Source organism: Syzygium oleosum, unplaced genomic scaffold (assembly GCF_021117445.2).
Source record: "Syzygium oleosum isolate NSW1041296 unplaced genomic scaffold, Sole_v2.1 Sole_v2.02, whole genome shotgun sequence".
NCBI lineage: Eukaryota > Viridiplantae > Streptophyta > Magnoliopsida > Myrtales > Myrtaceae > Syzygium > Syzygium oleosum.
In genome coordinates this window covers 17,786,629-17,906,398 of record NW_026607486.1, presented here as the reverse complement: position 1 = coordinate 17,906,398, position 119,770 = coordinate 17,786,629, and the positions used below count along the sequence as shown (strand labels likewise).

The window sequence follows — 119,770 nt, the reverse complement described above, 5'->3', positions numbered from 1 at the left end:
AGCAGGACACAGTTCCACTATCTTTACAATGTCTTGATGAAAATCTAGATTTTACCAGTCCTCTTTCTAAAAGCACAAGGGGGGTCACACATTATCCTCCTAAAAAACTCCGACAAAGTGTTTGAGTCTGCCTTTGTGGCGTTGATGATCAACAGATGAGTCTGCAGCCAAAAGTTGGCAGTCGTCAGCCATTTTACCACCTCTTTATATAGACCTGAATGTAACCAAACTTCAGCAAGCAAAAATCTTTCTTCCTTGACAATTCAGGAGCTTCTAGGCAGTACATTGAGAGAAAAGAGCATAACAACTTCTCATTGAAGATGGCAACCAAACTTCTTGATCACATTATGGGAATTCCAGTCATTGCTGCAACATACACAGTTTGGAAGTCGTCAAGAGCCATTTCATCCAAGCCATACAACCATAGTCAATCTCATGTGCGTTCTCCAGCAAGTGTGTCTTCCAAGCGCAATTCAGTGCTTAAAAGAATGAACAAGTTGGGAAAGAAAGCTGATGTTTTCGCACACGGCATCCGAGAGCATGGTAATTACACTTCTTTGCATCCGAAAAGATCGTAAATCCGATGAAGAGTTGATCGAATTATTTGAAGTTTGTGGGGGAAGTAAAGTTCAACCCTTGTGGGAAAAACTCAAATCACAAGAACAACCCAGTTTTCACAAATCCTTCAGTTTTCCTGTTGGAAGAAAACTCCGTCTTAAAATTTACGACTTGCCGATTCAGTCCAACCAGCTACTTATAGCCATTTTAACTCGCTTTATCAGTTACATGGACTGAATCAGCATCAAAGACCTGTATTTTCAATAATAAATGAGCCATGCAATCTAAAGAAAAACGAGGGTAGCGCTATAAATTTTTGTGAAGTTTTCTCTCTTTGTGATTCTGTGACCAATCTGTTTTTCATCTTGAATAATTCTGTTGTTTTGACTGTGCAGTGAGATTAAGTTCGAAGATCTCTGAAACTGTGAAAGGGAAGCTGAGTTTGGGGGCAAGAATTCTCCAAGTAGGAGGGATGGAGAAAGTTTTCAGGCATCTGTTTAGCGTCAGAGAAGGGGAGAGACTCACAAAGGCTTCCCAGTGTTATCTGTCAACAACAGCAGGTCCTATAGCAGGTCTCCTCTTCATCTCTACGGAAAAAGTTGCCTTCTGCAGCGAGAGGGCGATAAAATTGCCATCCCCAAATGGAGAATCTGTCCGAATCCATTACAAGGTAATTGGCAAAGCGAACATGAAACTCTTCTGCTCTATGCTGCTTTATACCTTTTTTTCTCTTTCCTCATAAAATAAAGATTAATGATGAACTTCTTGCTTATCTACAGGTGTCAATCCCACTTTCCAAGATAGAGGAGGCAAACCAAAGTGAAAATGTTGAGAGGCCGCCAGAGAAGTACATACAGATAGTCACGGTCGACAATTTTGATTTCTGGTTCATGGGGTTCTTAAATCATCGGAAGACACTGAAGCACCTTCAACAGGCAATCTCTCAAGTATAGCAGGTATTGCAAGTTGGTCACTCGTAATTGACAAAAGAGCTGCTCGCTCTACAGCCCACTGCGCCAATTTTATTACTTGAAAGTGGAAACTACACGATTGTAGAAAATGTATGGAATTCTGTTAGTAAAGCAGCTGCTAAAATTCAAGTTATCCTGAATCTTGCTTCCTGAAGAACAAATTAACTCCAGCTTATGAGCCTTTCAACTTGCTCATTACAAGCCGATTTCATGATTTGAGACATGTTCATCCTCTTAACTGAAGAAAACTATCCATAAGGACGTATATTGAGTAGAGAGAGAATTTCTCTCCAGTGTTTATCCTTCTTCAGGACCTTCCAGAATACAAGTTGAAATGAACCTATTGAAGCTAGAAGCAAATGACATTCGGCAAATGCAGATAGCATAAGGATGCTTAAAATCGAGGAATGGAGCCATTTGCTGAAACAATATGACCCTCTTGAGAAACATTTCATCACATATCACATGTTACCTTAAAAGTACTGTCTCCAAATACTGGCTCAGTTCCAATAAGATTCCATTCCCTTTCACTCCCTCAAGGGTAGCCTACAATGTGTAGCATCCGCATCCTTTCTTCTAATCTTCATGGGAATGAAAATTTTAAGTCAAGACAGATTCCCATGATCCTTTAAACTAAAAAACTTGGATTAGTCAAATAAGCTGGAGCATGTCCAGGCAATAGCAGAACAGAGTTTTTACAACGTCACTCGTCACAACAACCAAAAAGTCCATTGCTTCTTCTGATAGGTCAACTAAACTCTCTTTCAAGATAATGCAAACCAAACACCGAGGATTTTCGCAAATTTTATAAGGTAACTTGCACGTGGAGTGTTAGCCGGAATCGAACTTCCAGCCACTGACCAAGATGGAGAATACATGTGTTGATCAAATGCAACTTATCCCAACATCCTCTTCTGTGTAATACTATATCTTATCCATAATCTCTAGAGGAGAATTTGCAGAAAATATACAGATAAGGCACTGCATTAATATGCCAACACCCAGCATATGAAAAGGAGCATTGAAAAGTAATAAAATTGTTTGAATGTCATGAAAGAAAGCAAGTTTGCTGCGATTTACATAGATAAACTTCTGGTTACATATAACTCAAAGGAAATGACTCTCCATCCCATATGCACAAGAACTAGGAATAGATGGATACCCCTTCGAGTTGTGGTATAGCCCCCCCGACAGATGTACACGGTAAGTCTTGCAAGGAAAATCCATAACTGAAACTTTTTTTGATCTCCCACGGCTGAAACTTCATCAGTTTCTTTTTGCACTTGAAAATTAGCCATGCCCAGAAGTAGTTCATCAGGTTGAACTCGATGAACAAAGATAGGAGCCGTTCTAGCATTCACGACATTGCTAGCATTAACAACAGAGAACTCTCGACACCCCAAGGACCAATCACTGGTCGAACAAACAGTTCTACAGCAGGAGTTTCGTCCAGCAAACCTAGTAAACAGCCCTCTCAACCACCAACTGGCCCTGCCAGTGTCAGTATTTACGGTGCTCCAATGATTGGGCAATTGATAGGCGGCCGCTTGTTTCTGCTGCCGGGACTCCAGTGAACCTCCCTGGTCCCTCACATATGGTATATGGTGTTAGAGCCCCGGTGCCGGGGGCCATGGTCCCTGGTGCACCCATGAGGGTAGGTCACATAACATATCCGATGCCGCGTGCATCAGCTCAGAGGTAATCTGTATACGAGATGTAAATGAAAGACTGAAAGGTATATTGGTTGTGCTCTGTCATACAGTGAGGATCACTACATAGAGTCCTGTTCTGTGAGGTCTATTTTCTCGATTCTTTGGTGGCCTTCGTTTGGCCTTGTATCTATTTTCTGGATCGTCTCTTCTCTGCTTTCGAGTAGTGCTTGTGAGATGAAAATATATTATTCTTGGAAAATCAAACCAGTTCAAGTTCTCCGATTGTTAAAGGATCTTGGGAGTGACTTCACCAAGATTTTAGTGCCGATTCTTATTTGAAGTTCTAGTGTCAATCTCATGTAATTCCAATATGACCATTTTGGCTATGTCAGTCTGCAACTATGAGAAAACCTTTCTATGGAGGCCAGTGGGGGAGGTTAGCCACTAAAACAAGACTAAGCTTGATTCAACATATCCTCCAATTCCAATGACCTAGTTTGAGAACCCAACCTTTGGAGCATGTTGACGTTGCTTTTTAGGGAGGTGACCAGCATTAAGTAAAGGATTCGATCGAGCAGAAACTGGAGAAATTTAACACTTGATAATGGGAGGTTTTGAGGACTAAAAAAGAGCACAATTTCTGGTCTACCCACTTGGTCTACTCAATCCAGTCATTTAGAAGTTGACATAAAACAAATTGATATCTTCTAGCCTAAAGATAGTTTCGTGGTTGGCTGACACTCTTTCCTGTACGATGTCCTCCTAGAATGCAATTGAGATGAGGGCAATATGTCATTCGAACTTGTTTTTAACTAAGTGAGAAAGACCGAATACTTGATTTCAAGGATGGCTCAGTAAATTTTCAATCTTATAGGATGGTGTGGGTAGATATTGCTGAAGATCCGGAAAGCTGTTGCAAATTAGGCTCATTTAGTATTTGAACTCGAAATTTCTCACGATCACAATTCCAAGTTATTTGAAATAGTAGAGATTGATATTAAACTAAAGTCTACATGAGATTCAAGTATTAAGATGGATGCATCAACTGATTATGTTAGTCTGTCTCGTCTCAACACACCAAACAAACGAAATGAGAGGCTAGAGCGAGGAGTTTGCCTCTCCAAAGTTTCACTGCCGAGTTTCTCTCATACGATTAATAACACATTGTGTCCTATTGCCCTCTTTCCACTTCTGGGTACTTGTCAATCAGAGGCTCAACTATTCTAATGGATTGCTTGGACAAGGTCATGAAATTTTGGGGGGTTGCTGCTCTTTGCTTGATTGGAAGATGATTGCCTTTTTGCATATCCTTTCTCTCAGTCAATCCAATGTTCTTCTTTAAAAGAAGTCTTCGGCTGTGTGTGATGTAGTTAATCATCTGATGTGACAACGTCCTGATTATGCCACTTGGGAAAAGATGCGGCAAAAGTACACTACAAATGCCATAACTTGTGTACGGCGATCACTTTGGTGCCATAACTTGTGTACGGCGATCACTTTGGTGCCATAACTTTTGTTCGGATTACTTTGGTGTCAAGTCGGAGCAAAAGAGATCACTTTAGTGCCAATTTGGCCGGAAATCTGATGTGACATTTTTTATTAATTTTTTACGCCGACGTGGCTCGCCGGAGGCTGAGTCAGTGTGTACAATCAGCATTTTTTTTTAAATAATTTTTTTCAGCGTGTACAGTCAACATTTTTTATTTTAAATATTTTTTTTTCTTTTTTTTTTCTTCTTTCCTTTTTTTTTCTTTTCTTTTCTTTTTTTTCTTTTCTCCCCTCGCCGGCCGGTCGCCGGTGGCCACCGGCGAAGCCCGGGAAGGGCTGGGCGAGGGCGGCCTTGCCCATGGCCGGCGAGGGGCGGCCGACCTCCGCCGGCGACAGGCGAGGCCAGCCCGAGCGAGGCGGCCCTCGCCGATGCCGGCGAGGGTCGCCCTCGCCGATTCGGCGAGGGCGACCCTCGCCGGCGTCGGGCGAGGGAAGCCCTCGCCGGACGGGCGAGGGTCGCCCTCGCCGGATCCGGCTAGGGCGACCCTCGCCGGCGTCGGGCGATGGTCGCCCATGCCCGACTCGAGCGAGGGTGACCCTCGCCCGCCCGGCGAGGGCTTCCCTCGCCCACGCCCGACTCGAGCGAGGGAGACCCTCGCCCGCCCGAGCGAGGGAGATCCGCGAGGCGACCCTCGCCGGCGTCGAGCGAGGGCTGGCCTCGCCTGTCGCCGGCGAGGGTCGGCCGCCCCTCGCCGGCCATGGGCAAGGCCGCCCTCGCCTAGCCCTTCCCGGGCTTCGCCGGTGGCTGGCCGGCGAGGGGAGAAAAGAAAAAAAAGAAAAGAAAAGAAAAAGGAAAGAAGAAAAAAAAAGGAAAAAAAATATTTAAAATTAAAAATGCTGACTGTACACGCTAAAAAAATTATTTAAAATTAAAATTACTGACTGTACATGCTGACTCAGCCTCCGGCGAGCCACGTCGGCGTAAAAAATTAATAAAAAATGTCACGTCGGATTTCCGGTCAAATTGGCACTAAAGTGATCTCTTTTACTCCGACTTGGCACCAAAGTGATCCGAAAAAAAAGTTATGGCACCAAAGTGATCGCCGTACACAAGTTATGACACTTGTTGTGTACTTTTGCCGAAAAGATGCAGACAAGTGAAAGGAATAGCAATTCCAAGATTCCTCATCATCTGCTTATCTTATCATTTCTTGGGAAGTCAGAGAAATGACAGTTGACCAGGAGTTATCAGTTTGGCAGTTACCTTATGAGCCAAGATATTGTATGAGATGAGACACGGACCATCACACTTTATCAACTGCTTGACACTCTAGGTGGGAATGAGCTCTTTTCGCTTATCCGCCTTTTTCTTTATCTTTCGCGCTGCCTTTTAATACCTTAAAGCTTAAGGACCCTAATTGACCGATCAACTCATGTGGGTGACAAGGCCGATGTGGCCGTGACATGGCAATCCTCCTCAGAAGAAGAAAAAGTAAAGAACTGCTCGGCTCTTGCAGCTGCTCTACTTTCATTCGTCCAGTCTCGACTGAGTTGTATGCTGAGATGGGCATGAACAGTAGTTAGGAGGCATGTGCAGCTCAGCCTGGCCTATTGCCCACTCAACCACACCTCAGCACCAAGGGTCTAATAAAGAAAAAGAAAGGAACTGGTCATGTGAAAGAGATTCGTGCAAAACCTGCACATGGTGGCCTATAACTTGTGGCTTTGTGTTCTCTCTTCCAGTCCTTTTTTTTTTTATCTTTTCATTTACTTTCTTTCTTTTCTGTTATTTGGTGTCGGCCTATGAACTCTGCATGACGAGAACAGACGTGTGATATCAATATGTCCCCAACTTCCTTTGAGAATAATAAGATCGAGCTTGCTGCTGCTGCATTGCTCGTTCTGATAGATGAGTGATTGCTTCGCCAGCAAAAGGCCTTTGGGTTCGTTTTCCAGACCTTCAACACGGCCTGATACTTAGGAACGTGTTTGGTTGTCATATCCTCAGATATCGCCCAACTGTAACTCTGCGAAACAGCACAAAATCCTGAAAAATGGAAATTCTAAACATGGTGACGTGGGTCATACTCATGTTTGCAGAACATGGAAAAGATCATGCACGGTCTTACATTTCTTTTTTGGGCCAACATAGTCGCCGCCCGGGGTGATGAGACCATGGGGAATTCTTTAAAGACCTTTCTCGTGCTATCCAAATAAGGACTGGCGTCAGGAAGTTGCAATTCCAGCTCAAAAGCAAAATACGTTGACGCATCCGAACAATGCTTAGACAAGGGATAGATCATCACCAAATCAGCATGTTTGGTTTACCCTTTATTAAAAATAATATTATCTTTCTCATAATTACTTTTAGAGACAGGTATAACTGATGGAAGCAAACCCCAAACCCACCAATCAAACAGGAGAAAAAACGGGAAAGAAATAAAATAGAAGGAAGAACATGTAAAAAGATTCATTCCACATACTTCCAAACAAAAAAAGTTTAGGAACTACATATTTTTTTTCATTGAAAGTTGATGATCTATTCCTAGAATATCTGTCAAAATGTAATGCAATCACTATTAGGCATATTCATGAACTTTTTAAATTTTTACGGAGAATTAAATTAAATGATGACCATAGAACCTAAAATTCATGGAGTTATTCAATGAGAAGAAGATATCTTGTGCCGTCCACTAGGAAAATAAATACAAAAGCAGAACATAGATCCTCCATCTTTACAATGTCTTCATGAAAATTTAGATTTTGCCTTAGTCCTCTTTCCAAAAGCACAAGGGGGGTCACACATTATCCTACTTCAAAAACTCCGACGAAGTGTTTGAGCCTGCCTTTATGATGTTGATGATCAACAGATGAGTCATGCAGCCAAAAGTTGGCAGTCGCCAGCCATTTTATCACCTCTTTATATAGACCTGAAGATAACCAAACTTCAGCAAGCAAAAATCTTTCTTCTTCCTTAACAGTTCAGGAGCTTCTAGGCAGTACTTTGAGAGAAAAGAGCATAACAACTTCTCATTGAAGATGGCAACCAAATTTCTTGATCACGTAATGGGAATTCCAGTCATTGCTGCAACATACGCAGTTCGGAAGTCGTCAAGAGCCATTTCATCCAAGCCATACAACCATAGTCAATCTCATATGCGTTCTCCAGCAAGTGTGTCTTCCAAGCGCAATTCAGTGCTTAAAAGAATGAACAAGTTGGGAAAGAAAGCTGATGTTTTCGCACACGGCATCCGAGAGCATGGTAATTACACTTCTTTACATTTGAAAAGATTGCAAATCCGATGAAGAGTTGATCGAATTATTTGAAGTTTGTGGGGGAAGTAAAGTGCACCCCTTGTGGGAGAAGTCAAATCACAAGAACAACCCACTTTTCACAAATCCTCCAGTTTTCCCTTTGGAAGAAAACTCCATTATTTGATATTTACGACTTGCCGATTCAGTCCAACCAGCTACTTGTAGCCATTTTAACTCGCTTCATCAGTTACAAGGACTGAATCAGCATCAAAGACCTGTATTCTATATATTAAATAAGCCATGCAATCTAAAGAAAAATGAGGGTAGCGCTATAAATTTTTGTGAAGTTCTCTTTCTTTGTGATTCTGTGACCAATCTGTTTTCCATCTTGAAATCAACTAACCATTCTATTGTTTTGACTGTGCAGTGAGAATAAGTCCGAAGATCTCTGAAACTGTGAAAGGGAAGCTGAGTTTGGGGGCAAGAATTCTCCAAGTTGGAGGGATGGAGAAAGTTTTCAGGCATCTTTTTAGGGTCAGAGAAGGGGAGAGACTCACAAAGGCTTCTCAGTGTTATCTATCAACAACAGCAGGTCTTATAGCAGGTCTGCTCTTCATCTCTACGGAAAAAGTTGCCTTCTGCAGCGAGAGGTTGATAAAATTGCCATCGCCAAATGGAGAATCTGTCCGAATCCATTACAAGGTAATTTGCAAAGCGAACATGAAATTCTTCTGCGCTATGCTGCTTTATTCCTTTTTCTCTTTGCTCATAAGATAAAGATTTATGACGAACTTCTTGCTTATCTACAGGTGTCGATCCCACTGTCCAAGATAGAGGAAGCAAACCAAAGTGCAAATGTTGAGAGGCCATCAGAGAAGTACATACAGATAGTCACGGTCGACAATTTTGATTTCTGGTTCATGGGGTTCTTAAATCATCAGAAGACATTGAAGCACCTTCAACGGGCAATCTCTCAAGCATAGCAGGTGTTGCAATCGTAATTGACAAAAGAGCTGCTCACTCAACAGCCCACTAGGACAATTTTATTACTTGAATTGTGGAAACTACACGATTGTAGAAACTGTATAGAATTTTGTCAGTAATGCAGCGCTGCTAAAATTCATGTTATCCTGAATCTTGCTTGCTGAACAACAAATTAACTCCAGCTTATGAGCCTCTCGACTTCCTCATTACGAGCCAGATTTCATGATTTGAGACGTGTTCATCCACTTAACTGAAGAAAACTATCCATAAGGACATACATTGAGTACAGAGAGAATTTCCTCCCGTGTTTATCCTTCTTCAGGACCTTCCAGAATACAAGATTTAATCAACCTATTGAAGCTAGAACTAGAAGCAAATGACATTCGGCAAATGCAAATAGTATAAGGATGCTTACATTCGAGGAATGGAGCTATTTGCCGAAAAAATATGACCCTTTTGAGAAACATGGTACCATATATCACATGTTACCTCAAAAGTACTATCTCAGTCCCACTAAGATTCTGTTGAGAGTACTTGACTAATAGGGGCATATTTATCTATTTCCTTTATTATTTTACGTATTACAGCAATAAGGGTAATATTGTAATTTTGGCATTTTGGCTTTATTATAAATAAATAGCTTGGGGTCACATAGACCTAACCAAGCATTCAGTTCAGTTTTTTCTCTCAACATGGTATCAGAGCCGGATCAGTTTTTTCTCTCAACATGGTATCAGAGCCGGATCTAAACTGAAACCCTAACCCTAATCTCTCCTCTACACAACCTTTCTTTGTCCTCTCTTCACACCTTCACTCTCTCCCACCGCAGTTCCTTCTCATCTTCTCATTTGCTCTCTTTCACAATGTAGGGCAGCACTAATGAGGTGATTCTTTGAATCTAGTGTCTGCCCTAAACTTCACCTCTATGAGATAACTAAAAATTCTTTGCAGTCCGCGATAGGTGGTTCAACTTCTTCTGTGATTTTTTGGATCTTCTTGTCTGGAATTGTTTCTGTGTTGCCGCTGGCCTACAATTCTCTCGTGTGTGAAGACCAAAGCACTGCAGTTCGTGAACCACCATATTTTTTCAGATTCTTTGGGATAAATTAGAATTATCGATTTCTTTCAAGTTTTCAAAACCTTGAAAAAATCGATTTTTTTCTTCCCTTGATCTGATCTAGCCGATTTTTTTGGAGGATAATTTGAGCCTACTACCAGTGACACAATGTCTGTGAATATTGTCATATGCCTTATCATACTAAGGCTACCTGCTAGAAGTTACATGGAAAACCTGCAGATTTTGAGGAAAAAAAGGCACAAAGAAAGGCAAAAAACAAAGCAAATCATACTGAAACTGTTACTGCTATACCTACTACTGATATCGGTTTATCCCAGGAAGAACTTCAGGCATTTCGACGTTTACTGAAAGCTTTTACTATTGTTGCTTCCTCTACAGTTGCCAATTCGTCTTCCCATTTTGCTTCAAATCTAGCCACTTCAGGTATCTTTTTTGGGGGGTTTAATATATCTGTTGTTTCCAGCCCATGGATCATTGATACAAGGGCTACAGATCATATGACAGGTTCTTCTAGTCTCTTTCATCAATACACCCCTACTTCCGATAGAGACAAAGTTCATGTAGCTGATGGAACCCTCTCTTCCATCGCTGGAAAAGGGTCTATTAATTGTTCCTCCACACTTTCTTTGTCTTCTATTTTACATATTCCATCATTCTCTACTAATCTCCTTTCTATTAGTAGTCTGACTCGAGACTTAAATTGTAAAGTAACTTTTTTTCCTTCTTACTGTATTTTCCAGGATCTGGTAACGGAGAAGGAGATTCGATGGTGGTCTTTATCTGCTCGAGGGTAGTGGGGTTTCTACTTCTATTTCGTCTACTACGCCCTTCAGCATTGACAGATCTCCATCAGTGGCACTGCAGATTAGGTCATCCCCCTTTAGGAACTTTAGAAAAAGTTTTCCCGAGTCTCGTTTCAGCTTGTAATAAAGATGAGTTTTTTTGTGAAGCTTGTGTCTTTGCTAAACAAACTCGTTCTACATATTCATCTTCAAATAATAAAAGTCGTTTCCCTTTTCATGTGATTCATACTGATGTGTGGGGTCCTTCTCGACGTACTTCTATTTCTGTTCATCGATGGTTTGTTACTTTTATCGATTGTCATTCTCGTGCAACTTGGGTTTATTTGTTGAAACATAAGAGTGATGTTTTTCATTGTTTTCAAATTTTTCACAAAATGATTCAAACTCAATTCGACGCCACTGTGAAAATTATTCGCAGTGACAATGGCACTGAGTACACTGAAGGTCAGTTTCAACGGTATCTCTTTGATCATGGCATTATTCATCAGACCAGTTGTGTTGATACCCCAGAACAGAATGGTGTTGCCGAAAGAAAGAACCGACATTTGTTAAAAGTCGCCAGGTCTCTTATGTTTGTACGTCATGTCCCCTCTCGATATTGGAGTGATGCTATTTTAACCGCTGCCTGTTTAATCAATCGAATGCCGACTAGAATTCTTGATTTCCGCACACCTATTGATGTTTTACAGGGATCATCAACTTTTATTCTTCCCCCAAAAATTTTTGATTGTGTCTGTTATGCTCGTAACACTACCTCTAAGAGTAAGTTGGAACCCCGCGGTCTCCGCTGCATATTTCTTGGGTATTCAACTACTCAAAAGGGTTATAAGTGTTATCATCCTCCTTCTAGGCGCAGTATTATATCTATGGATGTGATTTTTCATGAGTCTACTTCTTATTATTGAGCTTCACCTCTTCAGGGGAGTGTCCTAGTGTAGAGGTGTTGCCAATTCTAGATGTTCTTGAGAATATTACTTACTCTTCTCCTTCTCCTCCTCCTCCTCCAATAGTCTATGATGGTTCTCCTCCTTCTCAAGAGGAGAACGATGCAACACAAGTAGAGAATAATGCAATACCTCAGGGGTAGATATCAGAGGTTCAGGGGGAGATCACACCTGTTAAGCAAAGTATTGGTATCTTTCAAAGGCGGATTGACAGTAGGGAAACATTGAAGACATATCGTTGTAGAAATTCCACTATCAACACACAAGTTAAGACCACTGATACATTGCCTATTCGGTCATCATCTCCGGATCCGGATTCTACTACTCCTTCTGGTGAGGTTTCTCCTTCTGATCTTCCTATCGCACTCCGAAAGGGTATTAGAACTTGTACTCAACACCCTATATCCAATGTTGTTTCATATGACTCTTTGTCCAGCTCTTATCGTACTTTTGTATCTTCTCTATCTTCTGTTTCTATTCCACGGAATTGGCAAGAAGCTTTTGCAGATGAGAAGTGGAAGACAGCAATGGTGGAGGAAATGCATGCTTTGAAGAAAAATGACACGTGGGATCTTGTTGTTCTTCCTCCTGGGAAATAACCGGTAGGATGTAAGTGGGTGTTTGTAGTCAAACAGAAAAGGGATGGTACTGTGGACAGATATAAAGCACGGTTGGTGGCAAAGGGATTTAGTCAAACTTATGGGATTAACTATCAAGAAACCTTTGCTCCTGTTGCCAAGTTGAATACTGTTCGAGTGTTACTTTCGTGTGCTGTAAACCAGGGATGGGATCTTCAGCAGTTAGATGTGAAGAATGCCTTTCTTCATGGAGAGTTAGAAGATGAGGTATATATGGAGATTCCTCCAGGTTTTTCTTGTGACAAAACCCGAGGTAAAGTGTGTAAGCTGAAACGTGCACTTTATGGTTTGAAGCAATCACCTCGAGCTTGGTTTGATAGGTTTCAAAAAGCTATGATCTTTGTTGGGTATAAACAGAGTAATGCTGATCATACTTTGTTTGTGAAGAGATCAGGTGCTAAAGTGACTATTCTTATTGTCTATGTAGACGATATTATTGTCACAGGGAATGATACTGATGAGATAAGCCGGTTGACGAAATTTCTTGGACAAGAGTTCGAAATAAAAGATCTTGGAAAGCTCCAATACTTTCTTAGTATTGAAGTTGCCAGATCTTCAAAAGGTATCTTTTTATCCCAAAGGAAATATGTCCTTGATCTTTTAATAGATGTTGGGTTATTAGGATGTTGTCCCTCTGATACACCTATTGAGGTCAATACTCGTCTTCGAGAAAAGGATGGTGATCCCGTAGATAAGGGTCATTATCAACGGTTAGTGGGCAAGTTGATTTATTTATCCCACACCAGACCTGATATTGCTTTTGCTGTGAGCCTAGTGAGTCAGTTTATGCATGATCCATACTCTACTCATATGGATGCTGTTCTTCGAATCCTTCGATATTTGAAGTCTGCTCCCGAAAAAGGGATTCTTTTATCTCCTCGTGATGGCTTGAAAGTTGAAGCCTATACAAATGCTAATTGGGCTGGATCTCCTGACGAAAGTCTATTTCTAGGTATTGTACTTTCTTAGGAGGGAATCTTGTGACCTAGCGCAGCAAAAAGCAGAATGTGATTACTCGATCTAGTGCTGAAGCAGAATTTCGTGCAATGGCATATGGAGTTTGTGAACTGTTATGCCTTAAAGGATTACTTGAAGATCTTGGTATATCTGTTCCTATTCCTATGATGCTATATTGTGATAATAAAGCAGCCATTAGTATTGCTCACAATCCTGTACAACATGACCGTACAAAACATGTGGAGATTGACAGGCACTTTATCAAAGAGAAGTTGGAGAGTGGTTTAATTTGTATGCCCTTTGTTCAATCCAGTGATCAACTTGCTGATGTGTTGACTAAAGGATTGGGGAGTAAATCGTTTCATCTTGTTTTAGTCAAGTTGGGCATGTGTGATATCTATGCTCCAACTTGAGAGAGAGTGTTGAGAGTACTTGGGTAATAAGGGCATATTTGTCTATTTCCTTTATTATTTTACGTATAGCAGCAATAAGGGTAATATTGTAATGTTGGCCTTTTGGCTTTATTATAAATAGATAGCTTGGGGTCACATAGACCTAACCAAGCATTTAGTTCAGTTTTTTCTCTCAACAGATTCCATACCCTCTCACTCCCTCAAGGATACACTACAATGTGTAGCATACGCATCCTTTCTTCTATTCTTCAGGGGAATGAATAATTTAAGTCAAGACAGATTCCCATGATCCTTCAAGCTAAAGAACTGGGATTAGTCAAATAAGCTTGAGCATGTCCAGGCAATAGCAAAATAGAAAGTATTTACAACGTCACTTGTCACAACCGAAAAGGCCATCGCTTATTCTGACAGGTCAATTGAACTCTCTTTCAAGATAGTGTAAACCAAACACTGAGGATTTTCATAAATTTTATGAGGTAACTTGCTCGTAGAGTGTTTGCCGGAATCGAACTGCCAGCCACAGACCAAAACAGAGAATACTCGTGTTGATCTAAGTGCAACTTATCCCAATACCCTCTTCCGCGTAATACTATATCTAATCCATAATCTCTAGAGGAGAATTTGCAGAAAATATACAGATAAGGCACTGCATTAGTATGCAACACCCAGCATACGCAGATAGAAAAGGTGCATTGAAGAGTAATAAAATTGTAGGAATGTCAGGAAAGAAAGCAAGTTTGCTCAATTTACATAGATTAACTTCCGGTTACATATAACTCAAAGCAAATGACTCTCCAAACCATATCAATCACAAAATGCACAAGCACTAGGAACAGATGGATACCCCTTCGAGTTGTGGTATAGCACCCCGGACAGATGTACACAGTAAGTCTTGCGAGGAAAATCCATAGCTGAAACTTTTCTTCAACTCCCATAGCTGAACTTTCATCAGTTTCTTTTTGCACTTGAAAATTGGCCAACAACGCTCGATATACCAATTCAAGCGGCTAAAGTAACATATCAGGCTCGGACAACCTGCCGGCATAGTTGACCTTACAACAGTCAGGAAACTTTAACCCAGTCTCATCACAAGCTGCCTTTGAAATATGTGGACATGATCTCACGTCAAGATATTCCAGGGAGTGGTATTTGGCCAAAATAATGCCTAATCCTGTCACTGTTATATTGGGACAGTTGCTGACTTTCAAAATAATGCCTAATCCTGTCACCGACATTGTGTCCTATTGCCCTCTTTATACCTCTGGGTGCTTGTCGATCAGAGGCTCAACTATTCTATTGGATTGCTTGGACAAGGTCATGAAATTTTGGGGGGTTGCTGCTCTTTGCTTGATTGGAAGATGATTGCCCTTTTGCATATCTTCTCTCAGTCAAACCAATAATCTTTAAAAGAAGTCCTCGGCTGCGTGTGATGTCGTAAACTATCCGATGTTACAACGTCCCGATTATGCCACTTGGGAAAAGATGCAGATAAGTGAAAGGAATAGCAATTCCAAGATTCCTTATCATCTGCTTATCTTATCATTTCTTGGGAAGTCAGAGAAATGACAGTTGACCAGGAATCATCAGTATTGGCAGTTACCTCATAGGAAGGGATGAGACACGGACCATCACACTTTGTCAACTGCTTGACACTCTAGGTGGGAATGAGCTCTTTTCGCTTCCCCACATTTTTCTTTATCTTTCGCGCTGCCTTTTAATACCTTAAAGCTTAAGGACCCTAATTGACCAATCAACTCATGTGGGTGACAAGGCTGATCTGGCCGTGACATGGCAATCCTCTTCAGAAGCAGAAAAAGTAAAGAAATGCTCGGCTCTTGCAGCAGCTCTACTTTCATTCATCTGTTCTCAGCTGAGTGGTATACTGAGATGGGCATAAACAGTAGTTAGGAGGCATGTGCAGCTCAGCATGGCCTATTGCCCATTTCAACCACACCACAGCACCAAGGGTTTAATAAAGAAAAAGAAAGGAATAGGTCATGTGAAAGAGATTCATGCAAAACCTGCACATGGGCTCCTATAACTTGTGGCTTTGTGTAGTCTCTTCCGGTCTTTCTTTTATCTTTTCTTTTTCTTTCTTTCTTTTCTGTTATCTGGTGTTGGCCTATGAACTCTGCATGACGAGAACAGAGGTGTGATATGAGTATGTCCCCAACTTCCCTTGAGAATAATGAGATTGAGCTTACTGCTGCTTCATTGCTGATTCAGATAGATGAGTGATTGCTTCGCCAGCAAAAGGCCTTTGGGTTCATTTGCCAAACCTTCAGCACGGCACGATACTTAGGTACGTGTTTGGTTGTCATATCCTCTGATATTGCCTAACTGTAACACTGCAAAACTGCACAAAATCATGGAAAATGGAATTTCTAAACATGGTGACGTGGGTCATTCTCATGTTTGCAGAACATGGAAAAGATCATGCACGGTCTTACATATCTTTTTTTTGGGCCAACAAAGTCGCTTCCTTGGGTGATAAGATTATGATGAGTTCTTTTAATGACCTTTCTCGTGCCATTCAAATAAGGTCTGGCGTCAGAAAGTTAAAATTCCTGCTCAAAAGCAAAATACGTTGACACATCCAAACAGTGCTTAGACAAAGGGATAGATCATCACCAAATCAGCATGTTTGGTTTACCCTTTATTCAAAATAATATTATCTTTCTCACAATTACTTTTAGAGACCGGTATAACTGATGGAAGCAAACCCCAAACCCGCCAATCAAACAGGAGAAAAAACGGGAAAGAAATAAAATAGAATAAAGAACATATAAACAGATTCATTCCACATACTTGCAAACAAAGATAGTTTAGGAACTATATATTTTTTTTCATTGAAAGTCGATGATCTATTTCTAGAATATCTGTCAAAATATATTGCAATTACTACTAGGATAATTCATGAACATTTTAAATCTCTACTAAGAATCAAATAAAATGATGAGCATAGAACCTAAAATTCATGGTGTTGTTCAATGAGAAGAAGAAAACTTGAGCCATCTACTGGGAAAATAATTACAAAAGCAGAACCCAGATCCACTATCTTTACAATGTCTTGATGAAAATCTAGATTTTGCCACAGTCCTCTTTCTAAAAGCACAAGGGAGGGGTCGGTCACACATCATCCTACTTAAAAAACTCCAACAAAGTGTTTGAGTCTGCCTTTATGATGTTGATGATCAACAGAAAAACTCTAACAAAGTGTTTTGAGTCTGCCTTTATGCTGTTGATGATCAACAGATGAGTCATGCAGCCAAAAGTTGGCAGTCGCCAGCCATTTTATCACCTCTTTATATAGACCTGAAGATAACCAAACTTCAGCAAGCAAAAATCTTTCTTCTTCCTTAACAGTTCAGGAGCTTCTAGGCCAGTACTTTGAGAGAAAAGAGCATAACAACTTCTCATTGAAGATGGCAACCAAATTTCTTGATCACGTAATGGGAATTCCAGTCATTGCTGCAACATACGCAGTTCGGAAGTCGTCAAGAGCCATTTCATCCAAGCCATACAACCATAGTCAATCTAACATGCGTTCTCCAGCAAGTGTGTCTTCCAAGCGCAATTCAGTGCTTGAAAGAATGAACAAGTTGGGAAAGAAAGCTGATGTTTTCGCACACGGCATCCGAGAGCATGGTAATTACACTTCTTTGCATCCGAAAAGATCGCAAATCCGATGAAGAGTTGATCAAATTATTTGAAGTTTGTGGGGGAAGTAAAGTGCACCCCTTGTGGGAAAAGTCAAATCACAAGAATCACATATCCTTCAGTTTTCCCTTTGGAAGAAAACTCAATCTTTTGATAATTTAAGACTTGCCAATTCAGTCCAACCAGCTACTTATAGCCATTTCAACTCGCTTTATCAGTTACACGGACTGAATCAGCATCAAAGATCTGTATTTTAAATATTAAATAAGCCATGCAATCTAGAGAAAAACGAGGGTAGCGCTATAAATTTTTGTGAAGTTCTCTTTCTTTGTGATTCTGTGACCAATCTGTTTTTCATCTTGAAATCAACTAACGACTCTATTGTTTTGACTGTGCAGCGAGATTAAGTTCGAAGATCTCTGAAACTGTGAAAGGGAAGCTGAGTTTGGGGGCAAGAATTCTCCAAGTAGGAGGGATGGAGAAAGTTTTCAGGCATCTGTTTAGTGTCAGAGAAGGGGAGAGACTCACAAAGGCTTCCCAGTGTTATCTGTCAACAACAGCAGGTCCTATAGCGGGTCTCCTCTTCATCTCTACAGAAAAAGTTGCCTTCCGCAGCGAGAGGTCGATAAAATTGCCATCCCCAAATGGAGAATCTGTCCGAATCCATTACAAGGTAATTGGCAAAGCGAACATGAAACTCTTCTGCTCTATGCTGCTTTATACCTTTTTTTTATCTTTTCTCATAAGCTAAATATGACGAACTTCTTGCTTATCTACAGGTGTCAATCCCACTTTCCAAGATAGAGGAAGCAAACCAAAGTGAAAATGTTGAGAGGCCGTCAGAGAAGTACATACAGATAGTCACGGTCGACAATTTTGATTTCTGGTTCATGGGGTTCTTAAATCATCAGAAGACACTGAAGCACCTTCAACGGGCAATCTTTCAAGCATAGCAGGTATAGCAAGTTGATCACTCGTAATTGACAAAAGAGCTGCTCACTCAACAGCCCATGCGACAATTTCATTACTTGAATTGTGGAAACTACACGATTGCAGAAATTGTACAGAATTTTGTTAGTAATGCAGCGCTGCTAAAATTGGAGTTATTCTGAATCTTGCGTCCTAAACAACAAATTAACTCCGGCTTATGAGCCTCTCGACTTGCTCATTACAAGCCCGATTTCTTGATTTGAGACACGTTCATCCTCTTAACTGAAGAAAACTATCCATAAGGACATATATTGAGTACAGAGAATTTCCCTCCAGTGTTTATCCTTCTTCAGGACCTTCCAGAATACAAGTTTAAATGAACCTATTGGAGCTAGAAGCGAATGACATTAGGCAAATGCAAATAGCATAAGGATGCTTAAAATCGAGGAATGGAGCTATTTGCTGAAACAATATGACCCTTTTGAGAAAGATGTCATCACATATCACATGTTACCTTAAAAGTACCATCTCAATTCCAATAAGATTCCATTCCCTCTCACTCCCTCAAGGATACCCTACAATGTGTAGCATCCGCATCCTTTCTTCTAATCTTCAGGGGAATGAAAAATTTAAGTCAAGACAGATTCCCATGATCCTTCAAACTAAGGAACTTGGATTAGTCAAATAAGCTTGAGCAAGTCCAGGCAACAGCAGAATAGAAAGTATTTACAACTTCACCTGCCACAAGAACCGAAGAGGCCATGGCTCCTTCTGATAGATCAATTAAACTCTGTTTCAAGATAGTGCAAACCAAACACTGAGGATTTTCACAAATTTTATAAGGTAACTTGCTCGTGAACTGTTTGCTGGAATCAAACTTCCAGCCACAGAGCAAAACAGAGAATACTCGTGTTGATCTAAGTGCAACTTATCCCAATACCCTCTTCTGCATAATAGTCTATCTAATCCATAATCGCTTGAGGAGAATTTGCGGAAAATATACAGATAAGGCACTGCCTTAGTATGCCAACACCCAGTGCATGCTGGAGATAGAAAGGAGCATTGAAGAGTAATAAAATTTGTAGGAATGTCAGGAAAGAAAGCAAGTTTGCTGCAATTTACATAGATAAACTTCTGGTTACATATAACTCAAATCAAATGACTCTCCATTCAATATCCATCACAAAATGCACAAGCACTAGGAACAGATGGATACCCCTCCCAGTTGTGGTATAGCACCCCAGACAGATGTACCCAGTAAGTCTTGCAAGGAAAATCCACTGCTTAAACTTTTTTTTATCTCCCATAGCTGAAACTTCATCAGTTTCTTTTTGCGCTTGAAAATTGGGCGACAATGCTTGATGTACCAATTCAAGCGGCTAAAGTAACATATCAGGCTCGGACAACCTGCCAGCATAGTTGACCTTACAACAGTCAGGAAACCGTAACCCAGCCTCATCACAAGCTGCCTTTGAAATATGTGGACATGATCTCACGTCGAGATATTCCAGGGAGAGGCATTTGTCCAAAATAATGCCTAATCCCGTCACTGTTATATTGGGACAGTTGCTGACTTTCAAAACCTTCAAACTCAATTCATCGTCCACGCTAGCCAGACCTTGGAAGGCGGCATCAGTCACCTCTTCACAACACCCAATGTCAAGAGCCTCCAGATATCTGCATCGAGCAAGGATGCTGCTCAGAGACAAGTCGGATATGTTCAAACACCAATTCATTCCCAAGATCTTGAGACTATTTCCACATGCAGCTGCCAGAGATTTTATAGACTCGTCAGAGATATCACGGCAACCACTAACAACGAGGGTTTCAAGACCCGTGCAAAAGCTGGCCAAGGATAAAACGGAGTGATCTCCTACTTTACAGCAATCCAACAACTTAAGGGTCCTTAGAGAAGAAGAACAAGACTTTGCAACATTGGAGATCCCCACGTCTCCTACATTGCTACATTTACTAATATCTAACAGCTTGATTTGTTGACACCCACTAACAAGGTCCGTGATTCCTTGATCAGTTATATTGGTGCATCCTTCCAGCACCAACTCTTCCAAGTTGGGACAATTCCGTGAAAGACCCATTAACAATACATCACCGACAAATCTGCAAGAGGCAAGATGCAGGGTGCGCATATCATGACAACCCTTAGCAACCGCCCCCAATCCCCGGTCCGTCAGCTTTCTGCAGAAGGATACATCTAATGACTGCAAGGACGAAAGACCATCTCCAAGTTCTAGCATTCCTTTATCAGTTATTCCTGCAACACAGGAGAAACAAAATCGTCTATGAATAGGTAATCTACAGTGCACCTGTAAAGTGATTAATATCAGTACCACAGTAGCATGGCTCTTGCGCAAAACAGTTTTGGCAGTGGTACAAATAAGAATATAATCAATCCGGAACAAACAAAGAATACACAACAACCAGCAAAAAGTCAATTCTATCCCAAAAGAGACTCATCCCATATTCAGAAAGATTGAGCAATAAAACAGTTTAGGGACAACCAAAAAAAAAAAAGCCGTACCTTTACAGTTGCTCAGATTGAGAACCTTCAAGCGCTTGAACTTGTTGGCGACGACGGCGAGGTCGGCGTCCGTGACGCCCGGGTAGAACGAGCGCGAGACGGACTGCGAGAGGTCCAGCTCGACGACCCGGCCGAACCGGGCGGCGAGCATCATGAGCATGTGGGGGCCCGCGCGGGCGGCCAGCTTCCGGCGCTCGGAGCTCTGGAGCGCGAGCCACCTCTTGCACACCAGACCGAAGATCTCCTTGTCCTTCTCGGACTCCAGCTTCACCAGGACCGACCTCAGCTCGTCGTCGGTGAGGATGTCGTTTATGCAGACCCCGGCCGCCGGACCCCCCGCCTCGCCTCCGCCGCCGCCGACGATCGGGGCGGACATGGTCGGGAATTTGGGGGGTGAGGAGGCGATCGCAAAGAGGGGAGAGATTTGGGGAATTAGGGCAATAATCTGGGGTTGTTTCAGAAGCAAAGCAAAGTGCATAAAAATGCAACCTTTGAGAGAGACGGAACAACCTTTGCGTTTTAGTAAATTGGTCCAGTGGCTTCTCTGTTGTCGACTCTTGCTGGGGTCAGAGGTTGTTGTTCTGTTGCTGCGCGGCCTCTTTCGCTCGCTCTGGGGGGCGACGACGACGACCACCACCACCATTTCTTCTTCTTCTCTTTTTTTTTAATTTTCATTTTTATAGTTCTATCGTGTTTCTTATCTGACTCCATATTAATAGGGCGCAACTTTGATATTTCGCGCTAAAAAAAAATTATGATTTTTCTCCGTGCCGGTAAATTTCAGTAGGTGCTCATTAATGACGAAGAAACTGTCGTGAAAAGTCGCCGAGTCGATTATTCCTTCTTTTTTTTAACTTTTCGGATAACTCTGAGTAAGATGCTGACACAATTATAATTTGCAAATTTTTAATTTTTATTTAGCGTTTTCAATTTACCAACTTTAATATGAAATGATCAACCTAAATAAGAGTGAGTCACCAACTTTTCTCGAACTATTATAAATTATTTTTGGGCTACCAACTTTTATCCAAGTCACTCATCGATTGAGTTATCAACCCTTATTTGTCTTGATCAATCCCCTAGATTATTTATTATTGTTATGAATTATTAACGTAAATTAGCGTGACGCGTTAACTTTTCTCTTATTAGATTACTGCCTAATAATGGGTTACCAACTTTTGCCCGGGTTACTTATCGGCGTTTTTATTTATTTATTTATTCATTCATTTGACAAATTTTATTTGTCTTGGTTAATAACCTCTTGACTTTCTAACTCTTTTCAAAGGTTATCAACATAAATTAGCATGATCCACTAACTTTTCTTCGTTAGATTACCATTCATTATTAAGTTACTAAATTCATCTCGAGAGAGGATGTAGATATCGACCATACTACACACTAACGCTATACCAACCACACATTTGCAACAAAACAAATAAAGAGGTTGTTCATGATGAGGATATACTTCAGTTTGACAAGATAGTGGGATGGGATCACATACAAACGAACACTTCCATTATTCAATTGAATCTCAAAATGGGTAGTTGAGATTGGTACCCTTGGAACCTTCGTCAGCCCCAAGAGCATTCCCTAGAAAGGACAGATTTATTGACCGTGTGGTGTAATTAACTGCAATTCGAGTTTTGACTAATTGTCATGGGCCCAACTTATCGCTTAATTGAACGATCGAGGACTGATTGTAAAAACTAAATAGAAGTGACAGAAAGATGACCAATGGTTTTGCAATCTTATAACATATTTAATCTGTCTAATTAGCTCATTCAGGCTGACAGTCTCAGATGCTGTCATATATGCCCTTGAAATTTGAATCTAAATTAGCTGAATCTGCTTCACATAGACTGTGCACGCAATGAAAATCATAAAACTTTTTCTCACTTTCAAATGTAGTAGCACGGGCACGAATAACGCTTCGAAATAACAGTTTCTCATTAAAGCTCTGTTTTATCATGACTCCAAATCAGACAGATTCAACTTGTACATGTTCCCTCGAGGACAAGGAATGGCACATTTTATCTTTCTATTTCAGATAACGGATGGGTGGCCACAAGAGGGTATCTTGTGAACAGATAAAGAAATGTCCATGCATACACTTTAAGGCAATTCAAAATAACGGTATTGAATCTCATGTATAAGGAAAGATAGTACGAGAGTCAACGGAAATTTTTTTGTATTGCAGTCGAGTAAAATTTACAATATGTTCACATCTCTGTGTCTCCCCAATATGGTGATTACTCACCTCTCAAAACAAGAAATTTCAAACAGAAAGAATCGTTTAATCATTTGTCGATGAGAATTAAGTCAAGCAAGAGGAAAAGAATAGAGAACCAGTTATACTATGTCCCTTCCTGTGGTTACTACTCATGAAGGTCTTCTGCAACAAGTAAGGACGCAGTCCTCCAAAAAATGGGTAAGCTCGGCGGTATACAATTTTGGGTTACTTCTAAAATGATCAACGTGAGGCGTCGAGACAAAATCGCAGGATCTGACCTCGAGACCCATCCTCCGCTGCTCCTCTATAAACGACTCCACGGACCCTGAAGGAATGACTCGGTCAGCTGAGCTATAGATGTATAGCTGGGGACAACTCGGCGGTCGAGATGACAATACGTCCAGCACATTGTTAAGCCTCCTGGTATAGATACGGAATAAGATAAGAACGACATCATTTGAAGTACACAATTTTTGCAGCTTTTCAGAGCATAACCAAAGCATGATCTATATGTTTCTGAGCACGTGCCTTTGTACGGCACGATGCGGATGTCGATAATTGCAGGGAGAATACTTGAAACAATTACGAAATCTCATGATACATTTGTTTATGTGAATGCAAAAGATATGTACAATGGGAGCAACATACCTGTTCACAGAAGGAAGATTCAAAACAACCTGGAAGAACTTCTCCAGAATCAACAGCAAAGCTGCTTCGGTTACTGCAGGTTTTGGGTCTGAGGCCACTACATGGCTGCCCACCACCTCCGTACCCAACTCATTCGAGCTTAAGGATCCTTTTGTCGCCACACTATGCTTTTTCAGAAATGCCGCAGAGAAACCAGATGCCCACACCTAAACATCCAAAAGAAAAGAAGAATTATAGTACTGACCAAGCAACCAAAGATCACTCAAAAGAAAGACCAAGTTCCCAACAGCTTTTCACCTGGCCAATGCTCATCACAATCATCAGAAAAAGCAAATATTTCACGAAAAGAACTACTAGTAGAAGAAACTAATAAGAGATTAATAATAAAAGATTTAGAACCTATTGACCAGCAGATTATAGAAGAGCGCCAACAAAGAGACAAGGTGAGGTAAGCTTTGAAGAATCATTTACTGGTAGAATATAAGTCATCAAACTGAGAGGAACTTGACATTTATGGCAAACTTTAATGGTAGGTCTTGAAAGTGCGTCCAGATGATTATGTTCTAACACTGTGCTGTTAATAGAGCACAAGAGTCAATTACCTGGGCATCTGGTACCGCAACTGGAGCAGAATCTACTATGCAACCCCTTATTTTTCCCATCATAGAAGGATCCTGCTCCTGAAACTTCTCCAAAATAGCTCCATATCTGTAGTAGAACAGATCAGCTAACATGTCAGACCAATTTTACCAACCAAAAAAATAAGATGAACAGTAACATGCTCAGACAAGGTAATTAATAGATTAACTCAGAGAGAGAGAGAGAGAGAGAGAGAGAGAGAGAGAGCTCTCTTACGTTAACCATCCAGTATTGCTAAAAGTGTGAAAAACAATATTCTTCCCATGCTCATCCTCTAACCAATCAGCCAGATGCTTCACAAGTGACTCTATATCCTGCTCTGCTTTCCCTCCAACCTGGTAAGTCATAATCTTGGCCATGGGGAAGGTGAAGGTGATAGCATGAAATCCCATTGAAGTGTACCACTCCGCATATTTCTTCAAATGCTTCTGCTTTGCTCCCAACCAGCCCAATAGCACCACAACTGTCCTTTGCTTTTCTGAAGAACAATCTGAAAACCCCGAAATGTCTAGAGAATGCGGTTCAGGTAAATGCCATCTGTACAGAACATCAGAAGCCGAAGCCGAAGCCGAGGTAGGGAGTGATCTCGCAGATGTGTTAGGCTTCGGACCTTTCATCAACTCCGCAGATTGATACAAATTTACTAAGGTCGGAGAAGCCACAACAAAAGAGCACAAGAGATTTGCATTAAGATTGTGACCCAAATGAGGAAATCGATCCTTGGTGTTGGGAAGAGGTATTCGGATTCTGCTCACAAATGACAAACTCGAAAGCTTCGAGACTGATATTTGGGAAACCCATGATGAATCTGAGTCGTGTGGTGCATTAGATGTACACGAAGAGTCGAGCTGTTCAGGATTGGAACAAGTGACCGATGATTTCGAAGGAGATAATTTCTCAGGTAGGTCAGCTGTGACGGATGCTGCGGCAACTGCGGCGGCTGCCACAAGAGGGCGTTGAAAGATCCCGGACAACGAACCCATCAGGTAAATGTAGCTCAAATTCTATTATGCCAATCCAAAGGTACCCCAATCACACAAGCAAAAGAATTATAGTAATAATGCCAAGACAGTCAGGTTGCTCTGAACCAAGAAAGCCCAGAAATAAGATTGACCTGCAAGAATTACGAAAGACCACCGATGTAGCAGGAATAAAGGGACCCGAATCCAAAGAAGAGAACCCGGCGACAAATCAAGATACAAAATGGGAACTTTCTATTTGACCTGGCAACAATTCAAATCCTCGCCTGCTTATAATACGCATGCTCTGGGTTGGTGCTGTTCAAGGAAACCGGGCTGTCAAATGTGGATTGACAGCCCGCGCATGATGAACTAGTAAGACCCCCACCGACCAGGAACGCTTCTTTGACGGTCAAAGCCTCCCCTGCTTAGAGAAAGGCAGCTGCAACGAACAAGAGGAACACGGCAAGAGATTAAACAAACAAAAAGAGAAGGGTCAATTCGATGCAGTTCACTAAAAAAAGATTTAAGAAGAATAAAGCGACCAATCAAAACGAGGAAGCCATCTATAAATGGGCCAAAGAAAGGATCAAAATATGATATTGCTGAGTATGACCAGTGGGTCATAAAGGACACACGAAAGCGGTTGAGTGGCGATCACGCTCCGATGATATAGGAGCCCATACACATCAGAACCGACGAGCATAATTGAAAAGAGACAACCACGATCATGTGAAAGGTCGAAAAGGGGCAAAACCGGAAAAGGCGACGGACGGGTCGGTGACGCGTGTCCGAATTACCTTTCTGCCCCCCCACCCCCACCACCGGAGTCCAAAACGAGTCGTACGGGTCTCGCAAAAGACTCCGATCGCGGGCACGCAATCCCTTCCTCCTTCCTGATCAAATTTTTGAACCCCCCGGAATTCCCCAAAAAAAAAAAAACACCGAAACTCCTCCCCCTCCATCGCGAGGAGCGATCCGAACTCGACTGCGAGTGCGCGAAATCTGCGGCACTAAGCACATCTAGAAACCGCATTCCAGCTTTCAAGGCCTCATCCTTCGTGAATTTGCAATCGCAAAACGCATTGTTTGAAATCAAATTCATTGGGAATTTCTAACGGGAAGCTCGAGCTTCTCACGTAACAAGGGAAAGGGAAAAAATAAAAAAGACTACTTTTTGGCCATCGAAGGAGGGCCATTGCCCACAAGATCGAAGGCTCGCCGAAACTCAATTCAAACAAAGCGGAAAACCCGACGCGCCCCCGCTCCCAAGGATGAAGGACGCGGAGAGAAAGAAAGAGGAGCTCCGGCAATGGGGCACCGATGGCGGAAAAACACGAAACCCAACCAAAAGCGCCGAAACCAAAACCGAACGCACCTGGACGAAGGGGGGAGGGGGGACGGCGGCGACGCCGCGGGTCTCCTTCTCCGGTCCAAGAGCACGGCGGCGAGCGGAGGAGAGAGGGGGAGGCGACCGGAGGGAGACGGAGAGACGGAGAATCTCTCCTTGGTTTCGGGAGAGAGGGGAGTAACTCCGGGTTTCTCTTCGTATTTATTTTTGCGCTTTTGGGGGGGGGGTCCCTAAAATCGCTCGCGCGTTTAAATTGATGCGTTTATTTTTGGGTTTTTTTTTCCTTTTTTCTTTTTCTTTTTTTTCCGAGTGCGAGGTCGCATGCTTGCTTCGCGTGCCTTTTATGCGAATCCCCCCCCTCGATATTCGCACGAAATCCTCGCCCGACATTTGATTTGCACTAATTTCGCCTCATTTAACTTCTCTTTTCTTGGGTCTGGCCAAAAAAAAAAAAAAACAAGTCTTTTTTTTTGGGGGGGGGATGGAGCACGCGTCTTTTCCAAAATTCGAACCGATCCATCTGACCTGAATATTTTTTAATATTAATCATCCTTTTAATTGAATTTGAGATTTCATTTGTGGGACAAGACATGCATTTTCGCGCCCCGTACGAATAACTCAGAATGGAACGCGAGATATGGTTTAAATATTATACGAATTGTTGAAAGCATGGCTTTCTTAAGGATTTACGTTTTGTTTTTTTCCTGACTATATACATGGACCATTGGATAAAACTACGGCCACGATACGAATTTATAAATTAAGATGGAATGGAGATATACTAATTGAGAATCACCCTGAACAAGAAACATTTACCACGTGATCTGAATTTAAAACTAAAAACTTCCTCTTCGTAGCTCTTCTAATCTCTCAAATTGTACGATGATGATTGGAGAATCACCCTGAACAAGAAACATTTACCACGTGATCTGAATTTAAAACTAAAAACTTCCTCTTCGTAGCTCTTCTAATCTCTCAAATTGTACGATGATGATTGGATATTACCAACGCGGAATGCAAGAATCGGTAACGGATCGATGCTGTGTAAGAGCTCTTTTTTAACTCTGTCTTCCTCCTGTGATGTGGAATCGACATACGCAAGTTCCGAGAATATCCTTCGGACATGCTCGTAGAAAAGGAATAGGAATGGACGACATATAATTAATATTCATATTCAAAGGTGGTTGGGGTCCCTGAAAGTCTCCATGCGGCGGAGCAATTGCCCATGATTCTTACATGTCGCTTTCTGTAAATGGACAGAATCCGGTAGCATTGAACTGTGGCCCATCAAGCCTTTCCATTTCAAAGCGCATGTACTGTCTCCAGAATACACCCAAGCATCAATGCCCACCCACAACTTGTCCCCATCTTTACTCTCACCGACTTTTTCTTCTGGATTAGTATTTGATCATGGAACCGAACCCAGATCGCCGAAAGCCGAAAGGCCTGCTTCAAAAATTGGATGGGTAAAAGAAATTCTTCAGTTGAATATGGAAACAAATGAGAACCTAGCTTTTCCTAATTCGCAGTAGAGGACATTCGAGCAGAAGTGGCCCCCAAAGAGATCACATCTCATCCTCCGGTACTTTCCCTGTCAGCATCTTTAATATGAGAATTCTGGGGGTTCGATGTCACCGCACTGCCGCGCAGATTATTGTCATTCTTGCAATGCAATGGCATTAAGAAAACATGAGAGAGAGAGAGAGAGAAACTTTGGCCTTAACCCTCTGTTTCTAGACTTACATGACTTGGACGGGTTTCTAAAAGAAAACCTAGAAAGTTCCCATCCTTATAGTGATAACATGATTTGGTAAAAGGCAAGTAGCCAGTTTCATCTATAACATCTACAAAAGGAAGAAGAATTTGCATAGTTCAAGCAAACACAACAAACCTTTTTTGGAATGTAAAGGTCGAATCGATCAGGCTGACGTAGCTTGACACTCCAAACTCAGTTTAGCCATCTCTACATCACACTCGAATGTGCATACTTTGGTTTTGCTGGTCAACCTGGTTAACAGGCAAAGAATAATGATATGGTGCATTTCAAAGAAGTTTTCTCAAAATTGAATTTGCTACAGCACCCTTTGAAGCTAAATATGTCACGACTATAGCTTCCACTTAAAAGGATGCCTTCACCTACATGGTGTGTCTTAACAAGTCACAGCCCAAGCCCCCATTTTATAGACTGCAAAATAAGTTTATCAAACTAACATTTAAGAGCTCACAATCGCCAAACGCTAGTTAAAAAATAATTGATCTGTTGAAAGGAAACAGAATGATGTTAAGGAAATTGCATTCAAAAATTATGTTTTATGTCGAAGCATCTGAAGAGAAAAATGTGATATAAGCACATTCGCTAACTCATAGGCAGGTAACCGACCAAAAAAAAAAACACTCAGAAGCAGGTCTATTAAAATGACTGAATGAGTAATGAGAGACAGAACAATGAGCAAGTTTACAGACAGGACCAATGCTACAAGGTAAAATCATCAAACACTAAGCTTAGAGTACAATTTGAATTGAATTTTGACTGAACAAGTAAATTGTAGATTACCCACCGATTCTCTTGAGGGTCACATCCACCGTTGACATTTTTCCTGAATCCCCGTGCATGCACATTGAAGGAGATATTACTCCATCAAATGGCATATGTTCGCTCTGATGATGAAGGTTCATATTTTGTGAAATCGGAGTAAAGTAGTAAAGAGACAGATCATATTTGCCCCTAAAACGACGAGCAGCCCTTGATAGCTTTCATGTCTATAGAGAGTAAATCACCACCGAACATGGCAGAACACTCAAACTTTACTAAAAAGAGAGAATCACCGGCCATATATTATACGCGTAGTCAGACTCTTGAATCACCAAATTCAATACGCAAGAGCTGAAAGTTGGGAGTACCAAAATCATTACATACACCTGTTTCATCCATTTGCACATGGATAGTTGTTGTGTCTATAACTACTCTACATGGTACTAAGTTTTCCTGACCAATGACAACGAAACAATTATCGTATGTTCCATCTTTTGGGGCAAGATTTAATAAACAGGATTTGGGAGCCGAAATACTATGTTTTTGGCCACCAAATCCTTCTTGACCAAATCCTTCTTGACCCTCAGTCTTTATAACAAGACGATGACGGCGACCCAAGAGCTCAGACACATAGTTCATATCTCCCGCAGCAAGTGCATGCCGTACACGGGTGGATGAGACTTGTCCTCTCTCTTTTAAATCGCTGGCATCCATGTGGCTGAATTCTTGGTTCTTGTCCATTACAGACTTTATTATAAAAGCACCCATACCACATTCCTGACACAGCTTTGCTAATTCCAATGTATCACCAGCAGCTTTATATCCAAACCGGTAATTTTCACCTGGCATAAGCACCAAAGCAAACTCAACTAAAATGAAGCGAGAAGAAACCTACATGACCTTACAAGGTCTGAAGTCTGGAGTCTCTTGACCCAAGATGGAAAAAAGGGATAAAGGCTATCCTCTGTAATTGCAAAATAAATAGTACCTGCCACAACTCCTCGCACGCCTAGCTCCTTAGACAGCTTCTCAACAAACTGTTCAGGGCTGAGATATCGGACAGTTGAAAATTCTATTTGAAACTCTATAGGGACGACATTGCCACAGTATGATGCCCACGATGACAAAACCCGCCGCCGATCAGACTGGGCAACTATAGGTACCCTACTTGAGAAACATATATACCATGTGAAATCTTCATTTAGAAGTTGCATTTGTATTTATAGCCATATAAACAGCGAGCAGACAATAAAAACACTTCGTCTGCAAAATATCGCTAGCCTTGAAGTTTGATGACAGGGAGCAATGAGATCAAAAGGAAATGAAGATGCAAAGAAGATCATATAAATTGCAAAGTTCAAAAAATGCTAGAAAGTAAGCAAAAACGATAACTCAAGCGGAAAGCAGAATTCAAGGAAACAATGACGACTATTAGCCACTATAGTTCAAAATCCAATAACAATTAGCAATTCAGAGAGCCTCCTCTTACTTCATCTATAATGATGATGTTTCACAAATTCACCAGAAAAGGCATGGTGCGTGGCTAAGAATTTTTGTGCCATTCCTAAGCCAAAAAGTACATCCTATAGTGCTAGGTTTGTCTACTCGGATGACCAAAGTCCATAAAGGGTATTCATTTCATTTCATGGCACTAACAGCTGCCCTTCAACATATACCAATTTCCTTATCATACATGCTCAAGTGTAAATTGTGCAAGAGGACTCTATGAGATCAAACATACATGAATCACCTGGAAAACTGATAACTTCCCAATAAGCTGACCAAATGGCTCTTAAGAAAGAGAAAATCAATTTCATAAAAATTAACGAGTGAAGAAGAAGAAGAAAATAATCACATCTAGCCATATTTACACAAAATTTTCCTTTCCCAGGTATGTGCGAACATTCCAATTACCATAAGCTGATAAAAGATAGGCTAATGAGAAATATTAGAACAAGATAATATGAAGAAGAGAGACCACAGAAAATTTACAGAGGCATAGTTTCCCACCTAGGTTCCCAACCAAGTACCTCAGCCATTCCTACAAAGGACAAAAGGAATGGCGTTCCAACTTTTGATGCTTGAACGGCAAGTTCTCGATGACCAATGTGAAGCGCATCAAACTTTCCAAGAGCCACTACACCTCCTTTTACAATGAATGACAACAAAATCAATGCACTGTATGAATACCGAGTGCATAAATCAAGAAATCAAAGAAAACTTAAAAAATCTCCATGAAACAGGTAGGCGACAAGCAAAATGAAGACGATGGCACTTGCAAATGTTTATAGTTACAAAATATCAAGAAAGCTAACCAGAGGTGGCTTCACGGATAACTTCTAAAAAAACATAAGGTAAGGAGTGAAAATTAACATTTTTCCCTTTTACTTCTCCTTTCAGCTAAGAGCCTAATTCAACATACATGTTTGTGGAATATTAATCATGCACGAAAAGGTGAAAGTTTTACAAATCAGAGGAACTGAGAAGGCATACTGTCTGTGTGCAGTTGAAGAATTTCTCGGTTTGAAGTTTGACGGTACACTCGGTTCGGCAACATTTGCTGTGATATTTACATGATATTAAGGCGAAAAGTAGAATACCAATGGCAATTCACCAACACTAATAAACAAGAAGCAGATGGGGTCATGCGGTCTTCTATGGTACATCAGGAAAAGAACATACTGACTTAAAATCATTCTTTTTTCTTCCTTTTATCAGATAAAGGGAAGTAGATGAATCGGCGGCCAAAGTACATTAACTAGGGTTGGTCATGGTTCAATTTGGTTTGGTTTGGTTTGGTTTGGAGGTATTTTCAGCCCATACCGAACTTACCGGTTTGGAAAAATCTCAACCCAAACCAAATCCAAACCAATAGAATCACAACTTACACCAAACTAATAACTTCGGCTTGTCATCGGTTTGGTTCGGTTTCAAAACCGATAAATCAAACTTATCGGTTTGGTTCGGCTCGGTTTCTCAGTTTTTGGTTTTCTAGGAACACCCCTAACATTAACCATTATTAATTGCTGTCATCTTTTAATCTGGCGGCCAAGAGAAATGCGAAAGAAAATGGCCATTCCCAGTTGCCCAGGTTAGCTAGTAATTTTAATGGACGTGTGTCTTCAAAGAACGGTAAGCTGAAGAACGACATTGGCCAACTGCTGACAAAATAGAGAGAGGTACAAAGGACAGAGAATCGAAAGAACCTGGCTGACGAAGACGATACTGATGCTAATGTTCTTCGGTAAACGGAATCAACATTCAACTTCAAGCAGTGTGCAGTAACAATAAACAGGACTACTCATTGAAATGAACCACCGAAAAGCACGAACAGTGGGAAATTGCTGGGAGCAAAAAATAAGGAAACCTGCCACCAAGGACGACCCTTCAGAGACAGGCTCGCGAGCATTTTCCTGTTGGCTGCGCAAAGAGAGGCAAAAGGAAGAAAATCCCAACCTCAGCCCAACAAGCAATACCAACATAAAGCTCCACTCAAGCAAGGACACGCGCTCGCAGGTGAAGACAGAAAGCAGGAAGGATTACGCGAATTCGCAAAAGTCGGTGAATGCAGCTCGAAACAAGCTCAAAGTATACCCAATCACAACAACCGAGAGCGAGTAAAGCAGATTAAAAGTACAGAAAAACCCAATACACGCTCGAGCGAGTTTCCAGAACCTGAAACAATCGGAGAGAATGGGGACGCCACCGCGCGATTGGGAGGGGCCGCCGGAGCAGGAGGAGCTCGGTCGGGTCTGCGACCGGCGGCCGCCGTCCCCGGAGGCCGCGGCGGGGGGCTTCGGCACGAGGGGCGAGAGCTGGACGATCCTGGCGCCGCAAGGCCCGAGCCCGAGCCCGAGCCCGAGCCCCAGACCCGGGTGGCGGCGGCGGCGGGGATCGCACACCCAGAGGTGGTGCGAGACGCGACAGCCGCTCGCCAGCATCGTCGTCGCCGCCGCCCGCTAAGAAGCAAAGCACGGAAGGGAAGGAGGAGTGCCTTTCATATTTCCACGCGGCTGCGCTTCGCTTTTTGAACTGTTGGCCGTTTTTGGTTTGGGGCTGATCTTGTGTTCCGGGCACTTTTTGAGCCACGTCATCGCTGAGGCCCCTCTCGTGAAATTGAGCGACGAACCTTACATGCGGTACCTCGAACGAAAGGACAGGACATCATGGGACTTGCATCATCTTTGCCCGGGATTGTAATTGGCCTTTTGCCCATCGCATTCAGGTAACGATAGAAGGAGACTTCGATTTGATCCGACCCGGTCGATTCATTGAACATCTATGTAAGATTTATAAGGTTCACGGGTCGATCGCGATCTTCATCTCATCAAGCTCGAGTTACGGATGGCCTAGGCTCGTGAAAAAGGAGTCTTGGCAGCGGAGATGCGTCTTCTCCTCGTCCCCGTCCCATGTGCTCTATCATCTTGGTTTCCTTACCTCACTTTTCATCCTCTCCAAGTTTGGTCAAAACCGCAATCAGCTCTCGTCTAATCCAAGCATCACGACAGTCGAAACGCTAGTTTTCGACCAACGCGAGATCTCATCAAAAGCTAAAAGAAAGATCAAACATCATGAGAAGTTCAGTGCATGTATAAATTGACTGAATCACTGCCGCAGCTTGAAGCTTCAACACCACCACTTCCAAAAGGCACTCGAGTATTGACAGAATCAGAATACGATTCATCAGCATCGCACACCAAACTTCAACAGTTTCGCCGTTGAATATCTCGAGAGACCGACTTAACAATTCAAACTTTACTTGATCGCCCTGATGATAAACAGGACCCGCGGTCGAAACTAAATTACTCACATCTACCAAATTTGATCTTTTAGAAATGATGTACATCTTGGTTTCACCGCGCTCTCCCAAGTAGCTCGCAAAAACATTCTCACAATCTCTATGCATCGATCTGATCTCGATTCACAAATATAAGGGACTAATAGGTGAACAATATCAAATGAAATAAACAAAATGATATCAGTTGATTCTGGAACTGTTTCTTCTTCCCCACCATTTCTTCTTTACCCTGTCAGCAGCACCTTCATCGCTTCCAAGCTTATGCAAAATCACCTTTGTTTCCCGCAATCTCGACCCGTAATCCTTCTTCCAAGCTTCAAACATCTGCTTAAGCCTTCTAAGCTCCCTGTCGGGGTTCAGACTCGCGTCGACTTGACCTGACTTTACCTCCACAAGGAACTTTGCATCGTCACCAAACACTTGACTCCGCTGCTCGAATTCTTCAGCCAACCGGCTTATGACACTAAGGCCAGCGCTCATCGGTCTCATGCCGTTACTGTCTTGGCCCTTGTAACTACTTCCGGTATCCCAATTGAAGTCTTTATCGTCACTATTATTGACTGAAGCATCAGAGTTTCTCGCAGAATCATCAATGGCCAGGCTTTTCTTAGCAATTGAAAGGCTGGATTGCAGAGATCGCATTTGTTTCTGCCACACTTCTTCCATGGACTTCATTTTTAACTCGTATTCAGACCAGCGGCTTTCATATTGTTGTAGACGTTGATGAAGGATGTCGTTTTCCTCCTCTTTTTCTCTCAAAGCAGCCTCAGCTCTAAGGACACGACGCTGCAACTCAGCAAGGTAAGATGCCTTCACAAGCACCTCTTCTGGTTCACCACCCTGTTTAAAAGCTCGGGGTTATTTACCAGCCAAAAGAATTAACTTTTTGAGAGCTAAACAGGAAAAAGAGCAAATGTGAGAGTAAGATATACTTTAGATGCAGCAGCAAAACTTAATTGTCCAAGAACAAGAAAAGTACTAATCAAGGATATTAATTCGATCTACTTGAGGAGCTTTTTTAGTACTCCTGACCTACGTTAGCCCACAATGATCTAATGGTTCATGGAAAGTGGGCAACATAGGCCAAGAGTCTATAATTTTCACTACTTTGAGACACGTTTTTTTTGGTACGTATACTTGGATGCTGTCCTCATATTTAGCACATTTTGCATGCTTTTCTTAGGCAAGATCCTCGTTTCCTTTATTTTCTCTCTTGGTTATTCGCATCCATGAAAAATTGAGGATAAATACTTACGACAGAACACATCAGAAAGACAGCTGCACCTTAAAAGGGACATGCAAAAGGACTTTGCAAATCACTAAACTGGCTTAATCACCAAACCTTGCATTAAGGCTAATTATGTTAAACAAGACAAGAAAGTATCAAGAAAAATATCTCATATGACATTGAATCAATCATCAACCAAAAAGTAAAATTAAATCACAAAATACCTTCATCCCAGATTTCAGGAATCCTATGTCACCTGAGCATCTTCTGACCAACCAGCCACGGATACCTATAAAAACAAGATATGTAGATAGTAAGTGGGAATTTCTAAGTGGCCCAAATTTGTAGGACTCTTGATTAGGACAGGCCCATTTTACTGGAATATTTGGAGACATGCAGGATATTTGATGCAAAAGAAACATGTTCCTCTAGTAGAATAGCAAGAGAAAATGAGAAGTGAAGAAAGAAAAGGAAAAAAAACTGGGATAGACATGACGAAGCTCAAGTCATTTTTCCCATCCAGCCAAGTTCAAGATACGTATATCAAACTCAAAGCAAGTGTTTGGATTTTACCTGATTGTATCATGACCGATGAATCACAAAGTTTATCGTATTTTTTCATGGCTATCCTGCCTTTAGCCCTTTTTTGTATAGTAACTGCAGCTCTATGCCTCTTTATTAAGACAGCATATTCCTTCCGAACTTTCTGCCCACGAGCAACTGCATTAACAGTGCAAATCAGACACCAAGCGCAGTAACACTAGTGACTTCCTTCAAAAAAAAAAAAAAAAGCAATCTAATATTTAAGAGGAGGGAATAATACATGATTGAAGAGTCACAATCCCCTTCTTAAGCTTCCTCATGTGAAGACGAGCTTGATGCCCTCTAAAGCAACTCTGAACACGTAAAATTCCATGCAGGGTACGGTTTCTAGTATCCTCAAGGACCCCAATCTGCATCAACAATTCGTACTTAACGTGTTAATACCAAATCACTGAGACGCAGAAACATTGCAGAGCTGTGGAAACCAGCCAAAGCATAAATTGGACAGTTATGGAATTTCTGCCAATATTACAAGAGAATGAACATGAAAGTATGGGATATATGAATTAAGACAAAAAATAGGGGAAGCTAGGAGGAGATGCGAATTCAAAACTCATTGGTCATGTTACATAGATGTCGATACAAGTACTAGATCAAAAGATTTCAATTGAGATATCAAGATTTCCAGTTCATCAAACATCTCCTATGTGTACAGTTCAAGAGAAACATGAAACCTATAAATGAGTAATTACCCACATTACAAGTCATTTCCACTTAAAACACAATCGACTAACAAAAAGATTGAGGAATAGAGACCAACAATTTCACATTTTAGAATTTGTATGATTCAAAGCCATAAGGCATTACCTTACCAAAAAAAAAAAAAGCCATAAGGCATTATTAGGTATCATAGGGAAGTCACTCTAAAAGATCTTGGCGTAAAATAAACTGAAGAACATTTTCAGGGGATAGTAACAAGCTATCCAAGCCCGGAAGTTGGCGTTAAATAGTCACTCTAAAAGATCTGGCTTTCAATAGCATACTATTGCATGTTCAAATACATGTGTATTTTAATTCACATTAAGATAAACCGAAGAGCCTTCAGAAGAAAATTTATCTGCCCATCGTACTGTAATTGAGGGAGAGAATAATTGAGCTGAGAGACAGAGGGAAGAGTACTCTTCAGACCTGGCCGGTTCGGAAAAATAATTTTGTATAGCCAACTTGGTACATCTCAGGCAAAATGTTGAATTGATGAAGAATGGCAACTGAAACACTGAGTGAATCCTGAGAAGCCACATCATCCGAAAGAAGGAAACCATATCTGCAGAAGGACAACCAAAACAATCAAACATGAAAAATACCGATGAAAAATGAAAAACAAAGATGATAGACAGATGAGAATTGTTAACGAGTTTGATGCGCATCGAACCCAAAAAATTACCTCCTCGCAAATTTTTGGTGAGACATTCTGGTAGGAAAGCCAGACCTGGAAATTCGAACAACTTCTAGGACTCCACAACATCTTAACTGCTGCAGTACAAGACCTTGCTCATATTTTCCAGGAGACTGGAAATTATTGGGCTTAATACAACGTATGAAGTGTGGAGTGGTGCTCTCAAGGCGTTTCATTAATTGAAAAAGTTGACCCTGTAAAGAAGGGATCAGCACATTGAATTATCTGAAATGGATGAATCTAGTCATAAGTACTCAGATCACCAATCTCTAAGCAAGAAGTAACTCCAATGACTCATATTTCGAAGTCAAAACATCCTTCTTTCCATGTCACATTATCCAATTTTTCCTTTTAATTAGTACAAATCATATTAAGAAGAAATGAATTACATAGGTTTTAACACAGAATAACGGAGCATGAAACACAGCTGTATAGGGCAAAAAGAAATCGAATAGCTTTAGTTATAGTTTATTCCAATGATGGCTCAGCTTTTTCTCCTGAAAATTCTATTAAAGCTCAAGCCTCAAAGACACACATTGACCCTATTATAGGTTCTCATCAGAACTGGATGTTTCACCATTTTCGCAGTTTTAACAACAGCAGTCTGTTATTTCCTATCTGAAGCAATTATTTAGTGAAGCATAACTTTCCAACAATTACAGCTGAATTAGCCATTGAAAGACTTAAGCTTGCCTACAATTAATTACAACTTATTAACAAACTCTTTTGCCCATGCTTAGCAGTGGAATGGCATAAGTTTTTGGGAATATGCTAGGAAGCAAATTGATTCTCAAAGAATCGACAGTGCTTCAGGAGCTTCCTGCAATTATCTGCTTGAATTTATCAATACACTTTAAGAAATCAACATAGCCTTATATGATTTCCACTTGCCTAAGATTTTCTTGCATAAGCTTGTGAAGCTCGGCACAATAATTTATCTTGTTTCAATCGAAACAAAGCATAGCAAGGTAAAGAAAGTTGAAGTCTCAATGAATTTGACAAGAAATGCTAAGCCAGATACAGAATGCAGCACTTCAAAATTTATCCAAAGAAAAAAACTCAATGCATCCTCGCTAAACATATAAAAGTGTAGGTCAATGCACTAAAGGCCATGGCCTAACATACACTGGAGCCCACCGTGACAAGATGCAGCTTCCAGTCAGAATCCAAGCTGAAGAAATTTTCAAGAACCAGTCAATTGCATACCTTAAATTTCGTTGTAACACTCAGCTTCTGAGATTCTGCACCACCTGTTTTAAAAAGAGGGCCAGTGACGTTCTTCTCAGATTGAGTCAACATATTAGACGCAAATATCTGAGGCAGTTGACAAGAGCATGAAGAAAGCAGTTGGATCGAGTCCAAGTGTAGCAAATCCCTGTTTTTCTCTAGGAATCCTGTGGTTTCATAAGTAACCTGAGATTTGAAGAAGAAGAATGAATCTATTAGCTGGTCAGCAGCTTTCAGAGAAATGAACCTGAGAAAATTGTAGCCTTCAGAATCTCAAACACACAAAAAAAAAAACTAATTGACTCGTTTAAGACTTAATTATCAGACAATTACCTTATCCACTTAATCCCCATCATACACCTTAGGTTTTAATAGTTAGAACGAATAACACAGACAACCATATGCAGCAATTAATAAAGTGATTTTGACTAATGCCTGAGGATGATACTTTTTTAACCAGGCATTTCGGTATGTCAACAACAGTAATGAAGCTATCATTGAGAGAATTGTGTTCGGCCCATGTTCTCATTTATTGCTCATCTTGGTCTAAAGGTAATATTTTTAGGAATACTAGAAAGAATCAGTTTGTAAGATGTCGGATACCTCCCCAGCATAATGACAGACAGTAAATGCTTTGCCTCTGTCTCCTCTGAAACACGAATTAGAATGCAGATGCTGCTTCAGTTTATTGGCAAATGTCAAATCAGTCCCATTAGGAAAGGTGGACTCCTCGTCTAGAAGGGACAACAAACCTAATGGCTTCTGCATAAAGATTAAAGAAACCACATTCAAGAGAGTTCAGTTGATATATTTAGTAAGAAGAAAATAGCCTACATGAGTACAAATGATCGTGCTTTTCAAACAAAAAGACAATACGAGACATGTGATGAGTATTTTAAATATAAGGCCGAGTCAAGAATCAATTACGACACTGTCTTAGCATGAATGAATAAGCACAGCTTTACTTTTAAGATGGACAATAGCAACTGTTGAGGATTTCAGCTTAGAGTAATGCTAGGCATACTAAAATAAAGACTAGTTTACTAAATTAAATTACTAACTGATGTGGTAGACTGTAATTGGGCCTTTGAACAAGTGGTTCATAGTCACCATCCAATAAAACTCTGCTATATCCCATCGTAATCCAATTTAGTAGATGGTTTTTAGTATACCTAGCATTATTCTTTCTTTTATCATCAAGTGTCATGAGTATAGCTCTTTCTACCAACAAAAAAAAAAGCTGTGACTGCTCTTCTGCACCCAATATACTATAATTTACAGTTAATAATTGCAAGATAACTTACCAGAAATTATAGAAATGGCTTATATTATTGCAAATCGCACATAGTTAGATGAGAAAACATATTACAACATACCTTCTCGAAAAGATTAAGGCAATCTTGGTTATCTTCAAAGTCAACTTTCGCCCAGTCAATGCCATCTTGAATATACTCCTGGTACAGGCAAGACAAAAAAATGAATCTGTGGTCAAGAAATTGATGGGCAAGCGCTTATGTTTAGAAGTAAAAGAAGAATTGTAGATTTTAAACTGCTTTAGTGCATACACAAGAAGGATAATTCAGTGTTCTAATGCATTCCAAAACGAGTGTATCTTCCTGAAAAGCTATTACAAACCCCAGAGCCTTTTTATCTATCAAGATGAAATTAAGAATATATGCAGAATAATGGATGTATTGCTTACTGAAGTTAAATAGCACCTAGATGGGCAGTGGAAGTCTTGTTACCCAACAATGAGTTCACTTCACGATAAGTTCATGGAAACATTCAATCCAATTTTCCAATTAGAGCAAAGAAAGGACTTCTTTATTTTCTTACTACAATGGAGATACAATTTACAGTGACTGCAAATGGAAATTTTTACTATTACCAATATTGACTGCATTAAAGGGATATTCCAAAAGTCGTCAAGATACACATATAAATGTATATGATTAACGACCCTATTGAAGTCATTGTACTATTTAGGGTTTGTATAGAGAGAGTGAGGCAAAGAGAGTCATTGAAGAACAGAGCATTGAGAAGAATGATCTGTTGGTGTTTCCCTAGATAGGGATCTCCTTTTATTAACTAATAACATGTTACAAAAGTACCCTTCAACTTATTACTCTCTCGACAATGTCGATGTGGACAATTCAGCATATCAGTTGCTAGTTAACATGATATTTTGAAAGACAGTCAATGATTCGTGTAGCTAGAACCTCGTTCATTTGCAATGAGAAGGCATTGACGGATGAGTGAAAGTTGATAGTTGATTTCAAGTTAGTATTTCGCCCAAATTGAGGAAACAAAATATACAACCCACCTCCTGCTCCAACTTGAATAAATGCCGATTGAAATGTTGCTGCAGCCTTTCATTTGCATAATTTATACAAAACTGCTCAAAACTATTTTTCTGCAACAACAAATGATTAGCATAAGACACAGAAACACTAAAAAGAACTGATGATTAATTAAAGAGAAAGTTCAATACATACATCAAACGACTCAAAACCATAGATATCAAGAATACTGATGGATCTCCCAGAACGCCGTTTGCCAACTGCAAGGGACTTGTTAATTTGTTCCACTAGCCAGTCAAACAAACAAGAATAAATTGATTTGGCCAGGGCATCTCTTGTGTCAATAGCCTGAAAGAAGAAAGCCATTACAGAGCAGTAAAAAAGTTCTACCACTCTTAATTGTTAACATAAAGGGATCTCAAGTTGGAAGGCAAGGGAAACAACAAACTCTAATGATCACAATGACAAGAAAACCGATTAACTAGACTTTTCATTACCTAGTGATCGATGACATCGGGTATTGTATTTGTCTGTCTTCCTTTTATTCTTTCTTTTAGAAGAACTCTAGTGATTGAATCATGATAATTGAACATTCTTTAACTGATGAAATAAGATACAGAATAATACACAGGGGTGGCAGAAAGAGTGCTGACTATATATAACAACAGCTAAGAACAAAAGACCATTCCTACATCAAAGAATTCACGTGTACTTCACTTAGCTACCATCTATGGACTTCTCACCTGTGAGAGCCTGAGTTTTTGGACAATCGTATCATTCCCAACTCTCATTTTCCGAGTCGACAGGGCTAAATTGAGTTCTCCGCAATTACATCCTATCAGCTTAGCTACAGTACTAAGACCTGCAATATGACATAGAAGAAAGCCAAATCAAATAATCTGTTGGCAAATACTATGAATTTGGACAAATAGAAATTCCAACATAACCCATGTCACCTAACATTAGAAATGATCATGGCTATGTAGAAGCTGGTGGGGAAAATGCAGATACAGAGAAATTCCATGAAGACGACATTTATTTCGGTAAGTACAGAAGAATTAAATCAATGGTTATTTACAAAAAAGAAGCTTAAGTCCTGCAATATATCAATTTGCTGCATGTTGAAGCAAGTCGATGTTTACGTTGCTAACGTCCTATCCAGTTAATCCCCCATTGAAGTTAATAAAACAGGTTGATTAATTAAAAAGTATTCAATTCTATTAACTCTTCAAAAAAGCAGCTTTTTCTCTGGGAAAAAGAATACTAAAAGGAATCTAAAAAAAATGTCGGACATAAACAACTGGAGATTTCTTACCCTCATCTTCCACAGCCTCCACATGGTTTTCATTGTCAATCACTGTAAATGAGACATTTCCCAACCACAATACTGCAGCAAGCATTGCAAATACGCTCTCTTGGTCTTCCTTGCTTATATGGACAACATCCAGAGCTTCCTGCCTCAGTAGCAGTGACAGTTAGGTTTATGTGACCCATTTCCTACTGCACAAGGTCAATATACAGAAGTCTGTGAAAGAGGGAAGAAGACATACCACAACAATGCGGAACTGTTCAGCATCATCAACTCCAGGGATCGAAAAGCAGTTGCTCTGCCCCAAATAGTTATATTCATCGACACTTCTAAGATTTAATTTTTCTATGCCACAAGAATAATAAAGCAAATGATCAGGTAAATTCTCAGTGTAAACCTATATAACATTAAGGCATCAGAATCGCTGTATGAGTTTTTGCTATGCCACAAATTGTCGGGAGGCCAGAACTGCTTTGAAAGATTATACCAAAATGTACTATGACATATAAATCTTATGTCCGGGGAAAGAGGACAATAAAGAGGTACACCATGGGCTATGTACTACAGTAATACAGTATCCTCAATTTTGTCTTTCCGGATATCATCTTAGATGGATTGCCTTGGCTTCTGTTCCAAAAAAGGCAATTCCCAAACATCTTTCAAGATGAAAATACTACCACTTTCTACCATTACGAGTAACTAGATCCCACATTACTGTCATAGTATATACTTTAAATCAGCCTTGTATTTCGACAATAGAATTATTTCAGGCAAATATCACAGAAATTAATCAAAAAGAGGGTAAAATTCAAGCTCCATGCCAAGAAAAGGACATTTCAGACAATCCTTTTAATGGCTTCAGCTGTTTTGGAAGGAAAGTAAGAGGCCAGTTTTCTATATTCCAAAGAGCCATTCCGCAAAAATTGGGGGTTATTGGCATTTTACTCTGAATATTTTTTATACACTATCAGCAAGTCTTGTTCTAAGGTCGTTCTAGATCTTCTGGACTCTTTTTCTTGTAAATGATCTTGTATATATAGCAAAAATTAAATTTCTTCAGAAAAAGAGATTGGCAAAATGGAGATGTCAAGTATAGACTGTATAGTATATCTCAGTCCATTTGTGCAAAGGGTCAAGGGTGTTTTCTAGAGTATTCTCTTCTAAGTTGGAATATAGCACGCCAGTATTCTTTTGTTGATTACCATTGTCATCATGATATTCTTTCGAACAATATCGAGCTTTTTACCAGTGAGAGAGAGGTAAAGTCTTGTTTCTTCATTTTTGCAATGCTGATCCATCAGTATCCTAGAATATGCTAAATGAAGGATTCAAACAGAACTTATACCTCTCAGGGAGGGAGGAGCTCCAGCACAGAGCTGATAGAAAACGTGGTAAGACCTTTCTCCTTCTGCACATTGGACTACTCTAGACTGTTCATAGAATAAGTATTAATCAAAACAAAATATTGGCAGCACTCCGTTTCTCCACAGCTGAGAAAAAAATTACCTTCTCAAGTAGAACTGCATCATAACAGAAGAAAAACAAGAAAGAGAAACAAAACATTAGTTGGATGTGACCTATAGAAAGCCTAAAGGCAACAGAAATGAGTAAAAGATAGAATCATCTTACAGGTCTGAATCTTGGCTCCGGAGATTTTTCCAGTTTCGCTGAACTGTATTTCAATCAGCTTCCCCTGTCACATGAATAACTCAAGTTAACCCAACATAAAATGTGAAAGATCACCTCTAAAGAATGTGAAACTGCTTCCAAGCAACACAAGCAGGTCAAACAAAAGGAGGCAAGAAAGCTTACAAAGCGGCTTGAGTTGTCATTTTTTAAGGTTTTTGCGTTACCAAAGGCTTCCAATATTGGATTAGTCTTCAGTATTTCATATTCAATTCCACTCCCACCACCAAGGGCAGCCAAATATTGCATTGCTATCTTTGCAGTCTCAGTTTTGCCCGCTCCACTTTCACCGCTGGAGGAATAAAGAGATGAAACCATAACTACAGGATTCAACAAATGACATATAAGCCAATGACTGATATCAGAAAGGCCTAGAACTAAAGCTGTTCTACAGAAGGTAATGCACTCAGATTTCCAAAGGGGTCTTAATTTAATTGTCAAGGTACTTTCTCACTCTTCATCACCATACAGCCTATTCTCCGACTGCCTCAATTTTCAGCTGTGCGCTCACTCCACCATTGTTTCTAGTGCGCGTTCAATAATCTTGGACATGAAGAGACAAACCAACAGACCACAATTGCACAATCCCCTCTCAGGTGAAAACAACAATTATACTTTAAAGAGGGTTATACATCCTAAGCTCCTTGGTAAATATGTTCGAGTTAGTTAAGGTCAAACCACAATGTAAACTAGTATTTAGAGCGGAAGGTTCTCAGTTGCCAGAGCAGAGATAAAGAAACTCTTCTTATTTCTCATAAAAGAGAAAAACAAATCCAGTCTGTCCTACTCTAGCTTATCGTCTAACAGTATAGAACTAGTCTTATGTAGGTAATATAGGATGTTAACGATTCCAGTACATCAGAAATGTAGAAGGAATGGAAAAAAGCAAAAAATCAAAAGATAAAATCACAAAACTATGCGAAGTCAAACAAGATGTCCAAAGCCAAATAAAAGAGCACAACACAAAACCAACCGAAGATTTTAAACCCTCAAAACAATCTCTTGTTGTGTTCCTTTCAAGTGCACCACATGAGACAAAGTGGTGCAGTACTCCAAGACTTCTAACAGATTGAGCCACTTCCCTAAGCATTCCAACAGGTAAAAAGCCGGATGGCATGACTTGACATAACCCATGCCACCTTAGATGAGCTAAGAATATGATTTTAAAGCTTAAGAGCAAAGTCACAATTAAGAAGAAGATGATCAACAGATTCAGCCGAATGCTTACACATGCAACACCAATCCATGACAGTGAAAAGTACAAAGGCGGGTGCTCGACCAAAGGACGGTCCATCATTATTAACCAAAAGGTTGTCACAAGAAACCAAAACCTCAGACATCTAGGATGAGATAATCACCAATAATCAAAATATCGCATGATTAAATAAGTTAAAGAATCCAAAAGAAAGATGCGAAACAAAAATTCCCCAAATTCATCCCAAGAAGCTGTGATGGCATGATTGGTATCTCGATGCGTAGTATTCGAGTCTAATACACACTGTAAATCAAAGAAAAGTGAAAGGAAGACGATGCTATAATGCTAACCTTATGATGATGGACTGGTTAACTTCATCTGAAAGAAAGAATACTCATATAAGAACTTGGGCACAACTGCCAGAGGTTGTATTCAAAAATGAAATTGACTCAAATCGAAAAACACCTCGTATCATTTCCCTTATTGCTGTATCCGTGATAGCATAGACATGAGGACTCTCCATACGCTTATTCTTATATGCCTCAATGTAATTATTGCCATATAAAGGAACTTTCTTGAAGGGATTTACTGCTACCAACACTGGCCCTGCTTTGGTCTTAGATGCATAATTTTACAGGGAAAATGGAGTCAGCAAGAACAGAATCCTCCAAAAGAAAACTGGAAATTAAAACATTAGAAGATACTTACATAGATCATGTCTTGATTATACCGATATTGAAGATTATACAACACTGAGGGTTCATTCAAATAACTTAACTGCATGAGATCATCCACTCCATCCAGGATATCGGGATTTGCTGGGAGCAAACTTTCCTCTTTTACTTTAAAAACCTACACTTAGTATAATAAAATAAAAAATATACATCAATCTTCAAACATTAATGCAGTGGTTTGGAGTTTCTTTAGTGACTCACTTTCCCCTCAGGAAGTGAAACTAGGGTGTCCACCCCTGAAGTTGATAATATCTTCACCAGCTCCCAATCCCCATTTGGAGTTTGAAACCAGGATTGAAGTTTCTGGAACAAACAAATTTACAAAGTAATTGTGATTAATCAAATAGCACGTAATTTTTACTATCACTCAACCCCTTCCCGAGTTACTAAAAATTAGTCAACAAAATAACATCTCAATAGCTTAAGCAAGGCAGTCGTACCCTCTAAACACAAGGATGAGGGATAGGATTATTAAAAACATGCTTTAGTATGTTATCTGAACCGCACTTTATTTACAGCTTTCTAAAACAATTGTTAGGAAAATGAATAAAGAAAGATGAAAAACCTCGCAAATACTAATAAAGCTCTCACGGTACAGACAATTGGGGACATTGACCTAAACATGACCTTAGATTTATCCTTTTCTGAGGGAAGGCAAATGTGCTGAACTATGATCCCCAATGCAACAGTTTCGACAGCAGGATTGTTTACTAATCACATCCAAGATTTAAAAGTAGTTCATATTCACAGTAGAAGTAAAGCTGATATTATTTGTTACACAAGAATAAATCACCGAAAAGTAGCTCGTAATTGTATCATATGCTTGCTAACTAAACAGAAATCGATACAAGCAAAGACAGAAAAACAAGGAGCCAATAGCAAAAAGATTAACAAAAATCTACTCGAAATGCAGGACATTCTGTCAAAAAGCGACAGTTGAGAAAATAACTGACTTCACCACCGGGTTGAAGTTCAAATCGGGTGGAAAGCAGCAAAATTAAAGCCAGAAGCAAATAGGCACCTTCTTGGAGGCATAAGGAGTCATGTCACCCCATATCCTGTCACTACGAGAAGTCGAGGTTGAGGGCAAGGGCAAAGCCACAGCCTCGGAGTCTTCATCACCAATAGAGGGCCTTTCTTCACCTGATACAAGACTTCCACCATAGGGAGAATCGTCATTGGTTGTATCCCCGTTAGAATTACTCCTTCCAGCACCTTCAGCTACCCCGTCCCCAAGAGTACCATTTCCTACAGTACGGGGTGACATCACATCACCGCTACCCAGGCGGAAATTCTCGCTCGTTGCAAGGCGATCAGATGCTTGCGTATCCATGAACCTAAACTGACCAGGCAAGGATTTGATTGACTGAAGGGGAGGCGAGACTTGGGACCTCCCTGACATTTTTCACTTGAACTTTGTCCAGAATTGCCCACAAGCTGATACATAAGATAAAGACAGCAATCAGAAAGCTTGCTTTACACCAAGACATTTCAACAAACTTTGAAAAGGACCCACTCGACGGCTTATCAGCTTGGTAGTGGTGGGGACCATAATTCGACAGAGAGAGCCTAATGCTCTTCAACCCAAAGCTCCAAGAGACCTTGAAAGCAAAACAAACCAACATGCTGCAGTCGCTCGCATGAGAATTTGAGCCTCCAAATCAACCAACGCCTTGAGTTCCTTCACATGGACCAAACTACAGCAGCTCCCCCCCAGAACTAAAAATGCAAGCTAACTCCAAGAAGCACCGTCCCCGAGCAACACTAGCAAGACGAGAACGAGATGTTAAACAGCACCGCACAAACTCCCCGCTCTTTACTCGCATTTCCCATCCGTTCGCTCGCCGAACAACTACCGCAACGTACACAATCCACCGCGGCAACGAACCTCGAACCCGATCCGCTCACGCACCGGATCATCGCCAGCCCCGTGCTCGGGCTGAAATCGGCAATGCAAACGGGAAACAAAGAAATCAAGAAGAACAGGAGGAACCGAGAAAATGCGAGAGCTCCTTCACATACCTCCACTGAAACTAAACAAGCTCGCGAGATGCAAGCACTCAACGCACCACGCAGCCTCGATCTGCCTCCAGAAACCGCCTCCGGATACGCAACCACTCCGCACTGAGCTCAGCCAGGAAAAGCCGACCACCACCACAGCAGCGAACGAGAACAGGACATCAACCGAACACCGCGGCGGACCAGGAAGACCTCCGGCAAGCGGCCGTCGGCCGAGAGTCCCGGGAGCTTCCTCGGGAGAACGAGAGAGAGAGAGAGAGAGAAAATCCGAGGAACGAGATCGGTCCGAAATGGAGGAAAATCCCAGGCGTGTGTGGGAGAAGAAGAGCCAAAGCCACAAAGCCTTTTTGCTTCTGTGCTTGTGCTTTTTCTTCCTTTCTTTCTTCCTCATTTTCTTTTTTCTTTTTTTTTCGCTGCTTCTTTTTTCGAATTCAATTTAATTTAATTTTTTAAAAACGTGGTACTCTGTCGATTTTTCTTTTTCTTTTTCTTTTTATTTTTCTTTTTTTATTTTTTTATTTTTGAATTTTTCGTGGTCGCGATGGACCGACCAAATTTTGAAAAGACATCTTTTGGCGGTATGACGGTTTTGGCCCTACCTTTCCGGGGAAATTACGGCGGGAGTCTTTCCGAATATGCAGGGGAGTAATTTGCGCGAATAAATGAGTACATAGGTACGTGATCAAGAAAAACAAGTACGGACATAAATACAGATTTATACGTACACCTTATCCCTATGAAATCTTATCCTACAATGGTCCAAATCCCACTTCTAAAAATCGCTTGATTCTATTCGATTATTTCTGATTTTTCTATCGTGGACTTATCAACAAATGAATCAGCTAAAGTTACAATGAACTCTTTTTGTTTTTTTGCTTTTTATTAATTTTCCTGAACAATCCATGCAGTTCGAATTTGCTTCACCACATAAATTTGAAAGATAAAAGTTGTGACTTTATTTGATATCATGCTTACTTAATTTCTAGTGATAATTTATCATAAATTGATGTCGATATTAAAATGGGCTCTTTCTTCTTTCGTTAAAAAAATGTCCTATTCAAAACAGATAGTAACAAAAATTTAAACCCTCTTCAGTATGAATATTTTTTTTTTTAAAAAGGACTAGCCGTATGTTTTTCAAAAATTGCATTGGCGATAAATTTATGCAATCTCTAATCAATACGTAGAGAGCTAGCGTGTGCTATCATATCGAATTTCAAATATCTTGATATTCTCGCTTCCATGGAAATAGAAAGAATATTTTCAGAAATTAATGTGGGTTTGGAATAGCTTGGGATTTCTTAATATGTTTTGATTTGATTTCTCACCGATTAAAAGCTCGCCCGCACGAGTAGAAAAAAAAAGGAAAGAAATATCACAGTTAATAAATGCGCGAGCGGGAAAAAGGACCAAAAGGGCGTTTTCGTCAATCCGCCCGATGCCCGTCAGAAAGGAGAGGGTGCGAGCGTGACGCGAAGTGCAAAACCCGGTCGCCTGAAATTTTGTGGGAGGGAGTCCAAGTCAAAAAAAATTGCGGACGTGGCGGAACTGACCCCGTCGGATCGGGATGGGGGCGATCGTGCGGTCAATCCACGGCGCCCCACGTGGAGGCAAGACCATGCGATTGCGGCACTCCAACGAAGCCGTTCCAGAAAGCCGGCGAACCGCGAAGCGGGAGCGCGCGAGATTCGAGTTGCTGTCGCGATCGGCAAACCGGTCGGGCGGAGGAATCGGCTGCTTCGCGCCCACGGCGACTCCGTCAGAAAATACATGATTTAAAAAATATTTTTCCTATAAAATGATCATTTACATCGCTTGAATTAATTAATTAATCAATCAAAAAGATTTTCCAAATAATTCATTTTATGCGAAACAAATAGGGCCCGAGTGTCACGCTAACAATCACGTTTTGGAATTTCATGACTCGCTTCGATTTCGATTTAGAAATGGGATGGACATGGTTGCATTCATCATTAATTTTAAAATAATCCATTAGAATTAGTTTTGATAATGCCCGAACACCTTATAGAACCGAGCTGAAACCATCGAGTTTTTTAGTGAGGTGTTGATGCCGGTGGCCTATGCCAGTGCGGCGGCAATATGCTATCCACTTCGTCCTCGATCGAACAAAAATTAACATGTAACAAAGCGGTATGATGAGGGTGGGGAAATGGAAAAGTCGCCGAGGCTATAGGGCTTTGACAAGCAGCATGGAGAGAGCGTGTCTAGGACATATAACTTAGGAGGGAGATGCATTTTGAAGTAACGGCAAATTTTATTTTAAAACTCCAAAGTTATTAGGATGGGTGACCTCCTAGGAAAATGCTTGTACGCCAAAGGATAAATTCACAATGTTCGGTATGAGATGAGTCAAAGCAAATCATACTTCGAGTGAGTTAATCAAAAAAAAATTCATAAATTCTAAATAAAATATACGGAATCTTCGACTCCGTGAGGTTATTGCAAAGGGCTAAGTAGCCCTCCACTACGGAGACCGTAAAAGGATTGCAAAACTCATTCCGCCCCATGACGAAAAGAGATCGTTCCATCCCGTCAAAAAACTCAACCCTCGCCCATTCGACACTCGTCATCAATGCAGTTGCCTGGCTAGATAAAGGCTTACTACACCAAGCGATTCTCCTTCGGACCGAACCCGGTGAATGAAAACAAGCTCGTATCTAGTTAGCTCTTCGGTGGGGTCACGGTGACCGGTTGGCTCATGACAAGTTGGCTCATGACACGGGCCAAATTTCCCGGCAAAACTATACCCTCAAGCTCTGTTCCATTATCGATGTGAACTGCAACGAGATCAGATGAACTTTGCAACACCATCATTGCCCGAGATTTTCCTTTTCTTTTCTTTTCCTAAATGTGTACGAACGGAGACAAAAGGTGTCCCCCCCCAAACAGAAATCCGAAGCCCGTAAAGGAAACGTTGGGCATTCCACCAAATTTAGATTAATGGTGGCACCAAGATGGAACTCGATCAAAACGACCGCGCATCCTCCAAAACGATGGGCCTAATCATGCGAATTGATGGATCCATTTGAACCTCTCCAAAACGACTCCTCAGCTTAAACCCTCTCTCTCTCTCTCTCTCTCTCTCTCTCTCTCTCTCTCTCTCTCTCTCTCTTCCCCCGACAATATACGTCTGTCAAAATTAGGATCATCAAGCTTTTTCCTTGTTTTCTCGGGAACCAAAAGGCAAAAAAAAAATAAAAAAAAATACATTGAAAGTCCTAAAATTTATCGCGAGAGTACAATCGAGTCCTAAAATTTATCACCAAAAGTGCAATTAAGTCATAAAATTTTCAGAAGGTGTAATCAAGTCCTAAAACTCGTCACGAAAATCGAGTTTTGAAACCTTCGAAAAGTGCAATCAACGGAAATGATTTAGGACATGATTGCATTTTTTGAAAGTTTTAGAACTCGATTATACGTTCGTGACATGTTTTAGGACTTTCGGTGCACTTATCGCGAAAAATAATCGAAGGAGGTCGAAAATTCAACCCGGAGAAGTCCCGTCTGTCAACTACGAATTGGAATGTTTCGTCCGGTAATTCGAACCCGCAAGCCTTCCCCTCTTTAGTCATCGGTGCGTGTTCGACCAATTAATTTTATCAATAAAATAGAAAATTGGATCATCCATTGGACGGTCGCCGCCCTTGAATGATTGAACTTTTCCTTTTCTTTTTTCTTGTGCTTTATTTGTATTCTTATTTCTTGCTATGAAAAAAAAATAAATGAAGTTCGTTATCGATTGGTCAAACGTGTGAAGATGATAAATTTAAAGGGCAAATGGGTCCGAGCAGGAGGGGCTTTGGAGGAAGCTTTTCCCTTCCCTTTTCTTTTTTTTTTTGGGCACGGCCCTTTGGAAACAAGCTGGATATGAGCGTGCCGTCGTCATCAAATCAAAGACCTATGAATTTCCCTACTTATAATTCGGGGACACGATCGTAATTAGCCGATCACCGGAAGAAGAGCCGGCACCGTCGCCACCAATTACTACGGCCTCCCAACCCCACCTGAATCCGAGTTCACCAAAGCAATGAATCGAGGCCACAACCATCGGATCTGGAGCCGAAGGCATCGGGTCGGACTCGGGATGGTTAACGATACAAGGGGAAAAAGGAAAATGAAACGAGAGATACTCGAGAGAGCAAGCTGGTTCGGATAGGATGATCAAAAGAGAAAAAAGAAAAGCTATAGAATAACAAGATTCGAATGCTTAACACTGATGAGCAAAAGCACTGAACTTGATGTGACCATCATTTGTGACCATCATTCGTATCATGTATAGATAAACAGTGAAGACAAAATATATAGATATATATATATCTCACTCGATTTATATTTTATCATGCATGTGATGAATATATATATATATATATATATGTATGTATATATTTCCTTTTTGTAAGGCGAAAGGAGACAAAACACGTGACGACGGATTCCTCAAGTTGCTTTTGCTGGCCCGTGTTTTGTTTGACAGTTTCACTCACATTCAAGCTGTTCTTTGTTCCGCACACGGAGAAAAAGGGTTAATTTGAGGTTCCTTTTTGGCGCCTCACCTTCCAATTTCACGCATAAAAATTTGGAAAACTTAGGCTATCTGATTTCTCCCTTGTCACACAGCATATGAAAGTGAAAGTTTGATTCTAGACTTCAGTTATGAAAGTTAAAAGCCGGGAAGTCGAAATCCCAAAAAGCGAAAAATCATCTCGAAAAACCGCCCGCGACACTTCCGGATCGCGGTGTGGAAGAACCGGGAAACCGACCGGATTGTGTTCGGAGAATGCGTTCTATGTAACGAAGAAATTGTTTAAAGTTGCGTAAAATAGCAACATGACGATAGGTAAGGTGATTCGTTTCTTTCCCAAACGCAAAGTGGGATCGGATCATCGATTGGGAGGGTTCAAGGAACTATGTTGGTCAAGATGATGATGACAACACGGAGGTCCAGATCTTGGTAGAGAGAGAGAGAGAGAGAGAGAGAGAGATGGGATAACACAGGGTGTTGCATTAGATTGCAACTAGAAAAGGCAAATGCTAGGAGCAGATACAAAGGAGGAGTTTCGGTTGGAGAGGTGCATGTGAATGTGGAGGTGCAGTTCCAATGGCACGTGAAAGCAACAGCAAAAAAGAGAGAGGGGGATGGGAGTCTGGTAGACCCAACCCCCCCCACCTTCAATTATTAAAAGCTTTCTTCGCTCATGATCACTTCAATCCTCATTGCCTTTTTTTGGGGGATTTCAATCTCGTTGAAACCTCACACATGGTTCTTAGCCCATCTTCCATCTCTAGTTCGTCCATAAACGTTCGAGCTAAGTCGCGGCGAACAGCATTCGCCTTTCGACAATTACGAATCGAAATCCGTCCTCATCGATATGTTCCTAATAAATTCTAATCGCTATCTCGTTATGCATGACATGATAGTTCCATTTGGACATAACACGACGAGAGTATGGCGGTTTGCCCTTTACGCAGGGAATACGTACTTTCGCATCTTGGTAATGCATAGTGTCAATTGAGGTTTCTGCTGTGTTTATCCTGCTTGATTTTTCCTGGATTCGTATTTCCACCCCTGGATTTCTTTTGCCTGTGCATGATTATTTAAATGCTTATGAGGAAGCTACTAAGAAGAAGAGACTCAAAAAGAAGAGTGTGGGCTTTTATGGGCAGGGAGGCATGATCACAACCCCACAGCTTCTGACCTAAGCTTGTGAGCAAAAAAAGAAGTTGGTTTTAGGCTTAATGCTTTTTCAGTGATGGCCTTGTCCACTACAGCTGTTGCATTATTGATCTCCAGTTGACGCCCACTGCCAAAATAACTAATTTCAGGTTGGGTCTACTCCTGCATAATTAATAAGGAGATTGAACACTTGCTGTGACTTGGTCATTGAGAGTGATAATTTCTGTGTGTTGACTCTCAAAGTACTCTTATTTTTGTCCCAACGTTTTATATCTCATCCCTAAGCAAGAGGTGACCACTTTGTATGATTACCCTAATTTGGAAACAAATCCAGATATTGTTTCTACTCTGAAGCCCTACACTTGTTACTTTTAATTGCCCTTTTTCTATAATGGGCGGTTCTTCCCTCAAGGCTGACCCATGACCCCAGGCATAACTAATAGGAGAGGTTTTGGTTAGCTGTGCTTGTTCTTTTCTACATGTGTATATCCTCCATGACAAAACAGTGCATGTGATGGTACAAACACGGTGCACGTGTCCGAGGCCTTTTGGAGCCGGCGTGCTGGGTTATGTGCCGAGACTTTTGGAGCTGGCGTGTTGGGCTCTGCATGCGGGGCTTCTCTTTCTTGCTATTGTCTCGTCGCATTAATAAAAACAAAACAAGAAAAACACGACAATATCAGTAAGAGAGAATCTGCCGGGTTCTTTGAAAGGATTTGCCAAGAATCCTTACTTCTCCGAACTTCGTATTCATAATGCATGCCGAATCTCAATCTGTATTGTGCAAATCCTGGTAAGACGACATGTTGGTATCATCTCCAGCGAAACTTATCTTTCTGCGCTCAGTCTTTATACTTCGCTATAATGATATACCACATCATCTTAATGAAAGGGCTAATGACTGAGCTTGACTTCGCATTTTTACGCATAATAAGCATTTGTATTAGTACTATGGAGAATTTGAACTTGGCCGTCGGAAGTAGAAATTTACTTGTTTGCCTATGCCTGTTTGTGTTTTGTGAATTGGACTAAGTTCCTAGGAAAGTTGCTAGATCATATTCGAGTGACTCAGTAGAAGAAGTTTCAAGCCCACTAGCACAAGCCATATATTAGAAAACACATCAATCAGGTCTGGCTATAAGCATTAACCAAAAACAAGCACATATAAATGCAAGACAACGAAAAATGGGGCGGCAAGTTTCTGATTTCTAATCTCTGCCTCAGCTATGATCACAAATTGGTACAGCACAGTCACTGGCGTGTTCATCAGATATACATATTATATTGAAAAAAAAAAGAGAGGAAAATGTGGGGGAAAAGAGTTTGACTAAATCCTGTTTTATGTCATTAAAAAGAAAAACTCATCCATGATCTACGTCTACATCCCGCAAGACTACAAAAACAGCGGCTTCTTGAAGTTGAAGCATATCATGCAACGGGGATCTTGGGTTCGCCTAAATTAACAAAGGCCTCTGCACGGATAATCCGGACTGTCGCGACATGCCAGGACACAAGGTGATTCATGAATGCATTAACATATTTCCCTCGATCATTCTGTATGGAAGGAATCCAAGATCAGTACACACGTATGTCAATGATGTTAAAAGATACTGAGAATGGTTTTTATACCTTGTAATCTTGGTAATAAGCATGCTGCAAAGGAAAATAAAGGATTTAGGAATATCAAAATCAGAACACACACGCACGAGAGAGAGAGAGAGAGAGAGAGAGAGAGAGAGAGAGAGAGAGAGAGAGAGAGAGAGAGAGAGAGAGAGAGAGAGAGAGAGAGAGAGAGAGAGAGAGAGAGAGTGCTTACTTCCCACGTATCCAAGCTGATTAAGGGCTGCAGGAGGAGGAGGATGCGGATTAACATCTAAGAAGAAGAATGTCTCAGAAAACAAACAGGAAATGCTGACTTACAATGTCGTCCCACACAATCGGGTTAACAGCATTTGATGTCTTCACTACTTCAAGTCGCTTTTCTCGTCTCTTCACTAAACAGAAAAGAAAATGAATAAATATATCACCAGAAAATTACAACCCGTCATCTTTTATGCTTCAGTGACAGATTCAAACTCTTAAGACGAGAACCATCCGAAAAAGGCAAATCAACAATCATCTTTTCAGAATGCATGTTGGTACATTTGGTATTCATTATGGAGTCACTATTCTGTAATCAAAATTGGATTTTGGAGTAAGAGAATGGATGACTTCTTGGTTCTTATTGGCGCTGCAGTTAGAATATTACTAGATGGATGTCAAAGCAACAATCAAACGAGCATCAAATGGGAAAAGATGCAGGCTTAATTTAAGAAATTAACTTACAGACAAGCCAAACCCAGCCTGATCCAAACAGTGACAGAGCAGCTTCAATGAACTTCTCCTTGAAATTGGTAAATGAACCAAAGTCCTTTTCAATCTGCTGAAGAAGACCCAGTTCTGGCATGCCTCCACCTCCAGGTTGCATTGATTCCCAAAAGAAGTCGTGATTCCAAACCTGAAAATTTTTATTTAAATTGGAGTCCACAAAACAATTCAATGCACCGTACATCAGCATACAAGGACATCCTAAGATATAGTGAAATGCTACTGCAACAAGACGAGCAAAACCAGGATATTCTTCTCTCTATAACGGTAACATGCTAAACTTTGTGTAAGCATAACTCGAATCAGATCCAGCTACTTGCTAAAAGTGCTGGGCTAGTATTAGATGTTGACGGTCAGCAATCGGTTAGGTCTGGCTAGACGTACTCAATCCTGCCTGATATTCCAATTCTTTTGGATATTTCTTCCCGTATTTACATCAATATCCATACAAGTAATGCTTGCATCAAGCAAGGCGGTCATAAGTAACATTTCCATGACTCTGCCCAAGGCTCTAGCAGTTTGAACCCTTTTGGGTACAAAGACTAGCCCTAAAAGCAAAATGGCTTGTCCAAATGACGGTTACAAATTTGCCAAGCTGCAATCCTGTCTAGGTGCATCACAATCTGGAACTAGTGCAGAAGATTCAGGAATCTCACTAAGATTATAAAGAGCTTTTTTAGTACGTGTAAATGGTCTCTTGCGCACACACATACTACCCACGACGCGCTTCCAGCTGCGATTGTATGGCCTAAAAGAGGCTCTCCATCGAATGATTATAGCAACTAATTACTCGCTAAAAATGCTAATCAGTAGTCGAAATACTACTTTAATCTTTTCCAACCATGTAATTCTTATTTATCTGAGCAAGATGAATTGGAATAATGAAATGTTCTCTTTTATAGTCCAGAAAGTTCACAACCACATGCATGTACATTACCTGAATGTCAGATATAAGATGAATACATAAAACCCTTATCATATGAACTGCTAAGACATTCACATGATATCTCATAGCCCATGAACCAATTACTCAGGGTCAGACGACAAGCTATGCGTAAGAACACGTTAGATCCTCACACTTGCTCACATTTTGGGTGAAATCCTTACTTGAAATCTGAAAGGCCCATGGAATGCTATTGAACAAAAACTACGCCATACCAAAAAGGCTAACTATGCGTGCTGTTAAGCAGCTGAATATCCACAAGTACTTTAACAAGGTCCACTGAAACTCAGCTCTCTTTTTGTATGATAAGCACAATAATTTTGTATACCAGGTTCCTTTAGTTAGATCCCTTGTAAACAGCAATTGGAAAATGAACTAAAGGATTTGCAAGTAAAGCAAAAGGCCCAATCGATGAAGTATCATGAACTGAATGTGCTCGTGGCTGCTCTGAAAGAAAGGTTTATGTACAGATTTCCTCAGAAAACAGCTTCCATCAGCTGCATAGTCCCAGTGGAGAACGAAAAGGCAAGTTCCCTAAGAGGATACAGCACAACCAGTAAGTGAACTTGCTGAAGAAAAGAGGACATACCTGTGCAGCATTATTGAACTCCGGTAGTGGGTTCCCATTGTTGTAAGTTACTTTGACAAGTTCGTCAAGAGTGTAGCCATATAATATATCATTCTTCTCAAGTTGTTTGTTCAAGCCTTCCACATAACCATGATGATGTTCTCCCCAGTGTGTTTCCATAAGCCTCTTGCTCATGTATGGTTCAAGAGCATCCTACGTATTCGGACACAGTTACTAGCAAGAATAGTAAAACTTCAAATGTCAGAGTGTAAATGTTCTACGTTGAAATAACTGGCATCGAAAATTTCAAGAGTGGCGAAAACTCCAAGTTACTGGAGTAGGTTTTTCCATCAATAGACCTCAGACAATTAAGTAAAGAACTAATAATTATGGATAGATGACGAGATAGTTTCTTCTTTTCCATTATTGGTAAGAAAGCCCAATTTTTACATTATCGATCAGAAAGCTTCACTTTTTTAAGGTTCGCTGGCAAAATACCAGACTTAATTCCTCTAATGATCATTCGCAAAACCTGTATCACATGCTTGCGAAATAGAGTGAATGCCAACTACATATTAGAGTCTCGAACAAGCTTGGATCATGGCATAAAGCCGCTTCGTGGCTTAAGCCAAACACTCAATTAAAAGCATGGGCCACTTTAGAACTTCATTTGCAATGGATGTTCGTGGGAGGAAACTTCGTACAGTTGAAGTAACTTCAAAATTCAATTGGCACAACCTCAACTTTATGCCACTACGCTTATCTCTAGTTCGAGCGATAAGCATCAGTAACTGAAAAAAACTAGCTTAGCTTAATTAATTATGCTGGCCATGGCAATGATAATTACACTACAATTATCAGTGTATGTCTTAATCCTTTTGGGTAAAACTGTCAGATTGAAAACTTGTACAGAAATCTATCAACTAACAACTTACAAGTTCATACGGAGGACTCTTCAACCCATAGAAAGCAAGAACTTTTGAAGCTTTGCGTGAGCCAAAATTGGGTCCTCTCTGCTGCTTTTAAACAACAATTGGACTAAGATGTAAGATTAACAGCATATGTAGAACACTGGTTGAAATCAATGTAGAACGGTAACACAGTTCTGACGATGGAATTGGTGAAAAATGGATAAATAAACATCTTTTCCTGAACTGATTCATTTGTATGATGATGTCTATCCTATTCTTGCATCACAAGAAGTAAATGGACCGTTCCTGTCACTTTGGCATAACATTTCTCCCATGTATCACGCTTCTAAAGTATCGTCACAGGTGATCAGAGGAAGCTCATCGATGACAAAAATTTAATCAAACTCGAACAGATTTTTCGTATTTATGCTCAAAGCACAGCTCACAAGAAAAGCGCAGCAAATAATATTTGATCCAGAAACTCCAAAAGCACAAGAATTGTCAGTTTTGCAACCTAGAACTAACAGAGACTCTCTTCAAAATACTGCGGATGCACCTAGAGATATGCTTGTTATCGCTTGAGTTGCACCTAAACCCAAACCAAATCCTGAAATCTTCACTCTATTTAGATTGAGCCTAGTGTCACCGTCCAGAGGAAGTGACCCAAATGATTGAGCCTTAAAGCTTTTGAGGGTTTAGGAAATCTTGAGTACTCTATAACATTCTTGAGGACAATATAGGTTCTTGGTAGATGGTAAGATGGAATCTCCACCCATAGATCAAGAGGCAATGTATGGTTGTAAACAAAGGGGTTCTTGTATAAATAGGGTCCTCTCCTATCATGTCACGAGTAACAGAAATCCAGAACTTCTCTTTACGAGTTTCTCTCTAATTTCTCTCTAGAATCCAGGCCGCACGGGTATAGGCAACGCTAGATCAACCAGCCGTGACCCTATTCTATATCCTCATCAATTCACAAACACCATCACTATTTTCAGATTCCGCAATTCACAAACACCATCACTATTTTCATATTCCTCCAACAATTGCAACATTATATTGCTATTCCACTATGATAGACAACAGGAAGAAAAGAAGACGGCAAACAGTCATACGATCAACACCAAAGAGCCCCAAAAAAAAAAAAAAACACAGTAAGAGCTCAAAACTGTACCAGAGCAGGAAGCTTGAGGCTGTTCAGGTTCTGAGAGCAGTCATTACTCCATGGGAGCTTAGGCTGTGCCAAGCAAGACGCGTGAAGAGAAAAAGACCCCATCTTTACCAGCCACTTTCCTCAACTTGTCATCAGACAGCCACCATCCGCAACAAGAAAAGCCACCCACTTTGCTGAGCGCAATGAAAAACCAAGACACCCAAAACCACGTCTTTTCCAAGACCGACTAATTAAATCCTCGTTCCAAAGCAAATTTCGGGGCAAAAAAAAACACAAATGGGTCGCTCTTTTCTACACAAATGAGCGCAAATGTTTCTGCTTCTGCAGCTAAAACACGCGAAAACTGAGGTGCGGAGAACAGGGGAAGGCTCAAACGGGCAGAAAGTGAAAAGGGGAAAAAAGCAAATTTCACCTTGAAGATGTTCGAAGCTGGGTATGAAGAAAGCGACCGAGGCAGAGTTATTCCAGTGCAGTGGATAAGAGGGGGCAGTGGGACTCGTTGGCTTCAAGATGAGGCAAAAGACTCTTATGCTTGGCTAGAGAATTCAAGGGATTATATATATATCTCTCTCTTTTTCGGTAAACGAATTTGTGACCATCAAATCATCGAATGGGGCGTGTAATTACCACGTACAATTAATTTAGGATGAATACCAAAGGAATGAATTCATCGCGAGTTTGAACAATTTATAAGTATGTTTTTGTAAATCATGTAAAGATTATTTTTTTATCCGGAGAAAAATCGTTATTATGAGATTTAATGGTACCGCTCAAAATTAATCTGTTTATAAATTCTCCCTGTTAATTTAAAATATTCAAAACAGGTTTGTGCCCGTCAAAATTGTCCGTGAAATTTAAAACATTCATGGAGAAAATGTCTCATTTTACAGTAATCCTGCATCATTTTTCTCAGGCATCCAAATGTTTAAAAAAAAAAAAAGGAATATATATATGGCAGAAAAAGAAAAAGAAAAGAAAAAGGCTGGGAGACGTGGCCAACGAACTCCAACAGAACAGCCACGTCCCGTCCCGGACACGTCGCTGAAGCATATGCTCCGAGCACATATTTTGCTTCGAAACGCCGTTTCGTTTCGCCCCCTGTTGGACTTTAGCGGCAAGAATTCGGCGCATCCGTAGCTCTTCGTAACTTCTTCTCCTTCTTCTCCTTCTTCGTCTTCTTCTTCTTCACGAACATTGTCTCAGTCCTTTGCTCAGGAACATCCGAGTAAGTCCCCCATTTCTCACCTCCAACTTCGCTCGTCCTGTCCGATCGGCGACACCAAGGCGTTCCGACCATGTGCCGAAATTCGCGCTCTTTGTTCTTCAGTTTCTGAGTCCTCGAGGAGGGGCAGAGAGGGCTCGATCCCCGACGCCGCCGACCCCGGTTCGCGGAACCCGATTCCGGAATTCTTTTGGATGTTTTTGGGCTCGATTGGTCTGGGCTTGCAAGTGTTTGATTTGTTGCCTGGCGCGGAAGGAAGGAAATCACGCGGGAGATGATATCCGTGCTTCTTGAAATCTTGCGGTGCCTTCTTTGCTGCGAAGAGAGGCGCGAAGAGGACGATGATACTTCCTACAGGGACCCTCTTCGGTAGTCTCTCTCGCCCGCCGATTTGTGATGGGTTAGTCCGAGCCGGCCGCAGCGAGGTCCGCAGCTCGATCGGGTGGCGTGAATATGTTACGGAGCCCACGAGACGGCGTGGTGACAATTCCTCGGCGTGGCTCCAAAATCCTTGAAGTTGCCGGTTGAATCTATCGACTGTTTCTCTGCTGCTCCATGATCGATTTGTTCCTGAGGATGCCGCGGATTCAGGAGATGGGAGATCGTCATTTGCTGATTAGAGTGAGTTTTTTTTTTACTTACAGAAGGTGTCCTCCTGTTTGTGGAAATTCTGTCGATTTCAAATCGAATGGAGAACTGGTGTCTTGTTGCCTCAAGCTACTTCTTGCTGCAACTGTAAGTACAATTCATATCATGAATAATGATGCCTCTTTTTCCTGGTGGCTCATGTTAGTAGCTTGCACCAATCGAGGCACTCAATTCGCCGCCCGTGGCACCGCGATCCAGCATTTCCCTGAACCGTGCCGCCCTTGCTCTGAGTCGCGCGCATTTATACGGTGGCCAATGGTGGAATTCTTGTAAATTTTTTTGCTCGAAAAGTCCGAAGATAAAATGCCGTTATCTTGTAATTGACCATCGATGATTGCTCATTTCAGGGGGATAAAAGAATGAAAACCTCTTTTGCCGACTTACTGGTTGGCGGAATTCTTGCCGAACTAGCTAGCATGTTTGATAGTATAGTCTCTATCTATAGCAACATTCCTGTTTATGCGGTATTTTTGTGGGGAATGTGAGGGCTGCACGGCTCAAGCAAGAGATAAGTCATTGAGGCCCCCTTTGGTTCAGCATTTAAAATGAGTATTGGGGTTCTAAAGTCTCTTGGCAAAATGCAAATGGCGTTTGGCAATTTTTTTGGAGCACTTTGGGGAAATGCAATTGCATTTCCAAAGGCCTCTAGAGTCCCTTAGCCCAAGGCAGATATGGAGACGCTTTGGCAAGTTGCATTTTTGGATAGCACTGTTCATGAACTGTTCATCTTCCCCGAGGATTTGGTCCGGAGGCCGGCGACTGCCGCCTGAGGGGTCACGCGACCTCGGCCACCACCGCCTGGGGGTCGCCTGACCTCAGGCGATGCCTAGGTTGCGATCTAGGCAACCAGGCGATACCTAGGTCACGCAACCTCAAGGCGCCTTGCTTGAGGTCGCGCGACCCCAGGCGATGGTTGTTGGGGTCGCACGACCCAAGCAATGCTACCTGAGGGCGTGCGACCCTCAGGCGGCGGTCGTTGGGGTCGCATGACCCAGGCGACACCTGAGGTCACACGACCTCAGGCAAGGCTAGTCAGCGGCCATTTTGGCCTACCAGTGGCTGAGCTCCACCTCAATTTTTTTTTTAAATATTAGCAAAAGTCCTTTACAAAATTAGTTTTTACCAAACGGTATTTAGACCAAAGTTGTTTTCAAGCGTGATTTTAAAATACACATTACCAAACACTACTTGCATTTTGAAAAACCCTTTTAGCCCAAAGACTTTTGCATTTTACCAAAGACATTCCCCCAAAGTCGAACTAAACAGGCCCTGACTGTGACTCCTCTTGGGTTTTTTGCCCCTCCCGGCGCCGTTTACGTGTCGCTTTGGACAAATTGACGAGTTGGTCAGGAGAACCGCTGCAGCTAATTATTTGAGCTGCTCTGTTTGGTAAAGAGTACTTCAGTGCTGTATCACAATGTAGAGAGTCTGGAGTAACTTGAATTTTGCTTACAAAGTTGTGGTTTAGGCAATCATCTGTCTCTCACAGGAGTTGCAGCCACACTGGTGAGCCATAAGTAGCTGAGCTTTTTGCAAGCTAATGCTGCCCTAGGGGTGAGCAACTTGGACCGCCCAAACCGGGACCGGACCGGACTGACGAGTTTGGTTCGGTTCTCGGGACTATCGGTCCGGTTCCCGGTTCCTAAAAGCGGAACCGGTTTCCGGGCGGTCCGGTTCCCGGTTCCAAGGGGGAACCGGACCGGACCGGACCGACTGGACCGGACCGACTATTTAATATATATTTTTATAATTTTTTTCTTTAAAAAAATTAATAAAATGTGAACTAAACTCTAGGTGAACTTCATTATCATAAATTCATTGATAAAAAATAGTAAAATGTGAATTAAACCCTAAGTGAACTTCATTGACATAAAATAAAAATTAGTAAAATGTGAACCAAACCTTAAGTGTTTGACAAAAAAAAATCCTAAACTCTAAGTAACCGGTTCCATTGGACCGGACCGGAACCGGACCGGACCGACGGTCCGGTCCGGTTCCCGGTCCTAGAACCAACCGGTTCGGTCCATGGTTCCCAAAATTGGGAACCGGTTTTCTCGGTCCGGTTCCCGGTTCCACCATGGAACCGGACCGGACCGGGAACCGCTCACCCCTATGCTGCCCAAGCCTCGATGGAATCTAGGTCGAGCGCTGGGAAAATTGTCAAATCAGTCCTAAACCTATTGTACGACGGCCAATTCAGTCCTAAACCTTTTAAGTTTGCCAATTCAGTCCTAAACCTTTTAAATTCTTGCCAATTGAGTTCTTCCGGCCAATTTTGGCCGGCTGGCGCTGACGTGGCCGCCGGCGCCGAAGCCGGCCGTCCGGTCAACGCTGACGTGGCAATTTTTAATTATTTTTTTTTCAATTTTTTAATCTTTTTTTTTCTTTTTCTTCTTTTTTTTTTCTGCTTTCTCCCCTCTGGCGAAGCTCACCCCGCCGGCCACCGGCGAGGGCGAGCCTCGCCGGCCCTTGGCTGGGCAAGGCAAGGCGAGGTCGAGCCTCGCCGTCGCGACCCAAGCGACGGCGAGGCCGACCTCGCCTCGCCCAGCCAGTGGCCGGCGGGGCGAGCTTCGCCAGAGGCCTCGCCGGGCCTCCCCTCTGGCTGGCCGCCGGTCGCCGGACCGGCCAGAGGGGAGACAGCAGAAAAAAAAAAGAAGAAGAAAAAGAAAAAAAAAGATTAAAAAATTAAAAAAAAATAATTAAAAATTGCCACGTCAGCGTTGACCAGACGGCCGGCCAAAATTGACCGGAAGGACTCAATTGGCAAGAATTTAAAATTTTTAGGACTGAATTGGTAAAATTAAAAGGTTTAGGACTGAATTGGCCGCCGTACAATAGGTTTAGGACTGATTTGACAATTTTCCCATCGAGCGCTTGGCTCGCTGTATCGGAAGTCACCGGTGGCTAATGCTTTGGAAACAAAGAAAAGGAGGCGCCCTTACTTTCTCCTAGTCATTCTTGGTCCTTTTTGGAGTTGCATATGGCAGGTCTTCGAGCTCTGTGAGCATTGTGAGATGCAGTTTACCCAGACTGCTCGTGACATTAAACTTTTGTCTGCCGCGTTATCGATGAGCAGTCTTCAGGATGAATGAACAGACACCGGAAATGAGCACGACCTGTGCTTTTCGTTGTTTTCTTTTCTGTTGAATGCTTCAGCCAGTGTACAAGTTGCCCCGAACGATTTGCTCCCGGCTACAGAGGGAAGATGAGATGGCGACGAGTTCGCCTAGTAACGAAGATTACACGGGCCATCGCTCGCGCTCACGAGACGTGGGCGAAGTGATTCTTCACACTGATTAGGAAGGCCATTTCGTAGCTTGTAGCGACGCACAAGTGCTTATATCGAATTCGACCGAGCCTGGGTCACAAGATTCTTTGTTCCAACTGCTCATGATATCTTCTGCTTCGTTTTGTCATTGTTCTCGTCCCGACTCCCGCGGAGTCCCGACTTCGTTTTGTCATTGTTCTTCATGGGATGAATCTTTGTTCTGCTGAGAAAGAATCAATCGTGCCTTATCGGGAAGTAGTCTTGCTTATGTAGCGATACGTATGTAACAGGTTTCTTGACATACACAATCTTTGATTTTCGACGTTGTAAGCAGCACCGTAACCGGATTTGGATCGAGTCGACCGGTCCTGTATCGCTTCTATTTCTTCCTGCCAGTGACCATCATTGTGCCGAACCGCATATCCCGACATTCGGTGGCCAGATGTATCTCGGATGTATCCAATCCCCTCGACATCGCATGACATCGATCGATGCGTTCCTGGAAGAGAATTAATGTATTTTCAATGCACGATCTTGCCCGCGAAGTCTCCTTGTACTCGCAGGAGGCGCATTTCCGACTCGCACTAAGGCCAGGAAACTAGGGAAAATGGGAGGATCGAAAATTCCGATGTCGAAATTTTTTCTAAAAGTACGAAGAAAAACAAAAATGCAAAATTGGGTGCCCCTTCCTCTCTCTCTCTCTCTCTCGTTATTCACCTCCTACTCTCCCAAACATAGCATAAAGATCACGAGTTCGATTCAAACTATGTTGGAGGGAATTTTCCAATAACAAAGCCTCGATTTCTCTTTACTGGGTGGTATAAAGTTAAATTTCTATAAATTTTCACCCTTACGTACAAATTACTGAAAATCGGAAGAATTGCTCGTGAAGATTCATAGACGAATGCCGTGGTTGATTGACCACCGTACGCGTGGCATATACGTGGGCATCGACGTCCGGAGATGGAGAACGGTCACGAACTTTTTTCTTTTCAATGTAATGAATATATTGCTAATTTTCCTTCTCCTTCGCGTTTCATTTGAAAAGGTCCAAAGCATATTTAGGGTGCGTTTGTCTCGCACAAAATAAATGATTTGAGAAAAATTTTCCTAAAAATGATCGCTCGTATTGCTTACAAAAATGAATGAACGAAAAATAGTTTCGTTGCCCATGAAATTGTTTAGACACAAATTGTTCTAAATTATTCATTTTCGGCGAAACAAACGAAGCCTTAAAACTTCGATTTTCATCTCCCTAATGATGTTTTTGATGCATTTCTCTTGAAGAAGTTGCAAACTTTCGAATTCAATAGGTTTAATTTAAAGAGCTCACGTTACTTCCACCCCTCAACTAGCTTCAGCAGGCACATCCAAAAATTTAAATAGTTCCAAATAACACTAATAGAGACCTCATTAATGGTAAGATTGATGAAAAAGAAACAAATATATACTTTACTATAGATCAATCAATCTAATGATTTATATCAATCTTTTCTAAATTGTTTCATTTTCTTTCGCGTTCAAATGGGCAGAGTTTACCTGCTCTTTGCTTTTTTATGGGAATCGTCTAAAGTTGGAGTATTTTAATAGACTTAATGATCGAGATTATGATTTAAAAAATACTAATAAAGTACATTTATTTACAATGTCTCTCAAAGTTCAATCCGGCATAAATCTTGTGGCATATAATTATTTTGTTCTTCTTAAAAGAATTCCGTGGTTAAAGTTATGAACTCTTTATGAACATAATTTGTATTTAGAATATGTTAATTAACAAAGATTACCAACAAAGTTCAAACTAATTACAAATAATCCTTTTTAGAAATCGGCTTGGGCATATTAATAGGTTGAAGAGAGGAAATGAAGTATGTATAAAAGCGAATGGAAAATAGCATAAGGTGGTGATTAAAATATCATTATTTCTAATAACACAAACAGTCATGTATTTTCACAACGATGCATGGCTTTTGCATTTTCAATAAACAGCGACTTTCACCCTTTTCATTTGCGCTTTTAATTAATTAGTTCTCTTGAGATTATTTTTGTCAACTCAACAAGTTAAGAAGTGTAATAATCATTTAGGTTGCGTTTGGTCGTCCGAATTTTCTAGTCAGGATAGAACTAGATAAGATAGAATAAAAATCTAGGCATTATGTCATATCCCATCTATTATTTGATAAACTGCGGGTTTAAAGTCGAATAATTTTATATCCTATTATCCATTGTTTGATAGAAACTGGATATCAATATAAAGAACATAAAAATTTGGCCATAAAGTTTTAGCTCCAAAAACATCCATGTGGTCTTTAGTGACTAAGGTGCTTATGGGACGCCGAGGGTTGCTGGATGTGAGCCGTGATCGAGGACACCGCGCAGAGAGAGTCGGCAAACGCGAAGGACCGCCGGTAATAGTGAAGGGCCGGAGATCACCGAGAGAAAAGTTATGGGCTTGAGAGTCGATTGGGGCTGCTGTTATGGTGATGGTCGAACACAACAACGGTGATAACTTTGCCGGACATGACACCAAGGGGAGCAGCGAGCTGAATTCCACAGTACGATTGCTGTTTTAGTGACCGGAATTCGTTGGACATGGCAAGGACAAAACCAACAAAAGTCGATGAAGTAATGCAGGAGCGGCATCTGGGCTTCGGGCGCTCTGGTGCAAGTTGTCACGGGAGCAGGGACGACACTGGAAGCTAGTCTGGAACAGGCGAGGTGGGACAAAGGACGGGATGTCACCAATGCTAGACAAGCAGAGGCCAGGCACGGCTGGGCATGGAAGAGAGTTGGCTAGGCGCTGAGGAGAGGCGAAGGCTGTGGGAAAAAGCCGGTTCTTCTCATGTGTTTGCTCTTTCGAGCGTGCAATTTTTGCTCTTATGGATAAGGGATATCATATCCGACTTGCTCCCTCTATATATCCGACTTCGTCGCAGCCTATCTTATTTTGACTTTTATTGGGACGAACAAACGCAGCATTAAACAGTGGAAATAATGTGAGCCATTCTGAGAGGCCATGGTAATCTGGCATACGTGTCAGTAACTTTATAAAAAGTGCAAGTGGGATTAAGTAGAGGGCAATGGTAATTTCCGCGATCCAAATATCGAAGAAACGGTTCCTCCAACGGTTAAAAGAACAACCCCTTAACAGGAGCTTGATTAAAATCCCGATAAGAAAGGACCCCACTTAACAACACAATTATTCCTGCTGAATCTGAGGAAAGTGATAATTGTGGGCAAAATGATTGGGTGATTGGGGAGGGGTAGACTCTGGCTCCCCATCAGATCACCACCACCACCACCTTCATCTGCAGCTTGCCCGATGTGGAAAGCGAGAGGTCTCCTGCCATCTCGACTGGTCGTACCGTTTCTTTCTGCAATCTGGAAAGTCTCAGCAACACCCAGAGAGAGAGAGAGAGAGAGGAGAGAGAGAGGAGAGAAAGACAGTATGCAGGGGTCCATTAACTAGGGTTGATAACAGACTGCACATGGTACACAGTACAGTTGGATCTTTCAATGTGTATATCAAGATTAGTCGTTTGAATTGAGAGTGAGGCCCTCCTTCGATTCTCTTCTCCAATGGGGATTTACAGTGTGCCTATTAGCTACTCTAGTTTGTTGTTCTCCTGCTTTTTCATTTTGACAATCGAATGACAAAATCACACGTTGCAGACACGGGAATTTGTAAAGCCAAAAGCACCCATTGGGTCGTTGAGTGGCTAGAATGAAGTAGACCACGATACGAAATTCAGATAAGACTCGCGGCTCGCTCTGTGAAGGGCGCTTGAAATAAGCACGAGAACCGGGATGGGGGGGCGAAGAAAGATTTGATGCTCGGACGAGCACGATTCGTGCGCATAGAGAGCAGTGAAGCAAAGTTGAGCCAGAGAGCAATAGAGCAGATGATGAACTGAGAAAGATTATTGGGTCTTTTTCATTTTTCTTTTTATTCACACAAGCAGCACCCAGAAGAAACAATCCAGTTACATACATGAAAAGCACATTATTTTCCACGCTGATGAATCTAATACGGAAAGGCATAAGAATTACAGACAAAATTATCAAAAGCGAAAAAGCAGAGGCCTTACAGAGAGATAACAATAGTCTCCTCCTTCACATCTTCGTTTCGAACCATCGCCTCCAAGGGGGCATGGGATGAGAGACCAACCACAAAGCTGAACTGGCAGAAACCTCCTGAATTCTCCTCGAAGACTGAAGGCACCTCAATTGAAGGCAAAGCACCCACATTTTATTATCCCGATTTCAAAGAGACAGAGCTTATAACATATTCGAGGAGGCCCGGACAATGTTGCGCCGAACTTCAAGAACTCAGCTCACTCAGGACGGAAATTTGGACGAAGATGCAACAATTGAAGCTTTCTCACTGAATTATGAAGCAATGGGGCCACCACACGAGCAGCAAATCGAGGAGTTACAGACTAGAAAAAGGTGAACATACCCCCCCCATGGGCATGCAATGCCATAAGTCTTCAAGACATGTGACAAAACAGTGTCAACTTGCGCAAGAATCCGCCTTAACCCTTGCGCAAAGTACGTTGAATTAACCAACTCGATGTCCTTTATATGGGCACATCATCACAAGACACACCTAGGATTTTGCACAAAAACCCCATTTTCCCTCGAACAACAGACCCTTGAAATTCCAAACAAGAGCCCGGATTTCCGTGAAGTCCTGTGTCCTGTCAACGAAAACTTCCCACCAGGAAGAACCTAAGAATGACCCTAAAAACGCTACACCAGAAAGAGTTAAAAGAAACCCCTAAAATTGAATCATGCATTGAGCGGACTCCTACTTCTTCCTCCACCCAAAGAACTAATAGCCTAAGCCCCCTAAAACTTCACCTAAATTCCTTCTTGTCCATCTTCACACGACACGCGCACACACACTGACTGACTGAGAAACAACAGGACTTGCACATATTTATATATATACCAACGCAGCAACCGCTGGGTGGTGCCTTCGCTGAATCAGCGATGGTCATCGTCCCTCCGCCCCGAATTTCCGGACCCGCCCGACAAGGACGCGAGCAAATTCAGGTGGCCCGGGATGTAATTCCCGACTCGAGCTGCCGACGCCTCCCCGATCCCCTGCTGCTGCTGATGCAAGAAGAACGACGGCCCCTGCTGCGACACCGCCCCGCCCTGCTGCACCACCATCTCCGGCGGCGCCGCTGCGGCCGCCGCCGCGGCCGCGAAGCTCCAGAAGTCGGGCCGCGCCGGCAGCGCCCAGAAGCCGCCCGGGGCCCCGCCGGCACCGACCATCGCCTCCACGGTGGGGCCCACGACGGAGACCTCGTCCTTGCCGTTCCCGCCGTCGTCGTCCGCCCGCACGCGCTTCCCGAGGATGAACTGCGTGGGCCCGAGCAGGGGCTTGTGCTCCAAGGACGAGGCGTTGGGGGACATAGAAATCGAGCAGGAGAGGCCGCCGGAGCCGGACCCCCCGCCGCCGCCGCGGGCGGAGGCGGAGACGGTGGAGAAGCTGGCGGGGGTGGTCCCGGTCCCGGTGGCGGCGATGATGGAGGGCTCGGCCTGGCGGAGGAGCCACTCGATGGTCTGGCCGTCGGACTTGTGGCCGAGCTCCCGGGTGAGCTGGAAGACGCGGGCGGCGCATATGATCGGCATCCGTATCCGGCGGCCGCGGCCGTCCACCTTGCTGTGCCGGTCCTTGGAGGGGGGCTTCTTGACGGCGAGGGCGCCGTTGGCACCCCCCTGCTGGTGCGCCTGCCTCTGCGGATCGATGATCGCCCCGTTGGCGACGGCGTTGCCCCCTCCTCCTCCGTCGGTATTCGACATGGCGCTCTCGAAATCAAACCCTCGGCCCCTCTCCCCTCCAAACTCCGCCTCCGTCGTAAGGTTCGTTCTCTCTCTCTCTCTCTCTCTCTCTCTCTCTCTCTCTCTCTCTCCTCAACAGCGACGCCCCGCAGGTTGAGGAGCAGGTGGGCACTTCGCTATTGCCGAGCTCCGAGCTCCTTGAGCTTGAGCTTGAGCTTGAGGTGAGGAAGGTGGTCGAGCGGTCTCCGCGGGTGGGCGTGGCTCGTCGTCGTCCGCGAGCTTTAGAGAGAGAGAGAGAGAGTGAGGAGGTTTTTCTTTAGGGTTTGGAGGGAAGGAAGGAGGGAGAGGGCGAGGGAGAAGAAGCTAATGATTGAGAGGCAGGAGCTGGTGGAGACAGGAAGGAGGGCACATGGGGAGCGGGGCCCACCGGGAACATCCCCCACAGCTCACGCCCCTTGGGCGGGTAAAAATCTCCCCCTCCCCCTCCCTCCACACGCGCCCCCCCACGCGCCTCGCACGTGCCGCGAGCCAATCGCAGGGATAGAGAGCGAGCGAGAGCGAGAGCGAGAGCGAGAGCGAGAGGAATTTAATAAGAGTCTGGATGAGTTGTCAGAGCATGGGCCCCACTCTCTCTCTCTTCTCTTCTCTTCTCTTCTCTGGTTAATGAAATGAAAACGAAACCCGACCGGAAGGTTCGGGTGAATCCCAACTCCGGCTCGAGCGAAACCTCGCCGCAGATTCGCGTTCGCCGCCCCCCGTGAGCTCCCGATTGGATCATTCGTTGATGCGAGATCGTCCCGCCGCCGCCGTACTCCACCTCACAGCGCAACGCCGCACTTCGATGTCGCGTTGGGAAAAAAAAACATTTAGATAGCAAGGTCTACATGGAATTTTAAAATTTTTATGGAAGGTGGGAGGGAGGAGAGGGAAATTTCAAAATTTCAGGACACGCTCTCGCTTCGGTTTTCTCCCCCCCCCTTCCCCTGTTGACGTAGCATAAACATGTGGCGAGAGTGTGCACGCATCTGACAAATAAACTACGCAAGGAACCCGAATGGAATATGAAGCAATTACTAGGCCAATCGCGCCGGCAGCATTGTGACGACGCCCTTCTTCTGCACGAGATCTGTGTTCGAGGCGTGCTCAGTAGGGCGACTCGCCCCCTTTTTTTAACCGATGCTCTCCGAGTGATTGCTCTCGAAAGGACGGATTGAAACCCGACAATAAACGAGGACAAAAATAGATTGATAGAGTGTCCAACTCATAGTCATGAGTTACTCGGTTATATAATGCATCGACCTATTATTTCTCGCGATTTTTTCTATGTAATGCAACTTTCTAATCAGTTCAAGTTTGAATCCAAAAAAATGTGTCGATTCAACATTGTCAACTTAAATAAGTTTTTTTTTGGTCTTATGCAATTCAACATCTTGATGCACAACTCCAATTAAAGAGAAGAAGACTTTTGATCAATTGATTGCATGCATCTTTCACCTTCTAAATTTCTACATGTCCAGTCTACTTGTCTGGAATTGATCAGGTGACCCAGTTGGGCCGATCGCAAAATTCACCTTGCATAGTAATTTCATGCGCCGTGGCATAGGATTATCTCAACTCTAATCCCACGAATATCACGTTGTAGCGACGATTACGGGCTTACTTAAATGAGCAGCAGTTATGATTCAAAAAGAATATTCCGTCGTACGCGTGAAATCCCAATAATGACACCCAAGTTCGGCCACTCACGCCGGCCATCTATGTCGGCGTTTTTTAGTTTATCAAAAAGATACCCTCCAATTCCAAAGATTTGTAAAAGATGACAGATACAAGAGGTAAAGAGAGATCAAGAAGCTACTAAAGAGTTCAACAAAGGCCGGTAAAGATTAGGATTGACCCACGAGACCAAGGGTCTTTCCGAGCCACGTCGTCCATCATGACATACTCGAAAAGTAATAAATGGCTAACGCTCGCAGATCGCTATCCCATGCATAGTACACAGCATTATTGCCGTTCTACCCCGAGGAAGAAGAGAGTCGTGGCGAAGTCGAAAGGTCATCTCATTTTGTACCGTTTTTAGTCGTGGGAATCGCTGAAACAACGTCGATTCAGGTCATACGGACGGAAGATTTCCTTTGCAACTAACCCGCGGCCGCACTCGTCCATTTTTCTTTCATTTCATAGATTTTTATAAGGTGCTCAGGCGCTGTAACTGGAAATTGCACGACCTGAGCACCAAAACTCGCCACGTGTTATTAGGGATCGTCCCGGCTCACGCCCAAATACATGTGCCCCGTTTTGCAACGCTCCGATGGTTGCATGCTTCCATAAGCACGAAAGTAACTAAGATTATATTTGTTTCGCAGCGAAAATGAATAATTCGAAAAATATTTTTCCAAACACACGATTGCTTAAATCATATATAATTAAAAAAACGAACAAAAAATGCTTTTGTCGTCCACGAAAAGTATTCAGACATAAATCATCGTCGATAATGAAAATATCTTTCATCGACTAATTATTTCATGCGATAAACAAGTGATCAATTATACAAAAACATTTTCAAAAATATTTGTTTTCTACGAAACGGACGGAACCCGAGTACGAAGATTAAGCTGGAAATAATAGTCCACATGTTTGTATAATACGGATATTGGTAATTTATCTTTTGCTCCATTAAAGTGAGAGAGGACCGGCAGTTCCACCAAACATTTTTTTGCTTAATTTGTTGCCTCGGTGTACATCCGAAATTCTACGTATTGCTTAGCAATTTATTTATCAATTTAACATAAATGAGGAAAACCAAAATAAATAAATAAAAAGCAGCATAAACAAAGATACCGGTTTGATCTCCCGACCAATGTTACCAGAAAAAGGAAAATAAAAAAGGAGCAAGAGCTCCCGGTCGGAGCACAAAAACGGAATGTCACGTGCACGCGCTCGTGCATCGCGTGGGGCGACCGGGTCTCGGCATTAAAGAAGTCAAGTCAGTGATTTTTTTTGTCAGTGAGCCCAAATCGACGTCCGTCCAGCTGTTATTTACGAAACTGCCACTTCCAGTCGGGCGCTCGGTTTTGCTCCTTTTGTCCCAGCTGGACATCCATTTTAGCAACAGCCGGGCCGTTGTTTCCGGAACTCGGGCAACCCGTCCACCGGCGACGTCGAGACGATCCCGTCTCGACGTCGCCGGTGCCCGGGGCGATTGAACTGATCGGGCCTCTACAGCACAGTTCCCATCACGAGCGCATATACCGTGGCTTAGAAGTGCATATCATAGTCTTCGGTTTGTCACTTATGGGTAGACCTGTTTAATGGAGTGGTCGGGATCGAAAATGACCTGATTCAATTTGACCTATTTTCATGTGGTACAAATTTAATGACTCACGCCCGACTTGACTCGTATTGCTAAAATATTTTAATATTTAACACAATATAGGAAAACTCATACTCAAGTTGAAATGAGAGTGCAAGTGAAGGAAGGAGCGCAAGATCGAGTAAAAGTGAAAAAGGATTATAAAGGTAGGTTGGACCTAAGTAAGCCATGAACCCATTTTACACTCGTATTATTTCGGATTTTACCATCATAAACTCATTTATGAGTTATGACTCATTTACTGAATGTAACCAACTCATATAACAAGTCAGCCCATCACTCATGACTCATTTTGACAAATTTACTTATGGGCTCTGTATGTTTCACAAAAAAAATGAATAATTTAAAAAATAATATATATATTTTTTAAAGTAATCGCTTATATCGCTAAAATAATTAGTTAATGAAAAATGTTATCACTATTGACAACAGTTTCGTGGACGATGAAATTACTTTTCGTTAATTTATTTTCGTGAGCGATAAAAGCAGTTATTTTTAGGAAAAAAAATTTCGAATTATTTATTTTCTGCGAAATAAACGGAATTGTGTTTGAATTTCGTTACCAAAAACAGAAATGAAGATTATACCGCCACCATAAAATGGATGACAAGTGAACATAAAAATTAGCTACGTCGCTAAAATGCACCGATTGCTCATCGAAAGATAATTAGTCGAAATGTAATTCGAAAAGCCCAACGGTCATCGTAATTCGAAACGAGACATTTCCACTTGAGAAAGTGTCGTTGTATCAAATGCGGACAAAACTAATCCAGCTCTTCGAGCTAATTTAATAAACTCGAGTGCATCTCAATTAGTTGTTTGATAATTGGCACATGTTATGGCCACATTGCAATCGGGAACTTCGATATCAAGGTATAAGGTAGAAATTTATCATACATAATTCGCCAATGCCCTACAAATTGTAATTAAATTAAGGGTTAATATCATAAAAAAAAACCCCAAATTAGTAAATCTGTGACAAATTTAGCCAAAACTAATTAGTCGACCACGAAAAACTCTATACTGGTACACCCGTGATAAATTTACTCTCTATCAGTTTCCGTTAAATTTTACTGTCAAATTGCTGAATTGGATGACACGTGGCAGTCGACGGGTGTACCGGTTTGAGGTTTTGCCCTCCGTTCCAGTTTGTGGTTTTCCGTAGTATCAATCCAATTTAAAAGAAACTAACATAGGGTAAATTTGTTACAAGTATACTGGTTTGGAGGTTTTCTGTGGTAAAAAAATCAGTTTGGGATAAAAATCGTCACATGTGTGCCAATTTGAGATTTTCGGTGGTCAAAAAATCAGTTCGGGGTAAATTTGTCACGAATGCACCGATTTGGGATTTTTCGCAGTATTAACCCTAAAATTAATAAGTACTAAACATAATAACGGGCACAATTAAATTTATTTTTATAAGGTAACTAGGGGGTTTGCATTATTGTTTACTACCTTATCCAGTCACATCGTTTAAAATTTGCCACGTAGCCAACCTCGCCCCACTATACTAATCAAACCAGCTACTAGAATTTCCGCTGATTATCCGTTTTTTTAATTATTTTAAAGCTCTAAACTTTATCGGGCAACGGTCAACACATGAAGATTATTTTCTGGGGAGTCAATTTTCGGGGCCCAAATCCGGATTTTACCAGCAGACATTTCCCACACCCAAAAGGAAAAAGAAATTGCATAAAAGTCCTCGTTGCGAATACTTTTTGCAACGTGGGGCCTCCAAAATCTTAAAGTTGCTTCGAGTGGGGTCCCTGCAAAAATCACTAATTAAATTATTCGGGGAAAAAAAATGGGGTACCTCCGTCCACCGTGACGCACCGCACCGAGGTCATGAACGGCGCGAAAATCATGTCCGCTTTCCTAATTTCGTCGATTGATTTCACGCACTTGCCCTAAATAAAACAAATCGGGACCAAAGAGGTGCTAGCCAATCCCACCACGCTTTTATTAAAATATGGGATAAGTGCATTCAAAGTCCTAAAACTTATCACGAAAGTGCAATTGAGTCCTAAAACTTTCAAAAAGTGCAAACAAGTCATAAAACTTGTCACGAAAGTACACTTGAGTCCTAAAACTTTCAAAAAGTGCAAACAAGTCCTAAAACTTGTCACAAAAGTACAAACAAGTCCTAAAACTTGTCAAATTGATTCAATCAAGTCCTTCCATTGATTGTACTTTTTGAAAGTTTTAGGACTTGTTTGCACTTTCGTAACAAGTTTTAGGACTTATTTGCACTTTTTGAAAGTTTTAGGACTCAAGTGCACTTTCATGACAAGTTTTAGGACTTGTTTGCACTTTTTCAAGGTTTTAGGACTCAATTATACTTTTGCGATAAGTTTTAGGACTTCTAGTGCACTTATCTCTTAAAATATCGATTATTTCTTGACCCATACGGATTATCTTCTTAATCTGGCGGTCCGAGTAACGCGGTCTTCGCGATGTAAGGACGAATCAGCAAGGCGCGAAAATAGAGAAAGATATTATAAGCACACGGGGGGCACATATTCCGCTATGCCGATGGTGCGTCAATTACGCTGCCGGGGATTTGTTAAATCGCCAAATTTCAATTAAATCGAATAGTTATATGTGTGTTGTGTCCTTGCCCTAACCACTACCGCAGGATTATATAATAATAGCTATTATTCAGCAAACGGCACTGCATAATTGCGCTACGGATTTGATGTACTTATAATACTCGATCGCGTCCGATTTTTATAAGCGACTACGTGGTGGAACATTCCATGTTGCGCACCCATAAAAAAATTAATTAAGCTCGCGATCGTAATCTTAAATTTTTTTTTTAATAATTATGGATTTGGTGATGATTATGGTCTGACCCGAATGGACCCTCGGGAGAACAGTCTCGCGACATGTATTCCTCGGATCATGGTTTGTGCGGTTTGGGGCATCGATGGTCCCTTCCTTTGCGGAGTCCGAAACAAAAGCTTTCTGGATTTGGGGAACTTTCATGCAATTTTTAATATTGTGGGGGCACGACGAGAAAGGCATAAAATCGCCGGGCTAAATGACATGAATGGTTCGTAAATTTTGTCTAACATGTAATGTGATCCCTGAACTTTAAATTCGTTCGATATAGTTCCTGGACTTTTGGTATATATTTAATTTAGTTTATGCACTGCGTGAAAATGTTTAATATTATTCATGAACTTAAATTAATGGAAGGACGACATTGAAGATTTCCATACAGTCTAGGGACTAAATTGGACATGTACCAAAAGTTTAGGGACCACATTGAACAGATAAGAAGTCTAGAAACTACATTAAACAAATTAAAAATTCGTGGACAATTTGTGCCACCATCCCAAATCACTTCCATGGAATGGGATCTAATAAAAAAACGAGAGCCTTTTCGGAGATTATTCGCTAGGGGCGAGCAACGGCTGGTTGGGCTGACCTCGCTGGCCCTTGGCTCTGGCCAGTTGCTGGAACTCGGCGACTGGGTAGAGATTGAAGATGAAATGAGGAAAAAAAAGGAAAGACAAAGGAAAAAAAAGAGGTGAAAAGAAAAAAATATAAAAAAAATCGTAATAATTTTTAAAATATAATTAAAAATTATCTACGTAATCGTCGGTTGCGCCACATAGGACGGCTGGCGTCTACGTCAGCGTCTTCCGACGGGAAAAATTATCAAGATAATCATAAATCTATTGCAATTATATCACTTCAGATATAAACATTTTTTTGTGCCAATTGAGTCATAAATCTTTTGCATTTGCATCAATCCAGTCCATTCGGACAATTTTGGCTACAAAAAATTCGGGGTAAAAATGTCATTGCGGGCGTAATTCGTAGTTTTTTTTGTGACTTTTTCTTTTATAAATGGAGAAATTTGTAATCTAAGAAAACTAGGTTAATGCTACAAAAGTAAAATGGCAGGGGCCGTGTGCTTTTTTATCTTCCGCACGTGGCGATCGGTGTTGGGTCCATTAATAGACATCACGTACTCTTCTGTGCATGGGAGATTACGATGCGCATGTGCCATGTCATTCCGGCCACAAAAATATAGGGAATCAGAAAGAATGAGTCTCGAGTTTTTGTTTTTGGTGTGCCTTCGATCTTGTAATAATGCTTCTAAACTTCCCTTTTATAGATATCTTATCGATATCGTCGATCGGACCGGGGCCGGCCTAGGGCGCGAGCGGGCGACCCTCGCGTGGCCTCCGGCGAGGGCTCACCCGCTCTCGTCCGACGCCACGTCGAATGGCTAACCGCAGCTTCCGTGACCGGAACCCCACCCGAAGCATGTCGCGAGCCGACAGGATTGGATTATTATGGGACCGAAAATATGGATAGGGAGGGCAAGGTTGGTGATGCGATCAATTTTGGGGAGGGGAACAGTTCGCCCAGAACGTAACTACAATTGTCAACCTGTCATTACAGCTGGAGCCCATCCTCTCCCAGCTTTTGGAGTTATTGTAAGAAAACGACTCGACCCCAAAATAAAAAAATAAAATAAAATAAAAATGAATTATTTATTGTGTAATGCTCTGCTCTATTATTCAACTCGAGCTCAATTATTATTATTATTTTTATATATAATATTTGTTTTATTTCTTGTTTTCTTGTGTGGTTCTCGGAAATGTCTTGCTCGGCCCAATGTGAAACCGGGAAACATTTTCATGCGACGTTTCCACACCTGAAATTTTTTGACCTTTTTTGGGGTTGACGGATGGCTTGATTGAGTGTACGCGAAGGTGGTGTGGCGTGGGATTTTCTCGCCTGGTCACCCTCCTGGATTTTGGCCTGATTTTGACGTACGATGATGTCAATTGGGCACCGAGTGCTCGTTGGGATTAGGTTTTGCTTAATCACGTGATCGCTAATTGGAAGGGACAAAAAGGGAACCCAAGAAGAGAATGTTCAATTCTTGTAAGGTCGATTGTCACTATTTTCCAGCTTTTCGCTCGCCTTGTGCTGCAAGGTGGGCCGGTGAAACGCCCCGATCGGAGGAACCCTAGTGAGCGGGAGCGGCCCATAGAATGCGCTCTTATGGATTGACAAGGCTCGGCCGATGCGTGGACCTTGCGGATCTGAAAATCCTATTGTAGACTCGTCCGCGATTGCAGGAAATTAAGTTCTCTTGTGGAATTGGGCGTGCCGGACGGTTTGGGTGACTTGAGGCGGGCGGGCTGGGATGAAAACAATAATTACTTTAGGATCCGTTTGTTTCGGAAAACATTTTCCCCATTTTTCCGACATTTGTTTTGTTTAGGAAAATGAATTTATAGAAACCATATGCTTAAGTTCAGAATAAATAAATTTTTTTAAAAAAAATTAGAAATTATTTTTCAAAAATATAACTAGATATCGACGCTTGATTCGAAACTCTACATTTGGGTATAGAAAGTCCAACACTGGTTCTCGGGTCCTTGGCATCTAGGACCAAGTCTCTGGCACTCGGGCCCTTTACCTCGATGCCAGTGCCTGGATCCACGGCGCCCGTGCCCAAGTCCGTCAAGATCGAGCTCGGGACCACAGTGCCCGTACTTAAGCCCCTAGCACCCGTGCTTGAATCCATCGAGCCCATGTCCGATGCCCTAGCACCCGAGCCCTAGTCCATAAAGGCCGAGTGCGGGATCCCAATACCAGAGCTCGGATCATCAAAACCTAGGCCTGGTTCCACAAAAGGCCATGCGGGGTCCATCGAGGCCTGGCTTGGGACCTCGGTCTCTGTACTTGGGTCCATCAAGGCTGGGCTTGGGACCCAAGTGCTCTTGCTCCGATCCCGGTGCCCTAGTCAGGGTCCACCAATGTTAGACCCCCGACTCTAGTGTCTGTACCCAATTTCCTGATTATCGATACGTAAGTTACTGGTGCCTGAATAATATATATCTATTTAGGAAAATCAAATCAGATTTTTCATATCAAACAAAGGGGAAATATTTTCTAGTTCATTTTCGAGTTTCAACTAAACACCGGAAAAATATTGTCATTTTCCTGTAAAACATTTTCTAGAGAAGTCACATTTTCCGCGAAACAAATGGAGGCCTAAGCTCATTTCTTTAATGCGATCAACATGTAATCTATGAAGGCGGCCCACCTATGGTGTAAGTATATGTCCGAGCTGATACAGTATTTTTTTTTATTTGGTCGAAAGAGCCGATAAAGTTGCGTGATCGATTTTTTCGACTCTTGCTTGTTAAGTCTTGCGGACCTAATGTGCCAATTCTTGACAAAAAGGCCTTGACCATCGAGGACAGATTTTAAAAGAGCTTTTCATTTGATTTACAGGGACGCGACAATGCAAACATGACGGGCCCACTCATTTTGGGCCGAAGCGATCGGGTCGGGTCCGACGAGCTGCGGTTGGGCCGGCCCGTCGAGGTCAAACCGGTCCACGCAAAGCGACGTAAATCCCACGGCGGTCCCCTCGTTTCTCCGGGGTTGGGCCCGGGCCCAATTAGAAAATTACGCCGCAACTCCGCTCACCGAATCCCCTCTCGCGCGCCCCCGCACGTGTGTGATCCCGCTCTATCTCCGTCGTTAGATTACGTTGGTCCCGCGCGGGGTCCATACAATTCGACGTCCGAAATCCAGCGGACTTACGTGGTCCGGGAAATACACGGTTTCTCCACACGCACGCTCTCTCTCTCTCTCTCTCCGCTTTTTGAAGCCCCCACAATTACGTATTCACTAAAAAGCTTTTTCTCTGCGTCTACACAAGTTTAAAACCCAACCCCCGTCCTCCCCTCTCTCTCTCTCTCCCTCTCTCCCTACAATCAAAATCGCACTCGAACATCATCATCATCTTCTCCAATCTCTCGTGCGCCTCCGATTCTCCGATCGATCGACCGGCTCCGTACCTCCGAACCTCCGACCTCCGTTCCCGAGTCCCGGAACCGTGCTTTCCTGATGGCGGACGACGGTAAGCAGGCGACCAAAACCGACGTGGGCGAGGCCCGCGAAGAGCGGCAGGAGAACCCTGGGGGGCCCGCCGGCGACGGGCTCGCCCCCGTCGCGTCCGATGGCGGCGACGGCTCCGGGCGATCGCGGGCGGGGAGCGATGGTGGGGTGGAGGAGGAGGAGGCCTCGGCGGCGGCGGCGGCGCAGGAGCTGCCGCAGGCGAATCCGCGGTCCTCCAGCAGGACTCCGTTCACCGACTTGAGTCAGGTCGATGCCGACTGGGCTCTCGCCCGTGCGCTGCAGGAACAGGTACTCTCTCTCCCTTGCGCTCCACCCGTTTGCCTTAAGATCGTGTTTCGTCGTTCCGATGGTTGAAATTCAGCTACTCGGTAATTCTCGAAGTTAGTTGCGATTGTGTTTTTGGAGGACGGTGGATGGTCGCACTGTTTTGTTCTTCTCGAGCCCCGTGTGGATGAAATTGAGACTTTGAAGACCTGAGCGCGTCTTGTTATTGCTGAAAATGGAATTGTCCCGTGTCGTTGAATTGACTTGCGTTCGAGTTTTCAAACTTCGGATTAGTAGAATGGCTGTTTAGCTTGGACCTTAAAGTCCCCACGCGTCGTGTTGTGCTTTTAGATATTGCTTCTTCCCTTTTCTGGACGAAGGGTTTTATCCAAGTCGAATTGCTTAATTCAAATCGTTACTCACCAATGGATTTTTAAGCTGTGCTGATTCATTTTGAAACTGCAAATTTCTGATCCAAGAGTGCCCTTTATTTTTGGCTGCTTACAACAACTGACAATATATGTTTCCGGAATAGGAAAGGGCCTACATGATGCTTAGACTGAATAATGACGGCAGTGATTATGGAAGTTGGGAAGGCGGGAGCTACATACCGGACGAGGATGATTTCGAGGATCCTGATGAAGAAACCGATGATGAGGACAATGACGTTGAGGGCTCGTACGATGGCACTGATATGGATGATGAAGATGCCTTTGATGTGCATGCTGCTGAAGATGCTAATGGAGGTAGCAACCAAGCTGCTGAACTTGAGTCAGAAAACGTCTCAAGTGATGAGGCCTATGCCAGAGCTTTACAGGATGCTGAGGAGAGAGAAATGGCAGCTCGAATGTTGGCCCTTGCTGGGCTAAATGATCGTGAGTGTTTCTCATGTTTCTCATGATACAGTTATCTATCCTTATATTACTGCTTCGACAGTGCTGAAATCTTAAAAAACTGTTTGTGTTTGCAGGGGCTGTTGAAGAAGAAGAGGATTCTCCCGATAGTCAGGTATCTGTTATGTCTCTCTCTGTCTCTTTCTCAGCCAGAAGAGGCTGGATTGGTTTGAATCTCATCTAGTCCTTTCTAGTATACAAGCATACTTAATTCTGCCGATGTGCTATGATATTAATAATGGGAAGAATTTCTCATGGGACCTCTCTCTATCTTACTGTTAATAATCCTGTTGACTAGGTTTGAGTTGCTCAAGCAGCTCTTGCAATTTTCTATGTCTTCTTCTCATTCTCAGATACTATGATCAGGCCAGATAGGCTTTGCCTTCCTGGCCGTATTATTCTCAGGGTTTATTTTACCTGGATTATTGTGTTTGCTAGAGAGTTTCTTGATGGGCACAATTATGGGGTTTTATGCTCAATGTGCTGAGGAAATGAGGACAAGATGAGATTGGTTCGCAGGAGATAAATAACATCAAGAGCATTCATCGATGGACAAGTTCAAGTAAAACATAAACAATGGATGCCATGCACGATACCGCTATGTTTGATATTGGATATAGAGAAATGTAAAAGTTAGAACATATAGAAAAATATGTGCTAACCCTCTTTAACTTGGTGGATGACTAATGTTGCGTTGCCTAAGGAAGTTGTGTGGAGTGCTAGCAGGGTAATATTTTAACATATGTGTGATATTAAAGCTTTTCTTATTCTTTCTAGTTGCAAAAGTAGTTGAGACTTCTTCTGAATATTCAAGCTGGGGTTCTTCATGCGCTAAAACGTTGGAATGCCTCCTTTATCCTGGCTGACTTGTTGAGAACCCCCTATAACTTGAGAGATGCTGCATTCCTATCAGTCAGCGCTACTTAATTATCGATGAAAGTTGAGACAGCTTAGCTGCTTTAACTGTCGCGTTTTCTGTTTAAGTTGGGTAATCATTATATCAGCTTCAACAGTTGAAAGCCTGATAAATGTGGACTCCCATGTTGGCGGGGAAGTGGGTCAGTGGCATTAATAGTGATCAAGTTTTTAATCTAGACCTACTTAGACAGAAAAAAAGGGCAATTTATGCCACCTCTCCATGCTTATGATATTCTGGTGGGACAAGGAATTACTAATAGGATATGCGACATTGATATAACAAATGTGCACGGTATGGCCATTCAATTCAAGAATGGGAGATCTCATTGTCTTTTCGATAGGTTTTTGGAAGTTATTCATGATGATGTTATTCTACCTAGAACTTTACTACTGCCTTTTGTATGTAGGGTACATTAAACTTCGGAAGAATTTTGTAAAGACTTAACCATTACAATAAAATAGAAAATGTGTTGCACAATAAAATCTAAGAATTCAAGCTGTGGGAGGCAAGAGCTAATAATGGTGTTAGAAAGCGACTGCTGTTTGGAATGTAATTATTATTTTAATAGTGGAGTGAACATATTACCCAGCGGAAATGCATAGCGTGCTTTCATTTTACACCCCTGACAGTGTTTTGAGGCCTCAGGATATAGTCAAGCTCGAAAGTTTTAGGTGCCATGTGTACATTCACGCATTTGCACAAGCATGAATCGTCGTTCTGCTTTCTTTATAAACTAGTAAGAGTTAATCAACAATACTAAAGCAGTTAGTAAGCCATCTGTCCATAGTAGCCTAGTAGGCTAGGTCAAATAATTGAGGTCTGTTATATGTACTTTCTTGTAGATTGTTGTGGCATTCTTTTTCAAGTGAAGACTGAATTCTTTCTTCTAATGTGTGGATGGGATTACAGGACACGTGGGAGGACGTCGATCCAGATGAACTTTCATATGAGGTAAGAATATAAGATAGCTTGTTGTCCTTCTTTTTGGTGGATCTCCTGCTTTCATTATGTTAAGCATTGATCTCATTTTGCAGGAGTTGATCGCGCTAGGTGATGTGGTTGGAACTGAGAGTAGAGGGCTTTCAGCTGACACAATTGCTTCTCTGTCTTCTGTTAGCTATAAGACAGGCAGCAGTCAGAATGGCACCAATGATTCGTAAGTGCCTATTTTTGCTTTTACTCCACGTCGTCGAACATATAGTTCAGTTTTGGGTGTTATGATAGCTCAATGAAAAATTTTGTATTTTCAGGTGTGTCATTTGCCGGTTGGATTATGAGGATGGTGAGAGGCTAACTGTGCTAACTTGCAAACATTCATATCATTCAGAATGCATAAACAATTGGCTGCAAATAAACAAGGTACGATTATTTCTCGAATCATCTTACGTTGTGGCTCTCTAGTTTATTATGTTCTTATGTCCATTAATGCAGAATGAATTCCATCATCTCGAACCTGTTTTTCTTTGAAACTTATGTTTAAGCGAAAGATATGGATCTTATAAAAAACGGTTCATGGGTTGTTTGTTTTCTTTATCTAACAAGAGTAATTCGTTTTGGTTGGCACATACCCGTACTTTTCTTTTCGATAGGTGGCACATCCGTATACTTAGTTGCCTTTGGTTTGACTTCGGGGGAAAGCCTTTGAGAAAATGCAAATGACTTTAGGTGAAAGGGGTTTTCCAAAATGCAAATAGTGTTTGGTAAAGTGTAATTTAATACACATTGGCAAGCAATTTTGACTTAAATGCCGTTTGGAAAAAAACTACACTTTGTTTAGGACTTTTGCTAGTTTTTTTTTTATATAAAAAATCTCAAACATTTCTGCCGAGGCTCAGGTTGCTGACGGACTGTTGGTGAGCTAGATCTGGCTCAGTCCAGCTGCTGGCGGGCTAGATCTGGCTGCTTGCAGCCTTGCCTGAGGTTGCACGACCCCAAGCTAGGCTGCTTGAGGTCTGGCGACCTTAGCGTTGCATGGGCTCATGCGCCATCGTTGCTTGGGTCGTGCGAGCCCTGGCAAAGGTCCCCTGGGTTTGTACCGTCGCCTGGGTCATGCCTAAGGTTGTGGGACCTCCAAGTGGCGATCGTTGGCCTCTGTTTGACTCCTCTGTGTGAGCGTGGGGAGTGGAATAAAAAAGTTATTAAATCGAAGACTTGCATTCCAGAGTATCCTGGACGTGCCTTAGGCTAAAGTCCTTCGGATAGCTTTGGAGATGCACTCCCCAAACCTCCCCAAAAATTTTGCTAAATCCCATTTGCATTTGCCCAAGGGCCTTTAAGGCCCCAAAGGGCTTTGGCAAAACAGAACCAAATGCACCCTTAGTGATGAATAAAGTGGTCATAAATTTCCAATTGGTGTATTGCATCACTGGCTTGTGAATTTAACCAAAGACTGTATGCGCATAATATTTTTGCGTGTGGAAGACGATACAGCAGGCCTTCTGCATTGCTGTATGTCCATGCTTTTTACGGTATGTGGCAGAGGCAAACGGTTCAATTTATCTATGGTTTTTTTTTTATTGCTTGGCAGGTCTGTCCTGTTTGCAGTGCCGAAGTCTCTGGATCTGCGAACAGCTAGTGAAGTCTTGTGGAGGCTACATGCTAGCTCAAATAATAGACGTAGGAGTTCAGTTCTTTAAAATGGCTAACGACCCGATTCATACTCATGCTCCTTCTGCAAGAAAAGACTATATTGTCTTTGCATCCTTCTAATCCCTGGCATGGACTTGATCATTCTCTTATGGTTATATATGATGATATATAAAAGGATTTGAGGTTCTGTTTTTCTTTTTTTTAATCTTTTTCTTTTGGAAGTTTTGGATCATGAAGCCACCTCCTGCAGAGAGCCGTCTTAAAGATGGAATTCAGGGGATGCAAATACGCGAAATGTCGTGTGAGGTTTTGGCACATGATAGAACACCGGTTGATGCTTTGCGTCGTCGCATCGAAGCCATCCTCGTAATTTTTAAGTGTTGGGAGTTAAAGGGAGTCTTTTAAGGGTTGTGTCTGAGCAGGCGAGTCGTCGCATCGAAGCCATCCTCGTAATTTGTGAGTGTTGGGAGTTCAAGGGAGTCTTTTAAGGGTTGTGTCTGAGCGGGCGAGAGTAGACCGAAGGCCTTGCCAGAGTTGTCTTTCTGTGGCCGTAACCGTAACTAACGAGGGAATTGCACTCAATAGCTCTCATTCTTGATCGTGAAAATTCTATGGGTTGTGGCATTGCATCGGAGTATTTATTGGGTCGACATGAGTGCAAATCCTGTATGCAGTTGTGAAAAATTATTGATTTGAAATATGTTTTTTTAAATTAATTACTTGTGTTGCTTATAAAAATGAATAAATGAGAATTTTTTTCATCATCAGAAATATTTAAATATAGATTGTTGTTAATAAAGATAATATTTTGTGTTAATTAATTTTTTCTGAGTGATATAAATTTCGATAATTCGGGAAATGTGATTGTAACGACGTGGTTCACTTCAACTCCAAGGATTGTCCTAAACGTTCGGAGTTGGAACTCCTCGAAAAGCTTGACGACGATTGATCCAAAGGAGCCAAAAAAATACGAAAGTTCAACAAATATCTCATCGGAGAGGCGCCAAAAATATCTAAAATCTCATCTTATACGCCTCTCTCTCTCTCGCTCGCTCGCCCTCGTGTTCTTGCTTGCTCGGAAACCATGCGCGCGTCGTCGAGCCCGTGCCTAATCTCTCCCCCAGCTTCGATCGCGACGACGATCTCCTCGAAGCCCCATCGCTTCGGTTTCGAGCTCGGCGCGAGGAAGCATCGCTCCGCATCATGCCGAGCATCTTCCTCTTCGTCGTCGTCGTCGTCGTCGTGGATGATGACGGACTTCGACCTGTACGATCTCCTCGGCATCGACAGCTCCTCCTCCCACTCCCAGGTCAAGCTCGCCTACCGCTCCCTCCAGAAGAGGTGCCACCCCGACATCGCCGGCCCGGAGGGCCACGACATGTCCATCATCCTCAACGACGCCTACGCCGTCCTCTCCGATCCCGCCTCCCGCTCCGCCTACGACAAGGTCAGCCCCCCTCGGTCCTTCGTTCGCGCGCGCGCGGGTTCCGGTTTCGGATTTGGTTGATTGAGTAGTTGTTGTTGTTGCTGCTGTTGCTCGGAACGGCGGAAACGAGACGGGGAGAGCAGGAAATATAGTTCATCATGAATAGCATCCTTCTTTTTCGCTGGAAATCTTCAGCTCGATTTCGTAGCGCCTTTTCGATTCGAGATTATGCTCTTCGTACTTTGAGTGCGTTTGGAACTCAGCATGTTTTGTGGGAGCAAACGTAAGAGCAAATGCCTTTCTGATTTAGTAGGAGCGAAAATCAGAGTTAGTAATTGCTCGCTACTGATGCCTGATTGACTTGAGAAATCTTATGGCGGACACGGCGCGGCTCAGTTCTGCGAGTACAAGTAATTCGTAAACAATCGGTTTGTGGTTTGCGGTGGGAATCGTTTGCACTATTGCTTAAATTTTGGTTTTTTACTCTGTAATGTTGATGAGTTTCTTGTTCTTCTCCAAACTTGAAGCTTAAGGTCATGTTTTAGTCATGGAGGTGAAACTGGAAGCTTGATGTTAATCACAAGTGTAATGCGCGTCCGTACAGGAACAAGCAAAGACCTCTGAACTTCGAGGGTACACAGGGAAGCCTATCTACTCGGTATGGCTCGGGTCCGACAGCGAACAGAGAGCGGTGTTCGTGGACGAGGTCAAGTGCGTTGGCTGCTTGAAATGCGCGTTATGCGCAGAAAGGACGTTCGCGATCGAGTCGGTTTATGGGAGAGCACGGGTTGTTGCACAGTGGGCTGACCCCGACCATAAGATTCAAGAAGCAATAGAAGCTTGTCCCGTGGATTGCATCTCGTAAGATCTCATCTAATTTCTCATTAATGCTTAAGTAGCCCTGCTGATGGTACAGGCAAAGGCATGTCAAATACTGTGTGGATAACTGGATGCTCAAAGAAATTTTTACATGACATAATTCAAAAATAAGAAAGACATGATTGAGGAGCCAAAAAGTGAAACATGGGAATTTAGCTTGAAGCTTCGAAATCAGGTATGTTCCCTCTGTTTTTGGGAACTGTCTCTTCAATCTGGAGGCATCTCAGACGATGTTTTCGATTTGTGTGAGTGGTAGCGAAAGTGACCAAAACGTGGTGTGATCTTAACTTGCCTTATATATAACTTTGTTAGAAATTTGAATTCTGCTTATACTCTTTTTCTTTCACGAATACAGTATGGTTGAGAGATCGGACCTGGCAGCTCTTGAATTTCTGATGTCTAAGCAGCCAAGGGGCAACGTAAGAATTGGTGCTGGCAACTCAGTTGGTTCACGCGTCTCAAACATATTCGTTGATGTGAAGAAGTTTCAAACCCGGGTTACTGAGGCGAAGGGCAAAGCTGCAACAAAAGATGATGAGGTTAGTTTGCGGACTCCCTTCAGGAGAAAGTTGTGTTCTACATGTCAAAATTTTCACTTAAACTGGCCTCACCATGGGCCATTTTGGAATTGGCCTAGACAATTATTGGTGGAAATAATTCTTTCCAATGGAGACTTTTAGGAAGGCTAAAATGTCATGACCTCTCACCCAACCGATCTAGTTACTGCTTTATGACTGGTCAAACTTTTTGAACAAAAGAGGTGCTTTGCCTTTTTTTTTTTTTGGTCGAAGAGGTGCTTTGCCTTAGAGAACTGCTTGTGCAACGGTTTATTCTCCTAATTTAGATTAAGAGCTAGGCTTGTGGATTTTTGGCTTCTTCTTCATTATGATTATAGTATGAGGCGCGGTCGTGCTAAAATCTTGAGTTTATGAAAGCACTTTTTTGGTTTTAGTTTAGATTTGTGCCTATCGAATCTACATCTGCCTCGTGAATTAGTTGCCTCTCATAACATAACTCAGGAGACAAATGTGTATCACCTGTTCTTTATGTTTGCATTCTACACTTTACTCATGCTGTTATACCGAGATATTTAATCATGGGAAGTTCATTTCCAGCAGACTGATCTACAGAGAAAGGCTCGAGTTTCAGCTATCCAGGCAATCAGGTCTATCTCGAACTGGATATACTGGCAATCGCCCGACATAGGAAGCAAAGCCCTGACACGTAGAACTGGAGATTCAAGTGAACCAACCATCAAGAAACTCCGCGATGCTGCGGCGTCCAGGAAATGGGCAAGTTCCAAATCTGCGAGTGCCAAACGAACCGCCGTAAGCCGCTTATACCATGATGAGTATTGGATTCCCACCCACCACATGCTTCCGTCTGCGAGCGCAACCGAGGAGGAATCTGCTCCTAGAGTTTCCAAGGAGTCCTCATCCAACAAAAAGCAAAAGAGACGCGATCCTGGTCCGAGCACAAAGGGGAATACTTCAAAGAACCCACTACTGTGGGCGTTTCCAATCTGTGCAGCCTCGGTTGCTGCCGCAATCGTGAGGTCACAGGTTGGGGATGGAACGGTTGGTGAGTTGAAACAGCACTTCGGCGGATCTCTAGCACTGGAGATCGTTAACAGCTCCTGGATGCAGGTACTGTTAGCTGGGATGACATGGTATTTCATTGGTGTGGTGGTCGTAGGGCTAGTAGAAGCCGCTCTAAGCAAAGTGGGATCAGATAAAGAACCAAAGAAAATGTGAATCGCATTGTATAGTTAGAATATACCCAAAGAAGTCACAGGTACGTAGGACAATTTCGATACACACCCCCTAAGTCGGAGGAATGTCTGATACAGATGCTCAGCGCAATCATTGAATTTGCCTATAATATAGATTATTGATGCTGTGATTGTTTCCATCATTTCGTTGCTAACATTTTAAACTTTCATAGCATCGTCCCAACAGAAGTAGAAACGAAACATTCAGGGCGGGACTGGATGGTTGTATTCTGTTTCTACCTGCGCAGTTTTCTAACCCTCAAGGCTTCACGGCCTTCTGTTTTGACCAAAACTAAATTACAAATTTGGCTTGCTGGAATCTCTGCCATTAGAAATCATTGAACTATTGAAGGTAAGGCTTCGGCCTCGTAAATCGAGCTTTGCTTTGCGTTTTTTCCTTGTAAACACGTGGGCACGGGAGAACTCGCCTCTACCCTATAGCTTATTAAATTTGGCAAGCACGACTTCCCCATCTCAATGATCCAGGAAAAACAGTCTGAACAGAAGTTAACCATCATCGCACCTGACTGACAAACACTACCTTGGCGTCAATATTCTACAAATCATGTCATGTACAAACTTGATTTACCTTTGCAAGTTTTGGCAATGCACCAATGATCTCATGGCCGTTTTTGGCTGAACTTGGCCGCGTCTTTTCGAAACCCTAGGAGCTATCCCTTCTTGCTCTCATCGATTCAATAACATCATTCATACACAAATGAAACAACATATCAGCCGCACAACACAATAAGGGAGCAGTTCATAACTTTATCAAATTATCCAATATGCCGTACCCAGTCAGAAAAGCTCCATAAGTTTCGTATGGAGTATTCACTGAAAGACAGATTCATCCAATTGAGGAGAGACAAAGGTCGCAATGGGTTTCTGAAGACTTGCATGCACCCAATAACTACATTTTGGCACAGAGAATTAATAGCGGTACTTAGTGGAGTAGTCCTTGGGAGCAATGACCAGACCACGACCCTTCCTAGCACCCCGATATACCGTCTCGACGATATCGATGAATTCCTGCTTATCCTTGAGAGCCCAGTTGATCTTGTTGTTGTTTCCAGTTCCAAGATCTATCATGATGTGCTTGTTCCTGAAGAAGAACATGACTGTGGATGGGTCATAAAGCTCATACATGGTGTTGAAATCGGGCACCTCGGTTATGTCCACAAGGTATATGACAGCAAAGTTCTTTATGGTCTCAGCAACTGATGCCAGCACTTCATCCATCTGCAAAACCCAAATTCATACAAATTATTACCCAAATGAAGGCCATCAGTGCTTAAAATCTATAGAAAGGAAAATGACAATAACATGACATCTCATGATGATCCATACAGGAAGCAAAGGCATAATCAGCATAGTAATGACGCTTTTTTCCTTGTACTCTGGTAAAATGATTTACGGAGATCTTTAAGGCCAAAAGCTAGGTATCCTTCACAGCACTGCACAATGCTTCATACCATTTACGTAGCTAGATGACAATCAAAAGTACCATATAGATCCAGTGGCTACACAGAGCATTTAAACAGTCGTCCACCCGAATTAATTGTTTCCGCATGCTGCAGGATCAGTTCTTGAGCATTTAAGAAACAAAAAGTTTGTATCCCGATGATATGGCCTTGAGAATTTTCTCACCATCCCCAGGTAAAACCCAACGTGATGGTCGACATAAAGAAAGTAGAAAGATTGGCTATGGCTTACAACTAAAGCAGTGAGCAACTAAATGCATATGCCAGCATATTCGTCACAAAATTGGGACAAAATGAAAGAGCTTAGGTCACAAGCAGCTTTTCTTTTTTTGTTTCTGATAGACGAGGAGTGCATTCATTAACAGACATGATTAGTCACAAACGAAGCCTCGGTACAGATTGATGAAAAGCTAAAACTCATTACATCAAGAGAACAGAGCTTCTTGACTTCTATAGTAAACTATCATTGATCGATCAATTCCGTCCAGAGACCCACGACGAGGAGCATCAGCAACCTCGTTTCAAACTCTGGGAACCCCAGCAAAACGCCCAGAGGGGTTGCACTAGATCACACCACAACCAAAGAACAAAGAAGAATCTTCAAGTAAAACCATCTAAACTACTAGAAACAGAACAGCGAGGGCTCCCAACAACGCTCGATGCGTTTTCTCGTATCGATCCAAGAATCTCAAAAACCTAATCCCATTCAATCGACGGCATGATCCGAGACGAAATCAGCACCGATCCAAGCAAGCAAAAGAGAGTGAAGCCGAGCTCTAATCAGCTCCGAAGCACAAATTCCCCAAGCTGAGCTCACAAATAGCACAATTAAGAAGCAGGAAACCGTCAGGTCAGGGCGAACACATACAAATTCGCCAAGGCCTGAATTTTAGCGGTCCTAGATCCTCAAAACCCTAAATCAGCCGACAAACTAATTGCCACACGAACCCAGAACCCCCAAACGGAAGCAAGTAGCCAGCCATCGAGAACGAAACAGAGAGAGAGAGAGAGAGGGAGGGAGTCAAGGAGAGCGGGTGGGGGGGGGGTAGAGAACCTGCATGCAGGTCTCGTCCCAATCGTGGCCGAAACGGATGACGACGAGCCGCTCTTCCTCGGCCAGGATGGCCTGGTCGACGGCCCATCCGGAGTGCAGGTGGGGCAGCAGATACGACATGGTCCGACCCGATCGATCGACGGCTGGATCGCGCTTCGCTCGCCGCTTCTCCGAGCCCTAGCGATGGATGCAAGCGACGAACTTGAAGACGAGCGTCTAACAAAATGCGTCGCTCCCAAAGCCGGGATGCCGTCTTTCGCATCGCGACTTTCTTCCTCAAGTCGCGCGTGGGCCCCACGCGCGACGTGCTGCGCTTGGGGCAGTTCGGTGCGTGTGATTTATTTAGCCTATTTTTTTTTTTAACTTTTATTTTCTCCGCCGGTCAGTCAGTCGGTCCCTTATTCCGAAATATGACGCAATATATCCGTCGAATATTCACGGAAAAATTGGCGAACAAAAAAAAGAAAAAAATCCCCCCAAGGCGATGAAGAACAGTAAAAGATGCGAATTAACATGAATTCAGCAGCAGACATAGCTCCATATCCATCTGCTGCTCAACGAGAAAAAAGAAGTAATCCAAGAGGAAAATGGTGGAGACAGATTCAAAATTGGGGGGAAAATCTACCTCCTCTCGATCCTAGTCAGAAGAAGGTTCGTCCTCGTAATCAATCTGCATCGCCATGATCATCTAAGGAACGGAAACAGGAGAAGATTACGAAGATCCGATGAACAGATGCGAGCAAAATTCAAACGGACGCGATCGATCGACGCATTCAGCCTCAGCAGACGAGGACGGTAAATGCAACGAAATGAGAGCGCATCGCAAAAGGACTTGCGATTGGGGGGGGGTGTGGTTCGTTACCTACCTGCATGCAGGTGTCGTCCCAGTCGTGGCCGAAGCGGATGACGACGACGCGCTCTTCCTCGGCGAGGATGGCCTGATCCACCGCCCATCCCGAGTGCAGGTGCGGCAACAAGTACGACATCCCTCTCTCTACTCTCTCTCTCTCTCTCTCTCTCTGCGCGCAAATGCAAGTGTGCGTGCGTGTGGTGATTGGTGAATATGGGAGAATATGATCTTCGGAGCAGAAGAAGAAGAAGAAGAAGAAGAAGAAGGGTCTAGAAGGCACCAGAGCTTGACTGAGCGCCATGGCCGTGTTCCACGTCATCACCCCCCGCCCCTAAAAAAAGAAAGAAAAACGTACAAAAACTCCTCTCCCAAGGAGATAATGCATCACGTAATCGACTCTTTTACCAGTAGCGACCGAGAACCTTCCAATCTCCGCAAACTCGTTTGAACTCCACAATCACCTTAATTTCGATCCGGTGGCCAACCATGCCGACCGCCGCCGCCCCGAACCGCAGCGTCGCACCCGCAATTGCACAGAGACCACCTGTAGCACTCCGAAATCCCATTCAGATTCTGATGCGCACTCTTCTTATCTTAGACTTCGATCTCCTCATATTTTTCCGATGTATGCTGGCTTGCAAACACTATTGCGAATGAGCCCGCCTCGAGGTTGGGCGAGCAAATCGCGGACCAAGTGAGTAATTCACCACCTCTGATAGCCATTTGCCTATGCATACCATATAACTAATTCCGTCAATATACCAAGTAGTCGTAACGGTAAAATTTTAAAAGTGACTTTCACGTACGGTGGCTGTCGATACGATTTACGCACAATTAAATACGATATACACTCTATCAAAATACAAGAGCGTTACATCAAACCGCTCTAATTCATCCAATAATCTTCTCGGCCAAATCAAATCTCTTGAATTAATCTATGATTAATGACGTTATGTGATGTGAAAGGCCAATAATGAAACATTAGAAGCAATAATTGATCATCTAATTGAGGAGGATAAACTGGTAATTTCAACTCCCCAAAAAGAACCTCCTCGAACATCAACGACGGAATATTCCTCTCTCCACGCTCAGAAAGCCTTCGTTCCTCTCTCTCTCTCTCTCTCGTTCGATCCCCACGCAGCGGAGAATCAATGGCCGCCAAACCCCTCAACCCATCGTCGTCCTACGCCGAATACAACATCCGGACCCGGAAACCCGACCCGAAATCCTGCGCCCTCCTCGTGATCGACGTCCAGAACTACTTCGCCTCCATGGCCGCCCCGATCCTCCCCGCCCTCAACGCCACCATCCGCCTCTGCCGCCGCGCCTCCGTCCCCGTCCTCTTCACCCGCCACTGCGACGCCGACCCGTCCGACTACCCCTCGCTCGCCGAGTGGTGGGGCCACGACTCCCGCATCCTCGACGGCTCCGGCGAGGCGGAGCTGATGCCGGGGCTCGACCGCGGGGACGGCGACCCGGTGGTGCGGAAGCACACCTACAGCGCGTTCCGGGGCACGGGCATGGAGGAGCGGCTGGCGGGGATGGGCGTGAGGGAGGTGATCGTGGCCGGGGTCATGACGAACCTGTGCTGCGAGACGACGGCGCGCGAGGCGTTCGTGAGGGGGTTCAGGGTGTTCTTCTCGACCGACGCGACGGCGACGTCGAGCGAGGACCTGCACGTGGCGACGCTCAAGAACATGGCCTACGGGTTCGCTTACCTCGTGGACTGTGCATCCCTCGAGAAGGGCCTACTTGGGTAATTTAATTTAGCTTTTTTCTTGCTTCTCTGTTCATCTTCCTCCTCCAGTGCGTTTCTTGAATTACAGAAGATCTGTTAACGAATGATGGAGAATTGGATCGTGTATCTTGGAAATGTTGAAGGGTTTTCGCATCGGCTTTGATGCCCTTCATCTCGTTCAACTTGCGCCATGATCGATGGTGAATGTGATCTTATAATTATTAGCACACCAAATAGTAGCCGGATATCGTACCAACGCAAACAGCGAGAAACTCCGGATCACGCAGACGAATTATCGATCATTCGCTTGTCAAATCAAAAGCCCCTTAAAAGAACAGAAGCAATGCGGAGCTTCGGTGGATCGGCTCGCTAGCGACGGGTAGACGGCAAGGCGTCGGTGGCGAGGAAATGGGTGAAGAGCGAGAGGGACTGGTCGGGCGCGAAGACGGGGACCTGGTGGCCGGCGCCCCGCACGGTGGCCAACGTCAGCCCGCCCTCGTAGATCTCCACCCAGCCGGCCACCTGCTGCTTGTGGAACCACGCCCGCCATTCCTCCTTTACCCTCAGCTTCATCTCCTTCACGCTGTACCTCGTCGACGTCACCGGCACTCGCCCGTCGGTGTCGCCGCTGCATCGCAAGAGTCCCCGTCGAATTCAACCTCATTCCGATACTCGAAGTCCCTAAACCCATACTTCAATAGAAGAGAGGAGGGGGAGAGAGATTCGCATAGCGAGAGTACCTATATATCCAAATGCGAAGACCCGCGTCCAAGAGCTTGCGGATGATGGGCAATATGGTGTCTGCAGATTCCTTCCAGCCCTTAATCACGCGGCTGCACATTGATCATCAGGGACGTAAACCACGGCGTTAATTGGGGCTTCTCTTTTAACTTTCACATCTTTTTGACTGCTGAGGTCGAGTAAAATGATAATAGATAAAGAACATCCAGAGGGGCAATTTTAATGGCGGATCCGTGCAGCTACTTTCGGTACGAGGCAAAGGGGGCAAATTCAAGATTGGTCCCCAAAAGAATTAATGAGGACGAGAACGAATAGCGACAAAAGATCGAGGGCTCGAATGATTGGAGGTGGAACGTAAACGCGACTACGTGAAGTATGAAAGGGAGAAGAAGTGACGGTCCATCTTCCCGGCAGTCATTAAGTTCACTCTACAATTACTAAACAGAACGGAAACAGAGGAATTGACACATGATGATCTACCGGTGGATGGTCCAGAGCTCTTGGTTCTGTCTCACTCTCTCTCTCTCTCTCTCTGACGCTCGCTCGGTTCTTGTGTTTCGACACTTCACTGTAAAAACAGAGCATCACCCTGGATTACTCATATTCTTTCACTGAGGTTCCTGAGCAAATTCAGGGTTATGTTTTTGTGGATGACGCACGGTGTACCGTTTTACTTACCCAACACTTGATCCGCTAAACTGCTGGTTTGATAATCGAAGTGAATCAAGATCATGCGCCTGTATCTCTTTGATTTAATTTTTTAAAATTTTACTGATTTATCGAGTCGTAAAACGATCTGATCTCGAGAGGAAAGAGTACCTGCAAGTTGTGTAGCGATAAGGGAGTCCGGTGAGATTGGCGTGGAGGGCGATCTGAACATCTTTCCTGTTGAAGTATTCCTCGACGTACTCTTCCGTGCACGGGTCGTAACCCGACGGCAACTCCTGCCGCAAGTCCTGATTAATCAGACACCGCATCGAATATATGTTTGTTAAGGGCAGCGTAGGAAGTGAGCGACAAGCTGCGACTCTAATCTTGTAAAAATCAGAGTGAAAAGAAAACGAAACAGATTAGGCTAGACTCTCACATGGCCGGCGAGAAGTCGAGGCGTGATGGTGAGCCTTTGGGCGGCAGACCAGTCGGGAAGGTCGCAAACCGGAGTGTAGATGCTGTAAATGTCGATGTCGGAGTAAGCTACCAAGAAGTCCCTGAAGAGGGAAGAGCAAAGCAGGGTTACGGTCATGTTGCTCGAGCTGAAATCGCATTCCTTGAAGATGCCGTCGTGGAGCTGGTCCGAGATTATGGCGTGGCTCCATGCGTAGTCGATTAGTCCCTGGGTGTCCGTCGGATCATTGATCACCGCGTTCCCGATCTGCGCTTCAGCATTGTTAAATGTAGCGAAGCTAATCACTATTAGTATGTCAACGCATTCTTCATGAACTATGCAATTGGTTCTATAAATCAATAGCTGTACCACATCTTTCCTTAGGGGAAAGAAACTGGAGAAAATGATTGTGCAAATCCAAAGTAATCAGGGAAAACGAATTCTTAACTCAGGAAGGGCAGAGTAATTAAGGAACCACGTAACTTGAAGTAGGATTTACAATGGTTAAAAACACAATCATTGGAGGACAAAATTACCATGAAACCTTTGAGATTGATGAAGGAGCCATGTCCTCCCTTGTTTCTCTCATAAATAACTTCTGCAAGTTGAGGTACGTAGTGCCCTGGAACACACGGAAACTTAAGCCCCGTGTATGAAAGGTATACGGCATATAGAATTATAGATTGGACAAGCATGGCAAAAGCTATAAACGTTTTGCTTGTCAGTCAATTGAGTCTTAAAACATTTTAAAAAACGCGTAATAGAATCCGTAGCGCATTCGTCCGTCGAAATTTTGCGGCATCGAAGTAAGTCACGCCGGACTAATTATGAATTTATGACTTGAATTGCAATTTTTTTAGACATTTAAGACTCAATTGATCGCCGGGTAAAACGTTCGGGACTTCTAGCTAGAGTTATGGATAGAGACCTGCATAGCTCTCTCCGGCGATGTAGAAGTCATGGGATCTGAAACTTGGGAACCTCTGGAACCAACCCATCAAGAACGAATGAGAGTCGCCGGCCGTGACATGATCCCCGAGCCTGCTCAGATCCTCCGACCTGTTGGTGTACGAGAACCCGACCCCCACCGGCGCCTCCAAGAAGAGCAGATTTGCCACTGCACACATTCACAGATTCAAAATGCTCTCACCAATCAACGGACGGCCCATTCTTCTTCTTCTTCATCTTCTTCGCAACACCAACGATTCAAGAAATTCAATGAGCAGATTCAAAACGAAAAGACATTGTGAGATATACCTCTGTTCCAGGAGAATCTGTTGAGAACGAGATGTGTTCCATTATGGAGGTCCTTCCTGACCAGGAATGGACCCAGTTCCTGTGCAGCTCCAAAGGCCACCGACGAGCATCCAGGCCCTGGTTCAATTCAAACGCCCATCATCTTTAATTTGAATGATATCCTTAATTTTAGCCACTTCTTTTTACTGTTTATGAATTTAAACGGGCGCCTTTCTTGAAAGCAAAAAGGAAGATGCTCCTCCCCCACTTTCCTTTTGGTGCCAAAAAGCTGTCTCCCCGAAGAAAAGTGTCTCCTTGTTGACTGTTGACAGCCAAAAATGCGTTAAAAAAAAAACCAGTTTTTTTAACACTTTCGTCTTTATCTTCTCTCTCTCTCTCTCTCTCTCTCTCTCTCTGCCTCTCTGCGTGCCCACATACAGTGTTGAAGATCAGAATCCCGAAGTGCATTTCGTGCGTGCCCATGCTTCGGTTACCAATGAGGCATCTTCTGCTTGATCTCGAAAAAGAAGACAAGATACTGCAGCTTTTATGCTGTAATAAAGCCAAAAGACAGCAAATACAGGCAGACAAAAGTGGCCGTAACGGCTCTGCTCTGATGTTTCTCTGGACGTGCAGGCAAACGTCGGATGTCTATGTTTCTTAGTATGTTAACCAAGAAGATAATGTACTTGCCATATCTTGCTGTGCGCATAACTCCGCACTCTTTATCTTATTTCCTCGAGAAAACTTCAAGACAGATTGATCGGAAAACCGGGGGCAAAAGGACAGATATAGCCGATGTCGATCTTGTTGTTCATGAGGATTGTAGGAGGTCAAGACAGGCTGAACCAAGAAAGAGGTAAGACCCACACTTGTGAAGTGAAGTGAAGTGAAGTGAAGTGAATCCACGACTGTACAGAAGAATCGTATCGCATTTGCCGTGAGCGATGGTGCGAGAACGCTAAGAGAGAGAGAGAGAGAGAGAGAGACCTCCATTGAGCCAGAGGACGAGAGGCTTGCGAGGAGCGTCCGCTTGAGCTTCGAAGAACCAGTAGAAGAGCGCCTTGTGCTCGTCGGGGTGCTGGAGCTCCACGTACCCCGCGTAGTGCCTGAACCTCGCCCCCGCCGGCTGCCCCGGCAAGCCCCTCACCCTGTCCGCCTCCCGCCGCAGCGCCTCGCCCCCGGACGCCGCCGCGGCTTCGGCGGCGGCGGAGATGGCGGCCAGGAGGAGGAAGAGCACGTGCATCCATGCGCTCCCCATCTCAGATTGTTTAGGAGAAGGGGGGGGCGGGGGCCTTCTGGGTCCTTTGTCACCGAACGCGGAAACGAGAGAGAGACACGCCGGTCCTCTTACGGAGGAGGAGGAGGGGGGTTCGTGGAAGATGCCAAGGACGAAATGGGATGGGCCATGTTTTTTTTCTCGATGGCTGTCCCTTCAAAAGTGTAACTTTTTACATGGGACCTTTGTCGGTTTGCTTTGATATGAACGTTTGGAAGTTTTTCGCCCAAAGGACGCGTTGATCCGATAAGGTCTCCCTGATACACGAACGATTCTCTATACATTCCGATGCAAGATAGCTTGTTCGGTCACGCTCTTTCAATCTACGAGGGTTTCGCCCGCGATCTACTTCGTTTTACGGTTAAAGATTTAACCGAGCTCACACGAGTCAGGGGAGCATGCAAAGGGCGGCTCTCTCGACGGGTCGGTCCCGTGCGAGCCCGTGTCCGTGTTATGTTAACACGAGAACGAAGAGTTATGCGAGCATCAATGAGATAAAGACATCGTTTTTTTCTTCTGTTTTTTTATGAAAAGTTCTCCACCTTGACGAGATCAATGCTCGCTCGCTTAGATCCGAACGAAATAGGCCGGATTGATGAAGCGAGGGGGTCGCGACAATCGTATTGAAATAGGACACCTGTTCATGTACAATTAGCGGCGTGAAAAATTCGAGTGCCGGGACTTAAACGGGCCCACGAGGGGCTAGCGAGTGAGAGCGATTAAGGTTAATCGTGTATCCGAAAATAGATTCCCTCCAACATTGAGTTGAACTTGGAAATCGTCTAGACTCGGTCCAAAACTTTTCGAAACGCGGCATTAGGAAAGCAAAGTCCTTTCGTCATTTGCCCCGGTCGGCAGGCAAAGTGCGGGCGAGAGGCTTATTGAAATCATAGCCCTGTTTTTTGCCTCGACAGGACGGGATGTCCGTCATTAAATTTACACTTTCACCGGATTACTACAATAGTCAAATCGAAGAGTCTTGCGTGAATTCGTTCGTATGTATGCGAGCCCAATTCATATTCGTTTTTCGTAATTAAGAGGAAGAGAGAGAGACTCTAAAGTTATGGAGTTTTGCCCAATGCTTTCCCAATTGAAATTGGACCTGAGCCTAGACTGGGGCAAGGCCTCTGATTCAACTACAATCACTCGACATCACTTTTTCAGGCCCGGTGTTTGGGATCCAATCGATTTGCCCAACAAATCGTTCTCTTCTTTTTATTTAGCCAGTTGCATTTTTTCCCTAATTTCCTTAAATCATGGACATATTTAGCCTTCTTTTTTTTTAATAAATGGCAAAAAGATGCGACGGGCGAGGCGAACTCTCGACGATCTCCCTTGGCTTTACCATAGGAATTTCGCATCCTCGATCCGAAAGCTCGGTTCGAATCGCTAGCTACCGTTAATTTTGAGCGAGAGTCCGTCGTCACCGCACCGCCGAGTGCTAGTTCTAGTATAGCTAGAATCGTCCCTTACACCATGGACAAGACAAAACAGCGGCACGGGCGAATTTGGATTTCTTGATCTCGATGAGCAATCAGGAGATTCATGCCTTACCATCGAAGAGTGCTCTAAATCACATGGAAGTATGTTTCAACTCGGCTCGACCTATCGCTTCGTCGGGTATGGACAAATTCGGCCTCAATTGAGTACGAGCCGTGTAGAATTCCATTACTCGGATCACGACATTTGCAAGGCCGCATCAAATAGACTCCTCGAATAGCTTTTCGGGTCACGTTTTATTTAGTGTTCTAATCCAGAAAAATTCTCCAACCAAGCAACTACAGAGAAAAAGAGATTGGTACAAATTTCAGCCACGATTTTCTAATGACTATATCAACCGATGGTCGATGCTCATCTAACATGGAAAAAGTGGTCCTAAAATCTTAAATTCCATCAGATGCTCCAAGTTTGTACATGGAACTACTCATTATATTATTTTGTGAAAGCATTGTTGACAAGCATTTCTTTAATGTTTTGGTATAGAGGAGGTGGTGGTGGGTTTGAATGTCTACGTATGCTTGTGTATTTTGTCATTGACCTTTTTTAGAACCTGAGTCGATAGAAGACGATCCGGTTGGAGTTGATAACTATTGGCTAGAACCATGAACTCTGATCATCAAGAGCCAACCACTAAGTAATCTCCTCGTACTTTAATATTAGGGACTATGAATCGCTTCAAAACCATAGTTATTTCAAGCATCACATGCTTATTGAGAAAGTACCAAAAAAGTCATAAATCTATTGTATTGGTATTAACACAATCATAAATCTTTTAATTTGATCGATTTAGTTCTAAATCTTTTGACATTGGTACCAATTCAGTCCATCCGGCTAATTTAAGCCAGAAATCGCTGACGTAAATGCCAACCATCCGACGTGACAGGTTGACGCTGACGTGAACAAATTTTTACAATTTTTTAAATTTTTTCTTATTTTTTTTTTTACATTTTGGACCGGTGATCATCTCTGAGCATAGGGGAGGGCCTCGAGCCCTCGCCCAAATCCAGGCGACAACTAAGTATCTAGGAACTACAATCAAGATATACGCCGGAATTTAATCGACGGTGAGATATCTTGAAACTTGTTGTATCTACAATACAAGAATTGAAATATAATTGAAAGTTAACAAGTTTGTGTTGCTTTTTTAGGGGATTTTCGAAGAGTACGTTGTGGTAATCTAAAACCTACAATCAACAGTTACCAATGAGGTTACAAACTGAGGTTAGCGAATGGTTACGTCAAAGGTTAGCGAACGGTTACGCCAACTCTACTACCTTGACAATTTCACCGACTCCACTGTCTTGACGGTTTCTTCGACTCCACTGTCTTGACGATTGTTTTATTTCACTGCGTTGACATTTACTTCTTTGACGGTCGCATCCGGAATCATCGACTCCACTTTTTGTTGATTCATACTAATTGTCGATTCATCAAGTTGTCAATATTTTAAGTTGTCGATGATTATGTTCATAAATAACCAAACTGTGCTCTCAACAACTAGTCTATTACCTATTGATAATAACCGAAAGTTAATCATTTTTTGGTGTAAACACCATCTAATTAGAATATCATTTGATTCAACGGGTCTAAACGGGCGTTATATATAATCCATTTACATTTATATTTTCGCTCGAATTCTGTCGCATCATTGAGTATTCTACTTACATAAATCAATCTTCCGTATGCGTAACACCCGGTTAATCGCAACTCGGGCATTACGTGGCTAGTAAATATTCAAGTGCCTGAATTTGTGGGAAACATATCTTCTTCTGGTAGGTCGAAGAGACGTAAAAGAATGAAACAAATCAAAGAAAAGTTACCATTGATGTTGATTCCACAACCAATTGACATAATCTAATTAGCAACACGACCTATACCCCTTAACATCAAATTTAGTAATTTAAGAAAGAAACCGATCCCAATTCGGTCGCGACAGGATTGGTCATTCGCATTCCGGGTACGTTTCCTATCCATATTTCACCGATGGGTAGACGACGACGACGCATCGACGGGAAGACAGCTCATTACGTGAAGTTTTTTCCGAAGGATTTCTCTCGAATCCAGCAATAATTCTTAAGCAAGGTCAATGTCATTTCAATATCAAAAGTTTCATCGACCAACAGCAATTGCTTGCGTGCACTTGCTCTTCCAACTAAACTAAGATCAAATCAATTTTTTGTGCGATGATTAAAAACCCAAATCTGAGCGATCCTGATTAATATTTAGGGATAATGACACAAACAGTCCCTGAACTTTGGTCTAATGTGCAATTTGGCCCCTGAACTTTTAATTTGTTCAATGTAGTCCCTGAACTTTAGGCTAATGTTCAATGTGGTCCCTGAAATTTTATTTTGTTCAATGTCATCCCCGAACTTTTTGTACATGTTCAATTCAGTCCCTGAACTATATGAAAATGTTCAATGTAGTCCCCGAACTTGAATTAATGGAAAGGACTGCATTGAACATTTTTATATAGTTCAGGGACTGAATTGAACATGTACCAAAAGTTCGGGGATGACATTGAACAAAATAAAATTTCAGAGACCACATTAAACATTAGCCTAAAGTTCAAGGACTATATTAAACAAATTAAAAGTTCAGGGACTAAATTGCATATTGAGCCAAAGTTCAAAGACTATTTGTGTCATTTTTCCTAATATTTATCGTGTACGCACGATCTTTTGGGTTCTCTAGTATCGAAGGGGTACTTTGCAATTGCAAACATAGAAGGCGAAACACCAATGCAAAAGCGGCCAAAGCATGGTCAAAATAGATGGAGATCTGGCTGAATAGTAGCCGCGTGCGGTCGCAAGCAACGATCCTAATTTAAACCCAATTTAATTTTCGCTAAACCGCACCCTGTCCGCCATAGGTTTTTTTTCCCGTATTTCAATTTGTGCCCCCAGCTTTTTAGGACGAAACCTGTAGAAAATCGTTGCACTTAGGTAATCCGCCTTAACCACTTCTTATCACTCAAAACATTGATCTTAATCTTTACGATATTCTTGGAAGTGAATCTTGGGACACACCCAACCGTAACGAACCCTCCGACATTCTCCTTCGGTCGTCCGAAAATACGAACTACTCCACCCAAAAGAACGTAAATTCCAAAATATCCGTGTAAAATTTCGTCCGAGGAAATTCCCAATTTCGCAAGTTTTGCCGAGCTGGCAAATAAAACCATGGAAAAATTGTTCGAAAGCGCACATCTTTCAGCTCACCAAATCGAAACCGCTCCGTGCAAAATTATGCACGCCAAGAAACGCATCCGAAATCGGCACTCCCCCATATAACTCGTGACCGTGGTTCACAGCTTCACATTATAACTAAACCAACCTGTTCATGCACCACCACCACCACTCCTCTAGTCCCCTTCACTCCAACGCCATGAGCCCCAGCAACCACACCTCCTTCTCCTCGTCCGCGTCTTCGGTCGCCGCCGCCGGGAGCTTCGTCTCCCGCCGGCTCCACCTCGTGGAGCATGTCCAGGTCCTCGAGCTCCTCCTCGCGCTCTTCGTCTTCGTCGCCATCCATGCCGTCCGGCAGGGGAAGCGCCAAGGGCTGGCGGTGTGGCCGGTCCTCGGGATGGCGCCCTCCCTGGTCGCGGGGCTCCGGACCGACATGTACGAGTACATCTCCGACGTGGTGTGCCGCCAGAACGGCACGTTCTGGTTCAGAGGTCCCTGGCTCACCAGCCTCAACTGCGTGGTCACCGCGGACCCCCGCAACCTCGAGCACCTCCTCAAGACCCGGTTCTCCAACTTCCCCAAGGGCCCCTACTTCCGCGATAACGTTCGAGACCTCCTCGGCGACGGCATATTCAACGCCGATGCCGACACGTGGCAGCGCCAGAGAAAGACGGCCAGCATCGAGTTCCACTCCGCCAAGTTCCGGAGGCTCACCATCGAGTCCCTCCTCGAGCTCGTCCACGCCCGGCTCCTCCCGGTTCTCGAGGAGAGCCTGCGCACCTCCGCCGCAATTGACCTGCAGGACGTGCTTCTCCGGCTGACTTTCGACAACGTGTGCATGATCGCCTTCGGGGTCGACCCGGGCTGCCTCCGCCCAGGGCTCCCTGAGATCCCCTTCGCGAGGGCCTTCGAGGACGCGACGGAGGCGACGGTGCTCCGCTTCGTCATGCCAACGTGCGTGTGGAAGCTCATGAGGTTCCTCGACTTCAGCCCCGAGAGGACGCTGAGGAAGGCGATCGAGGGCGTCGACGAGTTCGCAAACGAAGTGATCCGGACCCGAAAGAAAGAGCTCGCCGCCGACGACAAGTGCCAGAGGTCGGACTTACTGACGGTGTTCACGAGGCTGAGGGACGAGGAGGGGAGGCCGTTCTCCGACAAGTTCCTGAGGGACATATGCGTGAACTTCATACTCGCCGGGAGGGACACGTCGTCGGTGGCGCTGAGCTGGTTCTTCTGGCTGCTCGACAACAACCCAGACGTCGAAGAGCGGATCGTGGCCGAGCTTTGCAAGGTGGTGAGCGATCGCGAAGGAGAGAGCGACAGCGAGGACTTGGTGTTCAAGCCGGAGGAGATAAAGAAGATGGAGTATCTGCAAGCGGCCATTTCCGAGGCTCTCAGGCTCTATCCCTCCGTCCCTATTGATCACAAAGAGGTGAACCCCCTCCCTCCCTTTTCTGCAGCGAAGCCGAAAAATAGTTCGATTTTGAAAAGCTTGATCATCCAAAAAAATCGATAATCTTTTTCCTTAAGTGTCACGAAACATTCGTTAACGTAACATCGATCCTAGATTTCGCATCATTCTATTAACAAGAAGTTTGGTGGGTTAACGTGATCCGAATTCATTACAATATTCCTTGAGGTTAATCTAACTAGTGGGAATTTGATTACAAGTTGTTGAATCGCGAGTGGACTTTACTCTGCGCATCTACGAGGTTGACCAAAAGTTGTTCATTCATTCGGAGTGTGATGTTGGGTTCATTTCTCGTTCACCTACTAACTGCTTTGTGAGTATAAAAAGAAATGCTTAGTTTCAAGGACGTGGCCTTCTGGAGAAGAGGCACGAGTCACGTAATTGCATCATCAAGGAGAGAATGAAGGGTCGACTTGGTCAATCAATGCCACGAAGACTTTGTTTTGACTTCAGTTTATTATTATTTGTCCTATTTTGTTCCCGACGCGGGTCCACAGATTATTAGTTTAGTGTTTTTCGAGCCACGAATTTAATTTAGAAAATTTGGAGCATTCATTGTCAAATGTTTCATAAACAATTTTATCCATCTTGATCAATGCGTGTCAACTTTAGGTTATCGAGGACGATGTGTTCCCGGACGGGACGGTGCTCAAGAAAGGCACGAAGGTCCTCTACGTGATCTACGCGATGGGGAGGATGGAGGCGATATGGGGGAAGGACTGCCGCGAGTTCAAGCCGGAGCGGTGGCTGCGGGACGGCCGGTTCATGAGCGAGTCGGCCTACAAGTTCACCGCGTTCAACGGCGGGCCCCGGCTGTGCCTCGGCAAGGACTTCGCCTACTACCAGATGAAGTTCGCCGCCGCCTCCATCCTGTACCGCTACCGTGTCAGGGTGGTCGAGGGCCACCCCGTGGTCCCGAAGCTGGCGCTGACGATGTACATGAAGCACGGGCTCAAGGTCAACCTCTTCAGGCGCGACGAGTCCGAGCGCCAGGAGTGCCTCCTGAAGTACAGTTAAGAAGCGGGCGTCTCGAATAAACGCGGTGATGGCGATTGTGTCTGTTCTTTCGATATGTGAAGATGGTGTCGGACTATAGATATATGTGTATTGGAAAGAAAAAAGTACCTTAGAGAGGGGGATTGGAGAAAGATGTACTAGGAAAGCTGGGTTTGTTTTTCAGTAAGTGGGGTTGATATTTACATATATCTTCATTGGTTTGTTGTAATTCGACTGGTATCGTGTATCATCTTTTACTTTAGCGTGCCCCGAAATCCAATAATGAATAGCCATTTCGACGTGAATGAATGAATCGTTACTCGGTAAGAAAGAATGTACCATCATCAGTCAGCTTAGTTTCATTGCAAATGGGTACATAGGAAAATTATGGTTCGAAGTTGACATGTTTTGTAGTAAATTGACGAGGAAAAATCACCAAAAAAGTCCTAAATTTATTATATTTGTACCACTTCAATCCTAAACCTTTCAATTTAGCCAATTTAGTCATAAACCTTTTAACAATTCACCAATTGAGTCCTTCTGGCTAATTTTTGTTGAAAATCGCTAATGTGAACGCTAGCCGTCCTACGTGGCACGATCGACGCTGACTAAGGATAAGCATATTCTAGATTCTATCATGAAACCTGAGAACCTGACCAGTGGGAACTTATAGGTTTCAGGTTCCAAAGTATGTATGATAAATTCCAGATTCTAAAAATTAGAGAGCATGTTTCAACGAGTAAGCTCTAGATAGGTGGAACTTGGAACCTGAAACCTCAACATGTTTTTTGTGTTTTTTCTTAGTCTATGTCTTCGCGTGATCCTGTGGTGTTCCGTGCAGTTAGATAGTGAGTGTATAATCTAGAACTACTAGTCTGAACTTTTATTTCATGACTTGTTAATATTTCATATTCTTTGTGTATCTAAATATAAGTTGTGGTCAGTGGATCATAGCAGCACATGGTGGTCATTAAAGGTGATGATTCATTGCAATTGTTCAATTAATAATACATGTGGAACCTGGATAGACCTTAGAACCGACCTGGAACCTGTGATAGGGTAGGTTTTAAATTCTAAAAAATGAGGAACCTATTATCATGGGTAAGTTCAGGATGGAACCTGTAGTGAACATGGAACCACTCATCCATAGAATCGATTTACGCAATGACTTCTCATTTTAATTGTATTTATTTTAACCATAATGCCAGAAAAATTAGTCTTTTGTATTCTCTTTGGTGAATGACAAGCTTATTCAGTATTGTTGCATTCATTTTCGTTTTGTTTAACTAAAAATGAACTAAAAAAAAAAAAACCTGTTAGACCCTGGCACCTACCTTAGAACCTATGACAGGGTAGGTTCCAAGTTCCAAAAAATGAGGAACATGTACTTAAGGGTAGGTTCCAGGTAGAACCTGGAACGGCTCACTCCTAACGCTGACGTGATCAATTTTTGTAACTTTTAATCTTTTTTTGTACTTTTTTTTTCATTGTGCTGGCCAGGTCGCCCGTGGTCGTCAAGGCCTCGAAGGCCCTGGGTGAGGCCATCGTAGCCTCATCGGTTGTGGGCAAGGGTCACTGGCGACCCTTGCCAGCACAATGAAAAAAAAAAAAAGGTAAAGAAAAATTTTAAAAAATCAAATTTAAAAAATATTAAAAAAATTGTCCGAGTCAGTGTCGACCATACCACGTGAGATGGTCAGCGTAGGATGGTCAATGTCCACATTAGCGATTTCCAGTCAAAATTGGCAGGAATAACTCAATTGGCAATTTATCGAAATGTTTAGAACTAAATTAGTTCAATTGAAAAGTTTAAAACTAAATTAGCACAAGCGCATTAAGTTTATGATTTTTTTGGTAATCGTTCCATATCGATGAAGAAAATAAGATACCTAAGAGCCAGAATCTCCAAAATGGAGGGATCAAAACCTTCGACGCTTTCAAAACGAGAGAGCGACTGGATTGCTATTTTCTGACGCAGAAACAATATCATACTTAGGTCATCTCATCTCCATCTCTTGATGGATCTATGGGCAGTGACTACTAGGTTTCAGCATCATCTGTTTTTTTTACGACCAGAAAGAGCTAATTCGATTTTGTTTGGTTGGACTTTCGATTTATCTGGTAGTTGTTCAACCGTGCAAACCTCAATCCTTGTTGCATTCGAGCGTGGACTGAAAAGCATGTTGTTGAGTATGGATTATGCCTTACAACAAAAGAGTCAAGGTTGGTCTATCCTACCTTGCGTGTCCCACATTTGACTTATGGTAAATAAATATGAATCTAACGTCTATATGTGGTGCGGGTCATTTTGGTTGGCTTTGAATTCTATTCGTACGTCGTCTCCTCTTAACTTTTTGGGCGATTTTAGGTATGTTAAGGTCGGTCTATTAAACTAATCTGTCGAAGTGACGTGTCGGATTGCAATTGGACATTCAAAGTGGGCCATTTAGAGAACTAGTTTCGTCGGCTCGCAAAAAGGAAAAAAAAATGTTATATTCAATTTATGATAGAGCCGTATTGAATCGCTTAATAAATCGATTAAGTAAAATCGAATTTAGTATACCTGAACATTAGGATTCAGAGGGCATGGTGTTAATGTTCATTTTTCAACAAATCTTTCCTCTCCCCCATGATCTCTCCTATCTCCCTCCTCTTCTGTCCTCGCACCAACCAAGAGCAACGGGCGATTGTTCCTCCTTTCGTGTCATGTTCATGTCGAGTATTCGCATCATCTTCGACATAATGCAATAGGGGTGAGCAGTTCCCGGTTCGGTCCGGTCCAATCCAAGAACCAGGAACCGGACCAGTTAGTCTTGGGACCGTGGACCGGACCTGACCATCGGTCTGGTCCGGTTCCAATGGGACCAATATTAAATATTATTTGTGAATCGGGAACCGATTGTCCTGTTCTTTTCTTTGTAATTCTGATTTGATCCCACAAGACCATGGAAAAAATTGGAAAAATATATAATATATAAAAAAAAAAATTTTGAACAATCGGTTCCAATATGACCAGTATTAAATATTATATAAATTAAAAATTATATATATAAAAAAATTAGAAAAATATATATTTATCGGTCCGGTTCCCACCCTAGAACTGGGAATTGAACCGTCTGGAAACCGGTTCCACTTTTAGGAACCGGGAGCCGGACTGATATTCCCGAGAACCGGACCAAATCGGTCGGTCTGGTCCGGTCCCAGTTTGGGCGGTCCATCTTGCCCACCCCTATAATGCAAGTTCGTTTCGCGTCGGGACTTCGTCCGAAAAGAGGAAAAACCGGGGTAAGCTCAACCCATGTGAGGTCGCCGCTAACTAGATAGCCCAGGACCAAATGGAATTTGGGCCTGAAATCTCTGACATGTCCAGCCCAATCAATCAAAGCCTTCTTACGCAATTCGAAGAGCTTAAAAGATGGGCCGGCTAGGTACCGGACAAACCCCAATCGACATATTTTTCCACGGAAGTTAGGAAATTATTGGGCGGCTTCACGAACCAGACTAGACGAGTATGGAAATTGATTGTCACTAAAGAATCAAAATTGCACAATAAGTAATCTTGCTAGAGCCACAAGTAAGCGAGAAGTGAATCGATGGGGAAAAAAAAAAAAAAAAATTTTGCCGCGCAACGGTCAGAGCCAAATATCACTCTCGGAAATATCGTTACATGTTTAAAATTCAAATTTATGGTTTGGGTATCAGGCCGGGTCGGGACGGCACCATAGAACCTCTGTAGGTTTCATTCGTAATGAATTTAGGTTCCAAACCAACGATCGCAGAGAACAGGTGCCGCGCTCTAAGAGCTTTCTTTCCTTGCCAAAGGTTCCCTTGAATCGAATCCAGGCAGACGTATATCTCAGCGTTCTCCACCGCTCGAATTTGTCCAGCTGATCAGCATGGCGAGGGTATTCGGATAAGAAGCAAGTTTTTTAAGAAAGTAGTTTCTTTTAAGGAAAAAAAAAAAGAGAGAGGAAATTCTGACTCGATGTAACAGTAGACGTGGGCAAAGGGGCGGGTCGACTCGACGGGTCGCCTTCGAAGCGTTCGCCAGTAGCCAAAAATACCTTATGAGAGATCACTCCATTTGCGCGATTTCAAATATAATCTTTCACGAACGGTTGAGATTCAGAACGTGTACATGTGTCCAGATCGACCCGATATTACATCTTTAAAATGTGGGGGGGGGGGGGAGGTGCGATTCGTCATCGCATACGTCCCCAGCAATGTGTAACGTTGACCAATTAGGAGGCGGCGAGGGACCAAGTCCTCCCCCGCCCCGTGTTCTTTTCTATTTTATTTTTTGTAATTTCGTATCGTTTTTTAAGTCCAATAAAAAAAAAACAACGGAAACTAATATGACGTCATCTTTGTTTGTTTGTTTTTTTCCCCCATGGTTTTATTATTATTATTATTATTATTCCGAGATATCGCCGTCTCTTTCCCAAGGTAAAATACAGGAGGTGCTCATGAGCAACTGCGAGATTTGGGAGGACTTTGGGTTAAAAAAAAAAATGTGATTTGCTTATTGTGACGTCACTTTTTGAGCGGGGGGATGTAGTTTTTACTTTGTGCGACGGGTGGAGTTGGTGATTATTGATAATTGCATGTTGGATCAGAAGTCAAATCCCAATGGTCTAGTTATTTTATAATATGTTTTTGGGTCTAATAGCAAGTTCCATGTAATGCCAGCCATTTTGCGTAAAACATCTTTTTTAGAGCTCTAACGTAAAGAAAAATCGAATCCGTTTGTTTCGCGAGGAAAATCAATTATATGGAAATCGTTTTTTTTGTAAAAGATCAGAAATCGGTTGACGGAAAATAGCTTCATTATCGACGAAAATTTTTAGGTATAGATTGTTGTTGATGACGGAAAACATTTTTATGTTGGCTGTTTTTTTCCCTAAGTAATACAAATAATCATCCTTAGAGAAATATATTTTGAATCATTTTCATTATCTCCAACGTAAAGGGACAGTGGAAAAACCCTTCTTTTATCTTTTTGTTGGTTACATGCGATGTATTGCATCAACTGCAAAAAAAACAGTTAGGAAGTTTAATGTATATATAAGCGATTAAAATCAAAGTTCAGCGACCTGATTGTAACTAAAGTTCAGCACATATACTGAGAAATCGTATGCCGAGATCTTACAAATGTGACTCAAATTACCTTTTGGTCTTTTGCTGTGCTGACGGGCACACGTTTCTTCGAGAGAAATCTTACGTATACTGAGATTGGTTTTGTAGAATTGGTATACAAAATGATATACAGATTGCCGTGAATGTTGAATGTAACTCGCTTATTTCTGACCACTAGCAAACTATCGCATCATTTAGTACATCAGTGTAATAAACCAGCCTTAGTATACCCAATATTGTTCTTTTCTTAATAACTACGTACATCGAAGTGAAACTATGTTCAATGTCATCCCTCAACTTTTAATTTGTTCGATATGGTCTCTAAACTTTATTCCAACGTGCAATGTTATCTTTGATCTTTTAATTTGTTCAATGTGGTCCCTAAACTTTTGGTTTATGTTCAATCTAATCCATAAACTATATGAAAATGTTCAATATTGTCCTTTAGTGTATGGACTAAATTGAAATTGTATCATAAATTCAGGGGAATACATTGAACAAATTTAAAATTCAGGGATGACATTACACATTAGCCCAAAGTTTATGGATCGCTCTGAACAAATTAAAAATTCACGGACCACGTTACACATTAGGCCAAAATTCATGAACTATCTGTGTCATTTTCCCTTAAATATATTAAGATTGGTTTACAGAGTCGGTATACCAAATAGCGTGGCGGTCTGCAAGTGATCAATCAAACAAGTAGACCATATCGAACCGACAATACGAGTCCGCCGCATCGTTTAGCATTTGGATCGATTTTACAAATCAATCTTAATAAATCTAGCATTTCTCGTCTCAAAATCAAGTAGTGAGGTGCGCATGCCGTGTCCTTGGTGCTGCAATTTGATTCGATCGTGGATAAAGAAGGCCACCTCCCCACTTTTCCAAACCCCACCACTAACGTTGTTGCTGTTCTTTTCGTCTCTTTGGGCAACACATATGAAACACCGCCAATCACTCGTAACTAGGCTTTTGGATCAAATCATGCCGGCATCATTGTCAAACTTTTCTACGTGGGCTTTATGCTCCTTTGTCGTGCCTCCACCGATGGCAACATCAAAACTTTCGATATTCTTGCAACAATCATCGATACAGCCTCGCACATCTTCGTGAAAACCTGTCTCCATTATTTATTTATTTATTTAGTTTTATCTCGAATTCTTTAGTTCTATGTAATACCCGATATTCGCTATTTTAGTCATCGAGCTAGAATTTGACGAAATATTTATTTTTCCTCTCGCTCTCTAATGTGAATTTCTCCATCTAGAATTTGCTCATTTAGGCATTGTCCTTTCCGATCCTCCAAAAGCTATGTGAGCTTGAACTCATCAATGGCAATGCCATTTGAAAAGTGTAGTGTAATGCAATTTTGGTGCGGCGGATGCTTTTCCTTTTCTTCATAAATATTTCAAGTGGATGAGTTATTTCCTTTTTTTTTTGTTCTAAATTCAAGTGGGTGACTTAAGAAAATGGCATGAGTGTCTAAAACTTTATGAAACACGAATATGATAAATGACGTCATTTTTTTTATTTTAAAAGAATATCTCCACAAATTCCCCCGCTTCAATTTGATAAAAGTTTTAATGAAAATGCCATCGTAAATACGTGTCGAATGTGCGAAATATTCATATTATTCCATATAGGCACACACGCTACACGGGCGGAAGTTTTCGATACACGACACACCCACGCTCATAAGTTGAAATGCGCCGACAGTATCAAACACGGGCGATGTTCTCGTTAAGGAGGGGAAAAAAAAGAGCTCATTTTGCATTAGAAACTTGCACGTTGTTGATGAATATGGGCAAAATGTCTTGGCATTTAATGTTATGTAGGGATGGACATACAAAGAAATTCTAAGTTGATCGAGCGCATGTCCATCGCAACGTGAAGACGACAGGTTCGCTCGATCTATCCATGAAAATATATGGTTGGCCTTTTCATTAAAGACTATACAAAAGGACATGAATACGACTCATGCATTTCATTTTATACTTTTTGCCCTTTTCTCCGGCGACTTTTAACCTACATTATGTTGTAAATAGTGTCATATTAATGCAATAATCTCATCGGGCAAACAAATGATGCTAATACAAGAGCGAGAGTCGCGTATTACGCACTTTTAAGACACTATCTAGAAATGATCTCGATTAGGGATAAACTGACATCTTCAGTTCACTCATCGATAAGTGGACACACATCGGTGCAAATAAATTTGTATTATCTGGGTTTTTTTCCTCCCTCTTTTCCTTTTCTTCTTTCCCATTCAGCCCTTCTCCTCCTCGACCCCACCATTGATCCGCCGCCGCCGACCTCCACACCAGTCCCGCAACGCCGCCGCTAGCCTCCGTATCAGGCAGGTCCATTATTCTCTAATTGTAGGACAAAATCTCCATTCTTACCCAAAAAATATTGGATGAGCGCACACACCATAAGTATTATAATGTTAAAAGTAATTACTAATCAAGTAATTATGTTTTGAAACGATTAATAATCAAAAGATTTAGTTATCCAAAGCAAATTGTACATTAGTCATCACGCCACCCACTTCGCCGTGCTCCTAAGTAAATTTTCTTTTCTTTGTTTTTGACAAACTGCGACTAAAATTCGAAACTTCCAAATATTATTATAATTAATAATTAAAGTGAACAAATACAGTTCGAAAGCAACTTCCCACTGAATGCAACGGCACAAGGTGCAAGCAAAACCACGTCCCACACGTCACACAACGAAACGGACCATAAAATGCAACGTCCATCTTGCATACACATCATCAAAACCCTAACTCGATAAAATCAACTGATTATTTTAATGATGCATTGGAGCTAGAAACATCAGACAAGGAAGTTCGGTAAACGAAACCCAAAAAACTAACGAAAAACACAAATAAGTATTGATTTAGAAAAGTAAAATAAAATAAAATTGGATAATATAATATAATATTCATGGTTGTGGTGTATAACTGTATATATTCATATGCATGTGTGTCACGTTTGAGAAAAGAGAGGAATTAGAAATCACGATCGCTTGTAGCTGTCGACACGATGTGGTTTTATCTATATTTCTGTTTCTTTTCTTAAATCGTTTGTGGAAAAATGTTGTAAAATTGGGGTTGGACTCGGTCGAAATCTCTTCTTTTGTAAGAAAACAAAAATTTGCGATTTTTTTTGGGACAAGAAATCTATTGCGTCATGGGATTTATGCACGTTGTTTGTCTTTTATAAGGACCGTAAGTTTAAGTTTAATCCAAATTGAGTCAATAGTCAAAGTCGTGGGATACACATACGTTATCGAGCGGTGCTGTTTGGAGACATGGGACGACAGTGTCTTTCGTCATCTGCTCCCGACGTTTATGCATAACTAAATTTTAAGACAGATTTTTTTCCTACGTCGAGAAAAAAAAATATTAAGCCTTTTGTCTCATTAGCAAACATCACAAAAAATCTCAAATTATACTCACAGTGATAAAAATATCCCTTTTTTTTATCACCAAAAATCCTAAAACTTGCCAACTAGGACACAAATACCCTCAATTTCTTTTGTGTCACGAGAAAACATAAACTAATACACGTATGACATATATATCCAGAGTATATTTGTCACACTAGTATAAATTCAGAGTTTTTGGTGACACAAAAAAAAGTTCGGGATATATGTGTTATAGTGGACATAGTTTGGAATTTTTTTGTGATATTAACCCTTGTTTGATTTAGGTGTCTTGAGTCATTGTTTTTTTCACCGATTAAAAATAAGTTATATGCTATGGTGTAAACTGTAAATATGGGAGGACTAGTCTCACTCAGAGGTGAGCAAATAAAGTCTAATTTAATGAAGTATTTGAATGGAAATAATGACTTTGGTAATTTTAGAAATTAAATTTGAGGTTAAGAAAAAGACAAGAGATGGAGAAATTGGCACTGACGTTAACATTTATTTAATAGCATTTTAATAGTTTTTGATTTTTTTATAATATTTAAGTTTTTCTTTTTTTTACTTCTTGGATTGAGGGCCGTCAAGGATTGCTAGCACTAGGCGAGGGCGTGGTAACCCTAGCTCGATGCCCTCGTCGGCCATGATGAGGGCATCGCAACCCTCACCCAAATCTGGCAAGGGCCCATGGCCCCTTGCCAACCCCGGGCAAGGTCACAACTCCTAGATCAAGCGAGGGCGTTGCAACCGTCGCCCACATCTAGCAAGGGCCGGGACTTCCTCGCAGGCCATAGGTGAGGATTGGCCAGTGACCCTGGTTGACTCTTAGTTCAAAAAAAAAGTAGAGAAAAATTTTAAAAAAATTAAAATATTGTTAAAGATGTCTATGTTAGTGCCCATCATGTCACATAGGACGGTCAGTGCCTACTTTAGCGATTACAGGTTAAAATTGGTTAGATTGACTAAATTAACAAAACGTGAAAAATGTTTAGGACTAAATAGGCATAACTGAAAAATTCAAGACTGAATTGACACCGGATCAATTAGTTTATGACTTTTTTGGTAATTTTTCTTTTCAATTTTCATCCTCCATTCATGAAGTAAAACCGTACAGTTCCAATTTTTCAGATGACTCTCGAAAGTTTCTTTTATTTAGTTTTCATATATCTATTCGATCTTGCGTTCGCACAGGGCATCTGGCTTAACACTAGTCTTCTATGTAACAAGCCAAAGTTGTCTTTGTCTAACACGTTCGATATTACCCTTGCTATTCGCTAGACTTATATCATTAAGTGACCACCCGTTTCATACATGTCTAATAACTATCCGCTATTACCTACCGCGTACCTAAATAATAGCATACTTTGTTCAACAATTGTTTTTTTTTTTTTCAAAAGCTTAATCTATTAAGATACGAGTTATAAGTCGAGTATTGCTTGTTAAATACATCATATAAACGTAATCAGATTAAACTGGCACTTTGTAAATAGAAAGAGTAGAACAAATTAAGAAAAAAACGTCCCGACTATTTTTGGCCATAGAAAGAGCGCTATTATTCAAGCTCTTGCTTCGATATCATGTTAAATAACCATTTTTATGAAAAAAAAAATTAAAAACCCATCGTAAAATGTGCAAACAATGAGTCCTCCATGTGAAAGATGATCTCCAGTGCATTTCTTGAATTACAAGAGAAGGTGGGTCCATCGAGGCCGAGTTTGGGACCCTAGTGCCTTGGCCCCGGCACCCACGCCCAGGTCTCTCCATGCTGGGCCAAAAGCCCCGATGCATGTGCCCGATGTTCCGACACCCGAGCCCGGGTCCATAAATGTCGTGCTTGGGTCCCCGATGCTCGAGCTCTTGTCCACGAAACTCAGCCCGGGTTCACAAAGGCTAAGCGCAAATCCTCAGCGATCAGACTTGGGTCTCCGATGCTCGAGCTCTTGTCCACAGAACTCAGCCCGGGTTCACAAAGGCTAAGCGCAGATCCTCGGCGTTTAGACTCGGGTCCTTAGTTAATGAAACATTCGTTTTTATAAAAAAAAAAATTAAAGATTGAATTTTTTAAAAATATTTTCATCGTCCACAAAAATGTCAGAATTTACACAATGCCATGGTTGCCACCAACTTTTCATGTTGACCATTGGTTAATAACATCTCCTTCAATAAAAATATCCTACTTAAAAAATCACGACACGTCTCTACAATAGACTCGCTGTCGCAACAACGTCCATATATATTGCAAATTTATACTTTGTCCCGGAAGCGCGAAAGTTAGGTGGTATACCACAATTAAAATTCGAGACACATAGCTACAACATTATATTGACAAAACGCAGTACACTTAGAAATAGTCAATCTCAAATGCATGAAATGTCAAGTGTTAAATCTATCTAAAAAACTATACTTTAGATGTAGACCCTCAACGAATCGAGGAAACCTAGTGGGGGTCGAGCCTCTCGTCCGTTTTGATGCTCGATGTGATTTTATTCACCGAACATATTTTGTAAATACAATTTATGAAATCCACGAAAAATTCCTATACATGATCTACCGTGTTTTTAGGCTAATCTAAATCTTTGAATTTGCCGCTGTTTAGGTTTATGAATAAAGTGGGAAAAACCTGCCCATGAGACTAGACTTGTGGACCAGTTTATACATGGGGATAGTTGATTATTGACGGCTACGTGAAGAATTCAAGAAGCAACCGAGCAAAGTTAAAAACCCCAAATGTCAAACCAAATGTTGAGAAATTGACCCAATTTCTAATTATTTTTTTTTATGGGTGTCGATGAAGGTATTGGCTACCTTACCTTTCAAAGATGTTTAGCAGCGGAAAATAAAATAAAAAAATCCATTTTATCTTGTGTAAGATCTTTGACCTAGAAAACAACCCCCACTTTGGATCGGTTGGCTGAGCTTTTTGATATTATTTTGGATCAGGTGACGATCAGAAAGTTTCGGACATTTTGCAATCTTTTCCCAATGTGGGCTTGTTGAATATTTACCTGTTCTCGCAGGACCATCAGCTTTCAATCCTTGAGCATATCGAAAAGTCGAAGTAATTCCCGAACTTTCGAAATCATCTTCGCACATGATACGAATAAAATCGATGAACTTTAGTCATCCGTGAATAAGACATCGGTACGTTCATAGAGCACAACAACCGGTTCACGACGAGCTTTCCGGCCGATGTGTTTCGAAACCCTAATCAGGTGCCGACACGGGCGGGCCTTGTTCGATCATAGACAAATCTTTTCGATGCAACGGCCGTAGAAATTACACTTTCTATATGAGTCGCGCGACTTAAAAGATGACTATGTTTATGCCATTAACTTGGAGACAAATATCAAAATATTGCACTTTATGGACACACACGATTAATATTTCTAAACTAAATTGTTGACGTTGAATGTTATGGAGTCATTTGGATTGAACGAATCCCGTTAACGGGAGGCAAAGACCGGGTAAATGTATTGTTTTTGACTAATCATATGTTAGCGCGGCGCCATTTCGTCAAGGGAATGAATGAATGAGCGAAGCTTCGATTCTGGACATATGGGAGATACGCGTTTTCCGATGCAAATGTCGTTTGAAACATTCCATTCTCCCCTAAAGAAAAACCCGAAAAAAGACACAGAAATTGACAAAATCCTGCACAGCTTTTTCTAAATTTATTTCCCCTAATTTCCGTCCTTGACCATGCAGCGAGGTCAGCTGAAATTGCATAGGAAATTCCGAGCTTATGTTTTTTTTTTCTTTTTTTTTTTTTGAATAAGAGCCACCAAAAATCTTAAGCTATACTAATTGTGACATATTTACCCTAAACTTTTGTAGACTCGTACATGTGTGACACATTTACCCTTCATCAAAGTTTTGAAAGTAAACAGTATTGATATGGCGCCTACATGGCTTTAATGAGATAAGAAAGGTGTTATTTTAGCTGACAAATCATCTAACGGAATATGATCATAGATCATAGAAAAGATTCTCTTCAAACAAACCAGCCTATCCTCTGTATAGGGCTTTTACGGGGTAGTTGGAACAAAGACACATTTGGTTGTGAATTCCAATGTGACAGATAAAGGCATGTACAATAATGATGTATTTTGCGAATCAAATACCATGGTATCATAAAGAACCATTATGATTAGTTGATAATATTCGTTGATGATTTTGTGAAAGATTTCTGTGAAGACTTTCATTAACTCCGAATTTCAGTCGAGTAGACCTTATTGTTGTGAGAATTCTTAATTCATGAGTTGTAGGGAGGGACTTATGTCCTGACCGAGGGTAAATGTGTCACGTAGGCACAAATTTTGGGTTTTTTATTTTGTTGCAAGAAAAAGATTAGGGTAAATATGTTACGGTGGGATTTCTGATGTCAAGTCGCAACAGCGAGTATAATTTGAGATCTTTTGTGAGCTTTTTTTCTTTTTCTTTTTCTTTTTCTTTTTCTAATCGTTCTTTTTTTGACTTTCGTGGGTCAATCCGTGACGATGTAAAAAAGGGAGGAGCTCGTGTCGTGTCCCTTGCGATTTCTTGGGTTTGTTCACCGGCATCATTCGTCTTCTTCTTCCAATCGAAGTTAAATTGATTATTTTTGCCGGAATTAATTTGAGCTGGGCGGTGACTCCATCCTCGTCCATCGGAAGCTATCGCGTAGCCCAAATGGCACACCTATGCTCTAAAAAGACCAACGGGAACATATACACTTTAGGTAGCTTATGTAATGGAATGGCCAATCGTGACTGAGCTTGGATCTAATTGTGATGTACCCTTTAAAATAAAACCCTTTTTCCTTTAATTACTCTACTTGCTACTCACGAAGATAAATCATACACCCAAAACCCGGCATGTCTTGATTGCGCGCGACAATAATTCGAGAATGATAAAGCTCTCTCAAACGAGAACGAATTGTAGCTCATGTGTTGAGTAATTTTATATCTCTCTTACCCCAAAAGCTAGCTCGAAAGATGGTTATTTCCCTTATCGATCACAAACCTCCTTTGCAATCGATGTGGGACAACTTCGGCACACTTTACATGCGCTCGCGACATTGATTAAGTCAAACATTACGGTCTAAGAAAGGTCTTAGCGGATAGATACCGCGTAGGGCATGGAGGGAAGCAGACTTGAGAGATTTCAGACAGTTAGCAAGAAAAAAGGCAGACTTCTTAAAAACTGCATTAGCCTTTTGCCCCCTAAAAGTGCCGCGCACGGCAGGCAAACACGACAGGCAAAGTG

General features: G+C 42.4%; 15 protein-coding genes and 1 long non-coding RNA gene across 27 annotated transcripts; 7 read left to right on the top strand and 9 right to left on the bottom strand.

Annotated features, from left to right (window-relative positions):
• The first annotated feature begins 228 nt into the window (after positions 1-228).
• LOC115664211 (GEM-like protein 4) lies at positions 229-3,471 on the top strand. The gene is made up of 3 exons (XM_030586157.2): positions 229-543; positions 954-1,228; positions 1,338-3,471. Exons 1-3 carry the CDS (start codon positions 321-323, stop codon positions 1,509-1,511), a joined length of 672 nt encoding a protein of 223 aa, XP_030442017.1. The 5' UTR covers positions 229-320; the 3' UTR covers positions 1,512-3,471.
• A 3,946-nt stretch (positions 3,472-7,417) lies between these two features.
• On the top strand, positions 7,418-9,052 carry LOC115662709 (GEM-like protein 4). Its single transcript, XM_030584842.2, has 3 exons — positions 7,418-7,931; positions 8,352-8,626; positions 8,734-9,052. Exons 1-3 carry the CDS (start codon positions 7,709-7,711, stop codon positions 8,905-8,907), a joined length of 672 nt encoding a protein of 223 aa, XP_030440702.1. The 5' UTR covers positions 7,418-7,708; the 3' UTR covers positions 8,908-9,052.
• Positions 9,053-14,415: 5,363 nt separating this feature from the next.
• On the bottom strand, positions 14,416-16,636 carry LOC115662866 (uncharacterized). Its single transcript, XR_004003338.2, has 2 exons — positions 15,946-16,636; positions 14,416-15,872 (listed from the first exon to the last, which is right to left on the bottom strand). It is a non-coding gene; the product is annotated as an uncharacterized LOC115662866 (long non-coding RNA).
• A 355-nt stretch (positions 16,637-16,991) lies between these two features.
• On the top strand, positions 16,992-18,727 carry LOC115662617 (GEM-like protein 4). Of its 2 annotated transcripts, XM_056308310.1 has the most exons (4): positions 16,992-17,389; positions 17,800-18,074; positions 18,181-18,357; positions 18,620-18,727. In XM_056308310.1, the coding sequence occupies exons 1-3, from the start codon at positions 17,167-17,169 to the stop codon at positions 18,352-18,354; spliced, it is 672 nt and encodes a 223-aa protein (XP_056164285.1). In that variant the 5' UTR covers positions 16,992-17,166; the 3' UTR covers positions 18,355-18,357; positions 18,620-18,727. The 2 variants fall into 2 exon arrangements, with proteins under 2 accessions (XP_056164285.1, XP_030440622.1); XM_030584762.2 differs by lacking the exon at positions 18,620-18,727 and having other exon boundaries at positions 18,181-18,587.
• Positions 18,728-19,393: 666 nt separating this feature from the next.
• LOC115662522 (uncharacterized) lies at positions 19,394-21,530 on the bottom strand. The gene is made up of 2 exons (XM_030584689.2): positions 20,871-21,530; positions 19,394-20,603 (listed from the first exon to the last, which is right to left on the bottom strand). The coding sequence occupies exons 1-2, from the start codon at positions 21,511-21,513 to the stop codon at positions 19,711-19,713; spliced, it is 1,536 nt and encodes a 511-aa protein (XP_030440549.1). The 5' UTR covers positions 21,514-21,530; the 3' UTR covers positions 19,394-19,710.
• A 1,511-nt stretch (positions 21,531-23,041) lies between these two features.
• Positions 23,042-26,852, bottom strand: LOC115672748 (uncharacterized). Of its 3 annotated transcripts, none has more exons than XM_056308298.1 (5): positions 26,725-26,852; positions 24,604-25,770; positions 24,351-24,456; positions 23,749-23,954; positions 23,042-23,520 (listed from the first exon to the last, which is right to left on the bottom strand). In XM_056308298.1, the coding sequence occupies exons 2-5, from the start codon at positions 25,368-25,370 to the stop codon at positions 23,250-23,252; spliced, it is 1,350 nt and encodes a 449-aa protein (XP_056164273.1). In that variant the 5' UTR covers positions 25,371-25,770; positions 26,725-26,852; the 3' UTR covers positions 23,042-23,249. The 3 variants fall into 3 exon arrangements, with proteins under 3 accessions (XP_056164273.1, XP_030450546.1, XP_056164272.1); XM_030594686.2 differs by lacking the exon at positions 26,725-26,852 and having other exon boundaries at positions 24,604-25,501; positions 25,611-25,883; XM_056308297.1 differs by lacking the exon at positions 26,725-26,852 and having other exon boundaries at positions 24,604-25,883.
• Positions 26,853-29,501: 2,649 nt separating this feature from the next.
• LOC115670305 (FAD synthetase 2, chloroplastic-like) lies at positions 29,502-33,419 on the bottom strand. Its single transcript, XM_030591553.2, has 5 exons — positions 32,906-33,419; positions 32,598-32,650; positions 31,241-31,376; positions 30,219-30,394; positions 29,502-30,072 (listed from the first exon to the last, which is right to left on the bottom strand). The coding sequence occupies exons 1-5, from the start codon at positions 33,169-33,171 to the stop codon at positions 29,546-29,548; spliced, it is 1,158 nt and encodes a 385-aa protein (XP_030447413.1). The 5' UTR covers positions 33,172-33,419; the 3' UTR covers positions 29,502-29,545.
• Positions 33,420-33,919: 500 nt separating this feature from the next.
• LOC115678944 (myosin-1) lies at positions 33,920-48,007 on the bottom strand. 2 transcript variants are annotated; one of them, XM_030602481.2, is made up of 24 exons: positions 47,729-48,007; positions 46,728-47,143; positions 45,908-46,009; positions 45,681-45,824; positions 45,438-45,588; positions 45,323-45,350; positions 43,904-44,069; positions 43,721-43,784; positions 43,598-43,611; positions 43,437-43,521; positions 42,333-42,436; positions 42,098-42,236; positions 41,526-41,644; positions 40,978-41,130; positions 40,806-40,895; positions 39,859-39,936; positions 39,086-39,244; positions 38,462-38,668; positions 37,244-37,449; positions 36,988-37,123; positions 36,080-36,209; positions 35,830-35,976; positions 35,481-35,545; positions 33,920-34,868 (listed from the first exon to the last, which is right to left on the bottom strand). In XM_030602481.2, exons 2-24 carry the CDS (start codon positions 47,106-47,108, stop codon positions 34,209-34,211), a joined length of 3,528 nt encoding a protein of 1,175 aa, XP_030458341.1. In that variant the 5' UTR covers positions 47,109-47,143; positions 47,729-48,007; the 3' UTR covers positions 33,920-34,208. The 2 variants fall into 2 exon arrangements, with proteins under 2 accessions (XP_030458341.1, XP_056164271.1); XM_056308296.1 differs by lacking the exon at positions 47,729-48,007 and adding an exon at positions 47,223-47,613.
• A 6,554-nt stretch (positions 48,008-54,561) lies between these two features.
• On the bottom strand, positions 54,562-59,828 carry LOC115671854 (superoxide dismutase [Fe] 3, chloroplastic). 5 transcript variants are annotated; one of them, XM_030593519.2, is made up of 8 exons: positions 59,381-59,827; positions 58,231-58,314; positions 57,317-57,508; positions 55,743-55,914; positions 55,338-55,411; positions 55,234-55,260; positions 55,047-55,070; positions 54,562-54,971 (listed from the first exon to the last, which is right to left on the bottom strand). In XM_030593519.2, exons 1-8 carry the CDS (start codon positions 59,480-59,482, stop codon positions 54,846-54,848), a joined length of 801 nt encoding a protein of 266 aa, XP_030449379.1. In that variant the 5' UTR covers positions 59,483-59,827; the 3' UTR covers positions 54,562-54,845. The 5 variants fall into 5 exon arrangements, with proteins under 5 accessions (XP_030449379.1, XP_056159789.1, XP_030449395.1 ...); XM_056303814.1 differs by having other exon boundaries at positions 58,231-58,308; XM_030593535.2 differs by having other exon boundaries at positions 58,231-58,311; positions 59,381-59,821.
• Positions 59,829-68,421: 8,593 nt separating this feature from the next.
• LOC115668074 (transcription factor TCP7-like) lies at positions 68,422-70,664 on the bottom strand. Its single transcript, XM_056308366.1, has one exon. It carries the CDS (start codon positions 70,327-70,329, stop codon positions 69,505-69,507), a length of 825 nt encoding a protein of 274 aa, XP_056164341.1. The 5' UTR covers positions 70,330-70,664; the 3' UTR covers positions 68,422-69,504.
• A 9,716-nt stretch (positions 70,665-80,380) lies between these two features.
• LOC115678176 (E3 ubiquitin ligase BIG BROTHER-related) lies at positions 80,381-85,444 on the top strand. The gene is made up of 7 exons (XM_056308353.1): positions 80,381-80,866; positions 81,378-81,717; positions 81,813-81,850; positions 83,564-83,605; positions 83,689-83,810; positions 83,905-84,013; positions 85,182-85,444. Exons 1-7 carry the CDS (start codon positions 80,567-80,569, stop codon positions 85,227-85,229), a joined length of 999 nt encoding a protein of 332 aa, XP_056164328.1. The 5' UTR covers positions 80,381-80,566; the 3' UTR covers positions 85,230-85,444.
• An 827-nt stretch (positions 85,445-86,271) lies between these two features.
• LOC115678034 (chaperone protein dnaJ C76, chloroplastic) lies at positions 86,272-89,542 on the top strand. Of its 2 annotated transcripts, none has more exons than XM_030601359.2 (4): positions 86,272-86,690; positions 87,274-87,530; positions 87,904-88,087; positions 88,664-89,542. In XM_030601359.2, exons 1-4 carry the CDS (start codon positions 86,328-86,330, stop codon positions 89,300-89,302), a joined length of 1,443 nt encoding a protein of 480 aa, XP_030457219.1. In that variant the 5' UTR covers positions 86,272-86,327; the 3' UTR covers positions 89,303-89,542. The 2 variants fall into 2 exon arrangements, with proteins under 2 accessions (XP_030457219.1, XP_030457289.1); XM_030601429.2 differs by having other exon boundaries at positions 86,273-86,690; positions 88,667-89,542.
• A 508-nt stretch (positions 89,543-90,050) lies between these two features.
• Positions 90,051-92,892, bottom strand: LOC115678325 (thioredoxin-like protein YLS8). Of its 3 annotated transcripts, none has more exons than XM_030601798.2 (2): positions 92,721-92,892; positions 90,051-90,558 (listed from the first exon to the last, which is right to left on the bottom strand). In XM_030601798.2, exons 1-2 carry the CDS (start codon positions 92,838-92,840, stop codon positions 90,250-90,252), a joined length of 429 nt encoding a protein of 142 aa, XP_030457658.1. In that variant the 5' UTR covers positions 92,841-92,892; the 3' UTR covers positions 90,051-90,249. The 3 variants fall into 3 exon arrangements, with proteins under 3 accessions (XP_030457658.1, XP_056164329.1, XP_030457582.1); XM_056308354.1 differs by lacking the exon at positions 92,721-92,892 and adding an exon at positions 92,480-92,548; XM_030601722.2 differs by lacking the exon at positions 92,721-92,892 and adding an exon at positions 91,855-92,082.
• A 922-nt stretch (positions 92,893-93,814) lies between these two features.
• Positions 93,815-94,624, top strand: LOC115669830 (nicotinamidase 2-like). The gene has a single exon (XM_030590975.2). The coding sequence runs from the start codon at positions 93,856-93,858 to the stop codon at positions 94,462-94,464; it is 609 nt and encodes a 202-aa protein (XP_030446835.1). The 5' UTR covers positions 93,815-93,855; the 3' UTR covers positions 94,465-94,624.
• Positions 94,625-94,660: 36 nt separating this feature from the next.
• LOC115669823 (serine carboxypeptidase-like 35) lies at positions 94,661-98,906 on the bottom strand. The gene is made up of 8 exons (XM_030590961.2): positions 98,515-98,906; positions 97,546-97,662; positions 97,217-97,405; positions 96,825-96,910; positions 96,271-96,555; positions 96,003-96,139; positions 95,183-95,275; positions 94,661-95,070 (listed from the first exon to the last, which is right to left on the bottom strand). Exons 1-8 carry the CDS (start codon positions 98,783-98,785, stop codon positions 94,812-94,814), a joined length of 1,437 nt encoding a protein of 478 aa, XP_030446821.1. The 5' UTR covers positions 98,786-98,906; the 3' UTR covers positions 94,661-94,811.
• Positions 98,907-103,461: 4,555 nt separating this feature from the next.
• LOC115670853 (cytochrome P450 86B1-like) lies at positions 103,462-106,263 on the top strand. Its single transcript, XM_030592228.2, has 2 exons — positions 103,462-104,923; positions 105,575-106,263. Exons 1-2 carry the CDS (start codon positions 103,646-103,648, stop codon positions 105,977-105,979), a joined length of 1,683 nt encoding a protein of 560 aa, XP_030448088.1. The 5' UTR covers positions 103,462-103,645; the 3' UTR covers positions 105,980-106,263.
• The last annotated feature ends 13,507 nt before the right edge of the window (positions 106,264-119,770 follow it).

Coding starts and splice junctions, on each gene's coding strand:
- LOC115664211 (XM_030586157.2), top strand. CDS start 321: ATGGCAACCAAACTTCTTGATCACATTATGGGAATTCCAGTCATTGCT. Junction 544..953: donor ACACGGCATCCGAGAGCATG/GTAATTACACTT, acceptor TTGACTGTGCAG/TGAGATTAAGTTCGAAGATC. Junction 1,229..1,337: donor CTGTCCGAATCCATTACAAG/GTAATTGGCAAA, acceptor GCTTATCTACAG/GTGTCAATCCCACTTTCCAA.
- LOC115662709 (XM_030584842.2), top strand. CDS start 7,709: ATGGCAACCAAATTTCTTGATCACGTAATGGGAATTCCAGTCATTGCT. Junction 7,932..8,351: donor ACACGGCATCCGAGAGCATG/GTAATTACACTT, acceptor TTGACTGTGCAG/TGAGAATAAGTCCGAAGATC. Junction 8,627..8,733: donor CTGTCCGAATCCATTACAAG/GTAATTTGCAAA, acceptor GCTTATCTACAG/GTGTCGATCCCACTGTCCAA.
- LOC115662617 (XM_056308310.1), top strand. CDS start 17,167: ATGGCAACCAAATTTCTTGATCACGTAATGGGAATTCCAGTCATTGCT. Junction 17,390..17,799: donor ACACGGCATCCGAGAGCATG/GTAATTACACTT, acceptor TTGACTGTGCAG/CGAGATTAAGTTCGAAGATC. Junction 18,075..18,180: donor CTGTCCGAATCCATTACAAG/GTAATTGGCAAA, acceptor GCTTATCTACAG/GTGTCAATCCCACTTTCCAA.
- LOC115662522 (XM_030584689.2), bottom strand. CDS start 21,513: ATGGTGGTGGTGGTCGTCGTCGTCGCCCCCCAGAGCGAGCGAAAGAGG. Junction 20,604..20,870: donor CAATCTGAGCAACTGTAAAG/GTACGGCTTTTT, acceptor CCTGTGTTGCAG/GAATAACTGATAAAGGAATG.
- LOC115672748 (XM_056308298.1), bottom strand. CDS start 25,370: ATGGGTTCGTTGTCCGGGATCTTTCAACGCCCTCTTGTGGCAGCCGCC. Junction 24,457..24,603: donor AGCAATACTGGATGGTTAAC/GTAAGAGAGCTC, acceptor GTTCTACTACAG/ATATGGAGCTATTTTGGAGA. Junction 23,955..24,350: donor TTGCGGTACCAGATGCCCAG/GTAATTGACTCT, acceptor TTGGATGTTTAG/GTGTGGGCATCTGGTTTCTC.
- LOC115670305 (XM_030591553.2), bottom strand. CDS start 33,171: ATGCTGGCGAGCGGCTGTCGCGTCTCGCACCACCTCTGGGTGTGCGAT. Junction 32,651..32,905: donor ATTCTCTCCGATTGTTTCAG/GTTCTGGAAACT, acceptor CTCTTTGCGCAG/CCAACAGGAAAATGCTCGCG. Junction 30,395..31,240: donor GTACTTGGTTGGGAACCTAG/GTGGGAAACTAT, acceptor TTTCTCAAGTAG/GGTACCTATAGTTGCCCAGT.
- LOC115678944 (XM_030602481.2), bottom strand. CDS start 47,108: ATGTCAGGGAGGTCCCAAGTCTCGCCTCCCCTTCAGTCAATCAAATCC. Junction 45,351..45,437: donor AATAAGGGAAATGATACGAG/GTGTTTTTCGAT, acceptor TCTTTCTTTCAG/ATGAAGTTAACCAGTCCATC. Junction 34,869..35,480: donor TCCTGAAATCTGGGATGAAG/GTATTTTGTGAT, acceptor GCTTTTAAACAG/GGTGGTGAACCAGAAGAGGT.
- LOC115671854 (XM_030593519.2), bottom strand. CDS start 59,482: ATGGGGTCTTTTTCTCTTCACGCGTCTTGCTTGGCACAGCCTAAGCTC. Junction 58,315..59,380: donor GCCTCAAGCTTCCTGCTCTG/GTACAGTTTTGA, acceptor GTTGTTTAAAAG/CAGCAGAGAGGACCCAATTT. Junction 55,915..57,316: donor AGTTCAATAATGCTGCACAG/GTATGTCCTCTT, acceptor AAAAATTTTCAG/GTTTGGAATCACGACTTCTT.
- LOC115668074 (XM_056308366.1), bottom strand. CDS start 70,329: ATGTCGAATACCGACGGAGGAGGAGGGGGCAACGCCGTCGCCAACGGG.
- LOC115678176 (XM_056308353.1), top strand. CDS start 80,567: ATGGCGGACGACGGTAAGCAGGCGACCAAAACCGACGTGGGCGAGGCC. Junction 80,867..81,377: donor CCCGTGCGCTGCAGGAACAG/GTACTCTCTCTC, acceptor TTTCCGGAATAG/GAAAGGGCCTACATGATGCT. Junction 81,851..83,563: donor AGGATTCTCCCGATAGTCAG/GTATCTGTTATG, acceptor ATGGGATTACAG/GACACGTGGGAGGACGTCGA.
- LOC115678034 (XM_030601359.2), top strand. CDS start 86,328: ATGCGCGCGTCGTCGAGCCCGTGCCTAATCTCTCCCCCAGCTTCGATC. Junction 86,691..87,273: donor CCCGCTCCGCCTACGACAAG/GTCAGCCCCCCT, acceptor GCGTCCGTACAG/GAACAAGCAAAGACCTCTGA. Junction 87,531..87,903: donor TGTCCCGTGGATTGCATCTC/GTAAGATCTCAT, acceptor TCACGAATACAG/TATGGTTGAGAGATCGGACC.
- LOC115678325 (XM_030601798.2), bottom strand. CDS start 92,840: ATGTCGTACTTGTTGCCGCACCTGCACTCGGGATGGGCGGTGGATCAG. Junction 90,559..92,720: donor GGGACGACACCTGCATGCAG/GTAGGTAACGAA, acceptor TGGGTTTTGCAG/ATGGATGAAGTGCTGGCATC.
- LOC115669830 (XM_030590975.2), top strand. CDS start 93,856: ATGGCCGCCAAACCCCTCAACCCATCGTCGTCCTACGCCGAATACAAC.
- LOC115669823 (XM_030590961.2), bottom strand. CDS start 98,785: ATGGGGAGCGCATGGATGCACGTGCTCTTCCTCCTCCTGGCCGCCATC. Junction 96,140..96,270: donor CTCGACTTCTCGCCGGCCAT/GTGAGAGTCTAG, acceptor CTGATTAATCAG/GACTTGCGGCAGGAGTTGCC. Junction 95,071..95,182: donor CTTCGCATTTGGATATATAG/GTACTCTCGCTA, acceptor CTTGCGATGCAG/CGGCGACACCGACGGGCGAG.
- LOC115670853 (XM_030592228.2), top strand. CDS start 103,646: ATGCACCACCACCACCACTCCTCTAGTCCCCTTCACTCCAACGCCATG. Junction 104,924..105,574: donor TCCCTATTGATCACAAAGAG/GTGAACCCCCTC, acceptor TGTCAACTTTAG/GTTATCGAGGACGATGTGTT.